The sequence below is a fragment of the Neophocaena asiaeorientalis genome, unplaced genomic scaffold, assembly GCF_003031525.2.
Source record: "Neophocaena asiaeorientalis asiaeorientalis breed wild unplaced genomic scaffold, Neophocaena_asiaeorientalis_V1.1 scaffold327, whole genome shotgun sequence".
Lineage (NCBI taxonomy): Eukaryota > Metazoa > Chordata > Mammalia > Artiodactyla > Phocoenidae > Neophocaena > Neophocaena asiaeorientalis.
The window spans coordinates 5,702,755-5,846,933 of record NW_020174560.1 but is presented as its reverse complement, the minus strand read 5'-3'; the positions used below and the strand labels follow the sequence as shown (position 1 = coordinate 5,846,933).

The following is a 144,179-nucleotide window of genomic DNA, read 5'->3' as shown; positions in this document are numbered from 1 at the left end:
CAGTATAAAAAAGAAACAGGGCTTCCCCAGTGGCGCAGTGGTTGGGAGTCCGCCTGCCGATGCAGGGGACGCGGGTTCGTGCCCCGGTCCGGGAGGATCTCACATGCCACGGAGCAGCTGGGCCCATGGGCCATGGCCGCTGGGCCTGCGCGTCCGGAGCCTGTGCTCCGCAGTGGGAGAGGCCACAACAGTGAGAGGCCCGCGTACCGCAAAACAAAACAAAACAAAACAAAACAAGAAACCCTAGGGACAAAAGGCTAATCCTACATGACTCCATATTTAAAAAGAACAAGCCGCAAAAAGGACCAGGAATCAGAATGTCATTAGATTTCTCAACAGTAACATTGGAAGTTAGAAGACAATAGAGCAAGACTTTCAAAACCCTCAAAGGGAATTATTTCCAACTTAGAATTCTATACCCCATCAAACTATCAATCAAGTGTCAAAGCAGAATAAAGACATTTTCAGACATACCCAGTCTTAAAATAATTTACCTCTCACATACCCATTCTAAAGAAGCAAAATGAGGGAGCAAATTAAAAAAGATGGAGGGACTTCCCTGGTAATCCGGTGGTTAAGACTCCACGCTCCCAATGCAGGGGGCCCAGTTTGATCCTTGGTCAGGGAACTAGACCCCATATGCTACAACTAAAAGATCTCACATGCCACAACTAAAGATCCCACATGCTGCAACTAAAGATACCGCATGCCACAAGGAAGATCCCGAGTGCCTCAACTAAGACCCGGCACAGCCAAATAAATAACTAAATAAATAAAGAAAAGAAAAAAGTAAAAAGATGGAGACATAAGATGCAGGAAACAGAAGACCCAACAAAGGACAGCTGAAGCAAGTCCCCAAAATAATAGTGAAGAGCAATTCCCAGATGAGAGCTGTGTACCAGGTGCAGAGGTAGCCAGTTCAGATGGGAGGTCAAAATGTTCCAGGAGAGATTTCCTCAAGAAAATGAAACTGGCAGAATATCTAATGAGTCTGAACATCTTGAGAGGAGGTTTAGATTGGCAGAGAGTTTGAGATCGCATTAATGTAAGCACACAAAATACAGAGCAAATGAAAAACAAAGAACAAAAACACAGGATAATTATTAATGGAGAAACAAGTTTTGCAAAAGAAAAGTAATCATCTACTGCTTGGTTGCGCTTCCAATAGTGTAACATAAACAACTATGTATTGGTCAAAGCAAAATAATAACTGTACTGGGAGAATGGAAAGATAGAAAGGATGTGTAGATATGTTGAGGACAGAGAGAAAAGAGAGAACTAATTCCTTATTCTCATAGTGGGAAGTCAACAAATACTCCTAAAACGAAAAATCAGGATGTAGCGAATACAAACATGTTAATAAAGATGTGGTAGTAAAAACCAAAAGAATCAGCTGAAAGAACTGAAAGAAGCTGCTTCTGGGGAAGGGGAAACAGGGAGAGGGGGGGAATAAGGACTACAATTTGCCTCGAATCTTGAAGAACTCTTTTGACTCCTTTAAACAATGTGTACATGAAACTTTGATAAAGACAAATAAAATAACTGGCATATAGGAGATGCTACTGATATCCTTTTATTAAATAATACCAACGTCCCTATCTTAGACCATTTTGTAGTAAGCTCCTAATTAATTTTATACATGTGTTTTAATAAATAAACAAAAGCAGACCTTGAGAAAATAGTACAGTTATATAGCTGGGTACCTGACAAGTGTAGAAAAGGCCAGGAGCATACAAAAGGAAAGTGAAACAAAGCGAACCCCAGCTGGTGTGGCAGGAGGACGGCTTGTCATCAACTGCAGTAATTGCTCAGCTTCTTCCTCAGTTGGTCTAAAAAAGGAATACATTATTAGGTTTTGCTTTTTTCAGTTGAGAGAAAGAAGGGACTTCTCAACAGTTTAACCTTTCAGATACAAATCTTAAGCTTTATAATGTACCTCACTACTTATAAAATCTTTAATATCTTAAGACGTCAAAAGCAAAACTGTTGAATTCACAACTAGTGTTTTTCCTCAGACACAAATACAGGTAGTCCCCACTTTGCACAGTAGTGTGGGACCATAAAAATAATGATGCAAGCTGAAACTGCATCAAGATCTTAATAATCAATGGGGAAAATTACAGCTGTTCCACAACTTTTAAAATTTTTGTCAGGACATTAAAAACTCTGTTGGTTACAATGAATAGGGAAATTTTTTTAAATAGTAAAACTAATATTTATACAGCATTCTATAATTGGATATATTAGAAACATTGGGAATTAAAGTGTTTTCTTTGTAAAAGATTTATCAAGAGTAGTTTGAACAGCCCTTGCCATCTTCTCATTGTATAACTTATAATATGGAGTGAGCATCTTCTCTAAGCCTTGATGAATTATCATACCCCCTTCTAAGTTTGGATCAGCTTCTAATATTTTACCCTTTGTAGTTCCAGTCATGAAATATCTGAGAGTTCCTTTAACGTGAAGATTTTTGTCAGCATCAGTCCTCTGGGTCTTCATCCCTTTTGTCACAATGACTTTCCTCAAGTTCGCCTTCACTAAGCTCACCTGGCTACGTATCTAGGGTCTCTCAAACGGCAGCACTGCCAACATCCTCACAGTCAGCTGTTCTTCTGTTTACGTTTGGCTCAAATGTCACTTCCAGCGTTAACTACTTTCTTTGCTACACTTTCATTTTTATTGGCCAATTCCCTCTTTCAATTATCCATTTCTGTAAAATATCACATGGGTTTATTCACTGAGAGACAAGGAGATGATTCTACTACTCACTTTGCTGTCTGTTCATGAACTGAGTAATACTTGTACATTGACTAGTTACTGAAAGATTTTAAAAGAAATGATGTGATTGGTCACTGCTCGTGATGTGCCTCTTTTATTTACACAGTGATTTGTGGCTTAAAAAGCTCTCAGCAAAGTTTGCACTTTATACAATAATTTGGTTAATGTATCATGGTAACTGATATATTAGTTGTTGAGGGAGCAGTGTTACTTAACTAAAGTGTGGTAACTGAAACTCAAGTTAACAGAGACATGCAAAGTGAGGACTACATGTATAACAGTTGAGGACAGTATTCAAAAGGATGTAGTCAGTGACTAAGAAATCTCGTGCTTAATAATCGCATCATATCAATTTTAAACAATCTATGATCTCAGTTGTAAAAGTAAACACAGAACACATTTACTTCAACTAGCTGCATGGGCTAGGTAAAGGATAACTCACAGACCACTCAGGATAGTCATGTCAAGCTGTGACAGAGTCATAGGTTTCTTAAACTGCTCTTGCTCCTCCCATATTTACATAATTCTATTTACAATCAGACCAAAATAGATGGATAAATCCCAGCTAGGAATGTTTGCCTGAGGCCTTCATTCTTGATATAGGCGAGCTCACTACCTAAGCCCAATAGAAAACCCAAATCCTCTGAATAAAAGGCCTGTGGCTCACTTTCTTGGGATTAGAAACAAGAAAGTAAAATGACAAAAAGGTAAAATATCAAATTATTGAATACTTGAGTCCAGCGATCCCCATCAAAGCACAGTACAGACGTAAGAGTGCACTGGCTTTCACAACATGCTCTTCTTTCAGCCCCGAATACACAGACACATTGGGCTCCATCTCCACATCAGCTTCTTCCACAATGCGGGTACTTCTTACTGTGGGAAGAATGCCCATCAACTCCAGAAGAAGCTGCCTTCTCATTTGCCAAAGGACAGAACTACTGGTCTCTCTTTTTCTCTGTAAGGGAAAAATACGCCACAAAAGGAAGAAAGCATGGAGCACTTACTAAGTCAGAAGGAAGTTCAAACAAAGCTCTCCACTTAAACACTTGAAACTGATCCATTTGAGGAGGCTGAGGCTATCATAACTGCAGAATCTCATTTTAATCCATCGAGCAAATTCAGTGGATTTGACAAATACTCTACTCACCCTAATTTGGACTGGTTGTACAGAAAATACTAAATTAATAACAATTTGAGATGTAAAACATCATGTAAATGATGCTTTCAAATACATAATGACTAGTGGAGTCATATGTACAAAGTGCTCAGATTGTGAAGACACAAGGGCTTGAGTGGAAACAAAAGCTCTGCTATTAATTGATTATGTACTTTTAGGCATATAAGTTAACCTCTCTGAACCCCTTGTCTTAAATGACAAGGAGATGAATATCTTATTAATAATATTTAACTCCCAGGAGTGCTCTAGTTAGGAGTTTACAAGTCTACCACCCCCCCAGTTCTTCAGGCAGGGATAACGTCCAGTCATCTCTTACTCATCAGGGCCTGACATATTGTGCCTGACATACAGCAAGCGTTCAATGTTTGTTAAATAGATGAACAAACGAACAAAGATAATAAATATGAAAGCAGTTCTAAACTGTAAAGGACTAGGCAAAAGTTAGTTATTATTTTTAGAGTGTTTCAAAGTAAAATATGGTAAGCCTGTTTTATTAATGATATAAGGTTCAAATAAGTTTACTGCACACAAAGAACAATTACCAACAAGTAGATCATACCAGGTGCTTAGCACAGTGCCTGACATATAGAAGAAATACTAGAAATATTCACTTCCTTTTCAAAAGCAAAGTTTAAAATTAGTTTTCAAATGGGCTAGAAGTAAAGTAAAACTTGGATACAGAAAAGTATGGTGAATTCATGGCATAAAAAAAATAGACTGGGCCCGGTGCCCAAAAAAAAAAAAAAAAAAAAAAAAGACTGAAGAAGAGTCTAAGCAGTATACATGTTACTGTCAAGCTCACTGACCTCAACAAGTTAAAAACCATTCTGCATTAGTTTCTTTGTAGGGACAGGACTCTATTCACAGAGTTACCATGAGATGTTTTTTGAAAAAGTACAATATTTTGCAAGTTAAAAACTGTTGCAAAATATAATATATATTCATCAATAGATGGATGGATAAATGTAGTAGATACATACAATAAAATATTAGCCTTAGAAAGGAAGGAAATTCTGACACATGCCACAACATGCATGGACCTTAAAAACATAATGCTAGGGACTTCCCTGGAGGCGCAGTGATTAAGAATCCGCCTGCGAAAGCAGGGGACATGGGTTCGAGCCCTGGTCCGGGAAGATCCCACATGCCGTGGAGCAACTAAGCCCACGCGCTGCAACTACTGAAGCCCGCGCGCCTAGAGCCTATGCTCTGCAACAGGAGAAGCCACCACAATGAGAAGCCCGCACACCACAATGAAGAGTAGCCTCCGCTTGCCGCAACTAAAGGAAGCCCACGCACAGCAACAAAGACCCAATGCAGCCAAAAATAAAATAAAATAAACATTATGCTAAGGAAAATAAGCCAAACTCAAAAAGAGAAATACCACTTATACGAGGTACCTAGAATGGGCAAATTCATAGAAACAGAAAGTAGAAAAGAGATTACCAGGCGCTGGGAGGAAGGAGGAATGGGAAATTATTGTTTAATGGGTACAGAGTTTCTGTTTGGGATGATGAAAAAGTTCTCAAAATGAATAGTGATGTTGGTTGCACAACACTGTAAATGTACTTAATGTCACTGAGCTGTACACTTAAAAATGATTCAAATGGTAAATTTCACATTATGTATATTTTACCACAATAATATAATAATAATAACATACACACACATATTAAAATCACAGACTAGAATAACAATTTGTATTGATGACCTAATGTAGCAACCTAACGTAGTAGTTCTCACGTGGCTGACCCAGAAACCTGGAGATTACCAATACTCTTTTGGGGGCTCAGAAGGTCAAAAATATTTCCTTAACATTATAGATCTTTTTCACTCATTCTCCCACAAGTACACAGTGCAGTTTTTCCAAAGGCCAGACATTAAAGAGACTTGCAAAAATGCACAATGATACCACTCTTTTCAGTAAATTTTTGTTTTGGAAAATACGGTTATTTTTCATTAAAAAAGTATGTTATAGTCACATTTAATGAGATTATTATTGTTATTTTTCAATGAATTATAAATAAATATTTCAAAAACTGCAGTTTTCATTTCTAGTATGGTAAATATCAATAGATAAAATCCTATACAGGGACTTCCCTGGTGGCGCAGTGGTTAAGAATCCGCCTGCCAATGCAGGGGACACTGGTTCGAGCCCTGGTCTGGGAAGATCCCACATGCTGTGGAACAACTAAGCCTGTGCGCCACAACTACTGAGCCTGCAATCTAGAGCCTTCAAGCCACAACTACTGAGCCCACGTGCCACAACTACTGAAGCCCATGCACCTAGAGCCCGTGCTGTGCAGCAAGAGAAGCCAAAGCAATGAGAAGCCCACAAACCACAGCGAAGAGTAGCCCCTGCTCGCCGCAACTAGAGAAAGCCTGCATGCAGCAACAAAGACCCAACACAGCCAAAAATAAATAAATTAAAAAAAAAAAAAAAAAAGCCCATACAAAAGCTCTTTGGAGTTCTCAATGATTTATTTTAAATGTTAGGAGGTCCTGAGACTAAGAAGTTTGAGAACCACGGACTTAATGACATCATTCTAAAAGTGTTTCTTCCTCTCTTACTACTAAAATAGCCTGATCCTTGGTCTGTACACGTATTTCTCCCTCACCTGCTGTCCATTTCGGATAAAAGTTCCAAACCAAGTCCGGACTTTCGCATTTGTTCCAAGAAGTAAACCACTAACAAAACAAACCAAGTCACTCACTCCGTCTTCACTAGCTTCATTTTTAGTATGATCCAAGGTCAAAGCCACTCCAAGACCTGGCAAGTGACATTCTTCCACCTAACAGAGCAAAGAAAACAAACTGAATTCAATATCATAAGGAAAAGGGCCAGGATGAGCCAGAATCTAAAGCATCTAAAGTTTAGGGGAGGACATAACACAAAACATAAAAACCCAGAGAAGAAGGTAATACATCCAGTCTATAACTATAATTCCAAATCTCTATAATACTCTAAAACCATTTTGAGAAGAGTTCCTGGTCCTAATATAAAGGCTTTTATCTCAGAAAAATAATAAGATCTCTTACCACCATGCCTCGGACCTTCAGGGCCTGAGAAGGATTCATTTTACATAAGAAGCGTAAGGCATCCGTCCTCCGCCTTCCTCCAAGACTCTCTTCATCTTGTCGTTCTCCATTTTTGATCAGGCCCCTACAAACTGAACATTTAATAGGCTTCATTACCTTAAGCTTTGTAAGTAGGATATCAGAAACAATTTTTTCAGTCTTGAGAATCGCTCATTTATGCAGATTAGACACTACAGAAGAAAAGGATCAGGAAACTTGAAAACATAGCAATAGAAACTGATCAAAATAAAGCCAAGAGTGAAAAGAGACTCAAAAAAATGAACTGTGATCTGTGGAACATCAAATAGTCAAACATACTTGTAATGTCTCAGAAAAAGAGAATGAAAGACAAATATATATATTTGAAGAAATTTTTCCAAACTTGATGAAAACTAAAAACCCACAAGTTCAATAAACCCCAAGAAGGATAAACACTAAGAAAATCATACCAAGACCCATCATAATCAAATCTCTGAAAACCAGTGATAAAGAGAAAATCTTAAAAGTAGCCAGAAAGGATAAAAAAAAAAAAAAATAAACAAATAAAAGTAGCCAGAGGAAAAAAAGGAACATGTACAGAGGAATAAAGATAAAAATTACCACAGACAACAGAATGACATCTTTAAAGAGCTGAAAGGTCAACCTAAATCTATCGTGTAATATTCAGTAAATCTCTTAGAAACAAAAGGGAAATATTATCAATACCTCCATTTTTCAAATGAGAAGTTAAGTATCTTGATGGAGATCACACAAAGAGTGAGTGACAAGGTTAGAAATTATGCCCCCCAGGGCTTCCCTGGTGGCACAGTGGTTAAGAAACTGCCTGCCAATGCAGGGAACAGGGGTTCAAGCCCTGGTCCCAGAAGATCCCACATGCCACGGAGCAACTAAGCCCGTGTGCCACAACTACTGAGCCTGCACTCTAGAGCCCGCGACCCACAACTACTGAGCCTGCGTGCCCCAACTACTGAAGCCCACGTGCCTAGAGCCTGTGCTCCGCAACAAGAGAAGACACCACAATGAGAAGCCTGCGCACCGCAACAAAGAGTAGCCCCCGCTCGCTGCAACTAGAGAAAGCCCACGCACAGCAACGGAGACCCAGTGCAGCCAAAAATAAACAAATAAAAATAAATAAATTTATTAAAAAAAAAAAAAGAAATTATGCCCCCCAGATCCAGCATCTTTTTCTGCTTGACTCTCCATTCACGAATTACCTTGCTCAATAAATGTAATTTTTATTTCACTCAGACCCAAACAACAATCTTCAGTCACTAGCAGTTTGAAAAAGTGGTGAAAATTTCAGTTGATTTTTCTCAATTTCTACCCTATACTTTTCTGCAAGCTGATAGCAATAAGGCTAAAAAACAAAGGTCTGATTGCTGGTATTTCTGATTACGTATATCTCGTACTGCTCTTTGGCTATTTCACAGATATATGTTCTCTCCCCTTTGTTCACTGAACACAGGGATTATATATTCTATTTCTTTAGTATTTTTTACTTCCCTATTATAGCACTGGTGACAAATGGCCAAAAAAAAAAAAATTTTGCTGCATACTCACTGTACTTAAATCTGTAACCTCAGAACAATTTTGAATTCTCTAAACTCAGCATTTCTGCAATGAATACGCACTAATAAATTTTCAAAAAATAAAATCTCAAATAAAACCATATAAGTGTTTCTTCTTAGCTCAAACAATAGGTCCTAGGGACTTCCCTGGTGGTGCAGTGGTTAAGAATCCGCCTGCCAACGCAGGGGACATGGGTTCGAGCCCTGGTCTGGGAAGATCCCACATGCCAAGGAGCGGCTAAGCCCGTGTGCCACAACTACTGAGCCTGTGCTCTAGAGCTCGCAGGGCACAACTACTGAGCCTGCGTGCCACAACTACTGAAGGCCGCAAGCCTAGAGCCCGTGCTCCACAACAAGAGAAGCCACTGCAATGAGAAGACCACACACCATAACGAAGAGTAGCCCCCACATGCAGCAACTAGAGAAAGCCTGCACACAGCAAAGAAGACCCAACACAGCGAAAAATAAATAAATAAATAAATTTATTAAAAAAAAAAAAAAAAAGGTCCTGTACATGCCCAAGCAAATCTCTTCAATATCCCATTTTAAAATTACATTTACCTTCATTAAAACTATCAGGAACATTGGCCACCAACAGACACAAGAACCAGGCACCATTTCTAACATGGAGCAAGGCTTCAGCTACATCAACTATAGGAAGCAGGGATGGGAGCTCTATAAGAAAACAAAATCAGTGTTACTACTAAGGAGTGATATTTCATTGTATCATACATTAAACATCTTTTGACATTTCACCAATGTCATTTAAAAGTAATTAAAGTACTTTCTTTTCATAGTGTAGAGTTGAACTGTCCAGTAGGACAGCCAGTAGCCACATGTGACTATTTAAATTAAAATTAAATTAAATTAAAAATAGTTTCATTCCTCAATCACACTAGCCACATTTCAAGTACTCCATAACCACATGTGGCTAGTGGCTACTGTACTAGACAGCACAACACAGAACACTGTCATCGCTGTGGTGGACAGTGTTGGTCAAAAGAGTTACTTTCATGAAAATTTTCTCTGCATTTTTATGTCCTCTATCTTTTAATTCTGATCATGCATACCTATTATAAAGAGCCCAGAAAATACAAAAAGTGCAAAGAATATAAATAAAATCAGCTCTAATCCCATCACTCAAAGTTAATAATTTGAAAGATTTTATTTTAATCCCCCTATGGGTATTACTTTTAACAAAACTGGGATTATATTCTACTTACCATTTTGCCACTTGCTTTTTTCATTTAACATATTGTGAACATTTTCCAAAATGATTAAATTTCTTCAAATACACCACTTTAATGGCTGCACAGTATGCTATACTATGGAAATAATATAATTTACTTAATCATTGTCCTACTATTAGTCATTTTTGACCTAAACTTTTAAGGTACATTCTTAATTAGGTGAACCTTAAAACAGCACAACACTCCAGGTTAAGAAGTTACACTGTATCATTTAACAAGAAACTATATCTGAAATTTATCTAAGCACTCATTATAGTACCTGCTTGTAAAATACAAAGTACATCTGCAGCTTCCTCCAAATAGACGGGACTCTCAAATAGCTCAGATGACTTGAAAAAAAATTCTCCACTGGACTCAGATACCTTTAAAAAAAAGAAAGAAAAAAGAAATGATGAACTCTCTTTAATTTCAGGTAATGAATTAGACCCCTTACTATTTTTGTAATTATTTTTTGAGCTTACAGACCATGTCTCTTAATAAGTCATTAATATACTACAGTAGAATATGCAGTACTGGATGAATGTACCAATTTAACCACAATTAGTCAAGTCACATTGTTATTCCAGACATGCAATATGAGTCTTGATAATTTATATCTATACAAATATTTGGAGACATCTGGAATTAAAGATAAGACAAGCCAAAGAAATGAACTAAGAATGCTACCTACATAAGTTGTAGTTCAAAAAAAAGCTAAAAAACTATAAACTTAAAGCAGTATAACAGCTATAAATTCATGTTCTAAATGAAGTGTGGGAAAAACAAAGAATAAAAATTTAGGTCATCAAAAGTACCAACCAGCTTTTCTGAAAATTTCCTACAGAAGTTTCATTGCTACATCTCCCACATGCTGAAGGGTGCTGAACTGAAAAACTGGAAACCGCTCAGAGGAGGCAGTTCACTTATTTCATTAGAGGCATCAAGTACAGTATTAAGAAAAAGATGTAGGAAAATATTAGTTAAAATTAAAGACTGTCAAGAATTCCCCGGCAGTTCAGTGGTAAGGACTCTGTGCTTTCACTGCTGATGGCCCAGGTTCGATCCCTGGTCAGGGAACTAAGAGCCTGCAAGCCACATGGTGTGACCAAAAAAATAAGAAAAATCAAAAATAAAAGAAAAAGAAAAAATTAAAGACTATCAGTATAGTAGAAAAGAGCTGAAGTAAATAACTTTGTAATAGAAAAAAAATTAAGATTTGTAACACATCTTAAAAACTATCTAGAACTAACTAAATCTGCCCCCCCATCAGTATTTTCTTTGGAAACAGAATTTAGGTTTTTTTGGTCCACAATTGATAAAACTAAACTTTATTTATTATAAATTAACTAACCTTGATATTCTCAAAGTAAAAAACATTTGCTTCTCAAACTCTGGGCCCAATCTTATATAAGACATCTTAATATGAAGATCCAATTTAGTTCTCTGTATGGTAACTCCTAACATTCACAGATTTAAAATTCAGAGTTTCAATTAACCATTATCACCCAAAAGTCCGTGACCTAAAGTAACCTATGTACACCCAAAACTAATATAACATTGCAAATCTTCAATAAAAATAAATAAATAGGGACTCCCCTGGTGGCGCAGTGGTTAAGAATCCGCCTGCCAATACAGGAGACATGGGTTCGAGCCCTGCTCTGGGAAGATCCCACATGCCGCAGAGCAACTAAGCCCGTGCACCACAACTACTGAGCCTGCGCTCTAGAGCCCATGAGCCACAACTACTGAAGCCTGCATGCCACAACTACTGAGCCCACATGCCTAGAACCCGTGCTCTGCAGCAAGAGAAGCCACCGCAATGAGAAGCCCACACACTACAGGGAAGAGTAGCCCCCGCTCGCCGCAACTAGAGAAAGCCCGTGCAGCAACGAAGACCCAATGCAACCAAAAATAAATAAATAAATTTTTAATTTTTTAAATAAAAGAAAGAAAGAAAGAAAGTAACCTATCATTTTTCTGAGATGAGAGGTTGAATAGCCTTCTTTAGTATACAGGAACAATTCAGCCACCTAGTGAGTGAAGCTAGCCAAATATCCCACATTCAATTCAGCTTTGATACTCCCCAGTCACCGTTACGTATGAGGTACATAATTCAATCAGTATCTAAAGGAATCTCACACATTTTTTAGGAATCACGTACATATTTCACAACATTTTATGGGAGAAATTATATCCTATAGAGATATTTTCAAATTTTGTCATTTATACAAGTCTTGAGCTATATATCTTTCTAAATATCAAGAAGCCATTGAATGGACTCCATACAGAAAAAAACCTTATGATAGAGAATGCAGAATAGGCATAAATTAGAGAAAATAGTTAATTAGAAACAGCCTTTAAAAGCAGGTATTTAATATCCTTTCAAGCCTTTGAAAGGAAGACACTTACATAACAAATAGAAATATGTGTACGAGAGGATGCAACCTGCCTGCCTTCTTGCCTGTTTCTACCTTCTATGTGCAGACATCAAGTCATGCATATTTTGAGCTGTGATTAAAATAGACGCACCTTGTTCATAATTGCCAAAAGTTCACTAAGCACAAGACGCAATCGACGAGGTGAATCACTGTGTTCAAACTCTAAAGTCAGTCCATGCTGCAGCTGTGATACCAGGATGCTCTCTCCACTGCCTCCTCCAAGTTTATGCCTAATAAAGTACAAACGTGTAAAACAATTATGAGAACACTGGCACAGAAATAAAAGCATAAAAATGACCTTTTACAGAAATAATCTACAAAAGAATACATGAATTCTTTTCATATATTTCATGAATGTATTACTTCTGAAATATTTTGTTTTTCTATTTCAGAGATTCACAACCTGTGTAAAGACTCCATTACAACTGACAGTTAACAACCACTTCCATTAACAACAGTGGCTCACTACTGGATCCACAATGGGGGAGGAAGGACAAAACAAATGTCCAGAATTTGGGGGACTCAGTACAAACTTAACAAGCCTCCTACAGGACTTCCCTGGAGGTCCAATGGTTAAGACTCCGCACTTCTACTGCGGGGGGTGGGGGTTCCATCCCTGGTTGGGGAACTAAGATCCCTGGTTGGGGAACTAAGATCCCTGGTTGGGGAACTAAGATCCCTGGCTGGGGAACTAAGATCCCTGGTCAGGGAACTAAGATCCCGCATGCTGTGTGGCAGAGCCAAAAAAAAATAAAAAATAAATAAAAACCTCTCAGGAGATTCCAATAAATCCTTCTACTCTAGGGGAACTTACCCTACCCCCTTCCCACTGAGAGTAATTAGCCTAATCAGCTTAGCCTGAGCACAACAGTGTATCTAGCCAAAGTTCTCAGCACAACATTTTACAATATGGAATTCAAAAGACCCTAGAGGCCTTCCCTGGTGGCGCAGTGATTGGGAGTCTGCCTGCCGATGCAGGGGACACGGGTTCATGCCCCGGCTTAGAAAGATCCCACATGCTGCGGAGCGGCTAGGCCCGTGAGCCATGGCCACTGAGCCTGCGCGTCCGGAGCCTGTGCTCCGCAACGGGAGAAGCCACAACAGTGAGAGGCCCACGTACCACAAAAAAAATAAAATAAAAATATACAAATACAAAAGACCCTAGAATTTTAATTATAAATAAAAAATAACTTTAAAAAATGCTCTCCAGGGCTTCCCCGGTGGCGCAGTGGTTGAGAGTCCGCCTGCCGATGCAGGGGACACGGGTTCGTGCCCCGGTCCGGGAAGATCCCACAAGCCACAGAGCTGCTGGGCCCGTGAGCCATGGTCGCTGAGCCTGCGCGTCCGGAGCCTGTGCTCCGCAACGGGAGAAGCCACAACAGTGAGAGGCCCGCGTACCGCAAAAAAAAAAAAAAATGCTCTCCAAAGTTCAGATTCCCAATCTTCTCTTTTTTGGAAGAGTGCACTGCAATAAGAAGCCCTAAAATCTCCAAAAAAATTTGATTCCCTCTTTTTAAGCAAATCGAAATAAATACCAATCAATCCACATATTATATAGTATTACATTACCTAAGCTGCTGTTCTTTGCTGGCATCCTGTTCTAAAGCATGAAAGTCCACAGACAACAAAGCAACAATGGAATTGACAGCTTCCACTCCAGAGAGAAGACGAAGGATGAGTTTTTTATCCTGAGCCCAGCTTTGGCTCTGGTCAGCAGGAGCACAAAGTGCCATGCGCACCAAGCAGGGCAGGAGAAGTCTTAATTCTGGATCACTTAAAGATGCCAAACGAACAACGTCCACCTTCTGCATTGCCTCAAAAGCAAAAGGACTGACAAACTGAAGGCTTGTACACTCGGTCATTATCACTGTTGATCCTAGTGGTTAAAAAAAAAAAGTAGGGGTATAACTCCACATGTATGAGTTCCCCTCTTTTTAAAACCTCTGAAAAACGTGGTTTATCTTTAATACGCCCTGATGTTGGCAATATTCCTGGCACAATTAAAGGCTCCCTATGTTTCTACTGCCACCTGGAAAATGAGAAAGAAAACAGAGTATATTAATGTCTCTTTCAGACTTAGGGACCTTCTGTTCTAATACTCCCATTTTGCAAAGAAGGAATACGAAACCCAGAGAGATTAAGTAACAGGCCCAGAGGAGTATTACTAGTCAGTGTCAAAATCCAAGGCTGAACCCTCATCTACTAAATCCCAGTCCAGTAATTTCTCCACTGTACCAGTCCTATGAGTGCCACAAGGCAAGTAAAAGAACAGCATAGTTAAGGACGCTCATCTTTTGTACCTCTTTATTTTCACACGCCTACCCAACATATGTGAAGAACCGTTAAGCTTCTCTTTCCCACCCTCCACGAGTCGGTGGAAGCACTGGTAAATCGTCTCACTAGCCAGAAGTTAAGACAGATTCAACGCCCTGGAGACCTTAACACTATCCTATATCCCCTGTGTTACTAGTAACAAACAAAAAAACCAGCTGTGTAGGTGCAATTAGCTGTGGGAGAAAGCTGAGTCCCACTTGGGCACTTCTCTGTCTTCAAGAGCAATCAGAAACAGAAAAAGCAAGTAGCAGGTCGCCAAAGCCATCCCCTTTGAGACCCACAGACTAGCAGAAACGTGGGTAACAGAGGGCTGGGCAGAAACGTTTTGCTTTTAAGCAAAAGGAGCTGGCCTTTTAACAGAGGGGCGGGCTGATAGAGCCGAGGCGCCAAGACATGTGTGCTCATAGGTCTGGCCCCGGGCGTAACGAGAACCAACCAATCCCTCTGCCTGAGAAAAGTCGGGCAGGTTGCGGACATGGACCCCGAAACGCTCTGACGTCTGAGAAGTGAAAGCTTCATACCTTAAAATCTACCCTCCAACCTCCCGGGACCCCACGGGGATTCGGCGCCCTAGAGGCGGCACTAGAGGCGGGACGCGGTAGAAATCTAGAGCGCTGTCCGAAGTTGGGCCTAGGCGATAATCCGGATTCCCCAGCCCTGGCTGTGCCCTGAGTCGACCTGGGCAGCAAAAACCCAGTCGCCGGGACCAATCGGGCCAGCGGTGCGATGCGGGCTCGATGAGCACACCGCACAAAGGCACAGCCCGGACTTAAGGGAGGGGAAAGCGGAGGAGACTGTTTCAACCTGCACACAGCACCTTCATTCATCCCCAGCGTCTGGCTCCCGTCGGCCACCGTACTGGACTGAAAAGAAGGGTTGCTGCGAAAGGAAAACCGGAGACGTCGGCGATGATGCAACGGCACGCATGGGCGGCTCCACCCCCTTCCGCCTTCTCTGTGTGCTCTACCCAACTTGCCCCTGGGAGTTGTAGGATCGTGCTGTTTGCGGTCTCTTTTCTAGAGCATACCTGCTGAATCCTTTTAGATAAATCATTAAGGCCCTCCGAACTGCAGTTTCATCATCACAGGACTACCGTGGCATTCAAATGACAACGTGTGTAAAAGAAATGTTAAAGTTGGGACTTCCCTGGTGGCGCAGTCGTTAAGAATCCGCCTGCCAATACAGAGGACACGGGTTCGAGCCCTGGTATGGGAAGATCCCACATGCCGCGGAGCGACTAAGCCCCGTGCGCCACAACTACTGAGCCTGAGCTCTGGAGCCCGAGAGCCACAACAACCGAAGCCCCCGCCCCTAGAGCCCGTGCTCCGCAACAAGAGAAGCCACCGCAATGAGAAGCCGGCGCGCCGCAAAGAAGAATAGACCCCACTCACCGCAACTAGAGGAAAGCCCGCAAGAAGCAACGAAGACCCAAGGCAGCCAAAAAAAAAAAAAAAAAGTTAAAGTTGCCCCCACTATTCTTTGACCAGAACACTAATAGAACCAGACTGTACACATTTCTTTCCATCTCTGCCTATAGAACTGTGGTGCCCTTTCAGCACCAGTTTTGTAATCCTAGGATTTGTTGGAGAATTTAAAAAGCAATCTAATCCCAAGCCTTCTTCTGCTCTCGACCTCAACACACAGTCATCAATTAAAATTAAACATCTTCATTTCGGGTTCTCAGGAATCATAGATCCTTAGAGGACGATGGATGAAGTTTAAGGAATTCTCTAGAATCCGTGCAAAATTGTGAGTGTTTGACAGTTCTGGAAAGAGGGTCCAAAACTTGCAACAACTTCTCAAAGGAGTTTTGATCACCCAGTAGATTGAGAACCTCTAGTCTCTATATATTTTCATATTATTTCTGGTTCCTGATTCAACCAGTGTGTATTTAACACCTTCTATTCATCAGATATTATGTGGGGAGCCGAAACAAAAATATTTTACAGAGATACAGTACTTCATACTTAATAGTTTCTAAAGCTTTGACAAAGGGATAATCTCTCTAAATATAAGGTCTGCTTTCAACACGAAAAATCAGCAAAGGAAGAAAAGAACTAATGTGTGTTAGTGTTTCTCAAACTTTTTTCCACCTGGCCCACAGTAATACATTTCACATTGTGACCCAGAGCACAGATGCACATGTATATCCACATTTACATGGAAACAAACGTTTTATGACATAATACACATATTACATGTCATGTATTCTATTTCACTTCTTTAAATTGCTGGTCACTGCACACTAAAATTGATTTCACAATCAATTTCACAATGGGTTACAAACTGTACAACATTGTCACTTTTTAGGCTGATAATCTATTAAGGACCTACTTACTGAACACTTGCTAGGCACTAGTGCTTTGTATCTGTTAGCTGATTTAATTCTCTGAGGTAGGTAATATTATTTCCATTTTACAGTTGTGGGAATCGAGAGTGAGAGGTTAAGCAATTTCATTCTCCCTGGATGATCATTTCACAGGAGTGAAGGGAATTCAAACACTGGTTTGGGGGATGAATGAGAGGAGGAGGTGGAAATGAACTAAGTTTTTTTTTTTTTTTTTTTTTTGCAGTACGCGGGCCTCTCACTGCAGTGGCCTCTCCCGACGCGGAGCACAGGCTCCGGACGCGCAGGCCGAGAGGCTATGGCTCACGGGCCCAGCCGCTCCGCAGCATGTGGGATCCTCCCGGACCGGGGCACGAACCCGTGTCCCCTGCATCGGCAGGTGGACTCAACCACTGCGCCACCAGGGAAGCCCCGAACTAAGTGATTTTTAAGATCTCTTCTGATTCTGTTTATGATCCTGTAATCACTAATGGAGATACAACATGTACATCCATCTTGATCTGTAGAGAATAGCAAATCATATCCTACCTGAATGAGATATCTAGAGTGTAATGGTGATGAGTATTGATACTTATCTTCCTCCAAGTACCTTTCTCTTCCAATTTTTATCTCAGTGAATATCTCTAACACCCAGAGTTGCTCAAGCTAGAAACCTGGAAATCATCCTAGACTCCAACCTCTCCCCCTCATATCCACTTAGTCAACAAAAGTCTTTCAAATCTACATTGTAATGTTTGCCAGTGAAATCATTTTTGTAATCATTCTATAGAACTCAGAAATCCTGGTGAAAAAAGATTTATTCATGAGCTTTTGAGTTTTAGATCGGCTTCCTCTGAGGCCTACTCCCTAACTATACTAAAACCAATTTTTAAAGACTTGGCAGATCAGATGTTTACTTAAGGCAGATTCGGGAACTTCTAGAATGGTAAATAATGCTAGAAATTAGCCTTTGATTATCAAAGGAGTATCTTATCAAAGGATTATCAAGAGTATCTTATATAATTATGGCATACCTTTTTGTTATTAAATGTTTGAGGAAATAATCCCTTTTTAAGACCAATGTGGTACTGAGGCTCATTACCTTTTCTCCTCATGAAAAGATATGTTTCATCAATTCTATGATGACTTTTTTTCACATTTTAACATCTCTGAAACTGGGACGTCTTACAATTACTAGGTGTTAAGCTGTACTTGACAGCATTTTTTTTCTTAGTGGTACATAAAATGTTTTGCAATTACTGGTGTCTTAGATTTGATGAAACATGTTATATAGTTCCTATACTTTAAGTCCTGAATGAAGTGAACATTCACCTCTGACTGGCTTACTTTGCGGAGCACAGGCTCCGGACGCGCAGGCTCAGCGGCCATGGCTCACGGGCCCAGCCACTCTGCAGCATGTGGGATCTTCCCGGACCGGGCACAAACCCGTGTCCCCTGCATCGGCAGGCGGACTCTCAACCATGACTGGCTTACTTTGATTTATTCTTTCCTACTTTAACTATTTTTCAGTCAGACTAAGGGAAGAAAGAAAGAGAGAAACAAAAGAAGAGAAAAAAACAGTTATCTACTGTGTTTCAGGTACTCTAGGTGCTTTTATGTAAATTATTGCCCAGTAAATGAGCTTCAACAAATTAGAAGACTTAGGTATTTAAAGGAGCACCAATGTTCTTTGGAAATAGAATCACGGCATTTCAAAAGTAAAGGGATCTCAGGAGATATCTAGCTCCAGTTTTCTCAACATGGAACTCTTTTTATAATTATCCTCAACAGTGTGTCTATTTTACAAAATTTCTTCAATTGTTTCTGCCTGTCAAGAACCTTTGGACTCTTCTTTTATACTGGCTATCTGCTTTGGCTAAACATATCATATCTACATTAATTTTTTTTTTTTTTTTTTTTGTGGTACTCGGGCCTCTCACTGTTGTGGCCTCTCCCGTTGCGGAGAACGGGCTCTGGACGGGCAGGCTCAGTGGCCATGGCTCACGGGCCTAGCTGCTCCGCGGCATGTGGGATCTTCCTGGACCCGGGCACGAACCCGTGTCCCCTGCATCGGCAGGCGGACTCTCAACCACTGCGCCACCAGGGAAGCCGTACATTAATTTTATAGGTAAATTGTTGAGTACAATTGGGTCCAGCCAAGGTTCTGTAGCATAACATTAGAGACATCCCTCCAAGTTGACATAGCTCCACCAATCAAGCCTTTTTGGGTATAATTGTTCAACCAATTATGAATCATCCCAACTACTAAAACACTTCCCTGCTAAGGGATAAAGTTCACTTTCTTTAAGGTGGCACTCAAAAGACAGTTTTTTTGTGGTCCGACTCCTCTCTAGCCTAGACTTCTGCCATGTCCCACCATGGTGCCTCCATTTTAGTCAGTTTGAACTGCTTGTTTCCCAAATCCTTCATGTTATTCATGGGTCTTCTCCCCTACTGTTCTTCCTGTGTGGAATCCCTTTTATTTTCTTTATGTAGTAACCCCCAAGTATCCTTTAAGTCTCACTTCTAGTGTTCCCTTGTAAGAAATCCTTTCCTGACAAATCACCTATCTATTCATTAGACTTAAGTACCCTTCTTCAGTGCTCCCAAGCCATCCTTTGCTTCTTTCCATCGTAGTACTTCATATATTACCCTGTAATTGTTAGAATTTTTAGTCTGTCCCTCTCACCAGAAAGTAAGTACTTTGAGGGCAGGATTCATATTTATTTCTTTGTCCTTGGCACACAGTATGGCACTTACTATTGGTTTTTTAAATTAATTCAAGCATGAATTATGAAACCTTAAATAACCGGCTGAATGTGGATTTCCGTGATCAGGTTATCAATGCTGTGAAAATAAGAGCTTGATTTCAGCTATTCCCTCTTGTATATGCACTGCATTGTCATTCATACCACTTTAGAGGACTTATCAAACTGTTTATACAAATGTTTCTCAGTAGACTGAGGGCTTAAGGTCAAAGGTTTGTATCTCATTACTAGGGTAGATAATCAACTCCTTTATTGAACGCATAGTGCTTTATCCTGGCTTCTGAGGATCTTGTTCCTAGAGTCAAGTAAATTTGTTAGTAGTTCCTAGGACGTAAGTTTTTTAAACTTTAAAAACTGGGCAAGTTGTAATTTCCACTCTTTCAGAACGCTTCATTTTTACAGTGTTTCTGAATTCATATCTGCAAGTTTTTTCAGCACCCAGGATGTAATTCTTTTGGGTGTGGAGACTTGAGACTCCTTTAAATCCGTTAACTGTCTCAGATTTTAACTCCATCATGTTATTTTAGAGTCTGAAGACCCTTCAAGCTGATATCTTTTTAGTGGGGGTGGCTTGGGACAGAAGGGAGATAAAGCTTGAGTACTAAATACTTTACCCTTTGTATCTTTTCCATCCTAGCTCTTGCTAGAAACATATTTGTTGTTGCCATTAAGCATCTTTTTTCTCTTGCAAGCCTTAGTTTATTCTGGATTTGACTCTTCTAGAGAACATAGGTATTATATTAATCATCCCTCACTTTTGTATTTTAAAAATTTCAAAGTGTTTTTTGCAGTTTCCTTGGAGGTTCACGAAGCTGGTTAGGAAGATATGGTTACGGTTGAGTTCATGTACAAATGAGCAAATTGAGACTTCGAAGTGGTTCAATGATTTGTCTGAAGTCACAAGCAAGAAGGTGGCAAAACTAGGAGTACAAGAATCCTAACCCAGTGACGCCAAACTACTTCTACTAATGTGAAAAAAGTTCCAAGTAATTAAAATGTTACAACTTCATTTAAGTTATTTGCAAAACTCACACTAAAGGTAAGTTGTGTGATTTCTGGTATGTTACAAGAAGTCTGTATGAAAAATGTTAGTGCCTTACTACAGGCTAAGTGTTGTGTTGGAACCGTATGCAAAATAGACCAAATTTCTGCCCTCGTGGAGTCATTTGGTAGCAGAGGCAATCAATTATAAACTACAAAAAACACTACGAAGTCCCCATATAGTGTTACAATCAGAATATATAACAATAAGAGTATATAACAAGGGGCCCTGATCTGAGGCAAGGGTATATGTGGTAAGTAGGGGGAGGCCTTAAGGGAAGAATAACCGTGGGACTTTCAAAGAACTCAAATGCCTAGGAGGCTAGGAGAACACAGGAGAGAAAGGCCCATTCTGGGGCTTGTGGAGAAGTAGGCAGAGGACAAATCATCTAAGACTTTTGGTATCTATCTTTAGAGCAAGAAGCAGCCATAAAGGGTTTTTAAGCTACCAAGTAAAGAACATACTGAAAGTAGAGAGACGAAGTTAGGAGGATGTTGCAGTGGTCCACCCAGATAAGGTTCTTCTACCCTAATCACCTTTATAGCATTGCATAGTGCTAATTTAGACTAAGGTCAGGCCAATAGAGACAGAAATGGACATATATGATAGTAAATACAGAAGACCAACAGTTTTTGATGACTGGTTACAAGGAAGAGTTTGTGGCTGGCACAACTGAATGGATGGTAGTGCCATTCACAGTGACAAGGAACACTATTAAGGACCGGGTGGTTTTTGTGGAGGAAGATTGTTGATTTTAGTTAAAAGTAGATTTACTCAAGAAACAACAAAAGCAGAATCAAGACAAACTCAGGCATTCTGAATGCAAGCCTATAACACACTACATGGTTTGGGGACTGTTGAAATGTATCACTTAGATTTTTTTTTCTCTGTAGTAGGGAGTGGCAAAGTAAGGAAGTTTTTAAAACATCAACCTTTTACCTTCACAAAAGGTCATTCCTGAAACAGTGCTGGTGGGTCGCTCTGAAAGAAAAAAAACACCTCAAACAATATTAAACAGAATTTCTGGTTACAGCTATAGGACCCTGAGAATGAGGGCTCTTTAGTTTTCAGTCCAGGATTGATGTTTTCTAGCGTATACACAGGAAGATATTGGAAACTGTAGACTTAGTATCAGTATAGATGATTCAGGAATACTTTCACAACAGTTAAATTTATCTTTTACCATGAGCCGAAACCAGACTCTCTTCCTTTCTCTTTTGTTTTTGCTTATGTGAACCCTTCAAATAACCCAGTGTGCCCTTTGGACTTTTATACTCTTAACTATATGTTCTTGGGGGCATGGGGAATTGACTTATCTGAACCAGTTGTTAATAGAGCAATACACCCTGAATATCTTGTTAAGGGACTTTTATACTCTTAACTATATGTTCTTGGGGGCATGGGGAATTGACTTATCTGAACCAGTTGTTAATAGAGCAATACACCCTGAATATCTTGTTAAGCAAAGCCTGAACATTTCATTTAACATGCCTGAGAGAGAACGGTTTCCATTAAATGCCCGTTTCCCTAGAAACTAACATTTCAAAGGTTATTTACTACAAATAGCTTGAATAGAGCTCAAACAGCATTTCTAACTTTATCCTGAAGTAGATGTTCTGCCTCCAGACTTCTTAAAAACCTACAATGACCCTATAGCTCCAAATATTTAATAATTCTGTAGTAACAATTTTGTCTCTGGCATATTTTGATAATAAAATCATTAAACAGAAAAAAAATTGTTAGAACATGTTGTAATTTTGATTTTAGAATTGTGGTAAATGTATATTTGTACCTTTAGTAATAAGCTGATATTATTTCAAGTCACCTCATCAAGTTCATTAGCAAATACATACAGGTACACCTCGGAAACATTGTGGGTTTGGTTTCAGGCCACTGCAGTAAAGCAAATATAATGAAGCAAGTCACATGAAATTTTTGGTTTCCCAGTGCATGTAAAAGTTATGTTTACACTATACTGTAGTCTGTTAAGTATGCAACAGTATTATGTCTAAAAAAGCAACGTACATACCTTAATTTAAAAATACATTATTGCTAAAAAATGCTATCATCTAAGCCTATAGTACCAGTAACATCAAAGATCATTGATCATCATAAGAAATATAATAATAAAGTTAAAAATACTGTGAGAATTACCAAAATGTGACACCGAGACACAAAGTGAGAAAATGTTGCTAGAAAAATGGCACTGATAGACTTAACGCAGGGTGCCACAAACCTTCAATTTGTAAAAAACCCATTATCTGCCAAGTACAATAAAGCGAAGTGCGGTAAAATGAGATATGCCTGTACTTTTAAATAATGTGCTACAAATATCAAGAGGATATTCCTTGTGGAACATTTCAAAATGTTCACCATATTCCATGATTTTACCTCTCAATCTGTAGTTCTTAACTCATATGGAGAACTTGGCAGAAGTTCTGCAAGAAAAGATTCCCAGGGATTCACTACCATCTTGAGCTTTCAAGTCTTAGATTTTGCCATGATGTACCACAGTGGGTCACAACGTAAAAAGTATATTTGCCTAAGGTAGGGAACATGTCTGTCTCTAAGCAGCTTGAATTCTTAACAAATATTGAAGAAAAAATATCACTAAGCCACTCAAAATAGGATTTTTCAGAGACTGGTTTTCAATACTTAAAAATACAAACAGTAAAGAAAGGGTGTATGTAGTTGGGCAACAAGTGAGCACCCCTCCCCCACAAAAGCTTGATTTGCAGGTCTTTTTATTTATTTTAAATTATTTATTTATTTATTTGGCTGCACTGGGTCTTAGTTGCTGTACATGGGATCTATTTTTTTTAGTTGCAGCAAGCAGGATCTAGTTCCCTGACCAGCGATCGAACCCGGGTCCCCTGCATTGGGAGCATGGAGTCTTAACCACTGGACCACCATGGAAGTCCCTGCAGTTATTTTAGTTATACATAAAGTTAAACTGTTTTAAAAGTTAGAAAAAAAATCAGAGGTAATATAAACCATAAGACAAAAAAATTTAAAATAAAAGTTCCAACAACATACAGGATTCTTTCTTTTTACTTCCGCTGTCAGAAACGATTTTAAAATGACCACAGCAATTCTGGGATCTGTCCTTACTCAGCTTAAGTTTGGACAAAAATATTTTAAACAGCAGCTTATAAAAAATGCGCAGAGCTATTTTCAGTGGGTTGTTCATATGTGAACAACACTTTTCTGGGAGTTCCCTGGCAGTCCAGTGGTTAGGACTCTGTGCTTTCACTGCCAAAAGCCCAGGTTCAATCCCTGGTCCAGGAACTAAGATCCCCCAAGCTGTGCGGCACAGCCAAAAAAAAAAAAAAAACACAAAACCCACTTTTCTTATGTTTCAAAAACATCTGTGTGATTTAAAAAATAGGACACAATTAAGCTTTAAATATTTGAAGGTAACTTGTTTAGACTAGAAAACTGATATCAAACCGATCAGCCTAAAAGGAATTAATGCGTAGGTACATATACAATTTTCCTGTATATTATACACCGAGGTATGATTAAAATCTTTAAAAAAATAAAATACTTCAGACGAAGAAATTGAAACTCCATTAGTCAGTTTTTAGGTTGCCCCTTTTCATTTATAAGTGACATAAAAATACTACTTTTTACACAAATTTAAGACAAATATTTTCAACAGAATGAGACACCACAATGAAGGCTTCATGAATAATTTATTCCATTTGAAGTTTTTTTTTTTTGTTTTTGTTTTTTTTAAAAAGTATAAACCTTTTCATTTCCTCAATCACAATTTGTACAACTCAGTGTTATGGCATTCGGCAGCAATAGTGTTTGTTCCTTCTTTTTTTGTTGCGTTAAAGAAAAAAAAAAAAGCAATTGGACCATATTAAATCTCACTGCTAAACAACTTTAAAACGCCCCTTCATAAAGTGACCAAGCTATTTTGAGAGAGTTGATGCGGACATGTCCAGTAATGACATTACAATTTGTAGTTTAAACTCAGTAACTTTAAGGTCCACAAATCCAGTTTACTTTGAAAACTAAAGCTATTTTAAAACTTCATGAATACATCAACCTGAGGAGTATTTTAGGTCCCAAATCCAGTTTTTAAATTAATACTCCACAAAAAAGAAAACATATATATAAAAATTTAAACACAGTTCTGGGCCCATTAAAACACCAAGAAAAATCGAAAGGTCAAGATTTCTAGCAGATTTTTTTGAGGGGTGGGGGGAAACAAACAAAAAAAAATGTATGTCAAAAACATTTTTCCTTAATTTAGACAAACTAAACTCTTAAGAGGAAACCCAGACCAAAACATCACTCATGCAACATTAAATGTATTAACAGACTGATATGCGATGCCATAGTGGATGAATAGCAAATTATATGATGCAACAGCATTTAAAAACTTCCTTTTAATGTATTCAATTTGAACATTTTAAATAATGCAACATAGTACTTTGATATTACAGTATTAACATAGTGCTTGATTAAAGATCTGAAAATCTTTGTAGTAACACATTAAGTTAAAAAATTACCTCAGAAGGTAAATATGAAGACGAAAGGAGAATATTTTAATACAGTAATCTGTGCCATACTGACAATTGAGTACGAATACAGCTGAGGATAGTTGACTAAGTAGTAAGAGCTTAATTTTAGTGGTTTAAGAAAAGTTAGAAAGATTTAAAAATTACAGCTACTTTAAAATTTAAGAATTACATATAAGTACACTTGGTGGCCTTCTGGCCAAACAATAAGGTGTACAGAAATGTATTCATACAGTGTTAATTCACAGTCCTGATAACTGAATGGCTTGCATAAGAAAGGTATGGCTAGATGTTTCTCACTGGCTGGAAGCAGACATTATATAACTAATCTTTTAAAATGCCAAAATATTCAACTCCCACCCTGCTTTGTAATGGATAACTGCACAAAAAACAGACATTAGCACTGTAACAAAGAAGTCAAGGTGTTGGTGATCAACTGGTATAAAGTGTATTACTTTGCTTACCTATTTAAACAAAACAAAACTACCCATACTTGTCTGTGACAGTACATTAGTAGTCAGATCCATCATCCTGCATGAAAGGCTTGATTTATTTTTTTTTCCTGAACCAAATCTCCTGACCTTTTCTAATGGCTATTTAATAATTTTCTATTTGAGTGTGAATTTATATACGAAGGGCAGAAAAAAATCTTATCAGTAAATCCTGTATATTTGGGAACTATTCCCTGATTCCCAGATAAAAAGGGTTATAATGGGTTCCTTCCTTATGGCTCCATATAAAAGAAACTATCAGGGAATAATTTTTTAAAAATCTGTTTTCAAACTGAGGTGTGGTTACTATAGGCTAGTGATTTAAACAATTAAGAATACAGCTTTTATTTGTAAGAGTCACTATTGAGTTAATAAAATATATAAAAAAGGATACAGTTTTAATAGAAATTCCAAATAAGCATCTTTCCCCTCAAATCTCAGACAAGTTTTTTTTTAAAGTACAGAACAAAATATGCCAACATAATCTGTAGTGTGTTAGCATAATTTAAGAACAAATGCAGAGATGTGATCTTTAAATTTTAACTTCAAAATATGCTGACCATTGGGATTGCATTATAATTTTGAAGAAATGATCAAAAACCTCTGTCACCAATTGTTTTTTTCTATAGGAAAAACAAGACTTGCTAATGTTTCAATATACACAATTTGAAGAAATTATATTGTTCATAAGAAAGTGATATTTAAGCTAAGCATATAGTATTTACAAAACAAGTTTCAGTTAAAAAAAACAAAAGCCAACCAAAAAACAACAAAACATACCAAATTACAGTTTTGTAAATACAATCAATTTTGTCCTTGTAGAGAATTAGTGAACATACAAATTCAAAATTTAGCTAGACTGCTTCCAAGAAAGACAGGTAGACTTGGCGACTGTGAATTCAAGTCAGCGACACGGGTAGGAGGCTAACTTGGACTCTCTTGTGAGCAGCACTGTAGAAAGGATTTTTTAAGGGGATAAAGTCTGCATAGAAGCAGTTATCTTGGCATGTGCAAACAAGAAGAGGGAAAGCTGTACTGAAGGAAGGGGTGAATTAAAGTCCCTAAAATTCAAGTCCCTTCTTTAGGGAGGTGAGAACCTCCTTGGCATATGCCCTGCCTTAATCTGAGCTGTGTTACAGAAAAGTACAGACTCTGGTGTTTGGGACTGCCATCTCCAAACCAAGAAAATTAAATAAATAAAAAGGCAAAAGGAAACAGGTTAAGTTTAGAAAATGGTTCTTTAACTAGTGGAATAGTCTGAATACCAGAATTCACTGAGGATCTATTTACACCACAGTTTGATTGCACTCACACATCCATACATATGCATACTCTCACACACATTCCCAATCTTTAATTAAAAAAAAAAAAAAAAGAAGTCAATCAAGAGTGACTGCTCTTAAAATAATTTGTAAAATGCCTAGAGCTGGGCTAAATTTCAACCTTATAGCAGATCCTGAAGATAATTTTCATAAGTAATAATATTCCCATGCCTAGATGTGCCACTGTTAAAACAACAAAAAATGTAAGCATGTAACATTAAACACCAAAATTAGTTTAAGCATTCAGTAGCAAATGTTTTTCTTGTAAAACTAAGCTTCTTTCACTGGAAATGGCCTGAAATATTAGTCATAGCCCTAAACCATAGTACAAAATATAACTGAAGAATTCTCATTTTATTCTAAGTTAAACCACCTAACAATATCACTTGTATATTGCCATCATGTTATTCTGTAAAGGTGTGACTGATATATAAAATGTTGTAAGACCTGGTACCTTTTCAATTTATAAACACAGTGAACTTCATTACTGTACATGTACTCTGCAACTACAGCTTAGCTGTAAATCCTCCACACACAATGGTATGGACATTATTCCCCCTCTATCCCCATTAAACTGTACATCAAGACAATACAAATTTACTGTCCCACCCACCCCCTTACAAAAAAATAATACTCTAAAAGCAACCCTACTGCAACTTTTTAATTAAGACGATTACATATATTTTAGACCAATTGCTTTAAAGCAAGAAGGCAGTATAAACCTTCTAGGAAAATTTTTATAAAAGAGGTTAAGAAATATAAGACAATTTATACATTTAAAAACTTACAATAAATAAGAGATGCAGGCATTTTGAATACTAGATACTATAATCCAATACAAGAACATCTTGATGTTCTGAAGCCATATGTTGAAATTCATTGTTCCTCATGTTTCCTTCTCCATGCTTTTAATATTCATTTAACATGACTGGGTACTATGGCTCATTACTTTTCACAAATACTGTGACTGGAAAAAAAGGTTAATTTTGCTACGAAAATGTTATAATACGCTCTGTATGATCAGTCATCATCCTAAAGAGTTCAGTATAGTCAATGAAAAATAACAGGGTTATCGCCCATACCCCCAAGTCAAAACAATATTTGTTGAAGTAATAAGAATTAGACCCCATCACAAATGACTTTCACTGAGAAGATAATTGTAACTTAATCTTGCAGCGAAATATCTTTTTCCCTTGTTCTTTTCTTGCACAGTTCCATCAAATGAAGATCACAGCATATTCATGATAAAGTTATATAACTGATTCAGCACCACAAAATGAATTGGGAGACATGAGCGTCTGTCCTGGATTGCAGGGTCACAGGTTAGCCAGGAGAGTGCATTGTACTGTTCCAAAACAAACCTGAAAAGCAAGTAAACTATATAAGTCACGTATTTACTTGCACTTTAAATTCTGGAAGCAATTTCCAATGATGGCAGCTAAGATTCAAAGTCAATTTAAAGAAAGAAGTGGAAGGTATGAAATAGAGAGTCTTGAGGAGACTAAAGAAAACTGATTTTCATTAAAATTGTTCTCAAAAGTAGATTACACGTGTTAGAAAGAAAAGCACTCACTCTGAATGATATATAATTCACCTAGCAATCCAAGGGTGCGTAACTGTCAACTACCGCCAAAAACGAGAAAAATACATAAGGATCAACATTGTATTCTTGCAAAGTTGTTATGGAGAACTCTTAATGGTAAAAAGAGAGCTATACCTGAGGACATCTGAAGTCTGATTTGAGTCAAGTGGGTGGGAGTGTTTACTGTGAAGCAGCTCGTCAGATTGCACTGAAGGCACGTGGAGGTGCAAAGAGGCCTAAAAAATAACAGGTAATCAGTCAGCCAAATGGAAAAGATCTGTTGGTTTTACCTTATTCTCGCAAGGTCTCTTCCTTGATGAAATACATTTTAGATCTATGTAATGAATGGGAGCCACTATAAACATGTTTGATCTTCTTCTTTAATTCATTACAGAAGTAATTTTTAAGTGCATACTTAAAACTTTTTCAGCTTTATTACTTTTGAGACCGCATAATAATCCTGAAAAAAGGATCTCTAATTATTTGCTAAGTGTAACCTGCCTAGATATGTAAAGTAAATGTTTAAGAAAGCACAAAATTGATAAACCTGAGTACAGTCTCTAGGTTACACAGACTGTGCAAATTAACCTAGGTCTAGCAATGAAAAAAGTAATAGAAGTAAGCATATGCAAATATTTTACTTATAAAGTGATAAATCTTAAGCAGAGCTACCTCTGGTGGAATTGTGAGCACAGATGCATTCTTTTGCCCACTCAATTTCACAATGGAGGCTTAATAACAACTGGCACACCCATTTAGGTATGGCAATGAAGAATGAAAGAAAGGAATGTGGTACTCGTTTCACATTTCAGTTCCACGACCAGGGATCAAACCCGAGCCCCCTGCAGTGGAAGTGCACAGTCCTAACCACTGGACCACCAGGGAAGTCCCTGTAGAAACTCTTGACAGGTCTCATTCTGTATGCTACAGTAAAAGGTACTATTTTATATTTAGGTGTTCTCTCCTCTACAATTGTAATATACGTATAAAATCTTGTTGTATATTCAGAAATATAACCAAAAATATGTTTCAACTGCCCATAAACTCTTGATTTGAGTTATAAGCAAACGTCTCTCATGTGGCAGATCACTACAAATAAATGAATGTACTTAGTACCAGTGCTCTAATTTCAATGATAAAAAGATTTTTTAATCATCTAGGTAACAACCTATTTTTTTCCCAAGCCAAGAGAAACATACCAGATGGTTTTATTTGCCTATGGTATAGAAATAAAATGGGATGTATGAAAACAAAAGGTGAACAAAATTATGGTAAGTTATGCCTTATGTGATAATTCAGACCAGAAGTCCTAATCTTGTTACACTGTATCTGAAGGTGAATGCCCACTTTACACTATCCTCTCTGCAAATATTGAGTAGAAAAGAATCTGGATAGTCCCTTGGACTTTTTGTGAAGTGGTGTTTCTTAAAAATATGTTCTGTGAAACACTATTAATAGGTGGTACCCTTTTCCTGTGTATTAAAGTAAGTTTGGTAAATGGCAGGTAAACAATGTTATTTGCTGCTGTTTTTCAGAGTTTTTAATGTGTATTCTAACAACAAAAGGGGGGTGGGGGCAGAAAGCACATGTAGCACTTCCGAAAGCACCAAAGAACACTTTGTTTTGTAGAAACTCCAAGGTTTACTATGATGCAGAAACCCCCTTGGGAATATGTTCTTGTAATGAGATCTGTATAGACCATTGCACAAAGAATAGACTGAAAGAGGAAGAAAAGTCATATGCTAAAACTATTACCTTGGCCAACACTAATTATATTACCTCACTAATAGTCAATTCAGATCAACAGCTCTTGTATTCTTCATGAATGTGCCACAGCAATTCATTGCTTAATCATAAATGTCACTGACTCAATGGTATGTGAGCCAAGGGAACCAAGATTTAATAGCAACAGGCTTAAAAGACAGCAACAAGCCTACTGGTTAAAGGACCCACTAAAATATAACCCTAAAAAACTAAAGCATACTATTCAATTTTTACCCTACAAATAAAAATCAGCTGGCAAGTAGTTAAGTTAGCATGATTTATGGACTAAATCAGTCAACTTCTGGTGGGTTTACATAAGTGAAATCAGATCTAAATTTGTTATTTTGGAATAGTAGTAGTAGCAGCAGGAACAAACTCTAGATAGGGCCTTCACGTCTCATTTTACCATTTTATGATTTATCTCAACCTTGTTATATCACTTGCTAATGAATTTGTTTCGATAAAATAAGTCACTGTGGGTCTGAGAATCTCATTACTTGAAAACCACTCAATAGTTTTAACAGCAATTTACACAAAGCTACAAAGCTTTTTTAAGGAGGTAGTAAATGGATCTAAATATCAAATATTTTTACAAAGATTATGAAACCTTTAATTCCCAAAATGAGGCATAATAGGAGTGCAGAATGACATAATTCAAAGAATAACACTATATAATCATGAAAAGATCCGGGTTTTAATCTTGAGTCTACTACCAATTTATGACTTTGGACAAATGAGTTTTCCTGAACTTTTAATATGCTCACTGAGAAAATGAAGAAGTTAGATTAAGGGTAATATAAGGTTTCTCCCAGCTCTAAACGTCTATACGTGCAGCTGAAAATAACTAAGAGTAAGGGTCCCAGAAATTTGATTTAAAGTTATTTAAAGGTTTAAACTTAATATGAATTTAAGAATTACAGTTGTTTCATAATTAGATTCATAATTCTCTCTGTAATCTTGTCTAGAGAGTCGTATATGGCAATGCATTTAAGACCTCAGACAAAAGTTACAAGAGTTCAAAAAGCCACTTCTCTGTTTCTTAGGACTTAAGCTGTCAATTAGGAATTGGCAAAAAAAAAAAAAAAAGCAATACCTTAAGAAAAAGGGGACACTGATATTGTGCTTGAGGACATGCTGACCAGAACCAGTCAGGTAACGGACCCGCTTTGGCAGTTGATACAAAGTAACCAAGGGCCAATGGTTGCTGAAGAATATTAGTTACTTCATCATGAGATTCTGTTGAAAGTAGCCGATCAGTACCCTGACCCTTAAAAAGACAAAATTAAAACTGTGTTAGTTCATTTGATATAGCTAGCACTAGCTATAAATACAGAATGGTTTATGGCAATCAGTCTCATTATTTTATTACTTCAATTTAAAAAACACTGAAGGATATTTTAGGAAGTCAATTGCTATGTATCGTAATTCGCATTAATGAGTTTTAAGAGTTGCATGAGGAAATGAATATACCAAGTATTTAACAAGTTTGTATTATTATGTCAAGCCCGTGTTCAGTGTGTGTGTATATAAACCTTTGCATCTGACTAAAAAATACAAAATACTCAATGAACTTTCTTATTTCCTAATACGCCCTCAACTAATTCCTGACCATCACACCCCAATCCAAAAGGTAGATTAAATTTAGCTTTGTTTATCTAGCACTATCTATAAAATGCAGTTAATAGTGTTTTGGAAAGAAATATGGCAACATGAAGAGCCAACTATTAAAGTGATGCTCATATCCTTTAGATTAGTCAATGCATTCTTTGGTATTTATTTTAAGGAAACATAAAAAGAAAAAAAATGATATACATGGAAATGCTCATTGCAATTATTACCTAAAACAGAAAAAAATAAAAGACTTAAATGTCCAGCGTTTGGGGAATGATATAACAAATTATGGTAAAGCAACAATGTAACATTAAAAAGCTGCTAAGGGAACTCCCTGGCGGTCCAGTGGTTAGGACTCTATGCTTCCACTGCAGGGGTACACGCGTTTGATCCCTGGTCGGGGAACTAAGATCCCGCAAGCTGAGTGGCCAAAAATAAAAAATATAAAAAGCTGCTTATACTTTTTGAAAGCTGCAACATGTGAAAGGAAGGTAATTTGCTAAAAGCAAAAATGGTTTCTGGGAATTCCCTGGAGGTCCAGTGATTAGGACCCCCACACTTTCACTGACGAGGGCGCGGGTTCAATCCTGTCTGGGAACTAAGATCTCGCAAGCTGCACAGAGCAGCCAAAAAAAAGGTAAAACTGATTTTAGTAAAGAGGTATGATGCTTGGTGCTTTGCCTTATATATTTTTTCTCTTTTTTCCATAATCTCATTTCTTTCCAGTTAAAAAAGAAAAAGGAGGAAAGGATGCAAGGTAAGGTTGGACAAAGATGCTTTATTTTAAACTTATGTACATTACAATAATCAAATAACCACTATATATAATTTCATTCAAATAATGATGTTATTCAAATGAAGCCCAATTAGTTTTGAGTTCAAACAGAATGACACGACAGCCTGCTTCCATAGCTGCTAAAAATAAGGGGAGGCAGGCGCACGCGAGAGTCAGTGTTTTTTCTGTTCTTATTAGAAAATTATTTCCTTTATGTTCCTTATCACAGCCCTGATACGAATGGCAGCTCTTAAGAGTAATATACTGATTCTCAGATAATATAATCCTATATCCTGCTATGGTGAAGTAGCAGGAAAACTATAAATATAAAAGAAGGATTAACGCCAAGTAGTCTAGAAAATACAAAGTCCGAGAAAGCAGAACCTTAGAGACTCTCTTAATAACGTACAACTCAACATACTGATGTCTCTAAGGTAGAAGTACATGAATGTACTGCTGTAATGTTCTTGCTAATTTTCAAGGAAAAGAAGTGTTCTATTTCATTGATATAATCCGTTACTAAGTTAATGAATGACAGATAAACTGAACTTTTATAACAAGGTTACCTTGCCAGCATCACCTCCATGGGGGTAATGAGATCCTGGAGAATGAACAGGAGATCCCGTTGGAGATGCAGGAAGGATATTAATGATATCAGGGTCAAGATCATCTCCTGTGTCTAGCAAATCAAAGATACCCATTCCATCTGCTCCATCTATATAGGAGGAAGAAAAAAATTAAATACTCCATTTTTCATATCCTATGGTCATTTACAGGAGAGAGTTAATGGACTTTAACCAAAATGAGTTAATCAACATCTACCGAATGTCTACTATGTGCCAACTATTGTGCTGGGAGCCAAATAATCAACTATGCATAAATAAGTATGTGGTAGTCTGAATAATGGCCCCCCAAAGATGTCCAAATCCTAATCCCAGGAATCTGTGAATATGTTACCATAAAAAACTTTGCAGATGTGATCAAGCTAAAGATCTTGAAATGGGGAGATTATTCTGGATTATCCAGGTGGGTCCAATGTAATCACAGGGGTCCTAATAAGAGGGAGGCAGTACCATTAAGAGTCAGTGAAGATGTGACTATACTGAACTGCTGGCATTGAAGATGGAAAAAGGGGCCATGAGAAAGAGATGTAGGTGGTCTCTAGAAGCTGGCAAAGGCAAGCAAACAGATTCTCCCTTACGGCCTCTAGAAAGAACCAACCCTGCAGACACCTTGACTTTATAGCCCAGTAAGACTGAGTTTGGACTTCTGACTTGCAGAACTGTAAGACAGTAAATGTGTGTTGTTTTAAGCCACTAACTATCTGGTAATTTGTTACAAATAGCAATAGGAAACTAATACAAATGCTGGAAATGAAAACATATTTAAAATGAGACCATTCACGACTAATTCCTAAATTCTTTACTATTAAAATATTCAAGTTACTGTATAACACACTAAAAGAGGAGAATAATTAATACCCACACTTGTGATTTTAGAGAGATGCCATTTTCTAAGGTAACCACTAAGAGCAACAATGGAATATCACTTATTTTCTCTTCTACTAAAATGCAATCAATAGGTTCATCTAGGAAACTTACAAATTACTATATTATTCTGGCAAATCAAAATACAAAAGAATATAAAATGACCTGCAAAGTCATGTACAGGTAACTCAACAGCACATACATAAACTTGTACATTGGGACTTCCCTGGTGGCGCAGTGGTTGGGAATCCGCCTGCCAGTGCAGGGGACACTGGTTCGAGCCCTGGTCCGGGAAGATCCCACATGCCAAGGAGCGGCTAAGCCCGTGTGCCACAACTACTGAGCCTGCGCGTCTGGAGCCTGTGCTCTGCAACAGGAGAGGCTGTGATAGTGAGAGGCCCATGCACCGGGATGAAGAGTGACCCCGCTTGCCACAACTAGGGAAAGCCCTTGCACAGAAACGAAGACCCAACATAGCAAAAATAAATTAATTAATAAACTTCTACCCCCCAACATCTTCTTAAAAAAAAACCTGTACAAATATTTTATGATCCATGTTGACTTTTAAAATAAGTAAACATTTATGGGATAATTCATAGCACTAGTTCTGATATCAATAAGGTAGAAGAATGGTTGTATTAGTTTCCTGTTGCACTTCAACAAATTACCACAAATGCGTTGACGTGAAACAACATACATTATTCTCTTACAGTTCTGGGGGCGAGAAGTCCAAAATCAGTTTTATTGGGTTGAAATCAAAGTGTTAGTCATTAGGCCAAAATGAAGGTACTGGCAGGGCTATGTTCTCCCTTGAGGCTCCAGGGGAAAATCCGTTTCCTTGTCTTTTCCAGCATCTAGATCCATCTTCAAGGTCAGTGGCACAGTCATTTCTGACTTTGCTTTCCTTTGTTTCCACTACATGCCCTTCTCCTCTTTTGTGTACAGTCAAATTTCTCTCTATCTCCCTCTTATAAGGATCTGTAACATTGCATTTTGGGCCCACCTGCATAAGCCAGGGTAATCTCTCCATCTTAGGATCCTCAATTTAATCAGATCTGCAAGTCGGATTGCAGACTTGGGGGTGGGGGAGAGGGCATATAAGGTAACATTCACAGGTTTCAGGAACATTCACAGGACACAGATATTTTGGGAGGTATTATCCACCCTATAATCAGCCACAATCATCCAGATTTATTTTATAGTTGCAAACCTGTACAGAACAATCCACCTACCATTGTTGGGATTGAAAGCTAAGTCCAAATTTTCAGTGGTATAAGTAGCTGAAGCTACTTGCACAGAAGCAGAAGTAGGAAACACAAGTATATGAGTACATGATGTATCCTGTGGGGTGTTAAGCTGAGACGTCTGCATGTTTAGAGTGGTGCTTCTTCCAAATACAGAACCAGTTGACACAGAATCTGGAAAGAAAATGAAAGGTATTTTTTTCTTTTAATAAATGAAAAATCGATTTTACAAAATACGTAGAAACTTAAGTGCATAAAGAATTAAATCTGATATAAACTAAAGATAGCTAACCTGGCATAATAACAAAAGAGCCTTGGGGTTCCATTGCTACCAAGCAAGCACTGAGAATGCTGGGAGAGTCTGCAGCAGATATACCACACATTCTACACATGTCTTTCAGCCTTTTACTTAGGGACTGCAAGTTTCGACGACTCAGCAAACAGCTCCAATCTGTGGGTATCAACAGTAAAAAACAAAAAGAAAATATCTAACGTAACAGCATTGTTAACACTGTATAGAACAAAAAGTTAAAACCTAATTGTTTTAAAATTAATGTATTCTTCAAGAGTCATCATTAAGTCAAAAAAACTCTTATTGCTGACTTTACTTAACATCCTTTATCCCAACTTTAATGTACATTAATATCAATTAGGACCTGCTGAACACAGGATGAGTTGCACACTAAGCAGAAAGGGGGAAAAAAACGGAAGATGACAAGAATAGTAGTAATAACACTGATATAAAGTTCCAATATGTCCTTTTAAAATCTGAGTTAAGCCATTTGTGTGGACTGGACATATGTGGTTACTCTTTAAAAACACAACAAAAAACTAGATTTTTATAACCTTTGCATTTTATTCAGTACCTATTCCTAGATATGGTCAGAATAGTATATGAATTAACATAAAACAGAAATTAACCATTCTCCTGCAAAGTATGGCTTATAAACAGCAGAAGCAAGAAGAACTACAATCCTGCAGCCTGTGGATCAAAAACCACATTCACAGAAAGACAGACAAGATGAAAAGGCAGAGGGCTATGTACCAGATGAAGGAACAAGATAAACCCCCCCAAAAAAAACTAATTGAAGTGGAGATAGGCAACCTTCCAGAAAAAGAATTCAGAATAATGATAGTGAAGATGATCCAGGACCTCGGAAAAAGAATGGAGGCAAAGATCGAGAAGATGCAAGAAATGTTTAACAAAGACCTAGAAGAATTAAAGAACAAACAAACAGAGAAGGACAATAAAATAAATGAAATGAAAACTGCACTAGAAGGAATCAATAGCAGAATAACGGAGGCAGAAGAACGGATAAGTGACCTGGAAGACAGAATGGTGGAATTCACTGCTGCGGAACAGAATAAAGAAAAAAGAATGAAAAGAAATGAAGACAGCCTAAGAGACCTCTGGGACAACATTAAATGCACCAACGTTCGCTTTATAAGGGTCCCAGAAGAAGAGAGAAAGGACCCGAGAAAATGTCTGAAGACATTATAGTGGAAAACTTCCCTAACACGGGAAAGGAAATAGTCCAGGAAGCACAGCGAGTCCCATACAGGATAAATCCAAGGAGAAAAACGCCAAGACATACAGTAATCAAACTGGCAAAAATTAAAGGCAAAGAAAAATTATTGAAAGCAGCAAGGGAAAAACGACAAATAACATACCAGGGAAGTCCCACAAGGTTAACCGCTGATTTCTTAGCAGAAACTCTACAAGCCAGAAGGGAGTGCATGATATACTTAAAGTGATGAAAGGGAAGAACCTACAACCAAGATCACTCTACCCGGCAAGGATCTCATTCAGATTCGATGGAGAAATCAAATGCTTTACAGGCAAGCAAAAGCTAAGAGAATTCAGCACCACCAAGCCAGCTCTACAATAAATGCTAAAGGAACTTAAGTGGGAAACACAAGAGAAGAAAAGGACCTACAAAAACAAACCCAAAACAATTAAGAAAATGCTCATGGGAACATACATATGGATAATTAACTTAAACGTGAATGGATTAAATACTCCAACCAAAAGACACAGGCTTGATGAATGAATACAAAAACAAGACCCATATATATGCTGCCTATAAGAGACTCACTTCAGACCTAGGGACACATACAGACTGAAAGTGAGGGGATGGAAAAAGATATTCCATGCAAATGGAAATCAAAAGAAAGCTGGAGTGGCAATATTCATATCTGATAAAATAGACTTTAAAATAAAGAATGTGACAAAGAAGGACACTACATAATGATCAAGGGATCAATCCAAGAAGAAGATGTAACAATTATAAATATACATGCACCCAACATAGGAGCACCTCGATACATAAAGCAACTACTAACAGCTATAAAAGAGGAAATCGACAGTAACACAATAACAGTGGGGGACTTTAACACCTCACTTACACCAATGGACAGATCATCCAAAATGAAAATAAATAAGGAAACAGAAGCTTTAAATGACACAACAGACCAGATAGATTTAATTGATATTTATAGGACATTCCATCTGAAAACAGCAGATTACACTTTCTCCTCAAGGGTACACAGAACATTCTCCAGGATAGATCACATATTGGGTCACAAATCAAGCCTCAGTAAATTTAAGAAAATTGAAATCATAGCAAGCATCTTTTCTGACCACAACGCTATGAGATTAGAAATCAATAACAGGGACAAAAAGCCTAAAAAACACAAACACATGGAGGCTAAACAATACGTTACTAAACAACCAGGAGATCACTGAAGAAATCAAAGAGGAAATCAAAAATACCTAGAGACAAATGACAATAAAAACACGACAATCCAAAACCTATGGGATGCAGCAAAAGCAGTTCGAAGAGGGATGTTTATGGCTATAAAGCCTACCTCAAGAAACAAGAAAAATCTCAAATAAACAATCTAACCTTACACCTAAAGGAACTAGAGAAAGAAGAACAAACAAAACCCAAAGTTAGGGACTTCCCTGGTGGCACAGTGGTTAAGATCCACCTGCCAATGCAGGGAACATAGGTTCAAGCCCTGGTCCGGGAAGATCCCACATGCCACGGAGCAACTAAGCCCGTGTGCCACAACTACTGAGCCCGTGAGCCACAACTACTGAAGCCTGCATGTCTACAGCCCATGCTATGTAACATGAGAAGCCACTGCAATGAGAAGCCCTCGCACCACCACAAAGAGTAGCCCCTGCTCATTGCAACTAGAGAAAGCCCGTGCACAGCAATGAAGACCCAATGCAGCCATAAATAAATAAATAAATAAATAAATTTATTTTAAAACAAAAAACAAAAAAACCCAAAGTTAGCAGAGGAAAGAAATCATAAAGATCAGAGCAGAAATAAATGAAATAGAAACAAAGAAAACAATAGTAAAGATTAATAAAACTAAAAGCTGGTTCTTTGAGAAGATAAACAAAATTGATAAACCATTAGCCAGACTCATCAAGAAAAAGAGGGAAAGGACTCAAAACAATAGAATTAGAAATGAAAAAGGAGAAGTTACAACAGACACCACAGAAATACAAAGCATCCTAAGAGACTACTACAAGCAACTCTATGCCAATAAAATGGACAACCGGGAAGAAATGACAACTTCTTAGAAAGATATAACTTTCCAAGACTGAACCAGGAAGAAATAGAAAATATGAACAGAACAATCACAAGTAATGAAATTGAAACTGTGATTACAAATCTTCCAACAAACAAAGTCCAGGACCAGATGACTTCACAGGTGAAGTCTATCAAACATTTAGAGAGGAGTTAACACCCATCCTTCTCAAACTCTTTAGCAATCCCACTACTGGGCATATACCCAGAGAAAACCATAATTCAAAGACACATGCACCCCAATGTTCACTGCAGCACTATTTACAATAGCCAGGTCATGGAAGCAACCTAAATGCCCATCAACAGATGAATGGATAAAGAAGATGTGGTAAATATATATAATAGAATATTACTCAGCCATAAAAAGGAATGAAATTGGGTCATTTGGTGAGACGTGGATGGATCTAGAGACTGTCATACAGAGTGAAGTAAGTCAGAAAAAGAAAAACAAATATCGTATATTAACACATGTATCTGAAACCTAGAAAAATGGTACAGATGAACCAGTTTGCAGGGCAGAAGTTGAGACAGATGTAGAGAACAAACGTATGGACACCAAGGGGGGAAAGCTGCAGTGGGCGGTGTGGCGATGGTGGTGTGATGAATTGGGCAATTGGAATTAACATGTATACACTGATGTGTATAAAATTGATGACTAATAAGAACCTGCTGTATAAAAAAATAAAATTCAAAAAAACACAGAAATTTAAGTATTAAACAATAAAAGCACAATTTTACCTTTTAATTCTCCATGACCAATCCTTCCTAGGCGGCCAATTACAACTCTCCATGGCAATGAACTCATCTGTACAAGTCCTAAGCACCACTCCCAAAGTTTCTGTAGACCAAATCTTCTAGCAGATCCTTTTTTCCGACGAGCCCTGTTGTATGGAATAGAGTCATAAATATTTCTAAAATTCCTATGATGACATTTCAAAAGAGCTCAAATTTGTGAAAAACTGGTCCCTTCATTTTAATGCTTGATATTTTTTACACAAGTCCTAAGCAAGAATATATATAAAATCACAGGTTTGGCATGATAGTTTGTATTTTGTTTAATACATATTAAAATATATACTTAAAATTAAAAATTGTCCAAGAACCACCAAAATTCACCAGAAACACTGCTCTATACCAGAGATTGGCACACTTTTTCTTTAAAGGGCCAACATTTTAAGCTTTGCAGGCCATCAAGATCCTTCTGCAAGAATTCAACCTGCTGCAGCACTAAAGCAGCCATGGACAATAATTAAACAAATGAGTGTGGCCAGATTTGGCCTATGGCCTGGAGTTTGCCAACCCTTGCTTCATACTTTATTTTTTTTTAAATAAATTTATTTTTTAATTTATTTTTGGCTGTGTCGGGTCTTCGTTGCTGCGCACGGGCTTTCTTTAGTTGCGGCGAGCAGGGGCTACTCTTCATTGCGGCACTCAGGCTTCTCATTTTGGTGGCTTCTCTTGTTGCAGAGCATGGGCTCTAGGCACATGGGCCCAGTAGTTGTGGTTCGCAGGCTCAGTAGCTGTGGCGCACGGGCTTAGCTGCTCCATGGCATGTGGAATCTTCCCAGACCAGGGCTCGAACCCATGTCCCCTGCATTGGCAGGCGGAATTCTTAACCGTTGCGCCACCAGGGAAGTCCCTTGCTTCATACTTTAAATTGAAGAATATCGAACAAACCCCTCCCCCCACTTCCCAGAACAAAACAATGCTGTTTTCTGCATGCACGTCCTTTATTAGGCAAGTACATAACATTAAGTGCTCTGTGGCTGAGCAACAGTAACTACCATTTATTGAGTACTTCCTATGTACCAAGCAGTATGTCCAATCAATTTACATGTAATACCTCATTTCATCTTAACAACCCTATAAGGCAGATAAAATTATCCTCCTAATTTTACAGAGAAGTAAGCTACAGCTCAGTTGGATAAAGTAATTTTGTCGAGATCACACAGCCAGTAAGTGGCAGGACTGGGATTTGAACCCAGATCTCTATGACTCTAGAGTTGGACCTCTTAACCATCATCTCACTTCTACTTTCAGTAAAATGGCAATACACTATTTTTTTATTGGGAGGGTGGTATTATTCTTTCTCTATTCTCTTTCTCATCCTTCACAGATTAATGTTTCTATATTGTTTCATCAGCGCCACTATAACCAAATAATCACTAAGTTTTTTTGCACATAACCAATTTCTGAACTTAAAAGAACAGAACGTTTAGGTAATAAAGAAGAAAATAAAGAACAGAACCAAATCTGAAAATTAAAGTTACTTCATGGATTTTTCAGGTTCTCTTAGGCAATGTTCACTAGCCTTGAAATATGTTATTACAAGTGTCTATTAAGTGATAATTCAATGAGGCTCATCTTTTGTGACCTATTAGTTACAGTCTTCATGAATAACTGCTCATGATACCTAACTACTATCAAGAAGAATTCTAAAAAGGCCACCATTTTCAGAAGACACTCCAACATTTAAAGAGGAAAATTTTTAGTAAAGAAAATTAACTCAGTTTATTAGGGACTATATCTTAGATGGTATATGAGAAAAGTAAATGTTCTAGGATGCCTTACTAGATTTTAATTTGCAGATGGCTTTCTAGTACCATGTTCCAAAATTTGTTAGGCTAAAATCATTACCTCAAGGTTTATTACACAGAATACAGGGGCTTTAACCTCTTTTGTCTATGTAACCGAGATAATCAAAATTATTTTTGAGTCCATTAAATTATACAATATAAATATTCACTACAAAAGAAATGAAAAGCACCCACAATCCCAAGACTTAATATTTTAATATATATACCTTCCAAACCATTTTCTATTCATTAAAAATGAAACATAATGTGCATGTATGAATTTTTTTTCAAGGGATGATACAATGATACACTTAAGGAAATAAAAGTACCTATTTGGGACATCGATGTTAATGATACAAGTTTCTAAAAGTTCTCCATATAGATCTGTGCAAGATGCAAGAATCCATCTTTGATCATGTGATAAACAGTAGCCCACGAAAAGAACATTGTATTTCTGTCCAGCTTCTCCAAATGTTTCTCCTAGCTCTGTCTGTTTATCCTTCACTGGAGCCAGAATAAAAGGAGGTGTATAAAGTCGAATACACTCTGGTCTCTGTAAAGTAAAAAATTAAGTTACTACGGTACTATACAATCACAGAAAAACTTTTATTGAAAATAAAGATAGGGACTTCTCTGGTGGTGCAGTGGTTAAGAATCCGCCTGCCAATGCAGGGGACATGGGTTTGAGCCCTGGTCCAGGAAGATCCCACATGCCACAGAGCAACTAAGCCCGTGAGCCACAACTACTGAGCCTGCATGCCACAGCTACTGAAGCCCATGGGCCTAGAGCCTGTAAGCTGCAACAAGAGGAGCCACCGCAGTGAGAAGTCCACGCACTGCAACGAAGAGTAGCCCCTACTCGCCGCAACTAGGGAAAGCCCATGCACAGCAACGAAGACCCAACGCAGCCAAAAATAAATTAATTAATTAAAAAATAAAAATAAAAGAAAGATATAGTATATCTACCCATTATAAGATAACTGGAAAATGAGAGCTAATCAGAGACTTGCACTTAGTTTTGCATAAAATCATAAAATGTAGTCCTTCAGTAACTTTGGTAATGGAAAACATACTTACATCAGGACTTTTAAGAGCAGTTTCCATGGCTAAACCTGGACCAAAACCAGTCAATGTTTTCACATTGGTTGATGTTGGAAGTGGTCTCCGACACTGGGTAAAGGCCGAAAAAGCCAGGGATTTTAAATGCTGGGTATAGATTTGTCTATCTTCATGCTTCACAGGTTGCAACAGGTACTGACAGGGAACAATCTAAGAATTACAGGCAAATATTACAAATGTTAGACTTTCCACAAGAGAATAAAAAGAACAATGAGTCTAAAACTCTAAACATTTTATTAGAAAATTTAAACAAAACATAATTAAAATGATAATCTAAAGAATGATATTTTCTTATCTATTATATAGATTTTTAATGAATACTCAATTTTATTAATAAGCTATGTAAAAATCTTTAAACATTTCTACAAATAGCAGTTATACTGATCAATACTGCCATTGACTGCCATAGTCCTGTTGTAGTCTATAAAGAATAATTCAAATTCTCTGCATACAACTTAATATGGTTAATTTCTCTCTACTTCTAGTTTGTAACCTCTTATTTAGAACTCTAGTTTATATAAGTCCATTCTTTTCCTATTTAAGATTATGAATTTAAAAATTAGTTTATAAAAGTAACACGGGAGAGATATTTAACATACTTAATGTGGTCTTTTTATTCTCTGTTCTTACTGTTGTATCATTGCAAGTTTACCTTTTATAAACTAGGATTTCTATTATATTATTGTTTATAGTAAAGTCAATATAATAGAACCTGGCCTTTAGAAAATCAATGTAGATACAGAATAGTAACTTTGAAACTTCTATCAACATCAAGCGTTTTAAATAAATTTAACTTATAACATTTATCATTCTCACCTGTACAGAAACAGTGCTCTTAACATGAGAAGGAAGCGTCTGGACCATTTCCAGAAAACATCGAAGTAACCCCAAAGTCCATACATTAGAAGAATTAGTGCTCTCATCTTTGTTTTCATATGTAAAAGGATCAATTATATAAACAACAATTGCAGGTGGATAAGTGATTGCATGTGAATCACCATCTGTGGGGATGCCCACTTTGTCCCGATCCATTGTGCTAAAATTTGAAGTAGAAAAAAGACAGTTAGGGAAAAAGTTCTCCTGTACCTTCTCAGAATAGCATCAAAACAGGTTCTTAATACCCTTTTCCCTTTTTTCTTTTTTTTTTTTGGGGGGGGGCGTGTGGTGTTGAGAGCCTCTCTAAAAATGAGGGACATCTTTCTCTCCAAAGAGAACCAAAAAGTTCACAATTTGATGGTGTACAAAGACCCTTGGCATTAAGAGGTCTTGCATTAAAAAGAAGAAACAGAATTCTTAAAACCACAGAGCATCAGAAATGTCAGAGTGCTTAGTGCTTAAGTGATAAAACTGAGACAAAGATAAGTTAAATGAGCTGCCCAAGATCACAAGGCTGGCTAGAGGCAGAGCTAGACCAAAAAGAAACCAATTCTCCAGACTTAGTCAATGTTCTATTACATTTTTAGAATATATATATTCATTTCATACTTCATAACTTCAATGGTGATTAAGCTTCATTCTTTGATGGTGATATGATTTTTTAAAACTCCAAATCTTTTTAGATGTTCAAAATGGAAGATCTAGCTGGGTAATTAAGAGTCTGCTTTTAATCACATATAAGTATAATTTTGGGCAAAACTGCATCCAGGTAGCTGAAGGATATAACCAAGCTTAGGCTAACTTAACCTATAAATCCAAAGGGAATGCCTTCTTCATAAAAGTAATAACGAGAGCTGTCACCATCATTGTTGTTGTTATAAATAACTTAAGTGGAAGCATTTTGTAAAGAGCATAATATGCATTATATCCTATTGCTCCCACTCTACAGATAAGAAAGCATGCTCAAAAACGTTAGGTAACTTTCCTAAAGTGACATAGCCAGTAAACGACAGATTCAAATTCTGGTACAACTCTTATGCCACTGAACAGGGTCATTCAATAGTGACTTCTAGATCACTGGAGTGATTTGCATAGGCAAGTCTACTTGACAGTTATGTCACAGAACAGACTCAAAACATCACAGGATAGTCAGACTAAATGGTTTTTAAGGTCTTCATTCCCACCCTGAGATTCTATGATAAAGACTTTATGAAGAGTCTTCATTATAATTTTATAGGTTAAATATTCGACATTATAAAAACTAAAATTTCAAGGATAAGACCAAAGGCTCTTTATGTTATTTGGACAAGAAGCAGCATATATTTATACTTCTGCAAAGGTTGGTATATTTAAACATACCTTTCAGACACATCAGGATGTGGCTGAGTCGGAATCGAAGACGACTCTCCAGAAATCCCAGCTGTTTGTAGAGCTGATGGTGGTTGCCCTCCTAGCTGGCCATTCTGAACTGTACTCGCTTGCGTAGACATGGATCCCGCAACACTACTGTTCATACTGCCAAAGGGTGGAAATGAAGGTAGTTTATTTGATGACATTCCACTATTCAAGTTGGAGGATGATGAAGATGAAGCTGAGGTTGTGGTCAAAGTTGAGTTAGCTGTGGCAACTGAAGAAGACATGGCAACACCTGAAGTCACTGTCACAGTGCTGCTTGCTGTAGGTGCTAGGGTGGCAGATGGAATATTAGCATTTCCAGTACTTGTCATCTGAGGTGGAGTAATCAAAGGCTGACTTGTAGGGGCAACTAAATTTGGTTGGGAAAGTAGAGAGCTGTCCAATGGCTGGGAAGCAAGGTAAGGACCTAAAGACAATAAAAACAGGATATTTAATTCTTTATTTCACTGATTGGTTCTTTATTTAATCTACTATGTGAATAATAATTTCTAGTTTATACTCTTTTGGTCATTACCCTCCCCCTAATTTGCCTGCTAACAGTGTAGCAAACACTAGCTTTCTATTTCCCCTACAAGTGAAAAAAATTTTTAAGTGGAATTGAAAAATAAACCAGTTTATACAAAATAAAGAAATGGTTTCCATGAAATATAATAAAATTCTATTTTGAAGGCATAATTAATTAAATAAAAATAACAGTATCTAGCAAATTTTCATTAAACCATTCAACAAGTTCCTAGGTCACAAGCTGAATAGTGACTATACTGGGAACTAATTAAATATAAAATGGAGGAATGTTATGGGGTTCAAATTATAGGAATGTCTAATGAGGTTCAATGTTTTGGTTCTGTGTCTCTTTGGATTAAGTCTAAAGTTAAGTCCATTGATATTTAATTCAAGGGTGTTAAAAGCAAGTCTTCAACAGCTGTCATTTCTTAATTCCAACAAAGAACTGTCTCTCTGTGTTATAGAGGGAACTACAAGTTGTTTTACCTCTAAACCATTAACAAATCAAAAATCTTAATTTTAATAAACTTAAATAAAAACACAAATCTTCCGACTTGATGGGATCCCTATTGTAGTGATCAACAAACTTTTTCTGTAAAGGATCAGATAGTAAATATTTTTGCCTTTCCAAGTTACACAGTCTCTGTCACAACGACTCAGCCCTGATCTTGTAGCATAAAAGAAGCCACAGACATCTGTAAATAAATGAGCATGGCTGTGTTGCATTAAAATATTATTTACAAAAAGCTGGTGGACTGGGTCATACTTTGCTAAAATGACCTTATACAATAAATACAAATTCAATACCTAGATCATATCTGCAGACTTGTGCGTAAAGCTTGAGTTTAGAAAATGCTTCACTGTTACCATCAGCTGCCTGAGAAAACCATTCTGCTACCAACTTTTCTGATAGTTTCTTTGATGCAGTAGATCCAACTCTCATGATCCCATCCGTCAATAGTCGAGAAATAGGTCTATGTTGACCCAATCGACAAGACTACAAATACAGATACAGAAATCAGAATTAGTGAGTGTGCTATAGTTTTTTAGTTCATATCATAAAATAAAGGATTTAAGCTATTTAAAAATAAGCTTTATCATTTATAACTAACATTTGCAATAATAATATCAAGGTGAAATGGTGCCACAGGTCTTTTTACTTTTCTACATTAGAAATCCATTGAATTTCTATGAAAATTAAAATATCTCCAATGAAATAAAACATCTAGATAATAATGGCACTAGATCCACGTAGTTTGAATAACGAAAACTTGCAGAATACAGAAATAACTGAACATGAATATGCAGTCATTTTAAGTTGTACATCCATCCCAATTCATGTATATAAATGCATTATCCAGCTCTCCCTCCAATTCTGCAGGTCACTAATGTTTGTTACAGGAAGCCCAATCTCAAACAGGTTTGCAACACTGGATTAAGAAAGTTTAGACAAAGGATTTCTTTACTGTAAGACTTTCAAAGGCTTTAATAAGCTAACATGTACAGTGAATCTCTAAAAGGTAAATAGATACAAAATGTCTCCCCAAACCTATCTAACTATGGAACTTTTTTCTGGGAAGATTTTGCAGGACTAGTGTTCTAAATAACACTCTTTGGAAATATTTACTTTTACAAAACACACTACAGATACCTTGCAATTAAAGTTAAGTAGAACATTAATGAGGAGCTAAACCAGCTCAAACTAACGATTGAGATTGTAAAAGAAACTAAATTTTAAAGACTAGATTTCCAAGCATTTGTGGGAAAAGGGAGATGCTGTTGGCCCTTCGTATCCTTAGGTTCTGAATCCACAGATTCAACCGACCATGGATCAAAAATATTCAAAAAAAAAAAAAATCCAGAAAGTTCCAAAAAGCAAAACTTGAATTTGCCATGTCTGCAACTAGTTATATAGCATTAGGTATGTAATGCTATGTAAATATCATCTATAAGTAATCTAGAGATGATTTAAAGTATAAGGGAGGATGTGTATAGATTATATACAAACACTATGCCATTTTATATAAGATTGAGCATCCATAAATTTTGGTGTCTGCAAGGGGTCCTAGAACCAATACCCTGAGGATATTCAGGAATGACTATAAAATGAAGTTAAGACTGTATGTTCCAGGGTACTTAAAATTTATAATCATTGTACTCAATGATGGATACAACATGAGAATTGTAACTTAAAAGACCAGCCAAGAATTTCAGAAATAAAATGGATCTTAGAGAGGCCTATCATAGCTTTATTTTACATATGAGGTAAGTAAGGCCTAGTGTCTAAACCTGAGGTCCTAGAGAATCAAGACTTGAATTTTTATAAATGTAATTTGTTCCTGGCCATTTACAATGCTACCCTTTGTTTCAGAAAAAGATTATCTTAAATGGGACATACATGCTCTCAATGGTTTTCCCCCAGTATGGCAACTTCCACAGTGACCCATGGTGCACACATCTCACAAAGGGTCTGGCTCAAAGCTGTAAAGAATGTAACTGGCTTGTATGAGAACTAAACACCTAGTCTGACATTGTTATTATTCTTTACCAATCAACTGAAATATCCAGTATATTTTATATATAAACATACAAATCATAAGGTAGTTTTAAAACGACACCTCTTTTTAAGCACCTACCTCATATATTGCAGTAAGATCTCTAAAAAAGCTTTTGGCTCCATTTAACAAAGCTTCATTTTCTGGACATAGTACAACATAAGCTATATCTCTTTGAGATCCATAGGGTTCCAGCATAAGTCTCTCCCAATAAGGGAGAGCAAATGGAGAAAGCACCAGAAAATCAAAATCATAACCCAACAAAAACGTGGGGATTGGCAGTGGTTCTGGGGATTCATCAGTTCCTAAATAAGAAAAGACATATTTTAAGAAAAGATTTAAAAGAAGAACATTTATTTTTATATATTATTTTTAGAATATTTAAAAATTTTATTTATTTTTGGCTATGTCAGGTCTTAGTTGCAACATGCAGGATCTCCGTTGCGGGTTCTTCCGTTGCAATGTGCGGGCTCAGTAGTTGTGGTGCGCAGGCTTAGCTGCCCCTCAGCATGTGAGATCTTAGTTCCCCAATCAGGGATCGAACCTGTGTCCTCTGCATTGGAAGGCAGATTCTTTACCACTGGACCATCAGGGAAGTCCCAAGAGGAACATTTAAATGTCAAGAGTTAGTGTAGTCATTATTAGTAGTAAAAATATTTAATTAAAGACAAAAATACCTAAAAGCCAGCGATTGAGACTTTCACAGTTAGGAATTTGCTAAATGACCTTTTATAAAATATGTGACTTATACCTTCACTTAAATGTAAAAAAATTAGAACGAAAAACTTATTAGTACAAAAGAAGATATGGGAGGGTTTAAAAAAAATTATATTAGTTTCAGGTGTACAACATAGTGATTTGATATTTTTATACATTATGAAATAATGACCACAGTAAGACCAGTCTCCACCCGTCACCATACAAAGTTGCTATAACATTACTGACTACATTCACCATGTGTACATTACATCCCCATGATTTATTTATTTTATAGTTGGAAGTCTGTACCTCTTAATCACCGTCACCTATATTGTCATCATTTTATTTTGAATAAACTCAAGACTGGGGAAAGCCTTTTTAAGCATAATGTAAAACCTGTCCATTTAAAAACTGATTAATCTGACAACATAAATTTTAAATTTCGGCATGAAAGAACACTATAAACAAAGCCAAACAATTAACAATAAATTGGAAAAAAGATGTGCAATGTGTATAACAAAAGGTTAATTTCCTTACCATAGAAAGGGGACCTATAAATCCGTAAGGAATTGATCAACATCCTAACAGAAAAACAGGTAAAGCATATGAACAAAGTCCACAGAAACAGAAATTACCTCTTATACAAAAAAAGATGCTCAATCTCATTAAGAGCAAGGAATTTAAAATAATTAATAGCAAACAATTATAACATTTACTATGTGCTAGGTAATGCTCAAAGATTTTTACATGTATTCACTCATTTAATCCCCACAAAAACCATGAAGCAGATACTAATATCAACCTTATTTTAGAGATGAGAAAGCACGAATAGAGACGTTAAACAACATGTCCAGTATCACATAAGAAGTGGCAGAAGTGGGATTTAGAATCCAGGAAATCTACCCTCAAAGTCTGTACTAGTCTACGTCTCAAACTATAATGAAACAAACCAGTTTCTCCCATCTACCCAGCACCCTACTGGCAAGGGTTTGGGGAAACAAACATTTTATTGGTGGGAGTTTAAACCACTATCAGAGAGAGTAATTTGGCAATATATATATTTTTAAATATACACATGCTTTAAGCCAGGGATTGTGTGCATTCTAGAATAGTTGTAATGATAATGATGCAAACAATGTTAAGTCCATAAACAGTAGACTGGTAAAATAACATATATAAAGAACAATGGAATACATGCAGCCATTTAAAAAAACCAAAAACTCATATGTACTGAACAGTAAGGTGTAGAACTCTGCATGTGTCTACTATTTTGGCTTCAAAAAGAACGTAAAAATACTGTAACAATAAATGCTGGAGAGGGTGTGGAGAAGAGGGAACCCTCCTACACCATTGGTGGGAATGTAAATTGGTACAACCACTATGGAGAACAGTATGGAGGTTCCTACCGTATGATCCAGCAATCCCACTCCTGGGCATATATCTGGAGAAAACCATAACCTGGAAGGATACATGCACCCCAATGTTCACTGCAGCACTATTTATAATAGTCAAGACATGGAAGCAACCTAAATGTCCATCGACAAAAGAATGGATAAAGAAGATGCAGCACGTATGTACAATGGAATATTACTCAGCTATTAAAAAAAAGAATGAAATAATGCCATTTGAAGCAACATGGATGGACCTAGAGATTATCATACTAAGTAAGTCAGAAAAAGACAAATATATGATATCGCTCGTATGTGGAATCCAATTTAAAAAAAAAACATGTAAATGAACTTATTCACAAAACAGAAATAGACTTACAGATATAGAAAACAAACTATGGTTACCAAAGGGGAAACGTGGTGGGGAGGGATAAATCAGGAGCTTGGGATGAACATACACACACACTAGTAGTATACAAGATAGACAGCCAACAAGGACCTACTGTATAGCACAGGAAACCCTAACTCAATATTCTGTGACGATCTATATGAGAAAAGAAACTAAAAAGGAATGAATATATGTATATGTATAACTGAATCACTTTGCTGTACACCTGAAACTAACACAACATTGTAAATCAACTATACTCCAATAAAACTGAAATATTTTTTAAAAAGTAGAAAAAGTATATAAATACTATAATTAAACTGCATTTTTCACTGATTATCAAGTTTTTTTAAATGAAATTTAAATTATTCAGCCATTAATAAAAGGAGGAAAAGGAAAATATGAGCAAATCATCTACTACTTCTGTACATAATGCGTTCTAAAACCATGCAAAAAAAGTCAAGGACTTCAGAATAAAAACTATTATTTCAAATATATTTTAAAAGTTCCAATTACATCCCACCTTTCAGAGACACTCTTTTTTGTTTTTTAGGGTTTTTAAAAATTTTATTTATTTTTGGCTGTGTTGGGTCTTCATTGCTGAGCGTGGGCTTTCTCTAGTTGCGGCGAGTGGGGGCTACTCTTCGTTGCGGTGCGCGGGCTTCTCATTGCAGTGGCTTCTCTTGGTGCGTAGCACAGGCTCTAGGTGCATGGGCTTCAGTAGTTGCAGCACTCAGGCTCAGCAGTTGTGGCTCACGGGCTCTATAGCACAGGCTCAGTAGTTGTGGCGCATGGGCTTAGTTGCTCCGCAGCACGTGGGATCTTCCCGGACCAAGGATCAAACCCGTGTCCGCTGCATTGGCAGGCGGATTCTTAACCACTGCACCACCAGGGAAGTTCCCAATCTTTTCTGGGTTTTTTCCCCCAGAGATAATCTTCAACAGATAGTTCAAGCATTTTGAATGTTCCTTCCATTACAGTTGACCATAAATCTACTGTTTACCATATTGAGAGTATTCGTTACTTTGTCACAACTGGCAAATTTGTCTTTGTTCCTTTTTTTTTAAATGAAGACCTTGGGGCCTTTTATCACTAGTATTACCCTCTCTTTTTTACCCCATTTTTCATTAAATTTTGTAAAATAGTAAACTTACAAGAAAACTAGTGTTTCAGCCTTTATTTGGCAGTATGATTCTTTCTTCACATAAAATCTTACTGGTCAGTAAAATATGTAAAAACAAGCTGTTCTTTCTGAAGTGGGATTGGAGAACCCAGTAAAGTGAATGTTGAAAACGTTCAAAGTAAGGAAGGCTAAGATTGACCACACTGGCCTTAAGTCAAGCATATGCCACTGAAATATTTAAAGATAAATGTGCTTATTAAAGTTGGGCAAAGAAACTGAGAAATGATATAAAATAAGTCAATACACATTACTATAAATTACTTACCATAAGAGCCTCGGCCAGCCATTTTATGAAATTGTTGCCAAGTGAGAGGACCTTGAACCCCCCAAGGCCTTACTGTTCTTTTTTTCTGAATAGCATCCTGAAGAACTGGCTGAAGAGATAGAAGCATTCGAAGTATATCTTGTGAGCACTGCATACTCACATCTACAACCATTAAAAAAAAAAAAAGAAAAAAGAATAAGAATTGCTGTTGTCAACACAAAAATTTTTATGATAACAAGACATCTAGGGAAGTTTAGCTCTTCATCACCAAGATTAAGCATCTGCTTGTGTAGAGAACTATAGTAAGTTGTATCTAAAATGATCTGTAGAAATGATTTTTCTAGGTATTTAGAACCAAGAAGAGACAATAAAAGTTATTGTAACTCGTCTTCATAAAAAGTCATTCATTAGCTCATTGATCAATTTATAAATTAATCAAATAAATGTCTTCCTTTTTGCATTTATTTTGGTTGTTTTATCTATTTATTTATTTAGACTGTGCAGCTCGGCATGCAGGATCTTAGTTCCCCTACCAGGCATCAAACCCGTGCCCCCTATAGTGGAAGCGCAGAGTCTTAACCACTGGACCGCCAGGGAAGTCCCTATTTTGGTTGTTTTTGGTGCTTATAGGTATCTTACTAGAAAGAACTTTGCCTCACACAGAAATGGGTTATAAATTATGCACCTTCATTACCACCACTTTGGTAAAATGACCAGATGGACAAAACTGGTTACAATGATTAAAGCTTAACTTGTGAAAAATAGTAGACTGTATGTAACAACTCTGAAGTATACAACTTGTACAGTAACAGATAAACTTGTTCATACTGCTAAAAAGTGTTATAATATCCAAAGATATTTTATTAACCTAGACGTAATAGATTTACAGAGTATCAAATTATTATGACCTACATTTCTGACCAACTATCAGGATGGATATGGAGGGTGTCGCTCTTAAATGTCAAATGGCTTTTTAAAAAACCATGAAATATTACTGATATAAGTAATCTGTCCCTCCATTATGGTTCCGCTGTATCATTAAACCTGTTTGAGCACTCTGTTATGTTAAATCATTCAATTTTAATTCATTATTATTATTGCCTAATTTATTTCTTGTTTTAATTCCCTATATCTAAATAGTGTACAGAATCAGAAGTAATTTAATTTCAGATATACTGCTTAATAATTATTATGTTTAAATAAACTATTAAATACATAATAGAATACTAGTCATTAAAAGTGATAACAGAGCTATTTGAAATGGACTAATGACTAATACACTAATAAATTAAAAAACAGGTTTTAAAAGTATGGAAGATAATTTTACACAAACAGAACTATGTGTATTCATATGTGACTATTTACATAAAATCTAGAAAAAGTTGTCATTGGCTAAGGTTGTTTATCATAATCAAATGGGGAACTTTTAAAAAACATATACACAGAGCTTACCCTGAGAAATTCTGATCTGAGTGAAGCTCAGGAAACTACAGTTTGATTTTAATTCAGAGAGATTCCCATAGATACTCTTTCATTCTTAAAAAAATATATATTTAATGAAGACCTACTATGGGTCAGGAATTATGCTAGCTGCTGGGAATACTGTGTAAATAAATTCTTATTCATGTCTTCAGGGATCTTACAATCTTGTGCAGGAGAATGCATGAAAGATAATGTAATTGTATATTATGACAAGTGCCAGGTCTCTATACTGAGATCTGGTGGAAAGCAATGGTTTTTAGAATATATAATGATTTTTAAGAGTGATCGTGAAGGACAGATAGATAGATCAATAGAAGTAAACATCCAGAAATAAAACTTCACATTTATTGTCAACTGATTTTTTTTGCGGTACGCGGGCCTCTCACTGCTGTGGCCTCTCCCATTGCGGAGCACAGGCTCCGGACGCACAGGCTCAGTGGCCATGGCTCACAGGCCCAGCTGCTCCGCGACACGTGGGATCTTCCCTGACCGGGGCAGAAACCGGTGTCCCCTGCATCGGCAGGCGGACTCTCAACCACTGCGCCACCAGGGAAGCCCTACAGTCAACTGATTTTTGACAAAGGTGCCAAGACAATTTAATGGGGAAAGATAATCTTTTTAACAAATGGTTCTAGGACAATTGGATATCCACATGCAAAGGAATGAATATGGAACCCCTTCCTTATGTTATATACAAAAGTTAATTCAGAATGGATTATAGAGCTAAATATAAGTGCTAAATATAGAGCTAAATATAAGTTCCTTCTGTAGCTCAGGAGAGCACCCCTTCATCCCCATCTGCTCAAAATATACTATAATCTTTGTGCTCTCATTGCACTTCTTTGGGTTCCATATTTTCCTTATTCCCCTCCAAGTTTAGCTGAATTGCAGAGTTAAGTTTATGGTTATGAAACAAAGACTAAACAACCAAAAAAAAAAGAATGGATTATAGAGCTAAATATAAGTGCTAAAACTCTTAGAAAATAACATATAAATCTTCATGACTTATTAGGTAAAGCCTTTTTAGATATGAAACCAAAAGTACAAACAACAAAATAGAATAATACACTGAACATCAACTTTTCTGCTTCAAATGATACCATCAAGAAAGTGAAAAGACAACCCAGAGAACAGGAGAAAGTATGTGCAAATCATAATCTGATAAGGAACTTGTAAATCCAGAAGATATAAAGAACACTTATAACTCAATAATGAAAAGACAAAAAACCTAATTTAAAAATGGGCAAAGTATCTGAAAAGACATTTCTCCAAAGAGGAAAGAGAAATGGGCAGTAAGCACATGAAATGATGCTCAACTTCATTAGTTATTAGGGAAATGCAAATCAAAACCACAATGAGATAATACTTCACAACCCAATAAGATGATTATAATAATAATAAAACACACAAGGACAAGTGTTAATTAGGATATGGAAAAAGTGGAACCCTCACACATTGCTGATGGGAATGTAAAATGGTGCACTGCTTTAGAAAGTAGTCTTGCAGTTCCTCAAAACGTAAAACAGAGTTATCAAGTCCACCTAAGAGTAATATAAACGTATGTTTACACAAAAACTGGTACACATATGTTCATAGTACCATTATTCGTATCAGCCAAAGAGTGGAAACAGTCCAAATGTCCATGAACAGACGAATGGGTAAATAAAATGTGGGAAGCTCATAAATGGAATATTATTTGGCAATAAAAACAAGTGAAGTACTAACACATGCTACAACATGGATAAATCTTGAAAACATTATTCTAAGAAAAAGAAGTCAGTCACAAAAGACCATATAGGATATGACTTTATTTATATGAAATGTACAAAAGAGGCAAATCTATAGAGACAGAAAGTACACTGGTGGTTGCCTAGTGCTGGGAGGGAGTGGTTGGAGGAAAATGGGGAGTGATTGCTAATAAACATGGGATTCCTTTTGCGGATGATGAAAATGTTCTAAAATTGATTGTGGTGATGGCTACACAACTCTGTGAATACTAAAAACCATTCAATTGTACACTTTAAATGAATTGTATGGTATGTCAATAAAGTTGCTTAAAAATGAGTGATCATGGAGTGGTGTAATGATGGGGATGGGCAAAAATTGGGGGCAATTTTTACTTCTACTTTTCTGTATTGTTTAGATACTTAACTTTCTTTTCAGCAAGTATGTATTTTTTATAATTGGAACAAAGCTTTTTCTATCTTGAGAAAAATAAACATTACCACTAAATTATACAAACTACAATTTGTAGACTTTTAATTCCTTCAAACAAATATTTCAACACCTTGGGCATCTATATGCCAGGCACCGTTCTAGGTACTTGGACATATCAACAAACAAACAAAATAGACAAAAACCCTTTCTCTTAAACAGAACTTGCATAGGCTGAACTTAATGGAGAGATAATTAATCAATAAATTATACAGTATATTAGAAAGTAATAAGCAAACACTACGGGAAAAAAAAAAAAAAGGAGCAGGATGGAGAAGATGACTTCTGACAAAATTTAAAAAGGCAAGAGAGTTATCCATGTAAATACTTGGAAGAACAGTGTCCCAGGCAGAGGAAACAATCAGGGCAAAGGTCCTAATACAGGAGTTTGATACTATTTTATGAAGCTGTTATAACTGAATGAGAAAGTATTCCAATACTGCCCATTTAGGTTTTGCAGCATTATTTATTTTAATGTTGAAGTTTTAAACTGAAATATAAAGATATTTTTTTGTTTTGAATTATTTTCTCAATATAAATTCTTAGGATGAAATTCATCTTTATGGCAGCAGAGTAATCTGTTTACATCAATCTTTATTGTTATAGAAAAAATGCACACAAGGTTAACAACTCAATATTTTCTATTACTTGGCAAATAAGTTGGATTTTTTTTGAGGTATAATTGACATAACTTATATTAGTTTTAGGTGTAAGAAGTGATGATTTGTTATTTGTATATACTGTAAAATGATCACCACAGTAAGTCCAGTTAACATCCATCATCATACACAGTTGCAAAATTTATTTTTTCTTGTGACAACTTTCAAGATGAGCTGGATCTTAAAAACAAATAATAATAATAAAAATAAACAGAATACCACTAATGCTACTGCTGCTGCTATTACTACTACTGTTACTACTGGTAATATTTGAGTACTTTGTGCCAGGCACTGGTCTGTTTTATATGTATTAGTTCATTCGATCCTCTAACACTGAGGTAAATACTATTATTGACACTATCTCAAGAAACTGAGACAGAGGTTAAATAACTTGCCCAAGGTCATAGTATATAGTGATGGAGCCATGTTTCAAACCCAAGTAGTCTGTTCCACAGCCTATGTTCTTAACTACTATCTATGGCTGAAAATAATCCTGCCCTTTCTTTGAAAATCTATATGACATTTATTTATACCTTTTTCTTTAAAAATTTGATCCTTGAGTATAGTGAGTTTGATGAATCATCGAACTATTATCATGAACAAAATGTAACCACTGGTCCATGCATAGCCTTATCTTATTCACAAATTTTCTTAATAATATTATGAACAACTATGATCTCACTGCCCAAGAAGTAGATTACTCAATCTTATTAAGTGCATCTCCCTATCCTATCCCTCAGCTTTTAAGAATTAACCACCATCCTGAATTTTATGTGTATCTAGAAAATACATTTAGTTTTGTCTGTTTTAGAACTTTATGAAAAAATATCTCACTATATACAATCTTCTGGGACTTGTTCCCTCTCCCTCCCCTCAAAACTTTTACCAAGATTCATCTGTTACAAGAGTTTTACTCATTTTCAGAGCTTATGTAACATTCTATCTGTACTATCATAATTATTATCCATTCTCCTGTCAGTGGGCATTCAGAGTATTTTTACTTCAACCCTGTATTACAGTTTTAGTTCTCCAAGTAGTCTACAAGCAACTTAAATATAGGATATCTTCATATCTCCCAGAACACCAAGCACATTGTTTTGCACATGTGTCCAAAAATGGCTGGATTAGCAAATGACATAAGGAACCAAATAAAAGTTATTAAATGGCATATATCACCTAAGAACAAAAATTCTTAACAAAAACCACATTCTGAGAAGGCTAACTTTCTGCATAATTACCAAAAGTTAGGAAAAAGTTAATGAGTGGTATACTGAAACATCTTTTTAGAAATATGTTTCCCAGTGGCTATGCCTGAAAAAAAACCCTAAATGATGACTTTAATAATGGCAGCTTATATAAATTCAGTACTTACTATGTGCCAAGGATTGTGTTAAGCAGCTCATATGTATTAACTCATTAGATCTTTATAGCTACACACAAGTATTTGACATGGATGACATTTCTCTCCTTCTTCAAACATTTCCTATACTTAGCTACCAGCACAACACACTCTCTTGGTTTTCTTCCTACCTCCTTTGTTGCCTATCCTGGATCCTCCTCTTCTCCCCCATCTCTAAATGTCAGTTCCATCCTTGGACTTCTCTATCTAGAGTCACTCTCTAAGTTTTTTCATCCATCTCCATAGCTTAAAATACTGATAACTCACACACAACATTTTTTAATCTCTAGCCCCAACTACTCCTCCGAATTTAAAATTCGTTTCTCCAAATAAGTACTTGACCTTCTCCCCCAGTTGTTCCCCTCCTCTACAATTAGCACCATCATTCATCTATTCGCTCAAGCTATCACTGATGCCTCATCTTTTCTTATATCAGCAAATCCTGTAGGTTCTATTTCCCAAATATGCCTAGAACCTACTACTCATATCTCTATTGCTTCCAATCTTGTCTAAGGTACTGTCATCTTTCACCTGAACTACTGTAACCGCCTCCTAACTGATCTATCTGCTTCTACTCTCACCTTCACCACCCACAGCACAACAGCTAGAGTGATCTTTTAAAAAAATAAACAGTAAAAGGATCATGTTACTTCTCTGCTCAAAACTGTCCTACAGCTTCCCGTAACTCTTAGGATAAACTATAAAGGCCTTACTTACATGGTATGTAAGACCCTACATGATTTTGGTGCTCGGCCATCTCTTAGCCTTCCAACTCCTAACAGTCTCCCCATCACTCAATTCATTCCAGCAACAGTGCCTCCTTACTGTTTCTCAAACATATTAGGCACACTACTCCCTCACAGTCTTTGCACTACCTGAAAACACTCTTCTCTCAGCCACACAGCTCACATTCCCCTACTCTATGTAGGTCTTTGCTCAAATGCTGTCCCTCAGTAATATCTTCTCTAAACATACATCTAAAGTAGCATATTCTTGTCTTTTTCCACTCCTTTACCCTGCTTTTCCTTCAAAGCACTTGTCGCTATCTGATATCATATAATTACTTATTTTTTTGTTTATTTTGTTATTTTGAGAATTACAAGCTCAAAAAGGGCAGGAAATATGTTTGTTTTAATACTGTACTTTGTAAAAGAACAGTGCCTGGCACATACTAGTTGCTCAATAAATAATGAGTGATAGAATGTTGAATAAATCAACTAGTAATTTTCTGCTAATTGACATGTGCAAAGTACCTTTTATAGTCCTACTCAAGTACATAATTACAGACCTCTAATAACCATACTTCTGTTGGTGAAATTAAACGGCTAGGAAATTCTCCCTTTAAAAATATCATTCTTTTTTTTTTTTTTGGCGGTACGAGGGCCTCTCACTGCTGTGGCCTCCTGTTGCGGAACACAGGCTCCGGATGTGCAGGCTCAGCGGCCATGGCTCACAGGCCCAGCCGCTGCGCGGCGTGTGGGATCTTCCTGGACCAGGTCACGAACCCATGTCCCCTGCATCGGCAGGCGGACTCTCAACCACTGCGCCACCAGGGAAGCCCTAAAAATATCATTCTTAAAGGAGTTTTAAGTCCAAATTTAAGTGTCTCTGTCAGGTACATGGGAAACTGCCTTTAATACCTTTTCCTAAGAAAGAAAAGTCATACAACTAAAGGAAAATAAAGAGAAAAATTATTCCATTAGCATACTTACCATTTCTTTTGGACCAGGGGTGTAAGCATGAACTTTTCACAAGTGCTTCATCAACTTTTCCTCCTGACATGTTATCCATGAACTGACGCCCATGTTCTAATGCAAGGTAGCAGTCATTGCAACAGTCCCGCTCTTCAACACGTACCCAGTTGTTAGTTACACCAATTTTGGGAAAAGGATCTTGGTCTGCAGCTCCAAAAGGTGAAAATAAATTAGTGCACTGATCTTGTAGCAATAATATCAACTCATCAGGCAATTTTTCAGATTCCTTTAGTCCTCCATTAACATGTTCAGCAGAAGTAGCCCTGAGAGCTTCAAAACGTTTTTCTGCTTCTTTGCCACATTCTGTGTTGCGTCCTATGATATCTAGTTCATCTTCAAGAAATAATCCTGAATTGTTTCCAAATTTTCTGTTCATGACAGCACTGAAGCCACAGGTACACCTATACTGTGCTTCCTGCGTTGGATCTGGAATGTAAACTCCAACATCGGCACCCTTGATATTCATGTTGCAGACACAGATACAGCAACTATCAAAGTTACAGTCTTTAAACAAATTCATAACTGATTCTGAAAGAATGAGGTTTACATAAAGACTGTGTGCTTCAGGGATGGAAGGAACAGTTGCAGGTTCAACAGAATTAAGGGGTCTGCACGTGGATGGGGTGGAAGCTGGTGAATATAAGTCTGAATTTTCATATTTGACTGAACCTTGAGCACTAGCTGGTCCACCAGCTCCACGAGGAGTCCTTGGAGTCCTTGGAGTCCTTGGAGTTGGAAACCTAGGGGTAGATGGAGAAGGAAGAATTCCTGCTCCACTGTTACTAGGAGGTGCACTGCTAGGAGGCATCCCAAAAGAAGCATGAGTTTGAGGTGTATAAGCAGGGCCATATTCTTGATCCAGAGTACTTCCATCACTAGTGTCACCAGGGCAAAAGAGAATCAAAAACATGCATAAACGAACATATTAGTAATGTGAAATACAACTAAAAATGTCCCAAATGTTTTTCAATAACACCAAAAATTGCAAAAATACGATTAGTGCAAAAATTACAAGTACAATTAAAATGTATTTTTGGTTAGTACATCCACTCTAGGTGATTGTTGTGGGGTGAGACCCAACTAACTAGTTCCATTATAAATAAAATTTGTATACACTCTTCCACACCTAGACATCCACAATTACTATCTATATATTTCTTGTACTATAAATACCCATATTTCATTGATTCTAAGATGCCACTGTTTAAAAAAAAAACAAACCCAATTTTAGAGATATTTATGTGTAAAAAAAGGACAATGGCAATTCTAAGATGTTACAAATTATAAGACACCCCAATTTCAGAGATACTTAAATATAAAACGTGTGTGAAATATGGCAAATGTACAAATGAGAGTGATTAGGATTTCAGACCAAAATAAAAGGTGCTTCCAAAGACAAAGTTTATTGGTCTTAAGTGTTCCAATACTTTAACCATACCGAGCAAACACCATTATAAGCTATTAATCAGAAAATGATTTTTAGAACTTTCAAAAACCAGTATCTTTTTTCCAGGTACCAACATACTAGGTGCTTCTACGAAAAAAATTAAAGCTATATAAGCATTCATATACTATACCAATACTATACATTTAAATCATACCCCTCTTTGATGAATGGCATTGTAGGCCCTGAAGGAAGCAATTCCAATTTTCCAACAGTCCAACTCTGACGGTAAACACACTCTTCTGGCAATTTGATAGTAGGCAGACACTGGCTTGGTAGAGTTTTTAGAGGTGCAAACATGGAACATCCCACTAGAACTTGACAATTTTCAGGCTTATAGACATAAGAAAAATCCTACAATATAAAGATCATGACTTTTAGCATCTTATTTTCCAAGGGAAAAAAATAACAACAAACTGACTCTAGCCCTTTTTTCCTGTCTTTAAACAAAATAATACAATGTAAATGTAATCCTACTCTTTTCTTAAATGCATTCTTAATAGTGTCACCATAATTCAAATTTGTTAATAACAAAATTAGAATCACTAAGAAAGGATTTTTGAATCTAGCAATAAACTAATTCTATACAAAAATATAGGAAGTGAATTATTTTTCTAGAAAAATAAAATACTTACTTTAATTTCAGAAGGTTTTGGGCTACAGAATCCTTCATCAACCTCAATTTTGAACTGTGCTCCTATACTAGAACTATTTCCTTCTAGAACAGTTCCTCCAGGTGTTGTATCCATACTACCATATTCTTTATTATTCATATTCATTGGGGAAAATCCCATAATATGTTGTTCCAATGATGGTGGTGTAGGATACATTTTATGAAGATCTGCAGTGCCTATATTTAATAAAACACACATTTTAACATAAGACTAAAAAGAAGTTACTCTGTGCTTAAAACAAAGCGGTGGAGAACTTTGTTGACATTAAGTTTGCAGATTTATCTGGAACACAGATTTGGGAAGCTTACTTATGCAAGATAATGGGTCCAGATTTCCTGTCTTTGATTCCTTGCAGCTGGATTTATCATCTGATCCATTCGCCGATTTTTTAGATCCAGGCTATTAAAAAACACACACACACACATATTGCTCTGAAATTTAAATCCAATGTGATCAAGACAGTAATCATTCAGAGTAACTTGAAAGTAGAGCCCATTTGTGCTAGAGCCAAATATATACGAGATACAATTTAAAGATACAAAATAATTTAAAGACATAAAACACATTTTAGGTAATCAATAACCCAGATTCGTTTTTCTACTGATTTGATAATGCTCCAAATAACAGAGGAAAAAGTTCCTTCAAGAAAATGACCAATACTTTCAAAATACATAGAACAACCTATTACTTAAAACCTATTAAAAAAAAAAAGGTAAGAAAACCTACTATAAGGGTTTATAATTAACATCAGAATTGCCTCTTAGTAAAAGATACTCATAAAGCATTTGTCCTTTTAAATAAAAGACATTAAAGATTCCTATATAATCAATCACCCCTCCAAATCCTTGTTTACACTTTTACCTTGTTTAATAATCTTCTTGCCCTGCAAAAACACTACAACAGGTAAAACTAAGCAAAACTTCAGAAAGATCTCATACGACAAAGCAATAGGATCCCTAACTAAAGGTAGTTTTAATACATTGAACAAAACAAGTTTTAGAATCTCTAATCTGTCACCAGTGTTGTTAGAGCTGACAACTTGGTTCCTTGTCTCCTATTAGCCACCTTGTCTTAGATATGTAGACTGAGCTCTGATTACAACCCGTGACCTCAGAAGAGCCACTGCTGATATGTGAATGGTAGAGAGAGAAAGTACAAAAGTATCAAAGTATTCAGGGATATATTCACCTAAAATATACTATATTACGGGATGTGGAGTAAAAGTTTATGTATAGTGATATCTGCTTTATGTCACTTAATTGAAGAGACCAAATGTACTATAGAAGTTTCCAAGCTATCTTTATGCAGATGAAAAAGGACTTCCCTTTTATAATGCAGCACCCAATTCATTAATTTGCCAGAGACTTGACATTCTAGGGAATCTCATTTTAAGCTTTAATTTCTTTTATCTTCACCTTTCCCTGCAAATGGGTGTTAAAGATTAAGTATTACTTTTTCTTCCTCTTTCATTATTATAGTATGTAGGTGTCTTATAATAATGGCTGTGAAGCCAAACAAATTCAGAAGAAGTAGTATTCCTTAACAAATTGACAAGGCATATAACTTTAATGTTAATTACTTATTATTCTCTAATTGAGTCAATTTTTCGGTCATTTCTAAAACTAGAGGACCAAAGATTAGGTTAATAATTCTGCTTCCTCGAAATTGAGTCATTTGTTGAGACGTGGATGCATCTAGAGACTGTCATACAGAGTGAAGTAAGTCAGAAAGAGAAAAACAAATATCGTATATTAATGCTTGTATGTGGAACCTAGAAAAATGGTACAGATGAACCGGTTTGCAGGGCAGAAGCTGAGACACAGATGTAGAGAAGAAACATGGACACCAAGGGGGGAAAACCGCGGTGGGGTGGGGGTGGTGGTGTGCTGAATTGGGCGATTGGGATTGACATGTATACACTGATGTGTATAAAACTGATGACTAATAACCTGCAGTACAAACAAACAAACAAACAAACAAAAAACAATACTAAACTTTCTTTGGGTTATTTGTTTGGAAGTATGTTAATATAAATGTTTCAGACATTACATGAAATTTCTAAAAATCTTATATGTTCTGGTATAATGTTATAAGTCATAATTCTAGTTATTAAAGTAATAGTAATAATTCTGCTTCCTAGGGACTGGAGAAAAAGAACATATGGCAGAGCTCAAATTAAGCTTAATTATACATGTCCTTCAAAGACAAAAAAATAAAGAAAAAAACCCCTCAAAGTTTATAGGTGACATTATATCAAGAATGCTCAGGGAATTCCCTGGCGGTCCAGTGGTTAGGACTCTGTGCTTTCACTGCCGAGGGCCCGGGTTCAATCCCTGGTCGGGATCCTGCAAGCCAGGCGGTGCAGCCAGAAAAAAAAACAAAGAAGGCTCAAACATGAGGTTAAAAAAGGACACCAATTAATTTTCTTCCAAAATATATCCTATTGTTCAGGGCTAAAACATAGTATTCAAGTCACATATCACTTCTGAAAAATAAACTTATATAAAATCAAGGAAAACAAATTATAATTGTAATCATTAATAAGATACTCACTGTCAGTTCATCTTCATCAGAATTAAAAAGATTATCAAGGTCAGTATAAGAGACAGCCAGGTCTGAGTCATAAATCAAACTGGTTGATGGAGGACGGGCATGACTAGTAGGGCGTGGAGCATCTACATATGTCAACCAGAAAAAAAAAATCAAAAATTCTACTACTGACCAAATGAGTATTATTCTATTTATTTAAGCTAGACATATAACTTTATAAGGGTGTTATGCAGTAAGAAATGGTGACTTGTTTAAAATTTAGCCATTTTTTTTCATAGAAATAAACTTTTAAATATATGGTCATACCTTCCCCAAGAAGCTCACCAAAGGCTATGTAATCCATAACATAGCTAAGTAATCTACATTAATAATATGTCAAATAAAAATATAAACACTACCAGGACAACAGAATTAAACACACACATTTAATTTTTCTATCTTCCTGAAATATAAAGGAAGCACAGATTCTCTGGCTCTTGAGTCAGACAATTAATTTGAATCCCAACTCCAACACTAACAGTATGACAAGAATTAAATGTGATAGAATGTAGATAAAGCACTTTTGCCCAGTGCCAGGCACTTAAGTACTTACTTAAGTACCTCTTAGTTAAGTTTCATTTCAGCTCTAAAATTTTATTTTCCTTTTATTTTCCCCCCAGTTTTAGTGAAAAAAATGACTTTAGAAAAAATAAAAATACAAATGAAAGTTAAATTCCTCTTACATTCCCATACAAGAAAGAAAAAAAAAAAAGCAATTTGGTGTATAAACCTTCCAAAGCATCCTCAGAATGGTTAAACAACTTGAAATAGCCCTCCCTTTCAGAAAGGTGAAAGTCACTTTCCAAGTGCCTCTGCACATTGTCCTAAAGATTCACTAAAGCAGTAGTTCTGAAATTTTTAGAGTGTGTAAAAATCATCTAGGATATTTATTAAAAACCAAGATTTCCCAGTTTCACCTCAAAACATGCTCCAGAATGTGGCAGATGGTCCACATTTTGAGAAAGCCACACCACAGGGACAATTACACATTTCCTATATCCTAGGGTAGGTAAACAGGCTAAAAAACCCAAATTGTTAACTCACTTTAAGCTACTTAGAACCACTGACCACTAAATTTCTTTCATGAAAGACCATCTCTTCCTTATTCAGATGGACTTTTTTTCTTATTCCTGTTTTTGGTTGCACAGAGCCTGACTGATCTTCTCTATTTATTCCAAATACTAAAACAAAACTTTGCCCCTAAAAGACACATACCAAAGGACAACTTCTTCTGCCTCCATCAAAAATTAAATAGATCTTGTAAAAGAACTAATATATCATGTCTCTCTATTCTATTCACAAGTAGCACAAGTCAGACACTTTCAAAGTGGAGTCTTCACCACTGTATCTCCAGTGCCGAGAACACTGCCTACACATAACACGTGCTCAATAAATATTTGTTAAGTTAATGACCTCAGCAACAGTTCTTCTAACTTGGGGAGAGGGGGAGAAAAGGACAACCAAATTACAGTAAAGTCTAATTCATAAATTGAGTTTTTAGATCTGAGAGAGATCTCAGGCGATGATCTTATCCTATCCCTTCATTTTACAGCTGAAAATTATTTTTATTTGTTAAAAAAGGAGGGACTTCCCTAGTGGCACAGGGGTTAAGAATCCGCCTGCCAATGTAAGGGACACAGGTTCAATCCCTGGTCCGGGAAGATCCCACATGCTGCAGAGCAACTAAGCCCACGTGCCACAACTACTGAAGCCCAAGCACCTAGAGCCTGTACTTGACAACAGAGAAGCCACTACAGTGAGAGACCTATGCGCCGCAACAAGGAGTAGCCCCCACTCACCGCAACTAGAAAAAACCCATGCACAGCAAGGAAGACCCAAGGAAGCCAAAAATAAAAATTTAAAAAAAAAAAAAAAGGAAAGAAGTTCCAACAATTCAAAACAGAATTTCTATCACCTAAACTTGCTTCTCCCAGTACAAGATAAACAATGAATCCATCATTTTAAGATAGGTCCCTTTCTATGAAACATGAATTATGCAAAAAGGAACACTGAAAGTCCAACAATGTCAGATTACTTTGGAGTAACAATCCTGGAATGCAGTATTTTAAAAAAGAAAATTAAAGTTTTACCTTGCTTGATAGAGGGACTAAATAATGACATAGCATCTTCTTCATGTGATAACACTGTTACACTAGATGGCACATCTTCTACCTGCATACAGTATTACATATTAGACTGAAATACATATTTTACCAATAATAAAATATACCAACTATTGAGTAGCTATGTATCAAGCATTCTGCTGGGTGTAGTACAGACATCAATAACTCTCACAACTAAACTACATGATAAGGAAGTAGTACACTCATTTTACAGACAAAAAATAGTTCTAAAGATAACCCAGGAAATACAGCTGATAAGTAGTGGAGCTGGGATTTCAACCTAAATCTGCCAAATCCCAAAGTCCATGCTCTTTCTACAATACCTACTGCCTTCCCAGATACTACTGTTTCCACATTTACAGAAGAACAAAATGTCAAGTACCTGGCACACAGTAAGGCTAAATAAAACTTTGTGAAATGAATTCTTTGTATTAAACATATTATTGGGTCCTTTTTGCAATTTTACAGCTTTCAATTTCCAATTTTGTATTTACAGCAAAATTCTTATCTAGCAGAGTTATCTTAATAGATTTCTCTGTCCTTAATAGATCCTCAAATATTTGATTTTTAAATTTTTAATCAAGTAAGTATTTGTACATCTCACACTTTATTCTCATAACATTTTACTTTCAGGGGCACTACAGGTTCTTCATTCACATATTCAAAATATCATGTATTTTATAAACTCAGTGATGTATATTTTACTGCAATTTTGAAAACTGGTAATTCACTTACAGCATAGTTTAACTCAGAATCAAAACAGTTTGTCTACCTAAATGTCCTGATTTCAATATAACAGAAATTAATGCACTCTTTCTCCAACCTCAAAACTTTTACAAAAATAAAGATCTTTTCATTATCAGAGACCAGCTACAATTTCAAGCCCATACAAGCTCTTAAATTGTGTACAATGTGCCTGATTTACCTATTTTTTAAAAATGTTTTTCTAAGTTAAAATGATGAATTTTTTTTTCCAAATACAAGTGTGGTACTATATGCAGAGCTACAGATCATCAGTGACACTCTGGTGTACTTTGATTTCTCTTACCTTGTGTTTTTTTCCAGCTTCTCTCTCATTATTTTGTCTATCTTTCTTATCAGGAAAAAGGAATTCCTCATCTCCTTCAACAAATGCATATGGATCAATTTTAGGTTCTTGTTCTGAATCAGATGCTACTGCTGAAAGATACTGATTTTTAATTTGATATTGCTGCACTAATTCATCAGAAACTTTTAAAGGTTTCTTACATTGCACCATTAACCTGCATAAAAAAATAAAAATAGAAAATTAATTATATTCTCCATAAAAGTATAACAAATTTCCAAAATGACTTAAGTAGCATAAACTTTTTAGAATTATTTAAAAAAAGAATTATTTAAAGATGATCTAATTTTCAATCCTTCATTTTACAAATGAAAAAACTGAGGCATAGAAAGGTTATGTGATTTACTGAAGTATCAAATTTAGCAATAGAGAAATGGAGCTAAAATCCTGGTCTCATAGTCTTTCCACCAGAATGTGCTGTCTTTTGGTTATCCACTCTGTTCCCAAGTCCTCAATTGCATTAACTTGTCCAAATCCATTCACTTGAAAGGGATTCAAATCTAAACTGTTCCAGCACAGAAACTCTCAAAATGTGGCTATACAGCGAGACACTACTTTTATACAATTTATACCTTTATACAATGAAAGTGATTATCCTTTTCCTACTGCCATGAGTGGATATATTTTAAGTTTAAAAAGCTTAAGAGCATGACTTGTGTTTCATAAAAATAACATTATTACCATAAATCCAGCAAAACGTTTTACAGCGTCAAACAGTTTCGGCACAAGTATCTCAGACGTTTTTTACTAATCACGTTGGAAAATCAATTATTAGTTTTTTGGTTCCACATGGTGAATGATAAATATATGTTTATACTCTCCTAAAATATCCAATAAAATGACAAAGGACAACAGAACAGGCGAGAAGACAACACTGAAGTTAAAAAGATGAACTACTGGAAAGAGACCAAAGAAAGGTGAAATCTACGGCTTAGAGAGGGAAGACAAAAGAAGCAGATCTGCACCACAGAACCCTGGAAATCATCAGGGCTTCTACATCTCTGAAGACCAAGGTGCTTGGTGAGTGGGAATAGAGAAATGATTCATTTCTGGTTTGTGTATGACACTTTTAGACTCCCAAATTCATGTTCTCTATGGTTTGCAAAGCTGAGATTCCCATGCTGCCATAATAATGACAGCCAGGCTTCTAGTCAGATAATGCTCAAAATCCTGCAATGACTATTTTACCCTGAGTAAAAAACAAAGTCCTTATATCCTACCAAAGCTTTCCATGATCAGTCTCCTCTTTTCCCCTCCAACTTCATCTTCTATTATTCTACTCCTCCCTCTCTTACTCTTCTTCCAAGGTCTTCCTTGATATTCCTCAAACAGGTCAGACACACTTCTGGCTGTTCTCTGTCTGGAACATTCTTCCTCCAAATATCTGCATGGCCAACTCCCTCACTTCAAGTCTTTAAATGTCACCTTATCTACGAGATCTTATTTAAAATTGCAATATGCCCACTGCCTCAACACTGATCTCACTTACCAGGCTCTGTTTTTCCCTCCATAGCATTTATCTCTTAATATACTATATAATTTGCTTATGTTCATGGTTGTCTGTCACTCCCACTAGACTATAAGCCTCTAAATGTCAGGGATCTTAACTTTGTTTACTGAACTATCCCAAATGCCTAGAAGAGTGCCTGGCACATAATAGGTGCTCAATAAATACCTGCTAAATTAATACATGAAATCTAAAAGCCACACAGGATTGAGATACTGTGTTTGCATTAATAATTCTAAAATACAGTATGTTGTAGTTTGAAATAAATCATCTTTATTCGTTAGGAAGTGATACTGCTGCCGCTACTTTTCTGTCCTGAGTATCAGGACAAAACAATCATAAGAGAAGTAAGGTTTGGAATCAATAAAGGTATTTGCTAGTTTATAAATTCTTTGAATGACAGAGATATCGTATCTTGTTAATCTATTCACCAATGTCCAGCACTAGAAGCACTCTATACCCTATAAACTAAGGTTGAAACAGAGGTCATCAAAAGAATAACTGACATTTTCTAAACATGCTATCAAATATGATATATGTCACTGTTATTTCAATGTGCCTCAGATTTATCCCCAAACTAAAATGCCAAGTCTACAAAAACTTTCTTCCATAGGAACATAGTGCTAACATAACTGTCAATGGGCTATATTCTACAATTACCTGTTAGAATAGTTCTGGTCTATAAATGAATAAGCATTTATTTCTTAGAAGCAGCTTTGTACCTCACCATATTAGACCCTAAATGTTTCCTGAATTGTCTATCAGATATCAATGTGACTCTTTTCAAAATAGCATTTCCATATATTTTGACATATATTTTCTTATTTAATACTTAAAATAACATCATGAAAATAGGAACCAGAGGGTGTGCTCTCTTTGATATGAAAATTATGTTGAAAGAAATGGTCACATGGTGGCAGAGTTAGGGCTGGAAAGATTTTAAGTATGCCAATTCACATAACTATTCATAGGCTAAAAGTATAAGAACCTACCCCCCTCACCCCCAGTCACTAAGCTGAAAGACTACTCTATGTTGAGGTGAATAAAACAACTGTTTTTCATATTAAGTTGTCCTCTAGCAGAAGCATAAAAACTGCCACACTCTTTATGCAAGTAGTTGTTAAGCTAGTAGGCAGTAACATTAAAAGGAAAAATCCTACTGCACAGGGCTCTACTAGGAATAAAAATGAGTAAATCAAATGCAATACCTAAAGACAACTTTTTGTTATTTTATTGAATGGTTCTCACAGACAGTGGGATATGCAAAGAATTTAAATGAAGTCAATAATATCAAGAGTATCGTCACAATAAATTAAAAATATAAATTATTTACATTACACATCCTTCTGTATTTAAAACTGATAAAAATAGAAATTAAAATTGCTATTTTTTTAAGGATGCCAGATTAAAAACTCAAGTTAGCATTTCTTCACTCTCCAATTATATAGTATACATACACTTTTTGTGAATAGGAACAACACACCTCTCCTTTTCTAAAAGGAACTTTCACATATAGCCAAATAGTTAACTACAGATATAGTTTCAATCAAATACAAAGCTAAATACAGACAAACTGGAAAAGAATGATTAGGTACAGCCATGAACAGGAAGCTTTGCAATGCCCACAGCAAACTGAAATTACTTTTATATTATTCATTAACTATATTTCCTTCCTCTCACTGTGACAGTTACATATACTATCCTAAAATGTACTTGTAGAGAATTTAACATGGCCTATGCTTTTATGTCTTTATTCAATAAAAATTCTTCTAGACAAGGTGTGACAATATTTTAGAACTGGCAATTACAGGAGATAAGCTACAGTTCAGGAAATGTTAATGAAGAAATGAATTCAATAAATCTCAAAAAAATTTTAGTAGTAACTTTTCCAGTACCATCTCCAATATTCATAACCAATCCTTAAACTGAGTCAAGCTAGCTGTCAAAAGTATAGCTTTATTGCATTAAAATAAGATATCAAATAAGGAAGACTTAAAAAAAATCTTAAAAGATTTAGAATACAAAATCAAAACAAGTTTATTTCATCATAGACTTCTTTCTATGAAACAAAAATTAGAAACTATCTTTTAGAGATCAAATAATGCATTATATAACTAGATACATACAATAAAAATCTGGTATATACATATTATATACAACGTAAGAGCTAATTCTATTGAGGGGTATTACGGTTAAGATATCATGATGTATTTTTTATACTGAACAAGACATAATAAGAACTATGCTCAAGTACAGTTCTTTGTTCAGGGTTTAGAAAGGTTCCTTCTGAATCAAGAGTTACAGACTGTTTACGGCTGGCACAAATTCTACTAAAACTAAGTGCTAGACCCTTGAAAAAATATATTTAAAAACAACTGTAATGTTTCTTGGCAGAAATTTTGCTTTCTTTAAAACTTACAAGGTCTTCAGCCACTATTCTAAAGTAGATGTTATCATTAACTAATAAAGAAACTAAAAATAATTAGAAGCAAAAAGAAAATAAAGGTATTTGCCACAGATGTGTATATCTTGTGTGGGAGATATGCTATGCTCCAGCCTCAACCTCTCTCTGCCCTCCAAATAAATTCTAACAAATTAGAAAAGGAATTTTGCTTTAAAGTAGTTGCTAAAAAATCTGGCATCGACTGCTGCACATGAAGTCTAAGAATAAAGGAAATGCTTAGAAATGATGAAGTAATTTCTCTACGCTAGTTAAGCAGCCACCACCATCTAAAACTGAAAAAGAGTACCTCTTTTTATCTACCTATTATGAAAGCCTAGTGCCCACCCCTTAATACCAATCAATGGAAAACTTCATTCATTTATGCCAAATGGAAACTGAGTTGTCACTTAACATAAATAAAACAAAGGTCTAAATTTCTCCTCCATAATTTTCTAAAAAGGCACACATCTGTAGAAGTCAACTACTATAAAGAAACCATTTTTAAATTTCTACTGATGCATTCTTGTCCCTCTGCATTATATATCTAATTGGCCATAAAGTTCTTTAGTCTACTCCACATCTATAAAATCCCTCCATCCCTACCATGTCTTTCTAATTTCCTAATGAGGCCCCTGTATCACCTTATAAATAATATTTTGCCACTCCATTATATAACCCTGCCCCACTCTTTAGGTCTCATTTCTCACCATAACACACCAAACCACTAAGCAGCACCCTATAATCTATCCATACAAAACTACATAAAGCTTCTGATCTCCATAAATGGAATTATTCTCCACTCTGGCTCTGCATCCCTACTATATCTTATATATATAGCTGTGTCAGAGAATTTAATGCTATTTTCCATTAGACTACAATTTCATTTAGGGCCAGGACCCAAATTTACTTTATACCCCAACAGTGCCTTACAGTATCTTGTATATTATAGAAATTTCAGTTTTATTCAAACTGAAAAAGTGCATCTTTGAGGAGTATGAATTAAAAAAGAAAGATAATCTTCCTAAGAAAGGATAAAGAATATAGAAGTTGCAACAACCCTCTAATTAACCTCATTAAAATTAACTGCTATATTATTTTAAAACATTTTCAAAACTCAAAGCATGGAAAAAGATAATAAAATTTACAATGACTGGGTAACACAAATTCCCAAATTTTTTTATATAAAACAAACCAGGTTTTTGAATGGATTATTCTTATTACCAGAAATATGTTTGATCATATTATATCTTTAAAAATACAGAATGCTTCTACAAAGAATTTAAGATTGTTTAAATGACATTAAGAAAGCGTAATAGTAATTCTTAGAATTTCTTTTTAATGACAAGGGACATCATCTGACTTTGTCAACTGGCTTTGCCAACTTGCTACAGGGAGATGACTGACCCTCACATGATATCCCATCTCAAGTAATATTAAGAGCAGGTACTTGAATTAATAAGCTATTCCAACACGATCTTTTTAACTATGAGAAAAAATAACTTTTGTTTTAGCATAACACGAACACTGAAGACCATGCCAGGTATTTTACTGTGGTTTGGGGAGACTAAAGCAGTATGGGAGAGAGCTCCCTAGTGAAACTTAATCATTAAACATGTTTGGCATATCTAATTTAATAACTTTTAACAGAAACTTGAACTCTAGAGTAAGTTATTTGTAACATTAAGGCACCTCAACATTACTAACATTTTGGGCTGGAAAATTCCTTGTTGTGGGGGACAGTCCTATACACTGTAAGATATTTAGCAGCATCCCTGGCCTCTACCTACCAGATGTCAGTAGCACACACCCAGCTGTGACAACCAAAATGTCTCTAGTCATTGCCAAATGTCACCTGAGGGTGGGGGGGGTGGGAAGCGGCCAGAAACTGAGAGAAACCAATTGAGAACTACTGCCAGTAACTTCAGGAAGATAAAATAAAATCATCTAGATGATTAAAACGCAAGACCAAAACTTCTAACCTACCAAGTATAAAACAGGTGTATTCCACAAATATTTCTCAGTTCATATAGCAGCGAGGACTCTGATGGTTGACCTTCTGTGATATCTACCCTATCCTAATCTAGTATTACAATACGAAAATAAGGATTCTATCTACAAGTAATTTGTGACACAACACACATTTTAGTAACTAGCATAACCAAAACTGTATTCATATTCAACTTTAAAAAACCTCTATTCAATCTTTTATGTCTTCTTTTTATAAGGCAGAAAAAGATGGTGACCAGGAACAGGTAGAGGCATGTATTTTTCTTAATTTACATAATCATGACCCAGAACCATTCTACTCAGCATACACTATACTTCTTTCTCATTCTTATTCAATGAGAAAAATGCCGAAGTACTTTTAGAACCGACTCTTAAGGTTAAGCTGTATTAACCTCTAAGAGACCTTCATTTCACTTACAGTTGCTCATGCACACAAGCAGCCAATACACTAAGTAAAGTTATGGCTAGAATTCTTAAACCCAATGAATATAATATGTCCATAAAAACTCACTCTTAAAGTTCTTAAAACTGAAAATATTTACATCACTACATTTTTACATACATTAAATAAGAAAATATAACACCTAGAAAGAAATGTTTTAAAATCATAAAGTAATCTAGGTCCATATTGTCATTTCATTCATCCAACATTTGCTGAATGTCTATGTGCCTAGGATTGTTCTGGGAAGGCGTGCGCGTGTGCGTGCATGTAAGTTGGAATAACACAGCAGTGCACAAGACCAAGTCCTTGCCCTCATAGAGCTTACATTCTAATAGGGAAGAGACCATTAACAAATATATAATTTCAGCTAACTATATATATGGAGAAAATGAAAGCAGTACACAGGATACGTTGTGACTTGGGGATTAAAGAGAGGTCACAGTTTAGGTACTGTGGTCAAGGAAATACCTCCTGAGAAGGTAACTTTTGAGTCCAACTGAACAGTAAGGGGCGAGGTATTCCCCCCACCCCGTAATGCAATTCTAAAGGCCATGAAGAATGACCTTAACTTTTTTGAAGGAATAGCAAGAAAGCTGGTGTGGTTAAATCAGGAAGCAAACAGGAGAGCAGTAAAAACAAGTAAAGAACTAGGTATGCAGGAGATTGTGCAGAACCTTACAGATGAGGGCAGAAGTATGGATTTTATTCTAAATATGAAGAGTTTTAAGCAAATGAGTAACATTATATTTAACTTACAATGATCACTCTGACTGCTGTAAAGAGACTACATAAAGAGAAGTATAGAATCAAGGAGACCAACAGTTTCAGGCAAGAGTTGAAGTTAGCTTGGATTTTTATATTACATCCAGCACAGATTAAGACCTTTTAAGCCTTGTTTCCAAGACATCATTTGCTTTCAAGAAATCTGCTGACTAATTTATTAACTAAGTTAGTCATCTTCCATGATCATAAGGATATTCTGAAGTCCCTCAATTTCAAGTCCAGATTAATTTTAATTAAAAAAAAGTCATACTAGAATGCTTTTAAGATTCAAAGTGCTAGATGAAGCACATGGGTTTGTCTACTAAAATAATAACCAAGAAATTTTAAAAGAAAATACATCTCTAAAAGTAGGGAAAATGAGAAAGAAGCTATAAATAGATCAGGAATTTTACTTAGTTTCAGGGAACCTCAAAATCAAGGAAACACAGCAGAGAAAGTTCATGGCTTACAATATGCAAGAAGGGGCTAAGGGCAAACTATATAAACAACAGGAGAGCCAAACTGCCTAAAAACCAGAGAAAATCTGGACTTACATCTCTAGACAGAAATGAAAAAAAGCTGAAAAACGAGAAACAAAGTGTTCCTATTTTTTTATAACCTTTTAAAAAATCGAAGTATAGTTTATTTACAATGTTGTGTGTTTCAGGTGTACAGCAAAGTGATTCTGTTTTGTGTGTGTATATATATATATTCTTTTTCAGATTCTTTTCCATTATAGGTTATTACAAGATATTGTAATATAGTTCCCTGTGCTATACAGCAGGTCCTTGTTGTTTATCTATTTTATATATAGTAGCGTGTATACGTTAATCCCAAACTCCTGATTTATTCCCCTGCCCCTGCCCCCCAGTCCTGAAAGGGTTCCTTTTCTAAGAAAAATGAATAAACTACCTGGTGAAGGCACAAGATCCTTTTCATCCTGGAAGTTTAGGTACAAGGTCTCCCCTCCTAAACATCCCCTACCCCATTACCATAAAGCAAAGTTTCTGGAACTGATACACAGTTCATTCTAAAATATTTGTTGAGTGAGTTAAGTCCTGCCAATCAACAAGGCTCTGCCTTTATACACAAAATTTCCAATCAGCTCATCTATTCATTCCCTCATTCTAAAATGTGTAAGCTCAAACAGTAAGAAGAAATATGAGAATCAGTAAAGAAAAAGACTCAAATAAAGTAATTGTAAAGGAAAAAAAGTTACAGGACATTAAACAAGGGGTTGTTTTTATAAAAAAAAGCTTAGAAATTAAAAAAACATGAGAAACAAATATTAAGACTTTAAGAAAAGGGCTAGAAGTTGAGGAATCCCCTCAGGAAAAAAAGATGGAAAAATGAAAGAAAATACCGAAGTTCAACATCTGAATTCATTCTAGAAGTTCTGCAGAGAATGGGGGAAAAAAATGGAGATATTTTCCAAGAAAAGAGAAACTTCCCAGTGACGGGACAAAAAAGACTTCAAATTGAACCAGCCTTCCTCAAAAGTTCAGTACAAGGACTGAATAAAAGACTACTATGTACACACATATTCTTGCAAAATTTCAACATTCTAAGCTAAAGACCCTAAAAGTTTGAGAGACTGATAGAGAAGGAAATGTAATCTTTGCAAACTACTTGGCCTTGCATTAATAAATAGGTAGACAGTTTTAATGAATATAACGGTAAAATGAATATAATGGTTGGTTGACTTTCACCTTTAAAAAAACACTGTAACTGATTCACTTTGCTTTACACCTGAAACTAACACAACATTGTAAACTAATACTCCAGTAAAAATTTTTTTAAAAACCCACTATAGATAAAAAAGCTTGTGGGACAGATAATAAATATAATCAGAACAACACAGAAAGTAAAGGGAGACCTGAAAAAACCCCTATTTCTGCCCTAAAGTATGTCATACACATTGTGGACAAAGGCGGCAAACCAGAGAACAGAGGAAGATATCTGTAGCACATATAACTAATACAAAATTGATAGCCAGAATATACAAAGAATAATTAGGAGGAAAAGAAAAGAAAAGAAAAAAAATGGACTAAAAATGATATCCGAGGCACATATAATTAATATAAGATTAATAACCAGAATATGAAAAGAATAAATCAGGAAAAAAAAAGAAATGAAAATAGACTAAAACATAAGATATACAGGCCTGTAAACACTTTTAGTGATGCTTAACCTCACTAGGAATCTAAAACATAGTAAGACAATAATAGGCCATTCTGCATGCAGCAGATTAGCCAAATTCAAAGTCTCATAATACCAAGTACTGAGGAAAATGTAGAACAGCTATTCCCATACTCTGCTGGTTGATGAGGGTGTAAACTAGTATGGTTTGGAGAGTAACTTGGCAACAACCCTTCATGTTGAATATCGACATACCCCATGGCCCAGCAATTCCACTTTTTGCTGTATTCCCTAGAGGAATTCTTATATATATAAGTATACAAGGAAATGTGTACAAAAAAGTTCACTGCTACATCCTTTGTGAAAAATTGAAAATAACCAACATGTCCATCTCAAGAGAGTAGATAAATTATGGCATATTCATAACAAAGAAATACTAGAGAGCAAGTAAAATGAATTAACTAGAGCTACATGAATAAAAACATGTATAGAAATGATAAATACCAAATTCAGAACAGTGGAAGGAAGAATGGAGGAAGAAAAATAGTACACAGGGGTTCTAACTGTATGTAAAATTCTTAAGTTTGTTGATGGATAAATGTTATTATTTTCTCCACTTTTCTGTGACTAAAATATTTCATAATAAAGAGGTCCCCTGAGGAAAAAACACAGTAAAGAAATTATGCAAAATTAATACTCAAAGGATTTATTATTGTAAATCCTACCCTGAAACCATTCTGGAGTCCTACTATTAAGAACCTACATCATTTCCACCCTTAAATTATAATAGTGACTATTAAAAAAAATACATACTCTGTAACTGATGTTACACTTTCCTGTCCAAAAGGTCCAACTGGATCATCCTTGAATTTATCACTTGGAAGTTGAGGTGGTAAAAACTCTAAATCTTTTTTCTTTGGGACCTTGTAATACTTCCAGGCTATATTAGCTTCATCTTCTTCCAAGTTTACTGCTGTACCAACATATATTGTAGGTTCTACAGCTTCCTGGAATTGAGCTGGGAAAGACTGGGATAAACTGTCTATCCTATCTTCAATTGGTTTAGAAGGAACCAAGGGATCCGGTGTTGGCATTTGATAAAAATGTTGACTTTGAGGAGTTGAAGGTGTTTTAGTCACTCCTTCATCAACCACATCACATGGGTGAGGACTAAGTGGGGGTGGTTGAGGTGAATTTGCCATTTCAGTGCCATGCATCTGAGGAGTCTTTGCTACATCATTAGTTCGGATGTTTGAAAATCTCACTTGACTGTCTGGAGCAGAGATCACAAGTCTCTGGCTGGCTGAATCTGTGTCCATGCCAACATCATCGCTAACAGATACACGATGGTGAAAAGGAGTCAAGGGGCGTTTTTGTGGTTTTTCACTCTTTTCTTGCTTTTCATTGGTCTTGTGCTTCGGAAGTACTTGCTGTTGCTGACTTAAAGTTGGTGCCTGTCCTTGTTGTCCAGGATTTCTTGCTTTGAGATTTTTGTGCCTGAAAAGTTAAAAGAAAGGTTTATTTATAGTATAACTATTATATCAGAGTATACAAGTTAACGGCATTAGAAATTTTGGATGTCATTTGTTTTTCACACATAATCCTAAAAGTAAAATTATTTGAATTTACATAGAAAAAAAAATACTTTGTTCAGTGGCCTAAAACTAAGAGCATGCAGAAAGCTTCATAAAAGCCAATCTCTCATCCTCATTTAACACGTGATCAGATAGCCAAAGATGACCTGCCTTACATAATCTAAATATCTTTGTATCTGAATACAGAGATAAGATTCTAGTTATTTTAATATAAAAAGGTATAAAATGTCCTCAAATTTATTCATTTATGAATGTACCTGATATTTTACCATTAGTAATTGTTATAAATCAATGTCCACAGCTTGGCTGAGCTCAGTCATCATCTACGATCCTACAGCAACCAGCTAGGAAACTTACTCTACTGGACTGAAGTTAGATCAATCAAGATTGTAGTTATATCCATCTGGATAGTTCTGGAATTGACTGGTTGATGCCCCACACCATACCTACCTTCCTTCTCCCAAGGCTTACCAATACAGAAAGAATAAGCTGACTGGAAAGGAAAAAGAAAAGGAAGTACCTAAAAGAATTTATTCCTCATGATGTGAAGCAATTCTAAACTGAAGAATTTAAAACTATATACCTTAAAATCTAATAATTTTATTCAAAGTTTAAGATTTCTTTCAGTGCAGTAAAAATACGGTGCACTTGGAGATTTCCAAACTCAACTGGTATTAATGTTTATAAAATATTTTTAAAGTAAAAAACTAGAAAAAAAATTTGCAGGGATTTGGAGTTAAAGCATTAAAAGTATTCATTAGGTTTTTTTGGCTTGTTTTCTTTTTACAATATACTTTATTAATGGTTTTGTTATATCAGAGGTAACTTGAAAGACTATTAAAAAGCAGTGGCAGGCACTTTTTCAAAGAACCCTCTCTACTGAAGGAACATGCTGAGACACCCTTTTGTACAGAGCCTGGGACCTCTTATTGTACAGGAGGGGAAAAAAAGCATGAAAGTTATCAAAGAAAACTGCAGTTATGTCAAAAGGACACAGCAGAAATCCATCATTACTCTGACACCAAAACCAAAGACATCATAAGAAAAGGAAATCAATATTCCTTAAGAAAACAGATGTAAATCATTAACAAAATGAGCAAATGAGTAATATATAAACTGAGAATACATCATAACCAAATGGAATTTGTCCCACGAATGTAAGGTGTAACATTCACAAGAAAAAAACCAATATTATTCATCACATAACAGAATAAAACAGAAAACCATATGATTATCTCAATAAATATAGAAAAACAGGACAAAATTCAACACCTATTCATATAAAAAGATGCAGCAAGCAAGTATTAGAACTTAGTCCAATGAAGGACGTCTATGAAAAACTACAACTAACATCATAATGATGGAAGACTGAATATTTTCTCCCTAAGACTGGGAACAAAGCAAGAATATTAACTCTCAACATTTCAACAATTTTATTTAAAGTTTTAGCCAATGCAATAAGTCAAGGAAAAAAAAAAGAGATAGAGATTTCAAAAGAAGAAGAAAAACTGTCTTTATTCATAGTAAACGTGATTAGAACTTTACAATGACGGCATCAGGCTGATCCCCACCTTCTTAGTTTTAACGTTATTAAAAGTGGGATAACTGGGCATATGTCTCTTCTGATGTGACACCATACAAAGCAACACAGCACTGCCTATGTAGTATTCTCGCCAAAAATATTAAACCTGAACCTAATTAAGCCTCTAGATCAGCAGTGTCCAAAATAACTTTCTGTGATGATAGAAATGTTCTATATGTGGCTACTGAGAACTAGAAATGTGACTTGTGCAATGGAGGGGCTAAATTTTTATTTAAATCCAGTCACTTTGAATTTAAATAGCCACAGCGACTTTCCTGGTGGTCCAGTGGTTAAGACTCCATGCTTCCACTGCAGGGGGCATGAGTTCGATCCCTGGTCCAGGAACTAAGATCCTGCATGCCGAGTGGTGTAGCCAAGTAAATAAATAAATTTAAATAGTCACTAGTGGTTACAAACATAGCCAGTATTAGAGGACATGGCTCTAGAGCTACCTTCCATTTACAGAAATGCAAGGGATAAAAGAAGTTAAATGACACCAGAAGAACAAGTTAAAATACATGACAAATTGAGAAAATCCATAATGTGGGACATTCTATAGAACAACTGACCTAGTTTCTCCAACCAAGTCAATGTCATAAAAGGAGGAAGAGGATTAAAAGAGAGATCTCGAAAACTTAACAATCAAATGTCTACTCCTTATTTGAATCCTAGTCAAACCAACCAACTACAAAAAAATATTTCTGAGACATATCTGTAGAAGGTATAAGATGATACCAATAAAATACTGTTCCTTTTACCAGGTGTGATAATGGAATTATAGTTACGTAAGAAAATATTAACATTTTTTAGAGTTGCATACTGAAGTAGGAGTGAAATGACGGTATTTAAGATTTGCTTTAAAAATCTTCAGCAAGAGGGATTCCCTGGTGGCGCAGTGGTTGAGAGTCCACCTGCCGATGCAGGGGATGTGGTTGGTGCCCCGGTCCGGGAGGATCCCACGTGCCGCGGAGCAGCTGGGCCCGTGAGCCATGGCTGCTGAGACTGTGCTCCGCAACGGGAGAGACCGCAACGGTGAGAGGCCCGCGTACGGCAAAAAAAAAAAAAAAATCTTCAGCAAGAGTGCAGCACAGGTGACTGGCCAAATAAAGCATTATACCTCGACAGTATCATGGAGTACTATGAACTTAAAAGAAAAAAGAGAGTGGAACTATATGTGCTAATAAGGAAAGATACCCAGGATAACTGTTTTTCAAAAAAAGCATGTTGAAGAACAGTATACAAAGCATGATTCCATTTGTGGAAAAGAAAACAGGCAGGCAGGTCTACATACATGCATAATAGGGAGAACTTGTCATTTTAAGCTTTATATTCGTGTGCATTATTTAAATTTTTTAAATAGCATTTTAAAAAATTTAATAAAGTTATTGGTCATTAAAAAAACAAACAGTAGGTTCTATCCAATGTAAGAATAACCCCTTCTCTAACCAACCCCTCTTCGAATATTTTCAATGACAAGGACCACATTACCTTATGAAATGCAGCTCCTCCAGTTGTTAGAAAATAATATATTGACTAGAAACTTGTCTTTTCTATATCAGACATTTATATATGTGTGTGTATGTATATTTTTTTCCCCTATATCCAGACATTAGTCCTATTTTGAACTCTATTTCTAAAGCTGTGCTGTCCAAGAATGGTATCCAAAGTCACATGTGGCTAACTAGGAACTCAAAACGTGGAGAGTACAAATTGAGATGTGCTGTAAGTGTAAAATATCCACCAATTTTTAAAGGCATTTATGAAGGAAAGAATGTCAACTATCTCTTCTAATCTGTTTTTTTTTTAAGGTTATTTTATGACATATAGTTTTCTGTTTTTTTAATTTATTCTTGGCTGCGTTGGGTCTTTGTTGCTGTGTGCGGGCTTTCTCTAGTTGCGGCAACTGGGGGCTACTCTTCATTGCGGTGCACAGGCTTCTCACTGCAGTGGCTTCTCTTGTTGCGGAGCACAGGCTCTAGGCATGTGGGCTTCAGTAGTTGTGGCACGTGGGCTCAGTAGTTGTGGCTCACGGGCTCTAGAGCATAGGCTCGGTAGTTGTGGCGCATGGGCTTAGGTGCTCCCCGGCATGTGGGATCTTCCTGGACCAAAGCTTGAACCCGTGTCCCCTGCGTTTTTGGCAGGCAGATTCTTAACTACTGCGTCACCAGGGAAGTCCTCTAATCTGCATTTTGCTTTGGAAAATATAGTTGATTTCTATAAAAGTATTTTATTCATGTTAATTTGTACTGGCTTTTGTTATTTTTTAAATAAACTAAGCACTGCTTTAGAATTTCCCTAAAATGATATAAACAGACGTGACTCACATAAATAAAAGCATGTTCGGATACCCTGTAATTTTTAAGAGTGTAAATGAGTTTTGAAACCAAAAGTTTAAGAATTCATCAAGTTATGCAAGGCACTAAGGAGAAAAACAATCTCCAATAATCTGAGGTGAGCTACCTGGTTACATTCCAAGTATACAAGGGATGTGAAAAGTAAACAGCCATACATTCCTTTGTCCTTCCATAATGCAAAGAAACTATTAATTTGGGCTATATACGAATAGCAATGGCTCTCCAAAACTTTGGTAACATTAAATCATAGTTCCTTTCTTCTATATAGACCTTTTTCTAAAAGCTAGTCTTCTTTAGAGACAACTGAATTTCATATTACAAGTCAACCAAGTTGGAGAATCTTTCTAAAAAAGAAGTTGTCCTGAAAGTATCAGAGTGATTCCTTTAATTATTTTTCCTATTAGTTGAAGTTCCTAGTATTTTAGTGTTAATATCTAAAATTTATTGTATTGCTTTCTACTTATACAGCTTGCTAAGTGCTAATTTTCTTATGAACATTCCACGAGACTAAAGCCTAATATCCATAAATGTGCAGTTTTTAATCTCACTAACAACTGAAAAATGCCAATTAGAACAATTTTATGCTTTTCAGTTACTATAATGGGAAAAAAATAATTTTAAGGACAGTTCTCAGATAAGTGAAAGCATAAGAAAAACCAGCACTCTTATATGCAAGAAGTGGGAGTGAAACTGGTAGAAGCTTTCTGAAGTCACAAGCAAAGTTTTAAATAGCCCCCTTGCCCACAACTCTCTATCACATCACCCACCTAATTTTATTTCCTTCTTAGCATTCACCACTCTTAAATTTTAAAAGGATTAAGAATCTTTTTTGAGAACTGATTATCTGCCCCACTCCCCTTAGCATGCAGGCTTCACAACAGCAGGAGCCTTGTTCACTAATGTATCCTGAGCCTTGGACATCGTCTATCACAGAGTGTCAAAAAAAAATCTAATAAATAACTAATAGTCACAAAAGTATTATTTTTTAAAAAGTAAACAAAAACAAAAAAACCTTTGGAAACAACCTATTTGTCCATCAAACCCAGAATGATTAAATACACTATGGTACTTCCATTCGGTGGAACGCCAAGAAGTTTTTTTAAAACAGTAAAGCAGATCCACAAGTAACTAGAATGGAGAGATCTAAGGCACATGAAGTGAAAAAATAAACTGCCAAATACATCTGCATTATGTTCATGTGTTGGGAGGAAAAACACATATACATACAATATTACAGAGAAAAGCATGAAAGGATAATACCTAATTGGCAAGTAGTTACTTCTAGGGAGAGAGAGTAGGATTTGGAAAGAGAGTGGTCAAGCAGTACACTTCAGCCTTATTTGTATAATTTAAATTTCTTAAAATCACATATATATCATGCAAACTGCTTATATTTATGCAATTTTTTTTTCAAATCAATTTCTAAGAGAAGGGTCCAGTCCTATCTTTCACACAGAGTAAATGTACTACAAACATTTATCAAAAAACAAAACAGAGGAAAATGAGGTAACGGAGAAAGCAGTAACAGCAGGGGAGCTTCAATCACTTTTATGGCTGAAAGGACAATAAGATGAAGTAGTCTCATCAGATCACAGAAGCTTGGGATGGTGCTACAACCACAGCAGGAACTGCCCAATGGTAACTGGGACCACAGATGGGACACAGAGCTGCTGCTGAAGTTGGTTCGAAAAAGGGGTGGGGAAATACCCTGGCTTCTTTCCTCCTCTTATCAACTGATCTTCTCTTAGTGCCTCCAACTAGCCAACTCCAAAAAGCAAGTGAGCCTAATCAAATCATCACACTGACATCTTAAAATCATACAATATCATTTGTCAGTTATATCGCAATAAAACTGGGGGGGGAAACCAAAAAACACATGTTAAAAGCAAAGGAGCCTAGGAATTCTAACTCCCTGCAAAACAGAACAGAGCAGGGAAAATGTAGGAATAGATCTGAGAACAGACTGGCTGACCAGTACAGTCAGTTATCAATGTATGTGCTACCTCCTATATTCTATACCAGGAGAGGATACACATAATAGGGTGGCTCCAAGTCTGTTTCAAGCCTTACTTATGAACTAAAGAAGAGAACCAGATTTGGGGGGGAGAGGCAGGGGTACAGGAGGAATCTACAATATGCAGTAGTTAAAAAAAAAAAGTGAATGAAAAAAATAAAGTAAATGATTAGAAACACTGTATTTACTAGAAGGGTAAATTTACCAAAGCTAGTCGAACATATAGATTATAGGAAATTTCATCATATCAAAGCTCTAAATACCTAGGAGGAATTTCTGGAATTAGGAAAGAAAGTATGTTTTTAAAAATAAAAGTTCAGCTTAGAGCAAGAATTAAAACTTACGTTTACCAACATGCATTTTGAGTGTCTTCCTCTACAACTAGTCTAAACAAATAGACTTAAAACCCAAATCTTTCAAAAAGAATAAAGCAATGCCTAGGTTAGAAACTAAAAGAGAAGAGCTGCTTGATTAAAATGCCAATACAGGGCTTCCCTCGTGGCACAGTGGTTGAGAGTCCGCCTGCCGATGCAGGGGACACGGGTTCGTGCCCCGGTCTGGGAAGATCCTACATGCCGCGGAGTAGCTGGGCCTGTGAGCCATGGCTGCTGAGCCTGCGCGTCCGGAGCCTGTGCTCCGCAACGGGAGAGGCCACAGCAGTGAGAGCCCCACATACCCAAAAAAAAAAAAAAAAAAAATGCCAATACAGTGAAAGAAAAAGCATTCTATTGGTCTTAGACCAGGGATTGGCAAACTTTTTTGGTAAAGGACCAGATGGTAAACATTTTAGACTCTGGGGGCCATACAGTCTGTCTTGTAACCACTCAACTCTGTAAAAGCAGCCAGTTAATATGTGTATGAACAGATGTGGCTCTGTCCCAATAAATTCTTATTTATGGACACTAAAATGTGAATTTCACATAACTTTCGCAAAATATTTTCCTTTCATTTTTTTCAAATATTTACAACTGTAAAAACCATTTCAGCTCACACACCATACAAAATAGGTGAGCCAAATGTGGTCAACAGATCGTAGTTTGCCAACAACCCCTGGTCTTAGTCAAATAATGCATTGAAGCCCTGCATTTCAAGACTAAGTTTGCGACTTCCCTGGTGGTGCAGTGGTTACGAATCTGCCTGCCAATGCAGGGGACATTGGTTCCAGCCCTGGTCTGGGAAGATCCCACATGCCGCAGAGCAACTAATCCCATGTGCAACAACTACTGAGCCTGCACTCTAGAGCCCGCGAGCCACAACTACTGAGCCCGCATGCCCAGAGCCCGTGCTCCGCAACAAGAGAAGCCACCACAATGAGAAGCCCACGCACTGCAGTGAAGAGTAGCCCCTGCTCGCTGCCAACTAGAGAAAAACCCACGCACAGCAACAAAGACCCAACGCGGCCAAAAAAAAAAAAAAGACTAAGTTTGGTTTTTTCCCCCCTCAAAGTGAGTGTGGTTTTTACTACTTTAAACTGTTAAACAGGAGCTAATCTATCCATATTTTTATTCCAATCTCTCTTGTCAACAACAGAGGCAAGTTTTTAACAAGGTTGCCAGACTTCAAAACATTGTACAGTCTTTAATCCAAAGAATCTATATAAAAGAAAACTTAATCTATGCAAAAACACATCAGAACACTTGAGAGTCTGTCACTGCACTCAATCAAACAGAGCTAATGTAAGAAAAACCTTAGCCCTAACCTGCAAGCACTCCATCCCTTTGGCTCACGGCCATGACAAGAAGGGTGGCTAACTGTGCATTTGTAAGTCATGGTTAGGGATGTCAATGCCATTATTTATTTACTTGACTGCAAAAACATATGATCTATCTTTAATCTGTAGAATAAAATAATAAACTCTAGGCAACATAATCTTTATGCCTGTGATAAACAAATCTCATCAAAATCCCCAATATATAAAATAAATATCATTGCCTAAAAAATTCCAAGTACATCCATTCTTCTACCGACCTTTCAACCAACACAGTCTATTAGAAAGCCTGTATTTTTACATTACAGCTTTGGTGCCTTGTAGAATCTTATTTCCTGAATCTTAGTTCAGCATTTCACCTACAGCTTGACCAAAGGGATGTTATAAGAAACTGCTGCGCAAAACCCAATATTGTATTTACTATAAAAAAGACTGAGAAAAATTTTACCTCAGTATATCATATGTCAGCTTTTCTATGAGAACGCTTGGGAGAAATTTCTCAAGCACAGTGCCATTTATGAACACTTTTCTCAAGAGACTTGTGTTCCTCTTACCTTATAGATGCTATATATTCCATAATTCAGTATAAAATTCTTTTATTTGGCTATGAATCCAAGCTTTCACAGTCCAGCTCTGGTAACTGTATAAGAACCTATACATTTGTGTGTCCTTCTATAATCAGCTCCGTATTACTGAATTTTTATTTTCCTCATATTTTTTTCTTTTGGAAAAAAATCCTAACTGTGTTTACGTAAGGTATCTCAAACAAAGTGGGGCCTAAGTATGCAACAGCATAAGAAACTACCACACATACATGTATATACCGACATCAACCAAACGGAAAAGAAAAAAAAAATCTACCTCAAACAGCTGCAATTTGTTCTTTGCGTAGCTTCAACAAAATCCCAGGATGCTACTTTATCGGCTGTCTCTTCTTCACATAGACCACCTGATGAAGCCGAATACTTCCTCCTAAGATTTGAAATTATAAAACTCTTTAGAATTCATAAAATTTTTTGTAACCCTGAATTAAGCATTAAAGTTGAATTTTTAAAAATCCATTTTTTCAATTAAAATCATATGAATAACAGTTTATACTTTAAATATCTCTTATCTACAAGTAACTACCAACATGCAATTTTTAAACTTGAAGATGAAAATACATACTTGTTCTGTGCCCTGTTCAAATTACATTCTTGCCAAACTCTATCCACCACATGATTTGCTAATTTTCTGGGTATTTTCCCACCATGATGGCTAGTACTATCAGAGCTGAAGCCATCAGATACTGAAGAAAATGTGATCCATTTCTGGGCAGACTGAGGATCAACTGAAAACAAAAAAGAACAGGCTGTAGGAGAATAAAGGTAGGTTTAAAATAACATTATTTTGTTTTTGTTTTTTTAAATTTCTGATATAACTTGCCCTGGTAAGATAAGACAGCTGGATACATAGCTTACCAGTAGCTATCTGGTAAGCCTACTTATATTTTGAGGCAAAAAAGCATGTCACTTTACTTAAAATACAGAAAGCAAAAAAAAAAAATTTGAACAGGGAATGGGAACTGGATGATAGTGTTATATCAATGTTAATTTCCTGACTTGGAAGATTAAATGGTAGTCATATAGGAAAGTGTACTTAATTTTGGGAAACAGACTGAGTACTTAGGGGTAATGGGGCATCATCCCATGATGGGGCATCATGTCTGCAGCTTTTTCTCAAATGGTTCAGAAAAAGATCAGTTATAAAGAATGTATGCATAGACAGAGGGTGATGGAGCAAATGTTAACAGTTTGGGAATCTGAATGAGAAGAGTTCCTTGCACTGTACTTACAAACACTTCAGTAAGTTTGAAATTATTCCAAAATAATTATTTTTTAAGTGTTTACTATATTCAAGGTAACAGATTTATCACTAGAGCTAATGAAACAAACTAGTACCATACCTGTTTGAACTTCCTCAGGAGATGTAGGTGGTGTAAGAGTAACTGAAGACATAGCAGGATCTCTTGTGGAAGCAGGCACTTGGTGGACACCCAAGCAAGAAGCTGAACAGTGAGAGGATCCCACAGAGCTAGGAGTAGGAATGTCTGACTGAGGGACTAGAACAAAGCATGCTGGGTAGATCATTCGGACACCCGCTAAAAGGAAAAAAAAAAAAAGGATAAGAAAATCAATTACTATTTTGACTGTAGTGGGATTAGTTTCACTCAAAAGTGCAATAACGGAAAAGTAGATATAATATGATCACACTTGTCAAAATAAAAATACACTTAATGTACTTTTATAAATGTACTCTTTCTGGCACAAGGTTTTTCTTGAACAAGCCACAAGAGCCTGGTAGTAGTGGTTACCTTTAGTGACAGACAGAGACTTAGAAGAAAGCAGCTTTCTCTTTTTGCTTTTGGATTTTCTAACCGTGGATGTGTGTTTCTTTTTTTAAAAAAAGATCTTTATTTGCAAATGTGACCAAGTTTTTTTTTAAACTTTAACAAAGGTAACTGGCACTAGAAATACGGACCATTTTCTGTTTTCTTCTTTATATGCCTCTATTTAAAAAGCCAAATATATGTTTGTGTTTTGTTTTTGTTTTTGACACAACTACTCTGGTTAATAAATTTACTGAAATTGAATACTGATATTTCTTTTATTAAAAAAATAAGGTAATCTCATATATAACATTTACCATATGAATCCATTAAATACAGTGTTGCAAATTCTAATCTGCTCAACCAATTATCTGTTCACCCATACATTCCCCACACCTCCCATGTCTCTCTAAGGTGGAGTATACATCTTCACCTCATTGTTAAGCTGGGCTGTGCAACTTGCTCTGGAATGTAAGCGCATGTGATAGATGCCACAACCCAATAGGAACTTCAGATGTACTTGCAGGATCGATGCAGCCTCTCCTACTTTATGTCCTCTGCCTTGTCTCTGGCATGTCTCAAATATAGTTTACCTTGTTAACCTAGGTCCCTAAGTAAGAAGATAAATATAATAAAGCCAACCTAAATAGTGCTGACCTGGACAAAGCAAATCAAAGCCACAAGTCCTTTTGGTATACATTTTCTGTCTTTTATCAGAGGCAACAGCTTTACCAAATGTTAAAATACTGCATCACACACGCTGTCAACCTTCCAACCTCCAAATATTATTCATTCATAATTATTTTCTTCCCACCTTTAGCATTTTTCCCTCTAGGCGGAATATATTTCCCTGCCCTAATGACTTTGGTTTGGTCATATGACTAGTTTTACCTAATGGAGTGTGAACAGATGCAACATACATCATACCCCTAGCAGAAGCTTTAAATACACTTATATGGCTAGGCTCAGTCCCTATTGAATAATAGGGACTCTGTTCTTGTAAGAATAGTATGTCCCAGATACTGGGGTACTCCTTGAACCTAGGCTGAAGGATGAGAAGACACAAGAAGCCAAACCACAACCAAACTGCAGCCCTTATGTACTGTAAGCAGGAAATAAGGAAGAAATAAATGTTTGCTGTTAAAAGTCACTAAGATATCAGAGTTATTATTATTCAGCAAAATCTAACTAATACATATAGTCACATATTTCCCCCCTTAGGATTAAATACTCGGAATCCCTACCAACAAGAACTTCTACTGCAGCTAAAGAATCATCTTCCCAATCCATATCTTCCTGTTTTTCTTCAGACATCTCCTTCAAACAAGATGAGACAGGATAGAACTGTTTCCATTCACCAATCAATTTTTTTGTAGCTGAATCGGACATCTTGAATGCCTGTCCTGTGAGAGTGCCATTTAGTCCAAATGGGCTTAAGATAACTGGAAACCCAAAACAGATATCAAGTAAGTACCTAAAGATGATTATACCAAATAAGATGACACTGAACAGTATGGCAAGTAATTATGCAATTCAAAAAAAGGAAGAAAAGGAAATCCATAATGATCAATTCCAGAAAAAATCAATTTATTGTACTTCATTATTTTGAAGATAAAGTACAACACTGAGTTTATTATAAAAAACTTAAAATTTTGTCTACCCAAAAATCTCAGATGGACAGAATTTCTACATAAACTGGGAATACTTGTATATCCTTCAACTTCTCTTGACTTTCCCCTAAGGAAAAGCAATTTGAGGAAAAATAATGTGTGTGTGTGTGTGTGTGTGTGTGTGTGTAAATAAATCTAAGTACTTATTATATGCTGCCATGTAAATTTTTAAAGAGCAAATACTAGGCTTAGAATTAAAACAAGAACATACTGCCAGTTCTTAAAAACAAATCATCAATCTTATAAAATATTTCCTCTAGAGTTCAACCACTTTCACAGTAAGAATTATATCAAAAGTTCTGTGTACCTATGTTAAAAATGGCTTATGTGACCTGAAACACAAGATAACTTTGAAAATATAAACATGTACACCACCTAGAGGCTATTTAAAGAAACACTTTAAATTACGCTAACATTCATGTACAAGAAATTTTTAAAATATTTGTATTAAAAAACTTATTTCATTGACTTAATACTCAAATGGGAAAGAAGTAAACTACATCAGAATCATCATTAGGCTAAAGATCGGGGGAAATCTCATTAATTACTACCAATTTCAGTAAGAATTTTTTCTTGAAACAACAATAAAAGATCAAATAACTAAGCCAATAAAATAATCTACCTTGAAATGGGCTATTAGATTGTTGAGCAAGGGTGATATGTTCTTCACTAAGAAGATATACAGGTTGATGTTGGTTAATTTCCACACTGGTACAAACATTGCTGTCTCCATGCAAGAAAAAGGTGAAAGAGCAGGACAAGTGTTCACTAATAAAGAAGAAAAAGTTATATTTTAGTAATGATTTATAGCCAAAAAAAAGTCAAGTTGCTTTTCTTTTTTAGGAAGTTATACCACAAAAATGTACATTCTCTTTAACCCAGAAATTCCACCTCATCATCTAAAGGGAAAAAAAACCCCAAAAGCCACAGATATGAGCAAAGATTTAGCTATAAGAAATGTTCTTCACAGTACTGCTTATAATAGAAAGAGCTGCAAAGAAAGGAACCAGTTAAACAAGTTAGGTACACCCACACATACAATTATGATATAGCCACCAAAATAAATAAAGGTGGGGGAGTGGGTTTAATGGAAAAGGCAGGCTTATAGTCTCAATTTTTTTTGAAGAAAAAAAGAAAGGTTACTTTGGTGGAAAAAAACCTAGGTGTACAATAGAATTAAAGATGACCTGATTTTTTTGTTTGTTTTCCCCTCTATATAAAAACATTAACTACAAATGTATTTTCTCATTTTAGTATTTCTGAAATTGGGCTGAATTCAATTAACCAAGCATTTAATGTACTGCCCCCCCCATCCCCAGTGAAGAGTCTTTTTTAAAGCAACAATGGGTCTTACAACTGAAGGCATCCTAGAATCAAAGTTATATGCAAGGGCTGCCCTGGTGGCGCAGTGGTTGAGAGTCTGCCTGCCGATGCAGGGGACATGGGTTTGTGCCCTGGTCCGGGAAGATCCCACATGCCGCGGAGCAGCTGGGACCGTGAACAATGGCCGCTGAGCCTGCACGTCTGGAGCCTGTGCTCCACAACGGGAGAGGCCACAACAGTGAGAGGCCCGCGTACCGCAAAAAAAAAAAAAATAATAATATAACTAATAAAACAAATCTTTCATGGTAAAGAGTCAGGAGACACTGTCTAAAGTTCATCAATCAAGGCCTAGAGGTATAAGCATCTCTGGAATTATGGCAGTAACCACCAGAAGTAAACAAAAAATTAAAGTAAAAAACAAACAAAACCTGGTTACTTCCAGGGAACAGGACTAGAGTAATTAAGCAAGGATCTTTGCTTTTTCTAAATTTATGATACCATTCTGTACTACCTGAATCATTTTACTCTTAAATTTTTAAAATTTATGAATTCTATACATTAATTAGTGATTACTGTATTCTTCCCCATCCCAGTAGCTTTTGTTGCTTTAAAAAAAAAACTTATTTTCAGAATAATTTTGAATTTATAGAACAGTTACAAAGATAGTATAGAAAGTTCCCATATACCCTTCACCCGGTTTCCCCTAACATCTTACATAATCATGCTACATTTGTCAAACAAGTAATTAACATTGGCACATTACTACTATTAACTAACGCCAGTCTTTTATTTCTTCACCAGATTTTTCCACCTATGCCCTTTTTATGTTCCAGAGTCCAATCCAAGATACCACACTGCATTTAGCCAATTTTTCTGTTCCTGCCTTATTGAGATATAATTGATGATTATAGGAAATAAAATTATTTACATTATTTAATAAATAAATTAAGCTTGTTTCTTCTGATTAAAAAACTGAGTCTATTTGAATAACTACGGTTGAGTAATTACAGAAACTACAGACATCTGCTTTGATATAAGAGTACAGCTGACCCTTGAACAACACAGGGGGGGTTAGGGGTGCCAACCCTCCCCATGCAATGGAATATCCCCATATAACCTAGTCCATCCTCCATATGCAAGGTTCTGAATCCACAGATTTGACCAACCATGGATCATGCAGTACTATACAGTATTTACTACTGAAAAAAATCTGCATGTAAGTGAACCCGTGCTGTTCAAGGGTCGACATATAAATCTAAAATAATCACCAAATCAAGATAAGAGACTTGTTAACTAACACACTTAGAAAACCATCCATCCAAAGACAGAGCATTGCTAATGCTCATTTAAAATAAACTCAATTTTATTATTGCTTTTCAACAGTGGCAAGGAACCTATACTACAAAATAGACAAAAGAAAAAAAAAAAAGTAACCAAATGCAAACCTAACTCTAAATGCTTAAAACAAAACATACATGTCACCCTCCCCACCCACACACATTCAAAACTCTGCATTAAACTTAGTATTATATTCAGATATACTAAACCACCAAGTGAAGGCAAGTGTTATTCCTTTATTCAAAAGTATAAAATGCTTTATTCAAAAAGTATCTTATAGCAAAGCACGTGACACTATGCTAAGGACAATTATTTAATTACAGTTATGGCAGTTATGGTAAGTGCTGTAACAAAAATCAGGTACAGGATACTAAGATACGGTCTTAGCAAGACCTAATGAAAATAAACTTTTAATTCCTGAGGGAAAAAGAATCACACTTGGGTAACATCATAAAAGTTATCTTATTTCTTATGGTGCCTTACATCAGCCTACCCCCCAATACCTATTACTTCGCCAATCTCATTTCTTACTAGTCTTCCTCTAATACTTACCCTTCTCCCTCAACTGACCTCTCTGCTGTTCCTTAAACACATCAGGCCTTTTTACCTACTGTTACTCCATCTGGAACACTCTAAATAGCTATATTCACCTTCATCAGGTTTTTGTTTAAAGACTTTCTAGATGAGGTGTTCACTGATCACCCTACTTTAAATTGTCCCTCAATTCCTCTTCTGGGATTGGTTTTGGCTTAAAAAAATAATCACGGGCTTCCCTGGTGGCGCAGTGGTTGAGAGTCCGCCTGCCGATGCAGGGGACGCGGGTTCGTGCCCCGGTCCGGGAAGATCCCACATGCCGCGGAGCGGCTAGGCCCGTGAGCCATGGCCGCTAAGCCTGCGCGTCCGGAGCCTGTGTTCCGCAATGGGAGAGGCCACAACAGTGAGAGGCCCGCGTACCACAAAAAAAAAAAAAAAAAAAAAAAAATAATCACAATCTAACATATTATACAGTTTGTTTATTTCTTATAGTCACCAAGATTGTAAGTGCTACTGGAGGAGGAATCTGTTTCCTTTGTTCAATGTTGTATCCCCAGCATCTAGAATAGGTCCTTGGCACACAGTACTAAATACTGTAAAGTCCACATCTGAACCACCTATTATTTCTACCCAAACATATTCCTTTTCCTATCAAGTCTGTATCTGTATATAGTTGTACAAGCCAGTAATATAAATCATCCCAAATTTTTCACTTTCCTGAAACTCCCTACATTCAGCTAATTTATCACCAATTGCTAGTGATTCTAGTTCTTAAATAATTTATTATTTTTTGTTTTTTGCCTTTTTAAGGTCTGAGTAGCTGTTAAAATCTCTAATTTACCTTTCTTTACACCACTGTCAGCTATCTAAAAATTAATTCTAATCATGTAACTGGGAGGCTCAAAATCAACAGCTCCCCAATGCCTTCAGGACTAAGTCAAAAAACCCATAAAACCTTAGCACAGCACTTTAGACCCTTCACAATCTGATCCTTGCCAAACTCTCTAAACAGATACTTAATCCACCAAGAACTACCCCTTTGTTTACCACAAATTTCTCTCCATTTCTTAATCATTCTTTAAGACTCCTTTAAGCATGATTTCTGTGCTCCCATAATATTCTATGCTTATAATAATATTTATCATAGAATTACTATTATTTACTAGTTTAACTCCCTGCCAGGTTGTAAATTCCTTGATAAAAGGAATCATAACTTTAGTATCTGTGGAAGATAGAGTTATTGGTCCCAATTCTTCAACCCTCTCTCATTTTTTTTAACCACTGTAAAAGAACAGAACATAAAATGTACCACCTTAACCAATTTTAAGTGTACCAGTCAGTAGTGTTAAGTATATGCATACTGTTGTAAAACAGATCTTCAAAACTTTATGATCTTGCAAATCTGAAACTACACTCATTAAACAACAATTCCCTTTTCTACTCCCCCCGCACCAGCCCCTTAAAAGCACCATTCTACTTTCTGCTTCTATGAACTTGACTACTTTAGATACCTCGCATAAGTAGGATCATACAGTATGTCTTTATGTGACTGGCTTATTTCACTTGGCATAATGTCCTCAAGGTTCATCCATGGTGTAGCACGTAACAGGATTTCTTTCCTTTTAAGGATGAATAATAATTCATTTTATGCATATAACACATTTTGCTTAGCCATCATCCATCAATGGATATTTGGGTTGGTTCTACCTCTTGGCTATTAGGAATGCTGCTGCTATGAACATGGGTGTGCAAGAATCTCTTCAAAATCCTGCTTTAGATTCTTTTGGATACACATTCAGAAGTAGGATTGCTTCTTTTGGATACACACTCAGAAGCAGTAGTAGGATCATATGGTAGTTTCATTTTCAATTTTTGGAGGAACCTCCACATCATTTTCCATAGTGACTGCACCATTTTACAACCCACTAACTGTGCACATGGGTTCCAATTTCTCTGCCCTCACTAACATTTGTTATTCTTTATTTTCGCCATAGTAGCCATCCTAACATATGTGAGGTGGTATCTCACTGTGGTTTGGATTTATATTTCTCTGATTAGTGATGCTGAACATCTTTCATAAGCTTATTGGCCATTTGTATATATCATGCTTTTAAGAAATGTCTACTTAAGTCTTTTGACCATTTTTAAATTGGGTTATTTGATATTTTGTGGAGTTGTAGGAGTTCTTTACAATGCTGGATATTAACACCTTATCAGATACATGACTTGCAAATATTCTCTCCCATTCCATAAACTGCCTTTTCCCTGTTGATTATGTCCTTTGACGCACAAAGGTATTTAGGCTTGATATAGTCCCACTTGTCTATTTTTGCTTCTGCTGCCTATGTTTTTGGTGTCATAACCACAAAATCATTGCCAAATCCAGTGACATGAAGCTTTTCCACTATGTTTTTTCCTAGCAGTTTTATAGTTATAGGTCTTACGTTTTTAATCCATTTTAAGTTATTTTTTGTATATAAGGGTCCAACTTCTTTCTTTTACATGTGGATACCCTGTTTTCCCAATACCATTTGTTGAAGAGAATATCCTTTCCCCACTGAGTGGTCCTGGCATCCTTGTCAAAGGTTATTTGAATACGTACACAAGAATTTATTTCTGAACTTTCTATTCTCTTCCACTGGTTTCCATGTCTGTCTTTATGACAGTACCACACTGTTTTGATTACTATAGCTTCATCATGTTTTGTTCATCCCTCCCTTTATCCAGACTTTGTAGTCCCTCTTATTAGAAGTGAAATATACTTCCCCAACCTTTGACTTAGGTTCGCTTTGTGACTTGCTTTGGCCAAGCAGAAGCGTGAAATATGCTTATGCAATTTAGCTTGCCCTCTGGTGCTTCTTTAATTGCCATAAGGACATGCCTTGACTGGCTCACTGGTCTAAATAGGATGAGAATCATACAGAATACACTTCTACCCACACTATGGTTTATACTGTGACTAGACTGGCTAACCCCTGGCTAACCTGTAGGTACATTAGTGAGAATACATAACTGTGGTTTTAAACCCCTATGTTTTGGGGTAGTTTGTTACACAGCAATAGCTGATACAGAAACTGGCAGCAAAGGTGAGGGACTACCATGACAAAAACCTAAATATGTGGCATTAGTTTTGCAATCAGAGGACTGGTAGCAAGGAATATAAAACACTGAAAAACAGTGAGGAAAATGGTAACCCATGTTACATAATGGATAAATACTTCATAAAACTGTTACCTGAAATAATATGGAACGCAGAAAACATGCCTAAATGAACTTACAGAATTGGGGGAACACATCAAGTGAAAATGTAGTTTGACTGTTACTAGTTACACTTGATAAAGTACTAAAAGAAAGAGGAGAACTCAGAAAACAACTTGCTGGTTTGCAACCATAATTTAAGGAAATATAAACAGCCCAAAAACTGTAGGGCTGGAAAAAAAAAAGTTTCTCAACAAAGCGATGGTGTGGCCTATGTTATAACACAGCTCAAGAAAAACACTAAATCAAGAGTGTGACTCTCGGGCTTCCCTGGTGGCGCAGTGGTTGAGAGTCCGCCTGCCAATGCAGGAGACACGGGTTCATATCCCGGTCCGGGAAGATCCCACATGCCGCGGAGCGGCTGGGCCTGTGAGCCATGGCCGCTAAGCCTGCGCGTCCGGAGCCTGTGCTCCACAACGGCAGAGGCCACAACAGTGAGAGGCCCACAGACCGAAAAAAAAAAAAAAAGAGTGTGATTCTCGTACCTTTTGTTAATACCAAACATTACTCTTGATACTAGTTGAAACATTAGAATTTTTAAAAATTACTCATAAGTCTCATACATTTATTTTCCTCAAAGAATGCACCTAAAGTAAACAAACATATATGCAACTAATCTCATTACTAAATGCGGGAATGCCTATGAAGCGATATTTGTGCTTTTCTTTCGAGTGTCTTCTGACAGAATTCTTCTATAACTGTTAAGGTTGAGTTACAGAATGTATAAATACATAACAATTTCTAGATAGTATTTTTATCTTAGCAAACACTAGTGTTTAACTTTTGAGAGGGAAATGCCCATTATGTGTATTGACATAAAACAGGCAGAAATCAATTTTCAAAGCATCTCTCTCTAAACAGCAAAAAAGGATATGAGAATTTAAAAGACAACACGCTAGGGCTTCCCTGGTGGCGCAGTGGTTGAGGGTCCGTGGGTTCGTGCCCCGGTCTGGGAGGATCCCACATGCCGCAGAGCGGCTGGGCCCATGAGCCATGGCCACTGGGCCTGCGCGTCCGGAGCCTGTGCTCTGCAGCGGGAGAGGTCACAGCAGTGGGAGGCCCACATACCGCAAAACAAAAACAAAAACACAACACGCTAAAAAAGTTAAGAAAATTTCATATTAAACTGGTTAGAACGAATATATACTTTTTAACATTACAAGCTTTTTACATATTTTTCAGGTAACATTAAAAGATAAATTTCTTGGTAGGGACAAAATTTTAAAGTACAAAGGGAAATTACTAAAAATACTTTATGTCAAGGAAAACATTTATTAAGGAAATAACTCAAGCAATAATAATCGAAACACAGAGAAATTGTAATTTGATTAGTTTTAGGGATCAAGTAAGTATGCTCTCTATACAAATGATTATGACTGCTGTGTGCTTACTCAGTAACTCAACAGCAAATTCCCAAATCTAAATTGCAAATACTTCCAAGAACATCTGTAAGTTTATGCAACAACCTAAAACAGTCTCATGTTCTTTATCCTTAAAGACAAAGAGGCTAGGAGACCTGAACTTTATATCCTCATACTTAATTAGTGAACTAGAGTTCTTAAAAATACAGCTTTCGGGACTTCCCTGGGGTCCAGTGGTTAAGACTTTGCCTTCCAGTGCAGGGGGTGCGGGTTCGATCCCTGGTCAGGGAGCTAAGATCCCACATGCCTCATGGCCAAAAAACCAAAACATAAAAAAAATATATTATAACAAATTCAATAAAGACTTTAAAAATGGTCCACATCTGACTTCCCTGGTGGCGCAGTGGTTAAGAATTCGCCTGCCAATGGAGGGAACATGGGTTCGAGCCCTGGCCCAGGAAGATCCCACATGCCGTGAAGCAACTAAGCCCGTGTGCCACACAACTACTGAGCCTGCGCTCTAGAGCCCGCAAGCCACAAACTGCTGAGCTCGCGTGCCACAACTACTGCAGCCCACATGCCTAGAGACTGTGCTCCGCAACAAAGAGAAGCCACCGCAACAAGAAGTCTGCACACCACGACAAAAAGTAGCCCCCGCTTGCCGCAACTAGAGAAAGCCCGCGCACAGCAACGAAGACCCAAAGCAGACAAATAAATAAATTTATTTTTAAAAAAAAAGGCCCACATCAAAAAAAAGTCTAAAAAAAATACAGCTTTCAACTGTTTCATTTCATACATAAAATACTAAAAGAGAATAATCTCTCTGCTCCCACTATTTATCTGCACTGCCCTACTTAACAGCAAGCTCTCACTTTCAGTTACCTATTTTAAGAAAAACATCACCTCCTATACTGCTAGCATATGTTTCCAATACAGTCTGATCTAGTTATAAAATGGCTGAAAATAAGCCAAGTTTGTGCATGATATAGGAGGAAAAAACTAAACATTCTAAATATGGGATAAAATTTCTGAAATTCTTACAGAGGTATACCTTGCTTTATTGTACTTCACAGATAATTGAGTGCTTTACAAACTGAAGGTGTATGATAACCCTGCATTGAGCAAGTCTGTCGGCACCATTTTTTCAAGCATATGTTCACTTCATATTTCTGTGTCACATTTTGGTAATTCTCACATTTCCAACTTTTTCATTATTATACTTGTTATGGTGATCTGTGATAAGTGATCTCTGATGTTACTATTGCAAAAAAATTACGACTTGCTGAAAGTTCAGATGATGGTTAGTATTTTTTAAATAAAGTATTTTTAATTAAGCTATATACACTGTTTTTTAGACATAATGCTACTGCACACTTAATAGACTACAGTTAGTGTAAACATAACTTTTAAATGCACTGGAAACCAAATAAATTCTTGCGACTCGATTTATTATATGTGCTGTACTGTGGTAGTCTGGAAAAGAACCTGCAATATCTCCAAAGTATGTCTATATTAAAGGTAATCTAGTCAGAAAATATTATAGGCCAAAGCGAATGTTAGGTAATACTGCCATACTAAATTCACAATGTCTTGTCTTTCAAGGAGAGAGATCATTTTATAACATCACCTAATTTTTGATACTTAGCACTTAGAAAAGTGGAGTTAAAACAAATATGTGCAACTACAATGAGACTCCAAGGTACCGTTAGGCTACTATAAAGTATTGTATACAGTAAAACTGCTCTCCAGGAGCTTTTACTATAATAACCAAAACAAAAAGGCATGAGTGAGGCAGAATTTTACAGATGAAACCTCAACAGATAATCTTCTATTGTAGAAAAATGTTCCTTAAGTACTGAAATTAAACAAAAGATCCTTTATTCTAAGACAGAAAATGAAAATATGCTAATAAAGTTAGCTGTTCTAATAATATAACAGTTATCTATACTGCTTTAGGAGGTACTATATCTTATCTATTTTTAGCACTTCTGTTAGATAGTTACAGAAAGATGACATCCCATTTTGCTAGTAGGGAATTCAAGGCACAATGAAGTTAAATGACTTGTCTTAAAATCATAAACCTAGTTAAAGGGAATGTTGACTTAAAATTCTAGTCATCCTAACAACCAATTAAAAATGGATAAAAGACTTGAAGAGACATTTCTCCAAAGATACATAAATAGCCACCAAACATGTGAAAAGATGCTCAACATCATTAATCATTTAGAAAATGCAAATCAAAACGACAATGAGATAACCACCTCACACCCCTAAGGATGGCTACTACTTTTTTAAAAAGAAAAGAAGTGTTGGTGAGGATGTGGAGAAATTGGAATCCTCCTGCACTGCTCGTAGGAATATAAAACGGTACAGCCAATGTGGAAAAGACTTCAGCGATTCCTCAAAAAATGAATAAAAATACAACTACTGTATGATCTAGCAATTCCACTTCAATGTATATTCCCAAAAGAACTGAAAGCAGATATTTGTACACTATCTACAGCAGTGTTATTCACAATAGACAAAAAGTGGAAACAACCCAAATGTCAGATGCCAGGTGAATGGATAAACAAGATGTGGTATAAAAATACAACGGAAAATTATTCAGCCTTAAAAAGAAATGAAAATGCATGCTGCAACCTAGATGAGAACCTGGAGGACATTATGCTAAGTGAAATAAGCCAGACACAAAAAGACAAATACTATATGATTCCACTTGTGTAAGGTACTTAGAACAGTCAAATTCATAGAGACAGAAAGCAAAATGGTGGTTACCAGGGGCTGGGAGGGGGAGAAAACAGGGGGTTATCATTTAATGGGCAGATTTTCAGTTTAGGATGATGAAAACGTTCTGGAGATAATGTGATGGCTGCACAACAATGCGAATATACTTAATGCCACGGAACCATACACTTGAAAAATGGCTAAAATGGTAAATTTTATTATGTATCTTTTACCACAATGAAAAAAAAAAGAATCCTATTCTATCATTGGATTGATAAAATTTATGTAATTGGTCCTATATTTCTGTTTATGTTGTGTTATCTAATAGCAACACGTTATGGTGATACTTTTAAAATTATGCACAACTCTTTCACAATCATCCATTTTAACATTATTTGAAATAATTAACATCCCCCCCCCAAAAAAATCCTAGTCATCCTAATTCCTAGATTTTTATTCCATCAATTCAATAGTTTTCAAACCTGTCTTTCATTAGAATCACACAGAGATCTTTTAAAAATTCCAAAGCCCAGACCACACTCCCAGGTTAATACACAGGTTATTTTTTTAATCTCTCAAGGTGATTCCACATCCGGACAAGTTTGGGAACCACTGCATTAATCTGTATTTCTGTAGGCCTCAGAGTAATTTTTTTTAAAGCTCTTTTTTAAAAAATATATATATTTATTTTATTTATTTTTGGCTGCATTGGGTCTTTGTTGCTGCACGCAGGGCTTTCTCTAGTTGCAGTGAGTGGGGGCTACTCTTTGTTGTAGTGCGCTGGCTTTTCACTGTGGTGGCTTCTCTTGCTGTGGAGCACAGACTCTAGTCACACGGGCTTCACTCGTTGCAGCATGAAGGCTCAGTAGTTATGGCTCGCGGCTCAGTAGTTGTGACGCACGGGCTTAGTGGCTCTGCGGCATGTGGGATTTTCCCGGACCAGGGATGAAACCCGTGTCCCCTGAATTGGCAGGCAGATTCTCAACCACTGCACCATGAGGGAAGCCCCCTCAGTAACTTTTTAAATTTCTTGAATTTTTAAGTGTAATTTCAATATCAGGTATCCTTGCCATATCTCAATGAACAAAAGATCTATATTAAAATCCAGAATAAAACACCTTATCTGTGATTTTGTACATACTTCTGCTCACTCAGTGAACACAATACTTACATTATACAGTAAAGAATACTTAGAAAGCAATGACATATTATTCTGGTTTACAACTTCAAGTGTTCAGGATATACCATATCTCCCCAATATTTTAAATTTTTAAGTCTTCTGTTTCACTATTTCCAGTAACTTTAAAAAGATGTAGGTACAGGAGATATAGTGGTCTACAGGGTCCACCATCTGTCTCATATTTTTCATGCCCTATAATCCAGCTCCAGTACCTGCAAGAAATACGACCTTGGACAAGTTCCTTAACCTCCCTGTGCTTCAGATTTATCAACTGTAAAACTGGAGTAATAGGTCTGTTTTGAGAATTGATTTAATACATATTAAGCCCTGATTTCAAACACTGCTTGGCCAGTTATGCTCATTCCCTTCTCCCCTTCAGAAAAAAAATTTCTCTATTATGGTTCATATCTAAAACCAACAGTTGAAAAAGACAGATTTGTATGAATCTCTAAGAATCAGAGTAAGAAATCATAGTAAGAAAAGCTTAATGGGGAGGAAAAAAGAGAGAAAAAAGTCTTTCTTAGCACTTCATTTTTTTTCTCATTAATGTTTCTGGAAAGCATGAGAATGTGGAAAACTGACCATGCAAATCCTAATGACTCAAGCATCACAGAGAAATTTCATGGGTCATAAGTACTATTATATCATCACTTAAGACTTCAGAAATAGGATGCATAATAATCTTGATGACAGACATTAATAATAGACTAGCACAGACAGGCTAAAAGGAGGAAAAACAAGACAGTAACTATGCCCAACTTGGCAAACAGTGGATACCTTGACATAAGATGGAAGTTTCCCCTACCTCTGAGATGGTAGAGTACACTCACAATTTAGCATACAATTCCAAGAGGGTTCATAAGCCAGAGAGAAGAGATCTTTTACCAATAAGCACTACCAAGCCTGGCTGGGCTTCAAGCCCTAGAACTGCGCTGTTAATGCAAACCAATATACAGATGACTATTCAGCACTTGTAAATGTGACCAGACAACGCCGAGGTGTACTCTAAGTACAGAATGCATATTAGATTTCAAAGACTTAGTTAAAAAAAAAAAGAAGATACCTCGCTCATATCATCTTTATATGTAATTACATGCTGAAATAGATATATTAGATTAAATATATTAAAATTAATTTCACTTTTTAAAAAACTTTCTTTAATGTGCCTACTACCAGATTTAAAAACACATATGCGGGCTTCCCTGGTGGCACAGTGGTTGAGAGTCCTGCCTGCCGATGCAGGGGACATGGGTTCATTACCCGGTCTTTTCTTTTTTTTTTTTTTTTTTTTTACATTATACTTCTATTAGACAGTGCTACCTTAGAAGACAAAAACTCAGTCCTTAGAAAACATAACAGTGATAGCTCTTAGCTTCCCTAGAAGTTCAGGTTTTCAGAGGTATTGAGGAACCCAACCAAAGGACATCCTAAAGCTACATAAAATGGCTACTAATATGCCACCTTAAATCTTGTGGTGCTTATATTTAATTAAAATGGAGATAAAGAGACTGTGTAAAAGCCACAGGTGTGGCAGAAGATAAACATAGCTTTATGGTAAAATTTAAAGTATAGTCTTTCATTTACTGCCAAAAATAAAACAAAAAAACCTTGACTGACTTCTTTAGTGATGCTCCTAAGGTATTATTTTAATTATAAGTGTAAAGGCTCTGGTGGAAGCAATACCATCCAAAAGAACTTTCTGCAATGATAGAAATATTCTCTACCTACACTACCCAATACAAGAGCCAGCAGTCATAAGAGCATTTGAAATGTGGTCTGTACAACTGAGGAACTGAATTTTTATTTTTTCAATTAATTGAAATTTAAATAGCTACAACTGGCTGGTGGTTACTGTAATAACAGCAGAGTTCTAAATAAAAATGGCCAGGTTCCTGACCAATCACCATACTGAAGCCTGCAACTTCAGAGCTATTCACATACATAGGACTTCCAGTCAGCATTTTAGTGCCCAGAAGTCTTAAGAGTAGAAAAGGAGGTAATTCAGACATTCAGGATCTCAAAAATATTACTTCTTATGTACTTCAGGAAACTATAGGTAGATGGGCACTACCAAAACAGTAAGACAAAAAAAGAAAACATGAGATCCAGAAAATAAGGGATCCAACACAGACAAAAAGGCGAAGAGAATTCCCAAGATGACTGCTGTGAAACAGGCCTTATAGAACAAGAAGTCCAAACTGGACTTTATACTTCTGGTACATAGCCTAGGGGCAAATTACCAATAAGTACATAGATCAGGGTTCAGCAAACTTTATCTGTAAAGAGCCAGAGAAATATTTTAGGCTAAATATTTTAGGCTTTGTGGAGTCATCTGTCACAACTATTCAATTCTGCTGTAGTGTGAAAGCAGGCATAAAATAATCCAAATGAAGGAACAGGGCTGTGTTACAATAAAAAGTTTATTTACAGAAACAGGTGGCAGGCTATATTTGCCCTGTGGGGTGGTAGTTTACCAGCCCCTGACATAGATAATTAAGTGAAAAAAGAGATAATCATTAACACTGGGGAAAACAAAATTATAGAGAGGAAATGGAATGTAATCTTAATATACCAAATGGCTCACTGAAAATACTATTTATAAAATTATAGTAATAGAAACAATAGGTATTGTTTTTACCAAATCTCATAACTATATTGGCAAAAAAGGGAAAAAAGAGAAGGGAAGAGGGAAGAGAGTATATAGGTATGCCGATGTCTAAGCATCTGGGGTAGTTAGATAGCTAAACCATTAATAGAAAGTCAATAGATTAAATCCTGAATAACTGAAATAACAGAAAACTCAGGAATCAGCACAGTAATTGCTTATAAGTTTTTAAATACATAAATTAAAAGACAGTTAAAAGAATTAAAAGGGACTGCCTCTGAGGAGCACATCTAGTAGCTGGGTTCAGGATTATAGCATTTCATTTTAAATCTTGGTAATCAGCTTGACTTCTTAAAACTATATAAATATATACAGTGAACAATGCCAATTGCCTACTTGATACTTATTCCCCTTCCTCTAATTAACTGCCTACCTAGTATCTATTCTCCATTTCTTACTAACCAGAGCCTTATTTTGCTCAGAGTGGCAATGTTCCCATATAAAAAAATATTTCTCTCAGTAATACAGCCAATTAAACATCAGCTAAAGTTTCAAGAATCTACTTTCTGATCCAAGGGTCACCACTTCTCACTTCCTCCCTCCCTTCCTCTTCCTGACTGGAATCCACTGTGAGTGAGGTTTGGAGATGCAACACTTACTGGGGCCATGAGGATAAAACCCAAAGGCTAAAGATGAAAGAGCAAAAAACTCGAGGGAACCTTAGTTTTGATGACGTTATTGAACAGATTATCTACCTGCAGACTCCTTGGTATTGAGAAAAATCAATTCCTACATAAGCCAGGTAGTTAGGTTTTCTGTCATGTGCAGATGAATGCACTCCTAACTTGTACGATTAATTATTCTATTGACAATAAAGGTTTATTTTAATTTTCAGAGAGAAAAAAATGAAAAGAGTCTTGATTTCTCCAGACTTACCTGGTCATCCAGTTCACTGAAACTAATAAGGGAAGTCTGAAAAAATTTCAGGTGCGCATGAAAAAAGATGTGCACGTGATGTAAAAAAATGACATCTCAACAATGATTACAATCACAACCAATACTTCATATCCTCACATCTTTTAGGGAAAACTAATAAATTTCCTTCATTTTCTCTTTTTCCCACATCCCATCTTACTCACCACTGTTTCATCTCTCTTCAAGTCTCACTAATTCAACAACTGCTTGGGACTAAATCTTCTAAGAGATCGTGCCTTATATTATTTAAATCAGAGAACTGTAGTAACCTAAAGCTTTTAAGACTACAGGTCTTAAAGTCTTCTGTGCATCTGTAATTATCCTACAAATTAAGTGTCCTAAATTTGCCTAATTCAAAGTTGAAGAAAATTGAAAAACAGCCCAAAAGTAAACATGTCTTATATAGAAAATTAGATTTAAATTACTTTAATTAGAGCAAAAACAGAGGTTTGAGAATGAGAAGGATTACCTCAACCCAAAACATGACTACAGATCACCATCTAAAAACAAATATTAATACTGCTTAATTTTAACAGAGTACCATGACTGTATTTCCACTAGTACTAAAAAAGTATACTTCAGGGCTTCGCTGGTGGCACAGTGGTTGAGAGTCCGCCTGCCGATGCAGGGGACACGGGTTTGTGCCCCGGTCTGGGAAGATCCCACATGCCGCGGAGCGGCTGGGCCCGTGAGCCATGGCCGCTGAGCCTGTGCGTCCGGAGCCTTGCTCCGCAACGGGAGAGGCCACAACAGTGAGAGGCCCGCGTACCGCCCCCCCCAAAAAAAAAAAAGTATACTTCAATGCATAAGTCTCTGCTTTTCATCCCACATTTTTTCTACCATCCCAGAATAAAACTTAGGCCACTGCATTGACACACAGCCTAACCTCATTGCAAGAAAATTATTCAAATGTGTAAGAGAAAGAATGAAGGGGTCAAAGAAAACTAAACACTTGCAGTACTTTGCCAAATTTAACCTCCTGAATGTCTGCAAGATATTAGTTTATCACACATTTTCTATAAAGTCATTAAAATTAACAAGCCTAAAGAAATATCAAGTAAGAGTTTAAATAAGATAGCTTACCTTTTATTTATAGGTTTTTCATCTTTTTCATAAGGCTTTACAAACCACTTGCCAATACGTACAAAGTTCCGGTTCATTAAACATCGTTCCAACAGATTGTGAACTGCTTTGAAAAGCAAGGTACGGCATTCATAGGAAAGTCCATTCTCCCACACTCCATCTTCCTCTTCTGTAAAAGAAATGAAAGAAACAAAAGGTAACACTGTGGCACTATATCTACTTAGAGCTAAGTAAAAAGTGTGATAGTTTAACCCCTAAATTCATAAACCCTACTTCACCTCAGAATAGTGAGCTACAATCACTTCAGTATCTCTCTAGACATTAAAATATCAGGTTTCAAAGCTACTCCATAGAGAATAAAAGGCCAAAGTGCCATGTATTCTATTAAATTACCAGAAAATTATTTTTCCACCATATAAAAAGGCAACGATATACTGCAAACAGACTGATTTGGTTTCTGTATAAATGAAAAGGACATTTGTATAACCAAGGGAAATATTACACATTCTACACCTAAGATGTCAATTTCTAAGCTGGCTCACTTGTTAGTTACTTTACAAAACGGACCTTGCCAAAAAAACTAGACAGTTAATAATTAAACTCAAAATATTTTATGTCCATCAGCATTCTAATCCATGACTCAACTATAAAAATAAGTGATGGATAAAAAGGAAGCTTTTGGCAAAGAGCCCAACAAGCAGTGCATTATCAGCCACCTTAGATCTCATTACAACCTAATGATTCCCATGTTTACTATTCAGTATAGGATTCTCTACTTGGGGGGAGAAACTTAAAAATTCAACGACAAATTTTAAATGGCACATCTGATATAAAGTTATAGCAATCTTCACTAACTATACAGCCTCACTTTTTCCAGCAAATCTATTAACCACCCAAGTGAAGTTACCAAAACAAAAAAACCAACAACAAAAAAAATGCAGTCAGGGCTTCCCTGGTGGCACCGTGGTTGAGAGTCCGCCTGCTGATGCAGGGGACGTGGGTTCGTGTCCCGGTGCAGGAAGATCCCACATGCCACGGAGTGGCTAGGCCCGTGAGCCACGGCCACTGAGCCTGCGCTCAGCAACGGGAGAGGCCACAACAGTGAGAGGCCCGCGTACCGTGCGCGCAAAAAAAAAAATGCAGTCATTTTGATATAAGTATGGATGTAGTTCAGAAAAAAAAGCTTTTTACTCTCTATCCATCTCATACCTGTAACAAAGTATCCAAGGAATCCTACTATAAATGATAGCTACTACTGTCAGCATTTTAACTTTTGTAATATTTTAAACTGCTATTTCAAATATAGTATAACTTTATAAACATTTTATAAATATGGGTCTTCTTTCAATTTAAGTAAAAATAATCTTTCTTAATTAAACACTAAAAATGTATATAACATTCCAATAGAAAAATAATAAACTAAGATGCTTTTGAATAAAAGCAGAGACACATATTAAGAGTGACACATGGTTTATATTCATAACTTACAAAACAAATGGGCAGAATAAACATTAACTCAAAAGCATGACAGTGGACTTTAACTGCACTAGAAATTTGTGCCACTACAAAGGTTAATGTTGATTTTATGTTGCTCTTCAAAGTGTTTCCTAAATTATAGTTGAAGTCTTTCAAATAAACTAATTGTATTTTTTCAAAAAAGGTAAGCTCTTAAAAAATGAGGTAAGCTTTAGAAAATGACAATACTTGAGAGTTGAAATAATTTTTAAATCATTAACAATAAACAGAGAAAGGTCTTCACATTCTACTATATTACAGACATCCTTATCTACTTCCATTTAAAGCCAAAATTTTACAAGTTTCACTTTATTAAAGAAAACAGGCTAGAAGAAAAGGGAAGTGGCACATGGTGATTTCACTTTATTTAAAAGGTCTAGATCACAAGCATATTTGTGAGTTGCTGAGAGAAAAAAAAGTGAATCTTTTGCAATCTGCTTTCAGCCTAATCAGGTTCTATTATTTCAAAATTAAATACCTACAACATTAAGAGCTTTATCTAAAGTTATGTGATTTATGATTACTAAAAGTACACATATTCTTAATTCCAAGAGAATTATGCCGGAATTCTTCATAACCTATTTAGTGTACTTTTACTTTTATTGCCTTTTACCTCAAAAATCCTTACCTTCTAGGAAGCACAATGGAGTAACATTTGTCATACGTAAGTAGCCCCTACCAAAATCTTTTTTCTGACTACTTCTAAGTTTTAAACCAACAAAGAACCAAGACACACAGTTTACCATTACATTTCAAAGTTGTACAGTCACTATAAACTTCAAATATCAGAAAATTATTCACTGAAAACTTGAGACTGAATTTGCCTTCTTCCCCAAAAGAGTAAATTAAAAATCTTTAGAATAGTAAGTAATATGACTGTATTACATAAATACAATTTATATAAATTTCCACATAAAATTCTGAATATTTTATGGTTTTATTTTTAAAAATCTATTTCAGTTAAACCTGTACTTAAATAGTTTAAGAATATAAATATAGTTTAGAAAATTAACCAGTATTAATATTCAAGCATTTCTCCCTCATTGCTCTAAATTTTTTTGTCTAGAGAAACTCAGGTGAACTTACTACTCATTTTACATTATACCCTCAAATGCCCACAATGCTCATTAACACTAAATGGGAGTTATGCATAAAACAAACAGACCACTTGTTAGGATTTTCTAAGGCCAACAAATATCTTGAGTATATCTTCACCTATATGGTTGGTAACTAAGCAACCATTACAAAAGTAACATAATTTCATTTTTCATTGCTGAGGAAATAATAAGAACAATTCCTAATAACATTCAGTGAAAAGCTTGAAGGGTTTTTTTTTGGTGGGGGGGGGTGTCACTTAGCAACAAGAAGCCTACTGAGCCAAGCTTCTATTTTGATATTATAACCATAATAAAAGTACTTCTACATGTTGTATTCAGAGATATAAAAAGTGAAATGGTGGGATTAAGCCTCCGCGCTCCAATGCAGGGGGCCCGGGTTCGATCTCTGGTCAGGGAACTAGAATTAGATCCCACATGCCGCAACTAAAGGAGCCCACATGCTGCAACTAAACGATTCCCTCAGAGCTTCCCTGATGGTGCAGTGGTTAAGAATCTGCCTGCCAACACAGGGGACGGGTTTGATCCCTGGTCCAGGAAGATCCCACGTATCGGGAAGCAACTAAGCAACTACTGAGCCTACGCTCTAGAGCCTGCGAGCCGCAACTACTGAAGCCCACAAGCCTAGGGCCTGTGCTCCGCAACAAGAGAAGCCACCACTGCAACAAACAGTAGCCCCCGCTCGCTGCAACTAGAGAAAGCTCGTGGGCAGCAGCGAAGACCCAACGCAGCCAAAAATAAAATAAAATTTAAAAATGAATAAAAGATTCCCTCATGCCACAACTAAAGATCCCACATGCCACAACTAAAGATCCCACATGCCACAACTAAGACCCAGCAAGCCAAATAAATAAATCAATAAATATTTTTAAAAAAAGAAGAGTGAAATGGTACAACTAAGCCACCCAAGACATAGTGATATGCACCTCTTACATTAATTAAAATAAGTCCTTGAAGCTCAACACCAGTATTATAACAGAAAAGGGAGGGAGAAGGAACACATAGCAAACCATTTACCTAGCTCTTTTGAACTTAATCAACCATAGCCTACTGGAAAAAGTCTGCTTAATATATTTAAATAAATGTTTTCCTCCTCTTGTACCTGTATCCCCAGAGAAAACAGTTTCAATTCTGTGTTTTTAGTACTGTTCCATTACCCTTAGCATTAGAACTCTTAATCGTCATTACGTGAAAAAATTTTACAAAGTATTTTAAGAAAACAATGCGTAAGTTCAAATGCTAAATTTGATTTCCATAAAAAAAATTTTTCTGAGGATACATATTATAGTGATGCAAAAGTATGTGATAGGTCATCAGAATAATTCTCCATGAGTGGGGGAAAAAAAACAAAAAAAGTTGATATACCTAGCACTTGTACTCAGTTTTCTCAAAACTGACATCTTTAAATATCTCCATAGCGGTAAGCCAGTAAAAAAGGAATCTTTTCCTAAGTAAGTCTGCCAAACTATTAAAATGCAACATGCACTAATGAATAATAAACGGGCCAAAAATGATCACTGTAGAAAATACTGTGTATTTCTTTAAAGAATAAAGACAAATGTTTAAATGTGTAGCTCAGTGTCTGTCTTGAACAACAATTGCCCATTCATAAGCTATTCATTCAACAAATATTACTGACAGCCTTAAACTGGCAGCATTACTGATCGGCAAAAGCTGAAAAATTTTGGTTTAAAAGAAGCCTAATATGCTTACCTTTGATTTGAAGATTTAAAAGACACACTTTCCTGCTCAAAATTGATAGTACACAAAAAAGCATGGCAAACAAAGTTGTCCCTAGAGACTAGCAAACATAAAAAGTTGGGTCACAAGTAAATTATGGAACAGAAGACAGAAATGAATTAACTCTCTTCGGCTACCTGGGGAACAAAACAATTTTTTAGTTTGGCTGACACTAAACTCCTATATTTGGCTGCTATTTACCTATTTGTCAACCTTGTTAAAGCTGCCACTTAAGGTTAAATTCCACTGTAATTAATATCCTTCAGGGCTTCCCTGGTGGCGCAGTGGTTAAGAATCCACCTGCCAATGCAGGGGACACGGGTTCGAGCCCTGGTCCGGGAAGATCCCACATGCCGCAGAGCAACTAAGCCCGTGAGCCACAACTACTGAGCCTGTGCTCTAGAGCAACAAGAGAAGCCACCACAATGAGAAGCCTACGCACAGCAACGAAGAGTAGCCCCCTCTCTCCGCAACTAGAGAAAGCCTGTGCACGGCAACAAAGACCCAATGCAGCCAAAAATAAATTAAAAAAAAAAAAAAAATCCTTCAGTAAAAGCATCCAAAATTAAATTCTAAGACTAAACAATCGCCTGTTTAGTTTGACACTATTTACAATGAAATTCTGTTATAATGAAAAGTATTTGGACATGCTGCTGAAATTCCATATATATACCACAAGAGCCAGGAAAAATATTTTTAGCCCGGACTGATTCTGTTTTTTCAGTTCTCAAGGTATCAGTTTTCTCAAAGGGTCTTATCACATTCTAGCTACTATGATTTTCTTTTTAAGATGCAAACCTCAGAGAGGGAGCAGTTGTTTTTTATTTTTGTTTCAAGGGAAAAACTAACAGCCAATGATGACAGCAATAAAATTCAAAAAAGGGTAAGGCACAGAATAAAAATACCCACAAAACTCTTCTCCTTTGAGAACACACTAATAATGAAACAACTTTGCTCTGAAGCAAACTAACAGTACACTTAAAAGAACCAATATAGACTTTTGACCAGAGGAATTAAACTAAAATTTTCCCACCACCACATTTACATCTCTATCACACAACCACTGAATGAGGACTGCTACAAAGTTTAAATTTAAAAAAATTAAAATTTAGGGCTTCCCTGGTGGCACAGCGGTTAAGAATCCACCTGCCAGTGCTGAGGACACAGGTTCGAGCCCTGGTCTGGGAGGGTCCCACATGCCTTGGAGCAACTAAGCCTGCTGCTCCGTGAGCCACAACTACTGAGCCTGCGCCCTGGAGCACGTGCTCCGCAACAAGAGAAGCCACCACAATAAAGCGTAGCCCCTGCTCACCGCAACTAGAGAAAGCCTGCCTGCAGCAACAAAGACCCAACACAGCCAAAAATAAACTAAAATAAAATAAATTTATTTTAAAAAAAATTAAAATTTAAAAGGTTGTAATCAAAGAGGAGTTCTGTTCTCCAATTCTTTTTCTATCAAAACATATGGATACTGATCCAACTATCCATTCTCTTAGAGGGAACAGAGTAAAAAGTAAAAGAAAAAAAGTGTTTGGCTTTAGGATTCAAAGGACATTATGAACAAATTATCTTTCTGGAACGTTAACAGTTAGGCCAGTACTAGTTAGCACAAATCCTGACCCAAAAATCATCAAGTCTTTGCAAATTACTAAATACGACTACTGCTACAAAACAAGTAACTGAGAGTTAAAGTATGTATCAAATCAGATCTGGTTTGCTGTAACAGACTTTCACCAATTAGCAATAAAACCAGTTTACATTCTATTTCTACATATCAGCAAATCTTGAAAGGAAGGTGACCCAAACATGTGCTACATGTAAGAGGCAGGCAGAAATTTAAAAGGCACTATGGAACCTGACCGAACTCTTCAGAACTATCAAGATCATTAAAAATAAAGCAAGTCTGAGAAACTGTCACAGTCTAGAACAGTTGAAGGGAACATGACAACTAAACGTAATATGGTATCTTTGATAAGATCATAGGATAGAAAAAGGACATTAGGTAACAATAAAAGAAAACCAAAGAAACTATCAATTTTAGGTAATACCAATGTATCAATACTGGTTCATTAGCTGTGAAAAATGTACATTTTGATGGAAGATGTTAACAATAAAAGAAATTAGGTGAGGGTTGTTATTCAGGAACTCTCTATACCTCTTTTTATGTAAATCTAAAACTATTTTAAAACAAAAAGTTACTTTTAAAAAATACACTATGGATGACACAAAGGAGATTAAGGGGGTTAAGCAAAGGCAACTCTGTACTTTTATTACTGAGTTAATAAGAAAAACTGAGAATTCTAATCTGCAAAAAGGAATGCCTCCCTCCTTCCCTCACCAACCAGAGGGGCACCATTATCACCATAATCACAAATATTTCAGTCACAAGATGTGGTAGGTGCTGAAGCAAACAGAAGGACACTGCCTGTGAAGAGCAGGCTGAAACTAAATTAATCAGCTTTCTGTTACCACCTGGGTCATGCCGGTTCCCCTTTCCTCACTACTACACCTCCACTCGGAACTCAGGATTGCCTCCTGCAGCTGATGCCACCCCTACTGTCCAGCTGCTCTCTTCTCAGGGGAGCTTAAAAGAAGGGGATAGAGTGCCACAGATGGGAAGAAATGAAAAAGGGGTTAGCTAGAGAGACAGAGGCAGACTAATTACCCCAAAAGGGAGGCAGACGGTGTCCCTGGAGCAAACAAAAGGGCACAACAAATATACTCTATCAGCAAAGACCTTATTATTCTCTAAGATATGTCTGATTTAGGTAAAGACATTCTAAAGTAAATGACAAGTTAAAAAAAAAAGCTAAAACATTATAAAAATACCATTGGCTACACCACCTGTTTAAAACAGTATAGGACAGACTTGGAACAGTAAATATGATTATATACAACTACTAATATATTTTTCTTTACTACTTCAATTGCTTTCACTCTGATAAACTCTTAGTATTCAATGGCATTCAGCAAAATCTGACAAGTAAAGCCTAATCTTCCAAAATTACTTTCATTATGTTCAAATCAGTATTTTAAGGTGTCGGTATTACCATTTTTAAGAAAATATGCTAAAAAACAGTTAAACTAGAAGAAATTTTTTTTATATAACTGAAGTTTCAGGAGAAAACATATTTAAACACATAACATGAAACATCGAAAAAAAATACCCACATAATATTTTAATATACATCAAAACAACTTACATTTAACTTTAATTTTACTGATTTGCTCATAAGATTATTTCTCTAACTTTTCAGATTATGATTCCATGTCCCACTGTAAAAGCTAACAAGTTGGCACTGTTTCATATCAAAGACAGTCTTTGATGGAACAGTCTCTAAAATAAAAGTATCACTTCCCAAGAATAAGAAAATTAACATATGCCTTCATATGTTAATAATGTAACAGCCACAAATAAAAATAATAAAGTAACTATATGCTTGGGGAAAAAAACACGTGAAAGTTACAACATATCTAGATCCTTCTACAACTGTTTACACATTCATACAGAAGACAGCAGTGGCAGAACTGACTCAAAGATGAGTTACACTTGGCTTCCAAAGTATTTTATGACTTTGTTAGGAAATGCTCCCCAATTCCATTTTTCTTAAGTTAATTAACGTAACATGCCTTCCTTGGGCCCTGTCTGCCAGAAATTCATAAGAAAGCTGGGTGGTAAAAGAATAAAGTTATTCAAGGCTTAAAAAACGTGCCATACTATGCATAATTTTAAGTAAAATAAAATAACCCCAGTGAACTAAAACATGAAGCTGAATTTTTATCTGGTTTCATACTCAACAATGTTCCACCAAAAAAATCTTAATTTTTAATACAAATGCTTTTAAGAAAAGTATACAACATTGCTATATTGTCAGTTAGAAATAATTTGCTTTCACCTGACAGGTCATGGTGAATAAGGTCAGCAAAATTGGGGTCTTCGCCCCACCAAAATATCCACAATTCTCTTCTTCCAGGTCTTTGATCTCGCCGCCAAACACCAAGTACGTCTGCCTTAAGGCAGCGACTAAAACTGCTCAAAATGGGGTCTTCCTCTGTCACCGGAAACAGAATGGGGGCAGAAGTTGGGCCTTGCCATACATATCTTTTCCATTTAATTCCCGTCAAGTCAGCCTGAAGAAAAGAAAGCATGATTTTTTTTATTACTGCATATTCACTCAAAATCAAGAGTACTCACTATTAAAGTCCCTTATTTCATTAAGACATTACAATTTTTCAACATATGCTTACAATATTAAAGCAGACTGACCAAAAAAAAAAGCTTATTCTGATAATTCAGCAACCAAAACTTAAAGGAAAAAAACAAACAGTTAAAAAATTAATACTGACATGTCACTGAATAGCAAGTCAATAAATGTGTCCCAAGGAGAAATAAAAGAAACTTAACAATGTTAAATATAAACATGTACTTTAATGCTGCACACTGAGTAAACATTTACTCTCTGTCCTAAGTTCTGCTCTAACTGGTTACATTTGTTTCTTGGTGTCAAACTTATACCAAAATTAACTTTTAAAGATTCATCATTCCATGTTTATAGAAGTCATGGCTCTAATGAAATCTGAACTACATTTGAAAAAAATCTTGTTAAATCTTTACCCATCCCTTTTAGGAAAAGTCAAATAGCTGCTTACAAAGAACCGTCAGATTTGTGCTAGTCTTATCTTCAAAGAACCTGATCCTAAAAGTACCAAAAATAGACTGAGTTGAAGAAGACAGAAACGTAAAACCCATTTGTCTTATTACATGTGAAGAGATGCTGATTAATGGATATTGTACAAGAAAACATTTTATAAGGGGGAAAGGCGTTAAAGAGCTCTACTTAGCATTGTGAAAGTAATTCATCAGAGCAAATTCAATAACTCTTTAATATAACTTAAAGGTGCAAAGCCTAAGGTGCCAAAAATGAAACTGCTGATACACGACTGGCAGTTTACACTTGCCAACTAGTTGTGCTCCTCCCACTCGATTCACTTACCTATCACACACTCTCTTAATATTTCTCATAGGACAGGGAAATCGAAAAAAGAAAGTTACCGAAACTTTAAATCATTTATGAAGCTAAGCTACTATCTAATTGAAGACTGAATTTTGCAACAGTTGGTACTTTGAAAGTCTTTATTGGATGTTCCCAGACCTGGGCCAACCTACACAATTGTGTCCCTACATCCAGCTTCCCCTGACTTTTCAATAAAAGGAGGAGCAGCCTCCTCAAAACATTCTAAAAACGCAGGCAGAACAGACAAATATCAAAACATTTAGTACAGAACCACAGAACCTCCTCCATCAGCCCGCTCCACTCTCACACAAACATAATGTTCTAATAAAAGCAAGACGGCCAGAAATTGTCAAAATGGCAAACTCTTTTCAGAGTTTAAAAGAGAAAACATATGAAATGGCATTTACTGTTTTTTACACAGAGTCTGAAGTCACCCAAGGAAGAAACTAGCCCCCTACAGTTTGACTCATATGAAAAAACGCAAAACGAAAAGAGTGCTTAAGTTCCGGGGTCCTGTTTACTGGGAGAAACCAAATGAGCAGAGTGAGGCAGTGGGAGAACGGGCGACAGTGGAAAGTGGGAGGAGGGGGGTACATGATCAACAAGGAGAAAAGCAACAGTTAAGCAAGAAACACAGAGGGAAATGCTAGCGTCCTGCCAGATAAGGAGCCCAAGTTGAAGACAAGACTACGGTGAGGAAAAAGGAGTCGGAAACAAGAAAAAAGGCCGACACTCTTAAAACAGAGCCCAGGACGGCGGAGGTGGAACGCGTCTCCGGGCTGGTGCCGAGCTTGCCGCGGCGCCGGCTCCGGCTGGGCCTCGCCCGGGGACTCGGGCATCTGGATCCGACCCGGACCCCCTTCCCTCGTCCCTCTCTGGGGGACAGAGGGGATGTGTGCCCCTGCCACAAGAAAAAATAATAAATTACACAATAAATAATTAAAATCGAGTCCGAGAGGGCAGAGCCCAAGCCCTGGAGGGTTCTCCCGGGCAAAGAGGCGCCCGCAGAGGGGCGGGAAGGGCGAGAACGGGGAGAGAAGCCGAGGCCCCCGGCCCGGCAGCGGCGATGTCCTTAAGCCCAGAGTCTCCTCTGTGGCGGAGGTGGTGGCGGCGTCTGCGGGCTCAGACCATTCTCTGGCTGTGTCTTCGTGTCGTCCCTGAGCCAAGCCGGACCAGCGTCCGCTCTCCTGCGGCCTCACCTCCGGGACGCCGTAGACTCCCCCATTTTGTGGGCCCAGCGGGCGGTGTTTTTCCCCCTTTAATCCGAATTCACGGGTTTTCCCTTCGCTTTAATGGCGGCCACAGGGACCAGCTCGCCCTCTCTGCTCGCCCATTGGCCGCCTGAAGGTCACATGGGCCCGGGTCTCCGTGGGGAGGTGGAGAGAGGAGGGAGCGAGGGAGGGCCGGGAAGCTTTCAGCAGAGGCGGTGAGCCCACGGGCACAGGGTAGCCAGCTGGTGGCCACTAAAATAGCGCCATCTGCTGGGTGCCCCGGCCAGTGTGAGATGACCCGGGCCCTGGCGCTATCTTTCTCCTTGCCGGAGAATTTACAGTACAAGAGGGTTCACATCACAAATCTGAGAATTACGTTGAAATCAGTTTGAATTCTTTGGAAGAGAAAGTGTTGCAAAAATTCCAAGCCATTCTCATTTATTCCACAAGGCCGTGGGGTGCAGAGCAAACCCCTGGGCTTGGGAGTCAGATGATCTGAGACAGGATTCGGTCACTTGAAAGTTGTGATGTTAAGAAACATAAACGGAACAATATAGCCTGTGGTTAACAGCCTGGGAGTTAGAGCCACCCTGCCTGGGTTCGAACTTTGAGCGAATCACTTACCTCTGTGTGTCTCAGTTTACTTATCTGCGAAATGAGGAAAACATATCCCCTACCTCACAGGTTGTTGTGGTAATTGAGTTAACACAAAGAAATCACGTAGCCCAGTGCCCGGCACAGATAAACACTGTTTGGAGTTATCTATTATTGTTGTCATCATTAGGTGTGGTTATTGTGAGGAATAAGTGAACCAGTGTATGTAAGTGCCCACTAGAGCGTCATCTCCGTGAGAACTGGGACTTACTTTGGTTCACCGCTGCATCTCTAGTGTCTAAAAAAGGTTCCTAGCACACAGTAGGTGCTTGATAGATGTAAATTTGCAAATGAATGAATGGTAAAAAGTAGGAGTCAAATAAAACGTTAGTTCCCTTTCCCACAAAACGTTTAGTTCTTGACTGGATTACACTTCAACGTAGGAGTTCAAACAGTTTTTGCCTGAGAGTTTTAGCTGGGAGAGGAGAGGGACAGAAAGAAAGGACGGGGGAAAGGAAGGAGGGAGGAAGAAGGTGATTCAAAAAATTGGAGACATCAGTGAGTTAGGACTTTACCAATTTTTAATTTTAATTGCCTCTAAAATAATGATGGATTCTTATATGTCACTTCCTCAGCCACAGATTAAAAAGCTTTCCTCCTCTACCTATATAGATTCACGCATGGTGGTGAAGAGTCCAGATCTTGAAGCCAAAGTCCTATAGAAAAAGTTCTGCCACTTGCCGATCTTGGACTTCAGGGCAAATTAATTTCTCTTACTCTCAGTTTTCTCATTGTAAAATAGTGATAATGAAAGTACTTTGCAGGACTTCCCTGGTGGTCCAGTGGTAAAGAATCCACTTTCCAATGCAGGAGACGCAGGTTTAATACCTGGTGGGGGAACTAAGATCCTACATGCCACGGGGAAACTAAGCCCACGTGCCTCAACTAGAGAGTCTGCCTGCCGCAAACTACAGAACCCTCGCGCTCTGGAGCCCACGTGCCTCAACTAGAGCCCTTGAGCCTCAAGGAAGAGCCCACACACTGCAACTAAGACCCACCGCAGCCAAAAATTTAAAAATAAATAAATAAATATTTTTTTAAAATAATGAAAGTACTTTTCTCCTAAAGTGTCTGGTGGATGAAACAGTGAAGGCATGGGGCTTGCCACAGTATTTACTAAATGTTAGCTATTAATATATTTTTAAAAATCATTATTGAGCACCTGATGCTCAACTGAGTGTGTTCCTGGTCTGTGCTAGGCCTGTGATACAAATACGAATAAGATACGTGTATATCCCTAAAGATTCCTGAAGCAAGGCAATAAAGGAACCATTTCCCACAGAATAAGATAAAATACAGGGGATTCCCTGGTGGCGCAGTGGTTGAGAATCTGCCTGCCAATGCAGGGGACACGGGTTCGAGCCCTGGTGTGGGAAGATTCCACATGCCGCGGAGCAACTGCGCCCATGAGCCACAACTACTGAGCCTGCGCGTCTGGAGCCTGTGTTCCACAACAAGAGAGGCTGAGATAGTGATGAGGCCCGTGCCCCGTGATGAAGAGGGGCCCCCACTCGCCGCAACTAGAGAAAGTCCTCGCACAGAAACGAAGACCTAATACAGAAATAAATTAATTAATTTTTTTAAAAAAGATAAAATACAAAGTAGGTAATTGCTTTAATATGTATGTATCAACTATGTCACAACAGAAGTGCTGAAGGAGGAGCACCAAAGTCAGAGCAGGCATCTCAAAGTAGGTAGCATTTGAAATCAGATTTGAAGGATAAAATGAATTCTTATAAAGCCCTTTGAAACAGTTAAATCTTATTAAACCCAATTCAGATCCAAAGGCCACATATCAAAGTCAATTATACAACCAGGACTAATTCAATCCAGGAGTTCAAATCAACTAAGGTTCACATCCTTTCTAACTGAGTTCCCACACTGGGAGACAGCAATCTCCAGGCCCAGTAAGGTAAGAGACCCTCTGCTCATCTCTGTTTCCCTGAGAGAATCCTCAGACCCTTGTTCCCACTGCTTTTGTCACTCTGAAAAGTCCTCCCCCACCTTTTATTTTATCTAAAACCATCCTTTTTAGAAGTCTTGCCCTCCACTGCCCACAACCCCCCCAACCTGAGCACCTTCCTCAGAGGAGGCAGATAGAATCTGCCTGAAACCCACCAGGTGGGAAGTAACATTTGATTGACTTTTCATTTGAATGTCAATCTTCTCAAAAAGAAGGGAGGGGGGGCGGGGAGGCAGGAGGGAGAGGTGAAAAAGTAGAAGAGAGATTGAGAGAAAAAGAATTGAGAAACAAAGTGGAGGAAAGGGACACCAACTGTGAGAGGACTGGAAACATCACGGGGAGGAGAGAAAAGAGCAATGTCAGCATACAGAGAACACGTCAGTAGCCACCTACATTCTCTTAAAATGACATTTTGTGTGATTTAAAGAATAAGGGAAATAACAGTATATGTATGTTGTCAGAAGTTTGGAAGATACAGAAAAGTGTAAAGATGAAAAAATTTTAAATGTATATTACCCCCCCATATGCCCATGACTTTCCATATACATATCATATATATATACATACATATATGGTTGAAGTCATACTATATATACACTTTACTACACATATTTGTCATCTAGAATGTGTCAGTCAGGTCCTGTAAGGACAAGGTACAGGATACACAAGGAGCTCATAATCTTGCTAGATAAGGCACTTGGACGGTTGGACAAACTAGGATCAAAACTCCACACCATGCCTGCTAGCTCCCTAACTTCCATTTACTAATTTATAAAATGCATGTAATAATAGCACATATATGTTAGCGTTGTTGTGAAAATTAAAAGAGATAATCCAAGTAAAATAGGAGAGCCAACCAGGAATCTTAAGATGCACTGAGAGGTTGCCTTGAGTCAATAATCACCTGTTGTCTTCTACTCTTTGAAACATGGATTCACTCAGTGATCTACATTTAAAACTGTTCTTTACATAGAGAATGGACTTGAGGACACGGGGAGGGGGAAGGGTAAGCTGGGACGAAGTGAGAGAGTGGCATGGACATATATACACTACCAAATGTAAAATAGATAGCTAGTGGGAAGTAGCTGCATAGCACAGAGAGATCAGCTCGGTGGTTTGTGACCACCGAGAGTGGTGGGATAGGGAGGGTGGGAGGGAGATGCAAGAGGGAGGGGATATGGGGATATATGTATATGTATAGCTGGTCCAGTTTGTTATAAAGCAGAAACTAACACACCATTGTAAAGCAATTATATTCCAATAAAGATGTTAAAAAATAAAACAATAAAACTGTTCTTTAACTTCTTCATCCTTTTAAGGGCTCCATTCTGAATGGGAAAATGGAGGTGCCAGGCCTCCAGGAAGGGTGACAGACTTACATCACCCGAGACTGAGAAAGTCCAGGAAAGGGCAATGTTTGGCCTTAGGACTTATGCCCCTCCTGATCCTGAAAAATCCCAGGGTTTAGTGCAGCTCTGTCCAGTAGAAATATAAGAGCTAAATAAATAATTAAAATTTTTTCAGTAGCCGCATTAAAAGAGAGAAAAAGAAATAGGTGACATTAATTTTAGTTATGTATTATATTTATCCCAATGTAACATAAATACTATTATTTCACATGTAGTCAACATAAAAATTTATTATTGGGATGGTTTGCTTTTCTAACCAAAACTTTAAAATCTGCATGTACTTTCACTTATAGCACATTTCAGTTTGGACCAGTCACATTTCAAGTGCCTAACAGCTACATGTGGCTAGTGGCTACTGTGTTGGATAACACAAGTCTACAGTCAAAAGCTGAAAGCTGGGCTTCCCTGGTGGCACAGTGGTTGAGAGTCCGCCTGCCGATTCAGGGGACGCGGGTTCATGCCCTGGTCCAGGAAGATCCCACATACCGCGGAGCGGCTGGGCCCGTGAGCCATGGCCGCTGAACCTGCGAGTCCGGAGCCTGTGCTGGAAAGGTCACAACAGTGAGAGACCCGTGTACCGCAAAAAAAAAAAAAAAAAGCTTAAAGCTAAGGACCAATTAAGCTGTGGAGTGAGTGGTCTTGAGCCCGGGGACAATATTGATTTCCTTAAGGTCATGTTAATGGTTTAATGTTGTACTTAATTCAATAGAAAACAAAAGGCTGAGGCATTACAAACCATTTTATTTAGTGAATGCACAGACACTCTTAGTTGAAAATAGAAATAAACAGATAAAGTAAATTAGCAAGTTGAGACAATAAGAACACTTTACAGTTCTAAGCCTCAAATATCCTGAATTATCTTGACAGTTGCCCTGACTTGCCATTTTTCTTAGTAGTACAGCATCTACTCTCAACCTCATTTATTTCTCAATAAATGTTTTATTTTAATATTAAGTTTGAAGCCAGTTCCCCCTAATTTCCTCACTTTGAAATTTGGCTTGTAAACCTGCATAAGCGAATCAGATATTCCCCTCCCCCTATCTTTATTCTACTTGAGATAGTCATTTGACTCCTCTGAATCTGTTTCCTCAAACATAATAAACAGATCGGATTAAATAATTGATATGATTTATCACCTAATATGTAATACTTAATATATGTCAGGCCCTGTGCTAAGTATTTTGCATTAATTATCTATAAACCTTGTCACAAGCTTCTAAGGTAAGTACATACTATATTATCCCAATTTTCTAGATTGGGATACTGAGATTTAGAGAGCAACTTGCCCAAGGCCAAAGAGGTCTGTAAAGTATGCTAATCTATTGTGAGGGGCTCAAGAGAAACTTCCTGGATGGGCAGTTGAAACTAAATCTTGAAGGATGAGTTGGGTTGAGCTTGAAGATGCAGATGAGAGGGGAAGGAGAGGGACAGAAGGAATAGGGGGAGGACTGGAAAGCCTGGTGTTGGTAAGAAAAGATTTGGCTGAAGAAGTAACCCTCAAGGCCAAATCATGAAGAGTTTGGATTTCGTCCAGAAGAGGATGAATAACCACTGAAAACTTTAAACATGAGAGTGCTGAGCTAAGATTTGTTTTTAGAAACAAGATGCCAAGAGACTTGTTGGGGGCATTGTAATCCAGGCAGGAAGTGAAGAGGCCTGAACTAATTAAGAGGAGCTTATCTGAGAACATCCTTTCTTTCTGTTTCACATTTATTCCCTCCATCAAGGTATCAGCAAGGAAGATAGGGAAGTAGAGGAAATCACTTCTGCAAAATGCTGAGCATTCCTTTCTTATTGAGCAGATGATTTTTCTCAGAATAGCCAAAGTTGAGAGAGGAGACAAGTGCAGTTTGCTGAACCTCCTCCTCCTGCTAAAAGGTTCCAGGCAGGACTTTGGTCACGCAGGATAATTACTCCTGCCAAGATACAAACCGGTTTGCAATTTTATTGTTCTCTTCCCCCAAGAAAAGGTTCAGAGGAGTTCAAAAGATGTGACCAGCCAAGAAAATAGGAAGATTATTCTAGAATCTCTTGGTTCTACAAAGAGTATATAAGGGATTTAATAGTAATATAGACGAAGGTAACAGAGTTTTATACCATTTCTATCACTGGCTTTGACATTCACTCATTCATTCACTTAATACCTACTGAAATTTACTATGAGCAAGGTTCTGTACTAGGTGTTATGATGATGGGGCAATATGCAAGAGTGCATCAGACCTCCCTCTGTGGTCTCAGCTTCTGCTGTGAAGTCCTGGCTCTTGGGCTGGTGTATTTGTTATCTAATGCTGCATAATAAATTACCTTGAAACTTCACATCTTAAAACAACAAACATTTCATTATCTCACATAGTTCCTGAGGTTTAGTAATCCAAGAGCGACTTAGCCAGGTGGTTCTGGCTCAGGCTCTCTCATGAGGTTGCAGTCAAGATATTGGCTGGGTCTGCAGTCATCTCAAGGCTAGAGTAGGGCTGAAGACTTGATTTCCAAGTTCACTCACATGGTTGTTGGCAGGACATAGTTCCTAGCTGGCCATTGGCCAGAGGCTTCAGTATTCTTCCAGGTGGCCTTCTCCTTAGAGCTGCATACAACACGGCAGCTTGTTTCTCCAATAGGGATTTATCCAAGAGATAGAGATAGAGAAAGACAGAGATACCAGAATGGAAGGTGCAGTTTTTTTAATAACCTATTCTCAGAAGTAACTTACCATCATTTCTGCTATATCATTTTGGTCACACAGACCAACTGTGATAGAGTGTGGGAGGGGCCTACACAAGGGTGTGAATGCAAGGAGGGAAGGATAATTAAGGGCTATCTTGAAGGCTGGCTACCACAGTCCATCCTCTGGTCTCCAATGATTCATGTCCCTCCCACATGCAAAATACACTCATTTCCTCCCGAAGTCACCAAAAGTCTCATCTCATTATAGCGTTAGCTTAAAGTCCAACATCTCATCCTCTAAATCAGGTCCAGGTACATCTGAGGCTCCTTGGGTGTAGTTCCTTAAGTACAGCCCCTTGAGTACAGTTCCTCTCCCCCTGTGAAACTAAAACAACAACTTATGTGCCCCTCCATACACCCAACACACCATGGTGAGACAGGTGTAATAGGGTAACTGTTCAAAAAGAGGGAAAATGGCGGGCACAAAGGAGTCACTGGTCCATTATAATTCTGAAAACCAGCTGAACAAATGTTGAACATTCCTTGATTAAGTCTCAAATCCTGGGAATAATTCTCCCTGGCTCTCAGCTCCATGTTCTGGAGTTTTGGATCTGACCCCTGAGTCATCCTCCCTTTCTCCCTTTTTTTTTTTTTTTTAATGAAAGAGTCCATGTTTACCACTGAGAATTTTTCTCAGCCTACTTCTTGCCAGTGGAACTTTGAGGGTCCAAAGACCTCTTTTCGTTTTGTACTATCTCTATCCCTTTTGATCCAAGATGGCAATGTTTCTTCATACATATTTATTTTTTAAATGTTATGAGCCTTCCATGAATGTTATTGGGGTCCACTCCATTAGATGAAAGCCACACCTACAAATATCTTTCAGATAAGCTCTTCTCTACCTTGGGCTTCTGGTGAGATAACTGATGGACAATGCCCTTAAGCTTCCTAGGTGCTTTATCATTTTATTGAGAGACTGTGTGACACATACCTTTAATCTCTTTAGAGGACTTTTTGTCTGGCCAAATAGTATTCTGATGCACAACCTTAAATCTTTCTGAGGGGCTTCCCTGGTGGCGCAGTGGTTGAGAGTCCGCCTGCCGATGCAGGGGACGCGGGTTCGTGCCCCGGTCCGGGAAGATCCCACATGCCGCAGAGCGGCTGGGCCCGTGAGCCATGGCCGCTGAGCCTGCGCGTCCGGACCCTGTGCTCCGCAACGGGAGAGGCCACAACAGTGAGAGGCCCACGTACCGCAAAAAAAAAAAAAAAAAAAAAAAAAAAAATCTTTCTGAGACTGTAACAAAAGATTTTACAATCACTCCCTTGGCTTCATCTTAGGATCATGTTTTACTAGCAGTGTCCTGGATTTGTAGCTCAGAAGCTACATCTTAATTTTAGCATTGTTTGTCATTCAGAGAAGGTGAGAATTTTCAAAACCATCAAATTCTGTCTCCTTTTTGTTTGAACTGTTAACAGTTCTTCCTTTAGTTTACCTCTCTCCTCTCACATTTTATTACAAGCAACAAGAATAAACCTTTGCTTGGAAATCTCCCTAGCTAGATCACCCAGTTCATTAGACACATTTTCTACCTTTTGGTTACTGCAGGGAACAGTGTTACTGAACTTTCTGCCACTATATAATAAGGATTGCCTTTCTTCCAGTTTCCAAGGTACATTACCTCATTTTTTTGCAAGTCTTCACCTGTAGCCATATAAAAGAGTGGGATACTTCTATTAACAGTTTCTTCAAGGTACATTAGGCTTTCACTAACACTCTCCCCAAAGTCTGTTGTCCAGTTCCAAAGTTACTTATGCATCTTAGGATTTTGTTATGGCTGAATCTCACTTCCAGGTAGCAACATCTATATTAGATATCTATTTCTGTGTAACATATTATTCTGAAACTTAGCAGTTTAAAGCAACAACTATTTATTACCTCTTACAGTTTCTGAGGCTACCAGATCTGCTTCTAAGGTGGCTCACTCACATGGATGGCAAGTTGGTGCTGGCTGTTGGCAGGAGACCTCAGAATCTTTTCACATAGGTCGGTCTTCAGGGGTCCTTGCATCCATGGTAGGTGGCTTTTCCTAGAGCAAGGGATCTAAGGCGCCAAGGCAGAAGTTACAATGTCTTTTATCATCTAGCCTCAGAAATCCTACACTGTCACTTCTACAGTAATCTATTTGTCACACAAATCAGCTCTGATTCAATGTACGAGGGGAATACCAATACATGAGGATTATTCTAGGTTATCTTGAAGGCTGGCTACCATAGCATGTTTTCTACCTTTCTAGGTTCCTTTGTTAACACTCTTTCCCTCAACAAAGCTACTTTCAAAATAGATATATCTTGGGCAGCCAAATCATGTATGCCATGTTGAAAAACATCATATTACCTGGTCAAATTTTAAAGAATTTCAGGACAAATTAAGCCAGCCTTCTGAATTTCTATCTTTTTTTTAAAAAAAGTCCCTATTGCACAAGTTAAGTAAGTCAGGAACCTCTTAAGAATGAAGATTGATCCAAAGGCTGAAGAGTCATCATTGATGAGGAAATGTATTATCGTGATACCAGTTTCATTTCTCTGCTCACCATAAACAAATTCATCTGTCTTTTTCTGGGACAGGTATGTGTAATATGTGACATGCTTGATTTTAGAAGGCTTCTTTTTAAAAAACATGAAAACTATGTAAATAATCAGTAATTTCTTTTTCTTTAATAAGCCCACTGCATTCATTCAAAATCTTTATCTTTCAATGTGGGATAAGTTACTAAATTGTATGTCCAGAATAGATGTTACATTTCAATTAATAAAAGGACTTATATTCTTCTCATAGGAACCACTGCACCCTTTATGTAGTTCTCCCCTATGAGACCCTTCCAAAGGTAAACTACTGTCCTCTCCCTCAGTGATTTGCCAAACAGAGGCAGTGTGGTGTATGAAAAGCATAAGCTTTGGTATTAAAGCTCTATATTCTGATTCTGCTAGCTGTGTGACCTTGGGCAAGTTACCTAACTTCTCCAAACCTCTGTTTACCAATATGTAAAATGGGGGTAATAACACCAAACTGTCATAAGAATTAGATAATATAATGTAGTAATAATGCTTAGCACAATGCCAGTTAGAGTAAGGGCTCAATGAATGATAGTTATTATTAACAATTTGGGCAAGAAATGCTACCCATGAGAAGTTTCTTCTACTCTTCAGTTCTTACCTACTCCTAGTTCTACACAGCAACCATGGTTAGTGATTTTCAAATGTTAAAATGAAGAAACTACAAAAATAACAATGATTAAAAAGCTCAATTTATGAGTGTGTTGCTCTTTAAAGTTTTCTCTGGATGCAAAGCAGTCCATTCAATACCTAATTCAAATATGAACTAGAAAAATTTTTTTAAATCTGCTTTTTCTTATAGTAATGAATTTCAAGAAAAATAAGATACTGAAACACCACAAAATGATCATTAGATTACCACTCTGGGCTTAATTTTCCCAAAGACATAAATCTTGAGACATTTTGAGAAGTATTGAATGAACTTTGGAGGTATTCACCTTTGTTTAAGACTCTTTCCCTCTGTTTTTCAGACGGAAGGTGGAAAAGAATAATACTTTCCAAAGCCCTTTTTATATATTCAAATGCAGAATAGCCATGATCAAAGAGATGAATTACAAAGAATGATCAGGAACATAAATATGCACACATTTTGCATCAGTAGTAAGTGGGTTTCACAGTTTTCAATGCAAAATAATTTCATACTTCATATTATTTATACCTTGACCTATTTGCATACTTTAAAAAACTTAAATACAAGTGGCACTTAGAAAACACACAAAATGAGCAGGCCCAGTTTTAGAAAAGAAAATATGAGTAAACCAGATTAAGAATACATGATTTTTTCAAACTTAATTTACAAAGCAGCAGCAGATATTATTTTATTATTGAAAACAGTTAACACAAAGTATTAGTGTAGGCTAGTTTTCTTTCTTATGCAACTCAAAATGATGGTTTATAAAGGACAATAGCCTATACGGATATGATGGAATGCCATGTAGCTACCAAAAATGACAAGAACCTAGCTTAATGTCCATAGGTGGAAATGTGTACCTAGAGTAATGTAAATAGAAGAGACACAAAATAGCATATATACAGATTAAACGATGTAGAAATATATGTATAATGTATATATGTAAATATACATATAATGTAGTGTAGTGGAAAGAAAGAGAGAATAGAAAAGCTGAGTTCTAGTTGTGACAGGGCCTCCCCTTGGCTGGGTATCCATATCTGAGCAATTTATCTGCTTGGTCTCAGTTTCCTCACCTATGAAATGAAGGAGTTGATCTCGACTGATTTCAAGGCCATTCTCAGTGCTAACGTTTAGTGATTTCATAGTTCAAAGGTTTGGAGTGACATAAATATAGTTTACTGTTTACTACCTTCTTTCCTGTAAAGTTGTTCAGGTTAATAATAATATTAAAAGGATACCACATGTCTTTAGTAAGACCTAGGAGAGAAATAATATTCATCAATAAATAAGATTCAGTGATAGATAAATGTACTATTTTCTTTAAACTTTGTTTAAAAAAACAAAAAGGCAATAGGAAGTCACTGAAGGTTTTGGAGTAGAAAAGTGGCATGATAAAAGATGCATTTTAGGGTGCTCATCACGCACCAGCACCAGGTGCTATTACTTACACCCAAACCAGGGCTCTGACTATCACAGCCAAGAGAGCACAGGCTGCTGAGGAGCTGGTTTTTGCAGAATGTTGAGCAGACTTCCCTTTGCTGTACATCTCTAGGAATAAACCTACAAAGGAGGCAAAAGACCTGTACTCAGAAAACTATAAGATACTAATGAAAGAAATCAAAGACAATACAAACAGATGGAGAGATATACCATGTTCTTGGATTGAAAAAATCAACATTGTGAAAATGACTATACTACCCAAAGCAATCTACAGATTCAATGCAATCCTTATTAAATTACCAATATCATTTTTCACAGAATTAGAACAAAAAAATTTACAACTTGTATAGAAACACAAAAGACCCCAAATACCCAAAGCAATCTTGAGAAAGAAAAATGGAGTTGGAGGAATCAGGCGCCGTAACTTCAGACTATACTACAAAGCTACAATAATCAAGACAGTATGGTACTGGCACAAAAACAGAAAGATAGATCAATGGAACAGGATAGAAAGCCCAGAGATAAAGCCATGCACCTATGGTCACCTAATCTATGACAAAGGGGGCAAGGATATACAATATACAATGGAGAAAAGACAGCCTCTCCAATAAGTGGTGCTGGGAAAACTGGACAGCTACATATAAAAGAATGAAATTAGAACACTCCCTAACACCATACACAAAAATAAACTCAAAATAGATTAAAGACCCAAATGTAAGGTTGGACACTAAAATTCTTAGAGGAAAACATAGGCAGAACATCTTTGACATAAATCACAGGAAGATCTTTTTTAATTCACCTCCTAGAGTAATGAAAATAAAAACAAAAAAATAAACAAATGGGACCTAATGAAACGTAAAGGCTTTTGCACAGCAAAAGAAACCATAAACAACAGGAAAAGACAACCCTCAGAATGGGAGAAAATATTTGCAAATGAAGCAAAGGACAAATGATTAATCTCCAAAATATGCAAACAGCTCATGCAGCTCAATATCAAAAAAACAAACAACTCAATCAAAAAATGGGTGGAAGACCTAAAGAGACTTTTCTCCAAAGAAGATATACAGATGGCCAACAGGCACATGAAAAGACTCAACATCACTAATTATTAGAGAAATTCAAATCAAAACTATAATAAGGTACCACCTCACACTGGTCAGAATGGCCATCACCAAAAAATCTACAAACAATAAATGCTGGAGAAGGTATGGAGAAAAGTGAATCCTCTTAAACTGTTGGTGAGAATGCAAATTGATACAGCCACTATGGAGAACAGTATGGAGGTTCCTTAAAAAACTAAAAATAGAGCTACCAGCAATGACCCAGCAATCCCACTCCTGCACATATACCCAGAGAAGACCATGATTCCAAAAGATACATGCACCCCAATGTTCATTGCATCACTATTTACGATAGCCAGGACATGGAAGCAACCTAAATGTCCATCAAGAGAGGAATAGATAAAGAAGATGTGGTGCATATATACAATGGAATATTACTCAGCCATAAAAAGGAACGAAATTGTGCCATTTGCAGAGATGTGGATGGACCTAGAGACTGTCTCCATTTTTTAACATAACAAGCAGACCACACGCTGAGCCTCCTGCCTAGAATGTGGGGCATGGGAAAGGGTGTGCCAGGGATGCCCCACAGCTTCTATCTACCCATTCACATTTCCCAGGCTCCCTTGCTGTTAGTGAGATGATGTGACTTAGTTGCCGTGGAGTCTGAGGCATTTACTAGAGGGTGGAGCCTCCACCAGTGCAGGTGAAACAAAGCCCATGCTGGCCCACAGTGGACATATCAAATAAGTGGTAAATACATGTTCATGTGTATTAAGCCATTGAGATCTGGGATTGTTTGTTCCTGCAGCATAACTTAGCTTAACCTCACCAATACAACTGTGTTGTCATTCCCTTCCCTCAGATGAGAAACCTGGGGCTCAGGGCTTCCCTGCTGGCACAGTGGTTGAGAATCCACCTGCCAATGCAGGGGACACGAGTTTGATCCCTGGTCTGGGAAGATCCCACATGCCGCGTGTGCCACAACTACTGAGCCTGTGCTCTAGAGCCTGTGAGCCACAACTACTAAGCCCATGTGCCGCAACTACTGAAGCCCGCACGCCTAGAGCCCGTGCTCCACAACTAGACAAGCCACCGCAATAAGCCTGCGCACTGCAACGAAAAGTAGCCCCTGCTCGCCACAACTAGAGAAAGCCCACGTGCAGCAAGGACGACCCAACGCAGCCAAAAATAAATAAACAAACAAACAAATAAATAAAATCTATTTAAAAAAGTTGCATTTTAAATCAGGCAATGGTGTGCATCATGCCTGAAAACAAAGGGAGAACGTACGCAGAATGACCCATATTGGCGATTGACAATATACTAGGCATGAGGTAGTGAGGGCTTGAACTTGGGAGGAAGCAGTCATTTATTCATTTATTTGGTTGGCACTTATGGACCCTTACCGTGCTAAATTCAGAGGGAAAAAATATACTATGCGTACACAATTATTCTCCATCCCCTTTCCCAATTTAATTATCTTCATAGAATTTATCATTACCTGAAATACCACTTACATATTTGTTTGTTTATGTATTATTTTATTTTCTGTCTCACCCTCCAGAAAAGAAGTTCCATGAGGGCAGACAGACCATATGTATAAATACTCAACAAATACTTGCTGAATTAAAGAATAAATGAAAATTATACTGAACCTTATAGACAAAGTCAAACATCTTTTCTGATACAGTTCTACAGCTTTGTAGCTTCAGGCTAATTTAGTACCAAAAGCCCCTACAAGACCCTCCTGCTGTGTTTATGATAAAATTAAATTATTGCTATGACTGCCCTCCTTTCAGCCTACTACTAAAGTATGTCCCCATAAATTTTGCTCCCTTTCTGTTCAGAAATTCTTCTTTCTCTGGTAGAAATGAAGCTAGGAGAGAGATGATTATCTATGCTTTACTCTCAGCACTTCTTTCTGAATTACTTGTATCTAGATTTTTGTTTATTAATTTAATAGAGTGGTTAAATATTCATTAGCTTTTTCCTTGCAACTTCAGTTCACAAACTTAGTTGAATGTAAATAATACCAAACACTTTCTCTCTCAAAGCTGTTGGGAAAAGGGACAGAGGTGAGGGTCAGAGGTGAGGGGTTGGGGGTGGTGAGGTTGGAGGAGGGCTCAGAAGGTCAACAATTAGCAATGGTTTTACTACCATCTCTCTGTGGTTTTTACAACTCCCCTCTCTCTTCAGCTTTAGCTGCTCACCTCAGTCATGGGGCTCTAACAACCCCCTCTCTGAGCAACACTTGAATCTGCTTCCCTTAAAAATAATAGCACTTCACATTTGTAGAGTACTTGTAAGTCTACAAAATGCTTTTTACCTCTCTGATATTACTTACATCTTATTTAATCTCTTTGTTCTCAAACAGATTATTAGTTTTTGTTTTGTTTTTCTCAGAGAACTAAGAGGAAAGCTTGAGTAATAGATGTGGGAAAAGGAAGTTTCTAGATAGTGAGTTATAAACTGACTAAATGCTAACCCTGTAATCATGATGAGACCAAAGCTGTTTTGATTGGCTCAGGTTCCTCACTCTGGACAGAGCTGATTTATTACCTTCCAAGGGCTGTTTTTTCCTTTGTCCTCCACTGTCTGGATCATCCATAATTGGTTGTGTTGGAAGGTTGATACTGCTCCAAAGGGAATGTGGGTCCCACTTGTCTCTCAGTCTAGTCCGTACCTGGCTCTGTCTTCCTTGCAAGCTGGAAACTGGCAGCTCCTCATCTCATTCCCCTCCCAGGTAATCTCTCTATTAGCTTGCCCTTATCACCTGTTAGGGGCCTATTGCTGGCTAAGAAATAAATGGTTCTTCCTTTTGTTCTGATATCTATCCTCTAGATTCTTTTCTCCAATTCACCTGATCTCAGACTATTTCTATTTTTTCTTGTTGTTGTTGTTTTTCTGATACTTCCTGCCACTGCACTTGTTGATTCTCTTTTCATCTTCCATGTAGGCAGCTGATAACCTGTTCTGTCCCCATTATCTCAGGTTAACAATTCCACCCGCTTTCTTGGGTATTAATCACTCACGTGCCCTGGGAAACTGGGACGTCCCAAAGTCATCTCATTACGTTTTTACCAAGGCCAGCCCAATACCTTAGGGACCCTGGTAATAATAAAATAATAATTACCATTATTGAGTTCTTACTGACACAGAGTGCCAGGCGATTTACATAGGTGATTTTACTTAATCCTCTACACAGCCCTTCGAGGTCAAATTTGAGAGGGTGGGTCAACAGAGGCTTTATTTGAATGATTTAAATTAAACCACATACAAAAGATAGTGACTGGATATGTGGGGGTTATATGACCAGTCCTATACACCGAGACCCCCAACTCTCAGGAAACTCTTTATGGAGATTGTACCATACGCAGAAAAAAACTTATCCTGAGTCAGAAGAGAGGTAAATCCTGGTGTACATTTACTGAATCTAGAGACTGCAAATGAAACTGATACTAATACTTCTTATGGAAGTCAATTACATCAGTGAACCCCAGTCAACTACACTTGATGGCACGGCATTCATATCCTTATGTAGCCCCTCCCCTTGAACCAGGGCTGGATGTGTGACTTACTTTAAGGAATAGAAATGGCAGAAGTGACACTGTGTCTGTTCCAAGCCTATGCTTTAAGAATGTCTGGTAGCTTCTACTGCCCTGCTTGCAGGAGCCCCAAGCACCATTTGATAAGTCCATGTGGAGAGGGAGAAGCCCTGGGTCTTCACGGTGAGAAAGTGAGTTCTTGCCTTGCCAACATCCATCCCAGTTGGGTCTGGCCTTCTGGACATCCCTGACAAGGTGTCAGACCTGGAAGTGAAGCCATCCTGGAGATTCCAGCCCCAGCTGCCATCTGACTACAGCCATGTTAGAGACCCAGATGAGACCAGCAGAGCACCAACCAGTCAACCCACACAATCATGAGAAATTAATAACAACAACAACAAAAGACTGTTGTTGTTTGTTTGTTTTGGCCGTGCTGCACAGCTTGTGTGATCTTGATTCCCAACAAGACTATGGTTGGGAATTCCCTGGTGGTCCAGTGGTTAGGACTCCGTGTGCTCTTACTACTGAGGGCCTGGGTTCAATCCCTGGTTGGCGAACTAAGATCCCACAAGCCGTGTGGCCAAAAACAAACAAACAAAACCCCAAGACTGTTGTTTTAAGCCATTACATTTTTGAGTGGTTTATTAAGCAGTAATAGATAACCAAAACAGTACTAATATTAATAATGTTAAAGGTTATGGTTGGTTTGGAGTCCCATTAATTAATATTTGATCAAGAGGCTTAAGAATACCAGAATTTGAAAAGAATCTAAAAGAGAGTGGATATATGTTTTCGTATAACAGATTCACTTTGCTGTACACCTGAAACTAACACAACATTGTAAATCAATTATACCCTAGTAAAAATTAAAGAAAAAAAAGAATACTAGAATCTCATCTTAGACCACAACCATCCCCCACCTTCCAGGTCTGGAGAGAGAACTACACACAGGAGACAGTGGCAGAAGAAAAATAACACCTGAATTTTAGCTAGGCTTACACTTTCTGATAAGGTGGTCTGAGGTCACATACCTAGAACTGGAGGCTTACAGGGCCCTTTTTCAGGGGCCAAATTAAAAATATCTAACCACTAGGACAGCTAGGATGCTGCCTAATCAAAATGGACACTGGCTGAACCAGGCCACACCTTCACAGTGTAACTACAACCTAGCTGTTCCCTCTCTCTAAGCCTGAGCGCATGCCTGGGTTGGATTGTCACTCGGTCCCATGGGGACAAAGGGAGAAAAACCCGGAGTGATCCTTCTCTTGCGTATGATCCAACACATCATGCATGACCCTATCTGCTGGGGGAAATGGCCTGGTCAGTGTCTTGAAATCTAACCAGCCAGACTAGTCACTCCTCTCGTGGAGGTAGGGGAACACCATGGGTGACCCTTTACATATTATCTCATTTAATCCTCACAGTAACTCTGAAAGGTAGATATTTTTCTTGCCATATTACCCATGAGAAAGTTAAATATTAGAGAGGTTGAGTAATTTGTTTGAGGTCACATAATTAGTATTAGGAATTACATGGGTGGGCTGGGGGAGGTCAGTAAGAAGAGGTGATTTTTGAGTATGGCGCAATGTGAAATCACTCACATTGTCATCTCAGTTTCTTGTTCAAGTGAAATGAACATCCTGTACCGTTAAAGACACCCAAGGAAACAGGGCCCAAAGTCACCCTTTTTTGTGGCTTAATTATGGAACAGGTGGGAGGAAGGCATCTCTCTCTACTTCAGCAGAGAAGTGGCTGCACACCGGCTGTGGTTAATGATATGAGTCAGTGAATAGCCACTCAGAAGTGCATGTGAGACTTTGTCTCCCCCCTATATCCTTGAGAGATTCAGAAGGGACCTGTGGTTCCAATGACCTTCTTGTGGAGGCTGCTCCTGTCCGTATTAATTATCCAATTGTAGTGTCAAACTAGAGTGGTCTGGAGAGATGTGTGTTACACAAACATTACATCTCTGACAGAAAACTCTATATTTGTTCCACCCCCACATTCTCCATTCAAGTTCCCAGAAGTTTGCAATTATCCTCAAAAGACGTTTCCAAACAAGGCTTACTCAGCTTTGGTTTTCAGTAGCATGAGATTATTTTGTTTTGATTTTTTTTTTCCCTCATTTCTTTTAACTTGGTTGACCATTCTAGGCTGGTGTATAAAACCTGGTCATGAACCACACACCCATTCCCATTCACCTTTCACCTGCTTGTTCTTTCTCTCCTCATCCTGGATTCTTGGCCCTTCATGCCAGTTTGATGTCGGCATCTCCCTCTTTCTTTGTGTCAATCCCACTTCTTTCTTCACGGGACTCCACTTTCTCCTCTAGGCCACGTGGACTTTGACCTCTTGCCCAGTTTTCAGTTGTTCTAACTCCTCTGGCTTGGTATCCTATATTGACTTAGCTGACATTCTTTCATACTAAGCCCTGGTATTGTGGAATTCCACCAGCCAACTGCAGCTGGGTGGCATCTATTTTCCAAGCCTTTTGCCTTGGAAAGAAAACTACCTGACAAAAACAATGGCAGAGGAGAGGGAAGAGTTGCTTTTAACCCGCACTTGCTGGCACTGCCAGCCAAATTTCTGCTTGCCGCTGCACCCCTTTCCTGCTGGATCCAAGAGATTTAGGAAGGATAAAAAAATATCCTTGGTTACAACAACTTTGGAAAACTGTTTAGCAGTATCTGCTAAAATCGAACACGTGCGTATACTTTTACCAAACAACTCTACTCCTAGATATATACCCAACAGAAATGCATACATATGTTCACCAAAAGATATGTACAAGAATGCTCATAGCAGGATTATTCATAATAGCTAAAAACTGGAAACAATCCAAATGTCCAACAGCAGTAGAATGAACAGAGTTCATTCTATATATATTCATATAATATTCTATATAACAATGAAAAAGAACAGACTACTGCTATGCCCAACAATGTGGATGACTCTTACAGATACAATGTTGACCCAAAAAAGCCACAAACAAAAGAATACATGATATATATTCCATTTATGTGAAATTCTAAAACAGAAGAAACTGATCGATGTTGTTAGAAGTCAGAAAAGTGGTTACCATATGGGGAGTGGTAATCAGGTGGGGATATGAGAGGACTGGATGCTGATAATGTTTTGTTTCTTAATCTGTGTACTGATTAAACTAGTGTGTCCATTTTGCAAAAATTCATCCAGCTGTACACTTAAGATTCATGTATTTTCCTATATATGGTATATGTGAATAAAGTGAACGACAGAAAGAAAAATTTCCTTGCCTTGTCTTGAAAATGTCATTATAAAGGACACTCAAGGTTAGTGGCTCAGTTAATGGGTTTTCTGGTATTCTTATTTGTCATTCTGGAAAACCTAGCAATTCCTATTAACCTAAAAAGCCTATAGATTCCTCTGCTGTAATGAAAACATTCCCCCCAACCTCCAAGTGAACATCATAATATTTAGCAGGACATGGTCAGTGGTATGACACACAGCCAACACTCTACAGGTTCCCAGGTGGAATGGTTGCCACCAGGGAAGCCCAACACTAGCTTTAAGAAGGATTCAGGGGGGTGTTCTGGGATGAGTTAACCAGGTTGGCTGGATAAGACAGCCTGCAGGCTGCAGAGCATGGGGCCATAGCAAATCTGGACACTGTCAAGGGTTGAAGCTGGAATAGAGGACCAAGAAGATTATCTTAGATTATCTTATCTTAGTGAATTATCTGACCTAGCCAAAGAAACAGGCAGAGCAGCAGAGGGTAGGTACAGGAAGACAGGATAGAAATGGAGACCATCAGGACAGAGAAAGCGGATTTGGTAGAAAATGGAGCATGGGAGTGAGCAGCCACAGGCTGGCCATAGAGCCTTTACAGTCTTAGCAGATTGGGAAAGAACTGTGAAAGGGCTGAGCTGTTTCAGACAAAAATGCTGTACTCTTTCCACTGTTCTACCCAGCCTCCCTTTCTGGGCTCTTTGTGTGGGTGACATTCCTCACTCACTTCCTACCTCCAAACTCTCCTTCTAGCTTCTAGGATTTTGGTTCCTTGAACATTTCTCAGCTCTGCTGGCTTCTATGATTTGGGCATCTCTCACTGCCTTGGGTGAGAAATTCCACACATTAGCCAACAACCTCCTGACCCCTCCCAGGTCAACCATACTCCTCTCCTTCAGTCACCATCACCCTAATAGGGGGTGCAGGAGATCCTTGATAGAAAGAACCAAACAAGACTATTGTCTCAGAACTCAAAATCATTTCTTTGCTGCTGGAACCACCATATACTGTCTCTTATTCTGTCCCTGTTCTAGTTTGGTCCCTTTCAGACTGTGTTATTGTACTTGGCAAATCCATGCAACTTGACATGGGAGTCTTATAACAAAGTCCACTAATGTCTGTTTCCATGCTGGGAATTCCTCTAGGCTATAGTCCTTTCTGTCCCCTTTGCTTCTACTTATTCATTGCCTCCCCTTGTTTTCCTACCCATATTGGCTCCATACCTTGGCACCACTCTAGGACAGTGAGGGGACCAGGCACCGTATCCTGGTCCCTCTAGGATGCTACCCTACTTGGCCACCTTTGCTCCATTTTATCCTATCAGGAGAGGGTAATCAAAATTCCCTTTGTTTCTATGGTAGTTTTTGCTGCTTACCTGGCTGTTTGATATTCTCTTTCCTAAAATGTTGCAAACAAGGATCTGAACCAACAGCAGCAATAATGAATGGGTAGTGGAAATCTGCATTTTGGAAACTGGTAAAATGGGGTGGAATTCCTGAATCTGTCTATCACCTGCTAGTGAGGAGACTTTGGACATGTTACCTGACCTTTTTAAGCCCCAGTTTCATCATTTGTAAAACAGTGATCTAGTCTTGGAGAGTTGTTGGGAAGATTAAGGAATATTATGTGAGACTTATGTGAACTACTTACTAAATGCTTGTTATTATTATTGGAAGATTTGTTATGAGAACAATTATTATCCACCTTCCCAGTTACTGAATAGTGTTAAGAAGTTCAGCTGATCTGAAAAATAAAATGCATTTTCTGCGAAGCACACAAATGAATCCCTCTCTATGAGCATCCACCAAGAGAAGCATACACAACAAGCTCTGCAAAGAAGCACATTCTGAGGTGTAGAAGAATGCAATTCAAGGATAAAAATTAAGCACCAAAATCACATTATGCATTAAAAAACACAAATAGTAAGAAAATGATAGAATCAAGAAAAAGTCACAGTCTGAAGACATTGCTGATCTCAATAAATGGCTGTTGACTGTGGAAGGGCCTAAGGGAAGTTGGCTCCAAAGTACTCTATGCTCAGTCTACCTATATAGAATTCTAGAGAGAAATAGTGTTCAGGTTGAATGTGGCAGCAGGCTGAGGGTATGAGAGAACAAGGTAGCAACAAGAAATGCAAGGGTGGGCTTCCCTGGTGGCGCAGTGGTTGAGAGTCCACCTGCCGATGCAGGGGACACGGGTTCATGCCCCGGTCCGGGAAGATCCCACATGCCGCGGAGCGGCTGGGCCCGTGAGCCATGGCCACTGAGCCTGCGCGTCCGGAGCCTGTGCTCCGCAACAGGAGAGGCCACAACAGTGAGAGGCCCGCGTACCAAAAAAAAAAAAAAAAAAAAAAAGAAATGCAAAGCTTTGAGCAGCAATAAGACACAGGCCAATTAATCGACAGAAATCAAGAGTGAGTAAATAAATATCAGAGGGCAGAGCAAGATAGGATGACCAAAGTACATGCAAACAATTTGCAGGGAGGAGAGCTGTTGATCAGTCAAACAGCTGGCGTCAGAGAGGGTCACAGGAAATGTGGAAGAGGCAGAGTTGAAGGCAGAACATACAGTACCCAGATCCAGCAGAGAAGGACTCTCAATACAGAAGCAATGCGCTCTCTTAGCCTCAGCAGCCATTATAGTCCTCTCACCCTGGTGAGAATGCATCTGTAGTGAGCCTGGTCTGTACTCTTGCTGGTGATAAGTCACTGTATGATTAGGAGTGGGGGTGAGACTTGACAAAGTTCTCTGGAAAAGTATTTCAGTGCTGTCTTCACTGACTTCTTGGAGGCAGGTTTATCTGAGTGTCATTGATGGAAAGAAACTCGATTGGATCATGAATCTGATCAGTAAATCCCCATGGGCAGTCCTCAGGTCCACAGCGTTCCTGGTTAATAAAATGGCAGGATTCTCCACAGTGTCTTTCTAAGGAAAATATTTAATGTGTCTAGTAGTTTTTCTGGTTTTACACCTCAGTGGAGAAATAGAGAGTATTGCCCTAGAAATATGTTTTCCTTTCAGATGTGCAATGCCAAGTACATCTTTAAAGAGTCCAAAAATGCCAGTCTTAAAGCCCCTGAAGGAATCTTTTGTCTGATGGTGTATCAATTTTTATATAGATGAGCTAAGTTCCACAGAAAATTTGGGAGGCCAAGTGACATAGTGAAAGTGCATGGGTTTTAGTGTCTGACAAATCTAGTTTGAATTTCAGCTTTACCACTTAACAGCTATGTGACTTTGCACAAATTATTTAACCACTCTGAGTCTCAGTTTCCCCAACTATAAAATGGAGATAATAAAACATAAAAGAATTTGTAACTACGGTGTGTAACTGCAGACTAATTGCTCCTCAAGAATGTCCATGTCCTAATCCCTGTAACCTGCAAGTATGTTGAATATGTTACCTTACTTGGCAAATGGATTTTGCAGATGTGATTAAGGTTAACGCCTTGAGATGGGAAGATTATTCTGGACTATCTAGGTGGGCCCAAGATAATCACATGAGTCCTTAAAAGCAGCGAACCTTTTTCAGGTGAGGTCAGTCAGAGGGAGATGTGACTCTGGAGGGTCAGAGAGATATGATGGAAAGAGGACTTGACTCACCATTACTGGCTTTGAAAATGGAAGAAGGGTACCATGAGCCAAGGAATGCAGGCATCCTGTAGAAGCTGGAAAAGCCTAGGAAGCAGATTTTTCCCTAGAGCCTCCAGAAAGGAATGAAGCCCTGATGATATCTTGATTTTAGTCCAGTGGGGCCCATGTTGAACTTCAAAACTTCAGAGCTGTAAGATAATAAATTTCTGTTGTTTAAGCCACTAAAGGTGTGGTAATTTGCTCTAACAGCAATAGAAACCAATATATACAGGCACCAAAAATGGCTCAGGACCATGGGGATAATTGATGGCATGGCTGTCTAATTAACCAATTGATGACTCATAATAATCAAGCAGTAATTATTGATGATATGATGAAAATGATCTTCATAACTCATAAATATTATTCCAAAATAATACTTATTTTTTCCTTCTAATCTTCCATTTTAAAATGCAGATGTGGCCAAGCAAATCTGGCTACCCTAGCTCAAGAATGATAAGAGAGTTTTCTTAAAATGTGGAGTAAAAAAATAAGATATGGATGGCAGGAGCTGTAGACTGAGCCTCAGCTCCACTCTGAATTCAAGCATGTCAGGACACTTCCATATGGGCTGGCCACAGAAAGGGATAATGTGCTTCAAATAATTGGATTCCTTGGAGCTCATGTACTATCCTCAGGCTGTCCAAAGTTGAGACCCCCCCACAACAAATGGCAATTCACTCAAGTTACCTTTAGTAAATGGTTTATTATAAAGATACATATTTATGGAAACCCAGGGAAGGATGAGCAATCAGGGTAAGGAAGAACAGGAATAGGAGAGTGGCTACGGATTCCAGGCAGTTCCAAGACCTCAGCCACAGATTTTGTGAATCTTTCCTTTTAAGTGACTCAGCTACTCCCTGTGTGTCGCCACACTCTCCACTCACTACCTCCTGGCTTTCTTACCATCTACTCTGTGTCTTTTCTGCATAATAGGCTCTGCTTACTCATAACTTAGGTTACTCATAACTTGACTTAGTCAAAGCTTTGACTCATTCAAGTTTCCTCCTGACTTCCCCAACTTCTTTTTTTTTTTTTTTTTTTTTTTTTTTTTCCGCCCTGGGATCCTCCCGGACCAGGGCATGAACCCACGTCCCCTGCATCAGCAGGCAGACTCTCAACCACTGCGCCACCAGGGAAGCCCCCCGCCCCCCAACTTCTCTTAATCCTACCGCCTTTCAGCTTTATTTATGCATTTATTCATTCATTTGAAAAATACCTATTGACCACCTACTATGTGCCCCCATGCAGCTTATTGTTTAGTCAGAAAGAGAGACATTCATCACATAATCACAAAAGTGCTTCAGGTGTATTCTAATTGCCTCCGTTTCTTTGTTCAAACCAGGCGTTGGGATCAGTTGCTGGAAACTCTGTGGACCAACTGGCTGCCTTCAGGAGCAGCAGCGATAGGTTGTCATGTTTATTACTACAACACTCCCCTTTCCCCAGACAGAGCTGATCAGACTAAGGGCTGGCATTCGACCAAGGACAATTAATACAGTGGCTGGCCAGGAAACTGCAGTTTGACTCAAACTATTAATAATAAGCTTCCCATAGAAGGAAGAAATTATAGTGTAGCAGACAGTATATAGAATTAACATATTTACCACTGGGGAATAAGCTTACACTCCAGAGCAGTAATCTAAATGTGGAAGGATGTCATCCATAGGGAGCTTTCTCATTCATGAGAGAGAAAGTTAGAAGGCACTTATCTGATTCAGGAACTCTGAGAAGGAAGCAGGGCAGAGAGCAGGAGTGGTCTTGAATATAACATAAGGCAGAGTTCATCACTCAAATCATGGCCAGAGTGAGGTGTAGGGAAACTCTGCCATGTTCCTTGCTGGAAGGTATCATAGCCTTAGGTAGGGATAAATCAGTGATAGTTTCCATGAGATGTGCTTCTTAGGGCTGGCTGGAAGATGTGGCAAGAGCAAGAGGCCTTTGGATTCTCTGAGACAGTCCTTAGTCTGAACCTAAGTGCCAAAGCTTTCAACATAGTGGTGATTTTTATGCCAGACTTATGTCATCGTGTTTACTTTAGGCAGTTCTCAATGAAGTACCTTATTTTATTTTATTTTATTTTTTGTTTGTTTGGCCGTGCTGCACGGCTTGCAGGATCTCAGTTCCCCAACCATGGAGATCAAATCCGTGCCTCCTGCAGTGGAAGCACGGAGTCCTAACCACTGGACCGCCAGGGAATTCCCTCAATGAAGTGTTTTAGACAAGCCATGGTATGCAAAGGCATCACGGCCACAACTAAAGCATATGACCCTGAGTTCCCCTGTAGGAACCCATAGATAGGAGTTTATGTGGAGAAATTCAGATCGAGGGGCAGCCCCCTACCTTGTTGATTGTGGTTGGCAACAAAGTTGGCATGGCTCAACTGGCTACAGGTGCTATGCTGTGTTAGTGGTGTGGCTGGAAAGGAGGTAGACCCAGGAGTACTGAATAGTAAGAGCATTCTCTAGAAGGCAGATTGACTAAAGGGCTGGTGGTTCCTTGGAGTTTGCGTATTTTGGTTTTCGGAACAGGATTTCGGCACATTTGTTCTGCTGTCTGAAGACAGGCTTGATTTTGAAATAAAAACACACAGAGGACTAAAGTTTCTCTGGGACCATCTGGTATTGTGTCCCAAAACTGACTTAGAGAGAAGTATTTGATGTTGGTCCATAGTTACTTGAGGTTATGGTGGTTCATGCAGAGACCTTAGTCACGATCCTGGAACACAGAAGCAGGAATCCAGGAACTGTAGCTCTGCCAGGAGCAGAACAATGACCAACCAATAGGCTATATTAGCATTCACTGTGAAAGCCCAGGGGTTGAGGAGAGACAGTCATGAAGAGTATTCAGTGTTTGGAAGACCCCTGGCTACCAGAAACCACTGGCATCCCCCGCTCCAAATCTGTACTACCCTTCAGAGGCCATCTGGTTCAGCTTTCTTGTGTTACTGGTGTAAATACTGAGGCCCAGAAAAGCCAAATAACCTTGTCTACTTCAGTTAATGGTTGAAACTCATGCGATGATCCCCTCTTTTAAACAAGGTCTGGTGGAGAATCATCACAGTCAGAGCTGAAAAGCAGGCAATGAAATGTCTTTCATATGAGCGTCATATTTACATGCATGCTGAGAATCTGTGTTCAATGGTTTCTTAGCAAGTAGTAACAGTGTTGATAAAGTTGTCCTAGATCCTCATTTAATCATCAAGGGACATCATTCAATTATCAAGTAGGGCAAGCCAGAAATCTCAGTGGTCCTTGGTCCCCAACCCATATCCAACCCAATACCAAGTCTTGTCAATACCATCTTCAATGCATTTCTCTCCTTTTTTCTTTTACTTTTTTAAAAAATTTATTTATTTATTTTTTGGCTGCAGTGGGTCTTCGTTGCAGTATGCAGGCTTCTCATTGCAGTGGCTTCTCTTGTTGCAGATCACAGGCTCTAGGCGCGTGGGCTTCAGTAGTCGTGGCTCACAGGCTCTATAACTCAGGCTCAGTAGTTGTGGCACATGGGCTTAGTAGCTCCGTGGTACGTGGGATCTTCCCGGACCAGGGATCAAACCCATGTCCCCTGCATTGGCAGGCAGATTCTTAACCACTGTGCCACCAGGGAAGTCCCTCTCCTTTTTCTCTATAACCACTCTAGTCCGAGCTACCATCTTCTCTTGTCTGGACTTCTGAGACAGCTTTCTAATGGTTTGCCCACATTTCCTCTGCCTCCAATCTGCTTTCCTCACAGCAGCCGGTGGTCTTCTCCCTTCCCCTTATTTATTTTTTATTAATTAGTAGACTTTATTTCTTAGAGCAGTTTTAGGTTTACAAAAATCGAGCACATAGAGTTCCCTTATCCCTCCTCTCTACTCTACTCTCAGTTTCCTCTATTATTAATATCTCGTATTCGTGTGGTATATTTGTTACAGTGGATGAACCAATGTTAATATACTATTATTATTAATTAAAGCCCATCTTCATATTGGGGTTCACACTTTGTATTATACAGTTCAATGGATTTTGACAAATGCATATTGTCATGTATTCACCATTACAGTGTCATTCAGAACAGTTTCACTGCCCTAAAAAAGGCCCTGTACCACCTAGAGGGGTGGGATAGGGAGGGTGGGAGGGAGGGAGACGCAAGAGGGAAGAGATATGGGAACATGTGTATAT

At 37.4% G+C, this 144,179-nt stretch overlaps 2 protein-coding genes across 5 annotated transcripts in view; both read right to left on the bottom strand.

The window, feature by feature from the left end:
• INTS2 (integrator complex subunit 2) overlaps positions 1-15,511 on the bottom strand; it is a 50,604-nt gene extending 35,093 nt beyond the window's left edge. Inside the window, exons 1-9 of one of the 4 annotated variants that reach the window (XM_024757617.1) lie at positions 15,423-15,511; positions 13,841-14,300; positions 12,363-12,501; positions 10,114-10,216; positions 9,166-9,279; positions 6,998-7,128; positions 6,577-6,750; positions 3,510-3,736; positions 1,704-1,829 (exon numbers count right to left, since the gene is read on the bottom strand). In XM_024757617.1, coding sequence (XP_024613385.1) covers positions 1,704-1,829; positions 3,510-3,736; positions 6,577-6,750; positions 6,998-7,128; positions 9,166-9,279; positions 10,114-10,216; positions 12,363-12,501; positions 13,841-14,133 — 1,307 coding nt within the window. In that variant the 5' untranslated portion in view covers positions 14,134-14,300; positions 15,423-15,511. The other 3 variants (XM_024757616.1, XM_024757619.1, XM_024757618.1) reach the window with 3 other exon arrangements.
• Positions 15,512-24,416: 8,905 nt separating this feature from the next.
• MED13 (mediator complex subunit 13) lies at positions 24,417-137,921 on the bottom strand. The gene is made up of 31 exons (XM_024757546.1): positions 137,760-137,921; positions 116,655-117,179; positions 114,805-115,039; positions 106,539-106,707; positions 90,780-90,925; positions 89,732-89,929; positions 88,065-88,259; positions 87,287-87,449; positions 86,981-87,091; positions 77,680-78,363; positions 67,510-67,723; positions 66,429-66,510; positions 64,303-64,424; positions 62,058-62,148; positions 61,711-61,925; positions 61,233-61,429; positions 59,590-60,506; positions 52,124-52,285; positions 48,282-48,505; positions 46,453-46,642; positions 45,085-45,547; positions 43,666-43,885; positions 42,808-42,999; positions 42,060-42,283; positions 39,893-40,035; positions 35,842-36,000; positions 35,538-35,723; positions 33,385-33,533; positions 31,526-31,699; positions 28,804-28,904; positions 24,417-28,447 (listed from the first exon to the last, which is right to left on the bottom strand). Exons 1-31 carry the CDS (start codon positions 137,919-137,921, stop codon positions 28,315-28,317), a joined length of 7,146 nt encoding a protein of 2,381 aa, XP_024613314.1. The 3' UTR covers positions 24,417-28,314.
• Between the last annotated feature and the right edge of the window lie 6,258 nt (positions 137,922-144,179).

Bases quoted from the DNA above. Each gene is read 5' to 3' on its own strand.
- MED13 (XM_024757546.1), bottom strand. From the start codon at position 137,921: ATGTCCAAAGTCTCCTCACTAGCAGGTGATAGACAGATTCAGGAATTC. The intron at 90,926-106,538 runs GTAAGCTATCTT...CTTCTTTATTAG, and splicing joins GAAAAACCTATAAATAAAAG to TGAACACTTGTCCTGCTCTT. The intron at 61,926-62,057 runs GTAAGCTTCCCA...TATTAAATATAG, and splicing joins GGACCCATTATCTTGCATAA to GCACTGCAGATCTTCATAAA.